At 42.4% G+C, this 115,681-nt stretch overlaps 3 protein-coding genes across 4 annotated transcripts; 1 reads left to right on the top strand and 2 right to left on the bottom strand.

Moving 5' to 3' along the window:
- Positions 1-6,320: 6,320 nt before the first annotated feature.
- On the bottom strand, positions 6,321-45,732 carry TCEA1 (transcription elongation factor A1). Of its 2 annotated transcripts, XM_066623192.1 has the most exons (11): positions 45,456-45,515; positions 35,152-35,230; positions 30,743-30,805; positions 28,932-29,037; positions 21,929-22,016; positions 19,367-19,515; positions 16,830-16,886; positions 14,513-14,667; positions 12,672-12,818; positions 8,133-8,204; positions 6,321-7,184 (listed from the first exon to the last, which is right to left on the bottom strand). In XM_066623192.1, exons 1-11 carry the CDS (start codon positions 45,458-45,460, stop codon positions 7,176-7,178), a joined length of 930 nt encoding a protein of 309 aa, XP_066479289.1. In that variant the 5' UTR covers positions 45,461-45,515; the 3' UTR covers positions 6,321-7,175. The 2 variants fall into 2 exon arrangements, with proteins under 2 accessions (XP_066479289.1, XP_066479291.1); XM_066623194.1 differs by lacking the exon at positions 35,152-35,230 and having other exon boundaries at positions 45,456-45,732.
- Positions 45,733-47,843: 2,111 nt separating this feature from the next.
- LYPLA1 (lysophospholipase 1) lies at positions 47,844-73,970 on the bottom strand. The gene is made up of 9 exons (XM_066623195.1): positions 73,769-73,970; positions 66,538-66,569; positions 65,023-65,088; positions 63,323-63,370; positions 61,430-61,500; positions 59,387-59,460; positions 57,710-57,811; positions 52,406-52,582; positions 47,844-51,000 (listed from the first exon to the last, which is right to left on the bottom strand). Exons 1-9 carry the CDS (start codon positions 73,835-73,837, stop codon positions 50,947-50,949), a joined length of 693 nt encoding a protein of 230 aa, XP_066479292.1. The 5' UTR covers positions 73,838-73,970; the 3' UTR covers positions 47,844-50,946.
- Positions 73,971-77,518: 3,548 nt separating this feature from the next.
- MRPL15 (mitochondrial ribosomal protein L15) lies at positions 77,519-87,187 on the top strand. The gene is made up of 5 exons (XM_066625498.1): positions 77,519-77,724; positions 80,281-80,438; positions 81,846-82,011; positions 83,187-83,310; positions 86,715-87,187. Exons 1-5 carry the CDS (start codon positions 77,602-77,604, stop codon positions 87,050-87,052), a joined length of 909 nt encoding a protein of 302 aa, XP_066481595.1. The 5' UTR covers positions 77,519-77,601; the 3' UTR covers positions 87,053-87,187.
- The last annotated feature ends 28,494 nt before the right edge of the window (positions 87,188-115,681 follow it).

Raw genomic sequence — 115,681 nt, 5'->3', positions numbered from 1 at the left:
CAAAACGACATCAGAATTGTCCCAATCAGATAAACACAGCCCCCCCCCCCAAAACACTTGAGAAAGAAGTCCTGCCCTTCCAAGCTGACAAATTTATTGAGCCCTATGAAAAGTGAACTAAGCCACACATGCATGTTTACTTGCAAGTAGGCAAACATGCCTTGGTCCTTACTGAAGGTCAGGCAAAGGGAAACACAAGGCCACCAGAATGGCCCTGATCCTACCATAATAGAAAGGATAAAAACAGAGGCTTGAGCAGCTGGTAAGGTGGAACTTTTTTAAAAAGTCTTGTAAAGCTAGGTGGCCCTTAATAGAGTGTCATTTTTAAAAGTCCCTCTTTTATAATGAAATAATTTCAAATAGGGTATAAAGAGCATGCCAGATTCATTGGACACTTCAGCTATCCTTTTCCTATCAACATGTAGAACTAGTTGCACACACCACATCAATTCATAAATACATAGGAAGGAACTATCTAATAGACAGGAACAGAAAGGTAGTGGAGCAACTATTCAGAGTTTAGAGAAAACATATCTTAACCTGGGTTCACATTATTACTCAGTCTTGAATTTGTTATATGGTCTTAAAACAATTCTCAGCCTCAGCTCACCATTACTTAAGTAAAAATAGTAGCATTTGATCCAAAAGCAGTCATGTAGGAAAAGTGTACCAAGACTGCTGTGACATTTACATGGAAGAGCAAAACCAGTCAGATTATGTACTGAAATTTACTGGTCAGTTGCAGAAGTCTTGAACATGAGCCACTATCTGTGCGGGAAAACAAATAATTCATACCTACAGGGGAAAAAAAATGCCAAAATTCCATAGATGTTCCCACCAACCAATTTTCTAGTAGGGAAGACTGAGTTTTTTACTCAGCATTTTCTGGCAGATTCATATTTACCATCACAATAAGTCAATCCTACTGTCACAGAATCAATATGCCCCAGGGTTTGTGGGATAAAAGCCATCAGTATTTCAGGCCTAGCATTTAGAAAGCAGCAGGACACCCATTAGCAACTTGCAACATTCTATTCCTCTGACATTATCAGTTAGGGGTCTGTCCTTTATATACCAACAACTTCTATAGAACATTCATACTATCCAGATATTCTTTTCATTACACAATATTAAAATTGTATGAACCCAGCTAAGATGATAAATTGATCTTAATCTCAGCACTTACAATTTTGCCCTTTATTTTTTGACTTCATTAGCAAGAGTTACAACTAAATACATCCCAACACAGCACCAAGTTCACAAAATGTATTAAAATCAATATTACTGCAGTATATATACTGAACTGTCTTTAAACAGTTAGATAAAGGAAAGCTCTGAGAAAATGAAGGACACTTTTCTTTTACTGTTACAAAACTTTTCTTGTCTCCCCGTTAAGGCCCGATGTATTATAGAACACTTCTTTCTGGACCAAGCTTCATTCCCCTATACCAGGGTTTCTCAAATTGCGGGTTATGACTTGACTGTGGGTGGGTAGCAAAGCTGGAAGCTGACAAGCTGATAGCAGAGAAGCAAAATGCACTGAACCCTATGGAAAGTGAAACTGAGCAATACCATGTATTCTTATGACTGCGAACGGCAGGCCAAGAGGAATCCAACACCACCAGAATGGTGCCAATCTGATGAATGCAGCTCCCAAAAAACACTCAAGAAGCAAATCCCTCCAAGCTCCCTCCAAGTATTGAGCCTTATGGAAAGTGGAACTAAGTCACACATTCGTGTTTATTCATGAGTAAGCAACTGTGCCTTGGATCATGTGGAAGGTCAGGTGAAGGGGAATACAAGGCTACCAGAATAGTCCCGATCCTATGCACATGGAGCACAAGTGCTCCAGAATGCAGCCCTCCCCCCCAACACAGTACAATAAGAAAAGGCTTGAGATGGTTAGACTTTTTCTTTTTTTAGACTTGTAAAGCTAGATGTGTCCTGATGGTACATAATTTTAAAAAGAGGGTTCCAGTGCTAATGGGTTTGGAACCACTGCTTGATTGGAAAAGGTTGTTGTCTTTTAGATTCCTCTCCCGCTTCCCTCACAGTGGAGCCTCATTTTCTCTCTCATTAGAAGTTTTGAGTCTCAATCCAGCCTAAACAAAAACCATGCTGGATTTAAAATTGATTTTGTCCCAAATCACACTGAACTGGCTTAAATACAAGAACTTAAATTTAACTGGGCATTGGGTAGGGCTGAAAATGTTACAGTGTTTTTTGGTGCTGTTTGAGGTCTTTGAAGGCAGGTTACAGAGAGAATTCACTTGGTGATACTGGCATCCCCATCTCATCTCCCCTTATTTAATTATTTTACTTTAATTATTTCTAATTATTAATTTTAATTTAATTATTTATAGCCTGCCTATCTAAGGAAAATGGTACAATTACAGTGCTTGCTACATTCTCAGGAAAGCACTTCCTGCTTGATGATGTCACTTCTAGTCATGACGTAACTTCCAGTAATAACTTAATGTTATTACTTCCAATGGGTCCCAGACAGATTATCATTCTCAAAAGTGGGTCCTGGTGCTAAAAGTTTGAGAACCACTGCTGTGCTATACAGCTCTGAACAACATTATCATACCTAAATTAGAAATCAAGAGTATTAACACTACAGTATTCTAGAGGAAACCTTAATATTACATCACAAATTGTATTAAAATCATACATTCGTCATGTTATTGTGTAGAATGTTGCATTTACATTTTGATCTCGGTCCATAAAGACAAGACTTCCAATGTATGCATTACTATGATATATTTAGAGTTTTATTAAAGCATTTAATGTATACTGAACCAAACTTGTCAGCCATTCTGGGGGGCTCTTGATTCAAAATATCTGATTTGTGAAGATCAGGTTTTCAAATTTTATAATTAAGTCTTGTACTACTGTCCAAGGCTAACAAAATAAAAAAGGTTGCAGTCCAACGAAATCGTGTACACACAAAAGAAATTATACACAGTTGGAGCTTTAAGAAAATGAAAATCTATAATCCCATATACTTAAGTAGTGTGCTTCAAAGAATGACCAAAGAATCTCTAAACAGCAAACAAGGTATAATGGAGATTACCAAATATTGGGAACAAAGAATGGTTATACTATAATACAAAAATTGTTTGCTGAATTTTTAATATTTCTTATACAATTTAAAGGCGCTGATTCCAATGGTAATCTTAGTTTTTCTTTTGTATCTTCAAAACTTTTTTAGTTATCTTAAATTTTGCATTTTTATCTATCCTATTGTTTAATGCAGGGGTGCTCAAACTCCAGCCAGGGGGCCACTTGTGGCCCTCAGGGACTCCTAATCCGGCCCTCAGGGAGCTCCTAGTCTCCAATGAGCTTCTGGCCCTCTGGAGACTTGTTGGAGCCTACGCTGGCCCAACACAACTGTTCTCAGTGTGAGGGCAACTGTTCTACCTCTTCCGTGAGCTGTGGGACGAGGGCTTCCTCCACTGCTTACTGTTTCACCTCTGTGAAGCAGTAGTAGCAGTGAAGGAAAGGCCTGTCTTGCTTTGTGCAATTGCCTTTTGTAGGACCTGAGCTATTGCAAGACCTTCATTCATTCATATGTTCCATCTCTCATATATTCATTTATGTTAATTTATGTTAATTTATTCAAATTTGAATTGCAAATGAATTTTTTTTTTCCCGTCCCCCGACACAGTGTCAGAGAGATGATGTGGCCCTCCTACCAAAATGTTTGGACAGCCCTGGTCTAATGCATTGTAATACACATCAGCAGTTCAGTATTATACAACTTCATAGTGTAAACTGTGGCTAAACTATTGATGCTATGCCAAAAATAGTGGCATTTTTGAAATCCTCGTACAAAAATTAAGAAACATCAACATATTTAGGTAAACACAAAATTGTTCCAATTTTGTTACAGTATTACAGAAGTTTGAACGCGGAGGCTAATAGCTGTAATAGGCCTATCATTCATGAATGTGTAAAATAATTACTTTGTTAAAAGCAATCTAAGCTAAAACTATGAAAATCTCTGGAGTATCATCCCAGTAGTTCAGTTCCAAAAAGCTACATTCTATATCAGCCATTTTCAACCTTTTTCAGCTCACGGCATACTGTCAAGGCACTAAAATTATCAAGGCACACTCCCAGTTTTTTACTTACATTAAATTACAACATTACAATTAATTTTTAATTAATACAATTAAATCATTGCATGACAAAGGAAACAATCCTAACCAGGTCTACTCAGAAGTAAGTCTTATTTTGTCCAATGGGGCATACTCTCAGGAAAGTGTTAGGATTGCAGCCAAAGACTAGGGGGAATGTGCCTGTAGGACTTACTTCTGAGTAGACATGCCTAGGATTGGGCTTTCGATTGCACGCTTTTTCTCAAATATAGGAGCAGGCAATTGACACTTCTCTCTCCCCTCCTCTCCCCCACCCCACCCCCTCTCACAGGCACATTTCCCCCATCTCATAATTGCAGTTAGCACCTCTCTTATTGTCCTTCCCCTCACTCATCCCCACCTTCCAAAGGTCCAGAATCACTTGCCTCACATTCTCCCCCCCCAACTGCCAATTGCCTGCTCCTGTATTTCAGAAAAAAAGAGTGCGACCAAAAGCCTAATCCCAGGTCTGTCTACTCAGAAGTAAGACCCATTATAGTCAAAGGAGCTTACTCACTAGAAAGTGTGGATAGGATTGTGGCCCAATGTGCCTCCTCTGAAAGGCAAAGGCAAGGCAGGGAGGGTCACTTTGGGGAGCTGCAGGAAAAGGGACTAAGAAGGACCCTCAGACAGCCCTTTCTTAGGTTGGTGGCCTCAGCAGACTCACTGGCTTTCTACCTGCTTGCCTGCCTGGCTTCCTCCTCCTCACTCCGCCCAGACCTCCTCCAGGCTCCTCTGGCTGCCCAATCAGCATGCAGGGCAGACAAAGGACTTGATACCCAATCCTAGGTGTGTCTCCTCAGAAGTAAGCCCCATAATAGTCAAAGGGGCTTACTTCCAGGTAAATGAGGATCGGGTTGCAGCCTTCCTCTTAATCAGCAGCAGGAGATGCAAAGCAGCCATAGCTGCTCCTTTTTCAGAGCTGCCGCATGAGGGTCAAAGGAGCCGCTTCTCCTGCCCGCAGCTGCTGCCTGCAGTCTGCCTCCTCTGGCCCCGCGGCATACCTGAGGCTGCCTCGCGGCACAGCGGTTCAAAACCACTGTTCTATATCAAGAAGTTGCTTTTCTTAAACTGTCAGATATTGTAACAATAAGCTGTCTTCCCACACGTATTGGTCAATAAGAAGGAAAAAAAGCCCAACATATTGTGTAATTAACTGGTCAGAATAGGGTATTACAAGAGGTAAGGGGAAAAATATGGCGCAGGCCACTGTGGCCTGGCTGTACTGGCACAGATTGGGACTGGACTTTAAATAGCCTTTTTTAAGCATCAGAGAGCTTGATCACAAATGTAACACTGAAAAGGTAGCAAATGGCACTTGCTAATATAAATGTAAGTGTATCAAAACTGTTAAGACAGAAAATAGTATCTTGTAATGTCAGAAACTTCTTATGCTGGTGCACATGTGAATAAACTCTACTATTTAAACTAATAAACCAGAGATGCCTCACTTTCTGGAATTAACAAAGTAACACCAGATAGAACACAAAAACTGAATTTTGCAGTAAACAAACTTAGGGCACAATCCTAACCCCTTATGTCAGTGCTTTCCAGCTCCTTTCCAGCACTGACATAAGGGCAATGCAGCTCTGAGGTAAGGGAACAAACATTCCCTTACTTTGAGGAGGCCTCCATGAGTGATACCCAACTGCAGGATGCTGCACAAGTCCCACTGGCACTGCTATGTCAGTGCTGGAAAGTACTGACATAAGGAGTTAGGATTGCGCCCTTAGATGTTTATAATGTTACTCTTAGTGTAAGGATGGTTGGTTGGCAACCTTCAGTCTCGAAAGACTATGGTATAAGCCTACAGCACCTGGTATTCCCAAGCGGTCTCCCATCCAAGTACTAACCAGGCCTGACCCTGCTTAGCTTCCGAGATCAGACAAGATTGGGCATGTGCAGGGTGGGACATGAGAAAAAACCCTGTTATCTGTACCCATTTAAGTACTTATATTCTGAGGACAACCGTTTAATAAACATTTGAACAAAAATCCTGACATGTGGCTCCGTAACAGACTATATTTTTGCCTCAAATTCTAATAGATTTGTAGTAATGTATATGATCAAATCATATTTATTACAAGGAAAAGTTTTTGGTTTTTTGGGTAATATTTTTCATAGTGTTCTAAAGGCAGAGTCTGAAAAGCATTCTAACGAAAACTCCATCAAAGCAGATGGTGAAAGACCATATTTTTATTTTTGACCTCTGGCATTTGGAATCAGTGATTCTACATGTAAAAAGTGCTGATCATAAAGTGTTCACAGGTAGGAATACCTATATAAACTGATAGGGATCTCTAGTGAGGCAGAGCAGCGTACCACAGAGCATCTTTGTTCATTTACAGAATCTAAAATGAATTATAGCAACAAGAGTATAAAGAAACAAAACAGTAAGAACAAACTAACAATTCAGAACATCTATAGAACTAAGATAATACACATGCTTTAGAGCAGCACAAAAAGTGGAATAGATCTGTTACATAATTCAACTTTTTAGGTTCCTGAAATAAAAGGCCTGTTGTAACATACATAATTTAATGTATCAAAGGCCAATGCATAAATGGTTTATACAATCTGGCCACCCACACCAAATGCCACTCAATACATTTTACTTAGTATAAAACAAAACTATTTGCCCTAAACACACCAAAATGGTTAAATAGGGATGTGCCCTTAAATTTGAATCCCATTTTACAAGGAAAATATTTCAGCTGGATATGCTGTGTGCAAAAAAAATATGATTGTTCACAGAAATTAAGAAAAAAAGCAGTTAGCCAAGTGTAATTGATAAAAGTTTAATGTAGACTTGCTTATAAAAATGAAAAAAAAAGAAATTACACCATACAATTGAGCATCCTGGCTCTACTGACTATTCACTACAGGGATGGTCATGTCAAAAACAAAATCTATTCTTAGAGATGTCTGCTTGAAAGGAAAGAAAATTGCAGGAAGCTAGATACTTGACCTAGTTCTTAAAGCTAATAATAAAATCCTCTTTCATACTGGTCCAGGTGTCAACAATTTCTTCTTCTAGCAGAACTGTTAAACAAAAGAAAATATGTATGAGATATGAGTATAGTAGAATTTTAACTCCTTGCTGAGTGATAGCAAACAGCTATATAACATCATGTTCACATTTTCATCAGTTCTTACTCAAAGTATCTTGACACATTTCTCTTCCACCACTGAAATTTGCATCACTGACCAAAATAAAGTTCATAAAAGTTTAATTATTCAAGTACTAGATAGTTAAAACATAACACCCTGCATTAAGATCTAACTTTGTAGGTTTTAAATATAAATTTTATAGACTAGATCTGGAATCAATTTTTTAAAATGCAGATCCAATACAGCAGCCATGTAATGATATAAAACTGAATTCTGTTGTTTTATGTATTTTAAACTTTCCATATTACATATGAGAGTATTTTATCAGAAAAATGACACTATAAACGATCTATTGGCAAAATCAAAGTACATTTAATTGTCATTTTGAAATAATAAGTTTTATACCAGATGTTTTATTACCAGTGTCTAGTTTTTATGCTTCTTTTTCAGGAAGCCTAGCTCATCTCATAATCTAACATAATTAAGCACATAAGAGTGAACCTTCCAGATGACATCCAGGGCTTGCTTAGTCCAACATCCTGTTTCCACGAGAGGCCCTTCAGATGCTTCTGAGATGCCCACAAGCAGAGTATGCATGCAAAACCCTGTCCTTATTGTTTGCCTGGCAGTAACTGGCATTCATGGAATGTTTCACCATATCTGACTGTGGTCAAATGACAATATTTTAACTGCTCAGCTGAGCAGCTCTCATATCATATCTCATATCTCAGCTCGTATCTCAGCTCTCCTTTTTATATGTGGGCTGCAGTATTATTAGTTCAAATACTGTATGTATCTGGAATAATGACTATAGGGTGATGGTCAAATTCACTGAACAGCAGAAGTTGTTGCATTCAGAAAAAAGAGAAACATTTTTACCTTCCATCTATTTCCACATTCATTACACACAACAAATGTTGTCATAGGTTCATCAGCACTTCGAGTTTGAACCTAAAGAAAACAAAGGACAGCAAATATCAACTGACTATAGCAAGCTGAACCATTTGTCTGTGCAGGATCCATGCTAAATCTATTTTAATCTAAAATTAAACTTTCCAGCACTGACCCACAAGGAATTCTGAGAATTTAGAGATTGGAATAGGAGTAAACACTCCACCTCTTTTACCACTCTTTTGATCCCCCAATCTCTCCCCACAGGGCTTCCTCGTGCTATCTCTTGTCTAATAAATAAATTAATAAGCAAGTAATAATACAGGTGGAGCCTATTTATCCACGTTAGTTCCATTCCGTGACTCGGCGTGATTAACAAAAAACACATTGTGCTAAATTCCATAGTTACCAAAATACACTGCAGCCTGACACTTCCGGATGGAAGGAAACTAAGGCAGCTGTTATCAATCCCCTCCCCTCCGTACTCAGCCCTCCCGGCTGCCAGCTGCCCTGCTTCATTCACATGGGATGCTGATCTTTTAAGAGTCCAGTCCTATTTGTCTCTATTCAGAAGTAAACCCCATTGTAGTCAATGGGGCTTACACACAGGAAAGTATGGAGAGGATTGTAGGCTAAATCTCATGCTTTGCTTGGTGGGAAGGCTGGCTTGTGTCCCAGATAGCCTGCACCATGGGGGGGGGGGGTTGCTTGTGTCAGTGATTGCCTGCACCATCTCAATGGGGGGGGGGAATTTGGCAAACACTCCCTGGGTTTTTTAAAGCAATCCCCTCTGTTGCTACACACCTGCCCCTGTGAAAGTGAGTGAGTGAGTGAGAGAGAGAGAGCTCCACCTTGCTGCAAGTGTTCTGGCTACAGAGATTTTCAGCCCTCCCTTTCCCTCTTCAGCCTCTTTGCTGGCTCAGGGGATCCAGGAGTGTTACAGTTCCTTTGCAAGGGTAACCTCTTCCAGGGCTATTTCCCTGCCTGGGTGAGGCAGAACCTTTTTGCAGTGTTTTGGACTGCCTGGAAATGGAGTGAGACGCCAGTGCAGGGCAAAGGAGGCAAAGGTGTGTGTGACTTTTGGTTTCCCCACCCCAAAAGACAAATACGCAGATTAAAAAATCTGTGGATAAATAGGCTGCACCTGTAATATAATTATTATAATATAATATTATAATAATTTTAACGGTTATTCTAGAAATCAGGGGTCTCCAAACTGCGGCCCGGGGGCCATTTGGCCCATCACAAGATTTTATCTGGCCTTCGACAGCTTGTGTTTTTTTTGTCAGAGCATTTGCTAATAAGTAAAAATGTTAAACATTATATATTATTTCTCAATTGAAGCATGGCATTATTCTCTTCATTCTATTCTCATGATTCTCTTCTGAATCATATCATGCTGATCACAAAAAAGACCCAAGTAAAATTTATTCATTTAAGTTTCATTCATTCATTTATAAAACTAATTTTTTCTGGCCTGCGAAAATGTACAAAATATATGATGTGTCCCTCATGTTGAAAAGTTTGCACAACCCTGCTATAAATCATTAGGAGAAAATGCAGCCCAAAAATCATCAGCCCATTTAAAGATGACACCTTAAAATTTTGGAAAGACATATGGGAAAGCCTAATTGAACATAATAAAAATGCCTCATGGATTAAAGATGTTTGTAAAGAATGTTTGCAAAGAATTGAAAGGAAAATATATGAATGGCATTGTGATAACTACTCATATGATTATAAAGCAAGTAAAGAATGTGAAAAACTGGAGTGCATCTGGGCCAGATGAATTGCACGGATTTTGGTTAAAGCATCTAACAAGTCTCCACAAATGTTTAGCAGTGCAATTCAACCGTGTTCTTCAAAATTCCATCACTGAAGACTGGATGACAACAGGTCACACATTTTAAATAATGAAAAATCAAGAAAAAGGCAATGAACCTAACAACTATCAACCAATCACATGCTTCCCAACAACATTCAAACTACTTATAGGAATAATTGCAAGATCAATATATGATTATTTATTTGAAAACAACTTGTGACCAACTGAACAGAAGGGGAACTTCAGTCAAGAGGTACAAAAGATCAGCTGCTAATTGACAAACTGGTGCTCAACAATTCAAAAAGGGGAAAAATGAATCTAAATATAGTATAGATAGATCATAAAAAGGCATTTGATTCGTTTCCTCATAGCTGGATCAACAAGTGTTTAACAATGTTTGGAATTAGCAAAAATGTCCAGCAATTCCTCAAAGAAAACATGAAAAAATGGAAAACTACGTTAATGGCCTATGGCAGTGGTATTCAAACTGGGGCGTTGCAACGCCCCAGTCTGAAGGCCCTGTCCTGTGCCCCCATAAGGGGTAGAGACGGGGGGAAGGCAGCGATGCGATCCCCAGGATCGTGACACTGACGGGGCTGCAGGGACTGTGATGTACTCAGTCGTCCTGGGGTGTGGGGAGCCCTGCACGAGTGTCTGCAGGGTTCCCTCCCCTGCACACACAAACTCCTGGAGAGTTTGAAAACCACAGGCCTATGGTGGTATCAAAAAAGGCATATTTCAGGGGGATTCTTTGTCACCATTGCTGTATAACATCTCTTTTATTCCCTTTCAATGATTCTGAATAAAACAAAAACAGGATACCATATTTCAGACCAAGCTGGGAAAATAAATCACCTGCTATTAATGAATGATTTAAAACTATAGGCAAAAAGCTCCACTGAACTTGAATCACTGATGAATACAGTGCAAATATTTAGCAGCAAAATTCAAACGACGTTTGGATTGAATAAATGTGCCATTTTTATCAATGCTACGTGGAAAAACACAGAACCTAGATGGAACAGAACTTGGAAATGGTTGTATTGTGAAAACATGGTCAAATAAAATGTTCATTGCTAAATGAAAATTATAAGTATTTAGGAATCTTAGAAGTAGATAACATCCTGAATGCAAAAGTGAAAGATGTGACACAGCGAGAATACACCAAAAGAGTGCAAAATATCTTAAAGTCAAAGTTAAATGGAGGAAATATAATCAAAGCCACAAGTACATGGGCCATCCCAGTAATCAGATACCCAGCCAAAAAACCAGATGGGACTCAAAGTGAATTAGAAAAGTTAGATCATAAAACACAAAAATCATTGAACATGCATTGTGCATTACATCCAAAAAGTGATGTAGACAGATTATATCTACCACGTAAAATTGGAGGTTGTGAACTTCTACAACAGGTAATGGAAGAAAAAAAGAGTTCTGAGTGATTATGTAAACAAAAGTATGGAAAAACTACTGAATGCTGCAAAATGGAGAATATTTTAAAAATTACAAAAACTAAGATTGAATATAAAAAGCAGCAATTTGAAAATAGGTTGAGTAGTTGGAAAAATAAACCATTGCATGGACACCATCTGAAAAATATTGAAGCAAAAAGTGATAACAACTTGACTTGGGCATGCTGAAAATGAGTACCATCAAGGAAGAAACTGAAGGTCTGATTTTTGCCACAGAAGAACAGGTACTGCAAACAAATGTTATGAAGGTTAAAATCCAAAAAATTGTTGAAAACCCTAAGTGCAGACGTTCCCAAGAAAAAGATAAGACTGTGTCTCATCAGATGTACAAATGTAGTAAGACTACACAGACAGCTTACAAAGTCAGACACGACAGAGTCGCAGAATTAGTTCACTGGTCATTATATAAAAAGTGTAATTTGCCAGCATCAAAAAATATTTGGGAACATCAGGCTGAGATGGTGTTGGAGAATGAACAATTCAAGATCCTGTGGGACTTGAAAATTCAAACAGGCCAACACCTTGAACAAAATACACCTGAAATAATGATAATAGAAAATCATTATTTGGCTAGTTGATATTGCCTAACTGATCATCTGGCTAGCTGAAACATCTGGCTAGTTGATATTGCAATTCCTAGAGATGCCAGAGTTGATGAAAAAGAACTAGAAAAAAATGATAAAATATGAGACTTGGTCATTGAAATCACATGACTATGGACAAAACATATCAAAGTGGTCGCCACTGTCATGAGGGCAAATGGAAAAATATTGAAAAGTTTTGTGAATTACTTTAAACTACAGCTTACTGAAATAACACCATCAGAACTGCAGAAAACGGTGCTTTTAGGAACATCGTACATACTGTGCCAATACCTAGCTGATACTTAGGTCTCAGCTTGAGTTTGAGACCTAAGTATCAATTGCTCAACAATTAACTATTAACTGTGTTTCATGTAGTTTGGAATCATAATAAGCCAAAGTCACAATCACACACATGTTTATGCCTATTTCTATTTACCAGACATGTGGCGGTGGTACAGTGCGTATTTTGACATACTGTCAAATACAATTACATTTTCTTTGGGTTCATTTGTAAAATCTTATGAAATATATTTGAGGTTACCAGTTACCCCTCTAACAAAATTTATTTATTCATAAATAAATAAATTTCTGAATGAGGATAAAACAAATTTAGTAAGAAAATACTGATGAATATGATGAGGCGTACCTGAGTGTAAGTACAATTCTTCTTTTTACATTTACCACATGTAAACAAATCAGTCTGGGTGCCTCCAGTTTTAGCCATTTGATGTTCTCTGATGGCTTCTTTGGTAAGATTTTTCCGCATTTCTTTAAGTTCATCACTTGCCATTTCCTGTTGCAAGGACAAAGAAATGTGACAATATTGGCTTTAAATAAGAACATAAGAAGAGCCCCACTGGATCAGGCCATAGGCCCATCTAGTCCAGCTTCCTGTATCTCACAGCGGCCCACCAAATGCCCCAGGGAGCACACCAGATAACAAGAGACCTCATCCTGGTGCCCTCCCTTGCATCTGGCATTCTGACATAACCCATTTCTAAAATCAGGAGGTTGCGCATACACATCATGGCTTGTACCGCGTAATGGATTTTTCCTCCAGAAACTTGTCCAATCCCCTTTTAAAGGCGTCCAGGCCAGATGCCGTCACCACATCCTGTGGAAAGGAGTTCCATAGACCAACCACATGCTCCAAAATCAGGAAGTTGCACATATACATCATGGCTTGTAACCCATAATGGATTTTTCCTCCAGAAACTTATCCAATCCCCTTTTAAAGACATCTAAGCCAGATGCCGTCACCACATCCTGCAGCAAGGAGTTCCACAGACCAACCACACGCTGAGTAAAGAAGGATTTTCTTTTGTCTGTCCTAACCCTCCCAACACTCAATATTTTCGGTCTGTTTACATCTTTCAAATAAACATTGAAACAGAAAAATTTAAGACTATATGCACATTTTAAGGCCATCTGCTACTCAATAATTCTATATCCTATGGATGCTGAACCAAATGAATGCAGCAAGGTTGATGGACCAATAGTTACCAAATGTTCAATTTCTTTTGATCCCAGTCATGGATTTTTTTATTACTTATATCGCACAAATAGGATAATTTAATTTTTTCCCCAAGACATATATGAGAATATTCTCATTTAAAAAAAAAATCAAGTCTGAGAACTGGAGGTACTGCACAGCGGTTTTTCCACTCTTCTCTGTCCAGGCAATACCAGAAGGTGGCACTAGATGGCTCCTTAGCACTATCCTATCCATGAAAGTTATCCTATATAGCACATACAATGTTTTTTACTATTTTAAAAGCTTTTAAAGTTCTGGGAGTATGGTTTCATCACAATGCTGACAACACTCAACTATGCCATTTTTATAAAAGACATAAGTAGCAGTAATGGCCTTGAACAAGTGCCTGGATAAGGGAAGGCATACTGAAATGGAATACAGATAGCATGGAAAAGATGTCTTATAAGTCTTATTATTTCCAGAAGTAATGTGAGTAATTAATGATATTCCAAAGTAAGGCTGAAAACACTTGTTTTTAAATGTCTTATTGTGTACGTGCGTGCACGCGCGCGCACACACACACGTCTTTAGTATGGTTTCATTTGTAAGCCAGCTTGAGTGCCCTATGTTGGAAAAGACGGGATATAAATTCTATAATAAACAAGAAACCTGTCTTTGACGTACCTGAGAGATAGACTTATAGGTGAGTATCTACAGTATGTTATCTCTCCCCAAAAAGATAAGTCAAACAGTATGCATTTCTTAAAAAGATGTAAAAGGCCATGAACTTTTGCCTATTCAATCCCAACATGGAAATAATCAAGTTCAGGTCTAATGAGAATTCATCACTACTGCTAAATGACACAAGCTTTAGTGTGTCAACAATATTTGTTCAGAAAATATCCAGCTCTTAGCGCTATGGACTTATATTCAAATAATAGTTCATTTTAAATAAGGCTATATAACTCAGAGCTGCAAAGAAAATCAAAGACTGACTAGAACAAGTTACTTACCTCAGCCGTCATTTTAGCAAACCTGTCAGGAGATATATTACCACATAAAACGTTTTTTCTTAGATTAGGGTTCTTTGTATCCTTAAGATTTGCTATCCTGCTGCGTACTCTGTTTTTGTATTTTGTGTCCGTGTTTTTTAGCTCCTGAAATATAGGTGCTTAAGAGTTAAGGCCAACAGCAATACAGATAGCTCAGTGCTACATTTCATTCTTTTATAAACATTTGACCACAACCGCTTACACTTTATACTTTCTTGAACCAAAATGCTAAACATTATAGTAACCATTCCATAAGATGGAGGATATCTTATACAATATTAGTACAATATTCTTAGTACAATAGAAATTGCAATATACAGCATCTTCAGGACTGAAGTGTTGCCAGATATTGCGATTTTCTGGATATTGGAACATTATACTTAAGTGTGATACTTTTGGTTTCACCACGCCATCAGGCTCCACCCAGCTCCTGTGTTGTGGTGGTGTTGCAGAGAACACTATCAGTTTCACTTGTCAGATTAATTGTGGAGCTGCTCAGAATGCTCCTGAATAACTTCTGTAGACAGGCACATCAGCAGCAAACCAGACGTCAGGACTGGTGATCTTGCCGAACCAGCTAATACAGAATTCTGAATCATTAAGTGCCAAATATTGCAACGTTTACTGTATCACTTGACCACTGAGAATGTGTGCTTCACAGAAGAAAGCTTATCATAAACATCAGAGATATAGTTGGCCCCCTGTATCCACAAGGGGATACGAACAAGCAGACACGAAAAGGAAGCAGCTTGGAGGGCTACAAATGGACAAACAAAAGAAAAACAGATGAAATGGGTCCAACAAGGGGGGGATTTGTGAACCACGCATATCTGAAACCTTGGGGGAGGCAACTGTACATGCCACAGTCTACCAAGGCTCCTCCATATAAATTCAAATACAGCCCATTTCCACTAAAACGAACAAGTTCTATTCTCTTACTGCATATCTAAGCACAACGTATACGTGAATCAGAATGGGTCCTCAAACTGTGACCCATTTCTCATTCTCCTTTATAATCCTTAAGTGAGGACTTTTTAGCTCAGCCTTCTATCTACAGTAGCCACAATATTTACTTTTCAGACACTAAACCAGCTCAGTTCTAACGGAGATTTTTAAGAGTTCTTTCTAAACTCTCGAATTCTGCCAGGTCTTTAGTGGTTCAAGTGCTAGTCTGAATTTGTTTCCCTGCTCCAGATTGGTTTTATTGGTTGCTTTAATGATAGTTTTATAGTTCTATATTGAAAGTATCTGAAAGTATCTGTATATACTTTGGTTCTATGTTGAAAGTTGTTTTAACTGCCTCTACATTGAAAAGGTGGGTAATACATAAGATAATTGAAGCAGGGGTCTACCTTATACTTTAAATGCACTAAAGAGAAAACTGGCAAAACCAGATGTTTTTCATTAATAACTTTAGAGGCATTCAGCTTCCTTTAATGCTTTGAGACAAATAGTTCAGTTAATATTCCACATGAGGCAGTTATACTTGGCAGAGAAGGCCAACTACGTTCAAAGTCACTTAATACATTCCCAACATGCATGTGTGTCTAATCTAGACACAGACTGCATTAAACTTATTATTTTGAACACCATTTTGACCTGTAACAAAGAAATTTTATTCAGGTCTAAGTTAATAAAATAAGGGCACAATCCTAACCCATTTTCCCACGCTGATAAAAGGGCAGTGCAACTTCGAGGTAAGGAAACAAACACTGCCATACCTTGAAGAGGCCTCTGTAACTGCCCCCCAACTGCAGGATGGAGCAAATGCCCACTGGCACAGCTATGCCAGTGCTGTTAAGTTGGTTAGGATTGCGCCCTAATTCTTTGTAAAGATGTCCTCATAATGATCTTCACAGCTCTTGAATATATCCCAAAACAATAACGTAACTTTAGTGGCTTCTGCAGGTCACATCTTTAAAAGTTGATAATTTCGCATATTTAACTTATATGTAGTGCGAAAATTCAATAGAAACAAAGTGCTTTAAACTTGAAACTGTTTTGTGCATATGCCAATCCTGAAATAGTAATGCTAATTAGCCTAATTTCATTCTACTATAATATAGCACTATCTTTTGTCTTAACAACAACTTTTCTAGATCCATTTCTGCACCCATGGCAGTTCACCAAACCAGTAAAAATACATCAAGAGACACCCAAAAGTCAATTACAAAATTACTAACGGCATGCAAGAAACAATATTTCAAAAGAAAGCTAGAGGTCAACAACATTCAACAAAGCAATATGACAGTCAAACAATATTTGGAAGAAAGGATATCTTCTTCAATCTGAGATCCCAGTTCTCTCTCATCAGCACCAATAGCAATGCAATCATCTGAAACAGGAAGAGTGAATTGAATGTAAAGAAATTTTCACTGTGTTTTTTCAGTGTCACTTAAGACTGTAGATCTTTCCTACAGTATTTACAGTACAATCACATGCATATCTACTCAGAAGCCCCACTGAGATCTCAGTAGTATTTACTTGCAGGTTAGTAAATTTAGGATTGCAGTCTTAACTCCTTTTAGAAGGCCTCAAATATCAATATAAGTCAACTACAACCATGCATACCAAAGGATACATTTTTGCTAGTACAGGTGGAGCCTATTTATCGGTGTTAGTTCCATTCCATGACTTGGTGCGATTAACAAAAAAAGCGTTGTGCTAAATTCCAAAGAGTTACGCAAATACAAAGCAGCCCGATACTTCCGGATGGAAGGAAACTGAGGCAGCAGTTATCAATCCCCTCCCCTCCACTGTTGGCAGACCTCAGCCCTCCCATTGCCAGCTGTCCCGCCTTTTTCACAGGTGGGATGCTGAGCTTTTAAGAGTCCAGTCCTATGCCTGCCTACTCAGAAGTAAGCCCCACTGTAGTCAATAGGGCTTACTCCCAGGAAAGTGTGGATTGTTTTGTTTGTGTTTTCTGGAGCAGGAGAGCCTGCACCATCTGGGGGGGGATCTGGCAAACACTCCCTGCGTTTTTTAAAGCAATCACCTCTGTTGCTACCACACCTACCCCACGTGAGTGAGCGAGCTCCACCATGCTGCAAGTGCTCTGGCTACAGAGGTTTTCCGCCCCCCCCTTTCCCCTCCTCAGCCTCTTTGCTGGCTCCGGGGCTCCAAGAGTGTTACTGTTCCTTTGCAAGGGGAACCCCTTCCAGGGCTCCAAAGCTATTTCCCTGCCTGGGCGAGGCAGAACCTTTTTGCAGTGTTTTGGGCTGCCTGGAGCAGAGGCCAGTGCAGGACAAAGGAGGCAAAGGTGTGTCCCCCACCCCATTCCATTGTCTCCCCAGTTGAGACAAATCAGCAGATAAAAAAGTCTGTGGATAAATAGGTTGCACCTGTAAATCTATGTTCACATCCTACATTATAGTGGTGGCAACAATTTTTTTCAAGCTGGCAAAAACTGCAGATACTTTCTATCATGACAAAGCCCCCCAACTTAGCAACCATTCTTTCCATGCCACAATTCATGAAACACTTAATGACAGGTTTGCACTCCAGTATTATCAGCTAGAAAGCAAATAATTAATAACTGAAAAATAATAAGATTGTTTTGTTTTGATTTTGTTTGATTATTACTAGAGGAATTTTTTATTCTACTGCTCTCAGTGTAACAAATAAATAACAAATATTTAAAAAGCATAATGGATATATGAACAATACACTATGCAAGACATATGCCTTTCAAGAAAGTTTCCAAAAAGAACTACGATTATGCATGATAATATCTCACAAACAGCATCATCACCATCTACAGCAGGAGCAGACAACCTAAGGCCCAGGGGCCAGATCCAGCCTGCCACCCAATGTGACCCTGCCCACAGGCTCCAGCCCTAGCAGAGTGATGGGTGGCACTTTTCCCTTAGAAGCAGCAATGACACTAGAACTGTGCAAGGCTGGGTAGGCAGCTCTGCTGTTGGCTGTCCAGTGCATGGCAAACAGGGCAAGAGGTTTGGCTGCCAACACCTGCAACGGAGCAAAACATGAGGGCAACAATTCAGCAGGGAGAGGGTGTGGGTTGGGGGAGGCAGTAGTGGCCTCTTGAGTTTTTCATTGATATGACGAGCAACTTGTACACCCTGGGGCTGCTGTGGCACTCAGGTTGGAGTGCTTGCAGAGCACCCCTCTCAGACTCCATCGCCAGCCTGGTGCTGGCTGAGCTGCCTTAGGTGTGCTTCATCCCTTTCATTGTGGGTGTGTTGCTGGCACAGGACTGATACTTTGAAGAGCTGGGCTGCCACATGCTGATCAGTCTAGACCTGCTCACTATCACTCCATGTAATCTACTATGATGTGTTCTCCCAACCAAAGTTGTGTGATCATCTCAAAGCTGTAGTAGTACAATTTATGATAATCTGAACCAGTGGTAAGAAAGAAGAGAGAACAGGTGTGTATGTGTTAGGGTTATAGCAGTGTTTGTTATCATTGTTTGGAGGTGATCCTTCAGAGTGGATAAGAATCCCCTTTCTCTTTGTGGGTGCTGCAATGGGAGGACCCAAACAACCCTCCTCTTTTCTTCCCCAGGGCAGGCTCAAATTAGACCTGGGTCTGTTTTGGGCATAACAAGTAGCCCCCTTGTCAGGTGATGATGGTGAGCGAAATTATAGAATCCTGAGCAGTACCTATTAAAAAAATGACTAGACAAGATGGAATTAAAAAATGGGTTATATTCATTTTAAAAATCTGTTCTTCATCAGTCACCAATATCTGTACTGTAGATAGTCAGGCTGTAATTAACCGTGTAATATCAGTATTAAGGAATGCTAGAGGGGAAATGTAGTACAGAATGAACTGGGAAGAGTTTCTTCTTACCTCCTGTTCTAAGAGCTGCTGCCAACATTTCTCTGCACTTTACTCGTACGGAATCAGATGTGCTCGGAGCCCGAGGAAAAGAAGAGATAAAAGATTCTGAGGGAGCATTAGCTTCCTCTTTTTTGCTGTTTGAATTGCTACTGGAACTGCTAAAGGGGAAAAAATGTGGATTTGTAATTATTCTTGTCCAGTTTGAGATCAAACTGAAATAACTTCTTTAGATACAATTAATGATACCACCAAAAAGTAAAGTATCTGCAGTGGCTTAACTATTTGGGTACATTATTTCTGAATAGTGGGTACAACTGATATTTTTTTCCACTATCTGGAAAATCATTAAGGCCTTAAGTTATGCAATATTAAGTCACAAAACTATCCAGATGACAGTACTTTGACAGTACTCATCCCCTGCTAATGGGTAAGAGGCACTTTTTCAAGTGGGTGCTCCTTTTTTAGCAGGGGGAGAGTAACTGGCCCATCTCACCCCAGCAGTGTCTGTTCTGGTGGCTGTCTGCTGGTATTCTTTTGCATCTTTTTAGATTGTGAGCCCTTTTGGGACAGGGAGCCATTTAGTTATTTGATTTTTCTCTGTAAACCGCTTTGTGAACTTTTAGTTGAAAAGCAGTATATAAATACTGTTAATAATAATAATAATACTTTCTGTAGAGATATTTTGAATTAGGAAGCCAAATGGTGACATATTATAGTTGACAGAATTGTAAAGATCATCACTACATTCTGCTATTTGCAACACAGGTAGAATAGAAGCATCAAGATAAATGTCAAAATGAATATATGTAATTGCTTTCAATTCTAGCATATCACACAAAACCTCTGGTATTTGTTCCACATATATCTTGCCATTTTTATAACCTGGTATTTATATGTATTTAACATTTATTGTATAACTGTAATCCAGCGATTTTCAAACTCTCTAGTAGAGTTTGAACCGCTCTAAGTCATTGCGGGGCTGCGGGGAAGGCAGCGACATGATCCCCAGGATTACGCTGCTCAGGGGGCTGCAGGGGCTTGGCTGTACAGGTGGAGCCTATTTATCCGCGTTAGTTCCATTCTCGATTAACAAAAAATGCATTGCGCTAAATTCCATAGAGTTACGCAAATACACTGCAGCCTGACATTTCCGGATGGAAGGAAACTAAGGCAGCCTTTATCAATCCCCTCCGCTCCGTACTCAGCCCTGCCCACACATAAAAGATCACATGGGATGCTGATCTTTTAAGAGTCCAGTCCTATGCATTTCTACTCAGAAGTAAGCCCCACTGTAGTCAATGGGGCTTACGCACTGGAAAGTGTGGAGAGGATGTAGACTAAATCTCATGCTTTGCTTGGTGGGAAGGATTGCTTGTGTCTGTGATAGCCTGCACCATGGGGGGCGGGGGCTGCTTGTGTCGGTGATTGCCTGCACCATCTCAATGGGGGAGGGGAATTTGGCAAACACTCCCTGGGTTTTTTAAAGCAATCCCCTCTGTTGCTACCACACCTGCCCATGTGTGAGTGAGAGTGCTCCACCTTGCTGCACGTGCTCTGGGTACAGAGGTTTTCCGTCCCCCCTTTCCCCTCTTCAGCCTCTTTGCTGGCTCAGGGGCTCCAGGAATGTTACTGTTCCTTTGCAAGGGGAACCTCTTCCAGGGCTCCAAGGCTATTTCTCTGCCTGGGCGAGGCAGAGCCTTTTGCAGTGTTTTGGGCTGCCTGGAACAGATGCCAGTGCAGGGCAAAGGAGGCAAAGGTGTGTATGACTTTCGGTTCCTCCACCCCATTGCTATAAATCCGCAGATTAAAAAATCTGTGTATAAATAGGCTGTACCTGTACTTACCAGAGCCTCCTGCAGCCTCTCAGGGGTGCGGGGAGCCCTAAGCGAGTGTCTGCAGGGTTCCCCAATGCTTCAAAAATGAAAGTGGAGAGATCACAGTCCACTTCCGGTTCAGCGGAGGAGTGGCGCGATTGCGCCACTTCCACTTCTAAAGCATCAGGGAGCCCTGCAGACAGTCGCTCCCTGTACCCCTGGGAGGCTGCAGGAGACTCTGGTAAGTACAGCCAAGTTCCTGCAGCCCCCTGAGTGCCGCGATCCTGGGGATCTCGTTGCTGCCTCCTCCCTGCCGCCTGGCTGCCCCCGCCCCTTATAGGGAAAGAGGCCAGGGCCCTCAGGGTGGGCGGTCACAACACCGCAGTTTGAAAAGCCCTGCTGTAATCCAAGTAATTGACTAAACTATAAACTGGTTAATTGTACAGTGTGTTCAAAACCACTGCCATTCATGCAAACCCAGTCTAAAGAGAGAATTTCAGTTAATCTCTAGTATTAGATATAATTCATAAGAATACTTCATTTATAAGCTCCCCATCCCCTGCACCAGGACAGAGATTCTTTTTTCCGATTGTATAATCTTGCTGCTAAATTGTTGCCAGATTTAGTAGACTCTAAGCAAACCACATTACCAAAAACATTTCCCATCTACCACCAGGTTCTCTTATTCTAAGTTTCCCAAAACTTGAGGTATTCAAATTTAGGTGCTTCTGCAACCAATAAAATTTACATGACATACCTTTCTTCTCTTGCTTCAGGACTGTTTTGTGATGAAGTGGCTGTTTCTTTTTTTTTTTCTTCAGAGTCTTTATCATTTGATGGTCCATCTGAAATATATACAGAGGAAACTCCTTATATCAGTGGTACTCAAACTTTTCCGGCCAGTGGCTCTCTTGACCCCCCGTGGCTGTTGGTCATGACTCCCCATCATGTTCCTGAGGGTTGGAAGTGACATCATTAAACAGGAAGTAGCCAGAAATATTAACTATATTAATATTAATTATATTAATCATATCATTAATTAAATGCAAATCTTAAAAATATATTATTAATACACAGCAATATACGTGCTTTATAAATAAATGATCAGCTGCTGATCACTGTTGGAGACAGGATGCTGGAGTAGGTAGATTTTGTCTGGTCCAGGAAGACTCATTTTTTTAACTTTGTAAGTATACCAATAGAATTGTTTTATCAAATGAACTTTGTGAACAACCAGTCTGACCAACATTACACACACCCACCCCTGTGGATCCCAATCCAACTAGTTATTTCTCCCATTCTACTTGGATAGGATTGAACCCTTTATTAATTAAATTAAATTAAATTTTTCCAGCAGCTGGAAAACAAAAATAGACCACAAAAATATATCAGAGCTGATAAGGGTTTGGTTAGGAATCTGATTTGAATCTCCTATACTAGGAGATGCACAGCCCAATCCTACGCATGCCTACTCAGAAGTAGAAGAAATTTCCCATTAGAGTCAATGGGGCTTACTCCCAGGAAAGTGTGGATAGGATTGGGCTGGCAATCACTTCATCAATGGCTGATAAGTATTCCCTTCAAATAGCAAGATTCATCACTTTAAAAATACAGCCTCTCTTCTTCAGTCAAACAACAAGATTAATAAATCACTTTAAAAAAGTACCCTTTTTCTGCTCCTGGCCAAGTTAAGTGTGTGCTTCTCTCTCTCCTCCCTCCCCCCCCCCAACTGCATGGAAACAACTTTAAGACCCCTGGTGACTGGTAAAATAGGAAGCGTTTTATTTGGGGAGGGGGAGGAAAGCGGGAAGGTTTGGAGATTGAAAGGGGGAGTGGAAGAGGGAGGGGGTTGAAAAGAGAGATTTCACTTTGATGAGAAGCGATCCCAGGCTGGGAACTAGGAACCAACCAGACAAGGATCAAGGAGGGTTTCTTTCTGGCGGTCAACAAGGACAAGGATTGCAAAATGAGCATGCTTGGTACTTGCCAGATGGGAGTTGGAGTCGAAGAGCTTTGGAAACAACATGCAGCGAACACAGAAAGCGGCAGCCTCGGAGTGGAGGGAGAAGAGGGCGGGGCGGCAGTAGCCACTCTCGCAGTCACTCGTAGCTGAGCAACTCCCGTTTCTTCTGCTTTAAAAAAAAAGTGCAGAAGATGGGCAGAAGATGGGCTCGTATTCTGCCCAGGGGTGTGTCTGTATCACTGCGAGAGGACATCCCGCGCCTCCCCTTTGAGTTCCTGGCGCCTCCCTAAGAAGCCGTGCCTCAGTTTGAATAACACTGCCTTATATGGAATCTGACAAATTGGCCATCTAGGTCAGTACTATCAACACAAACTGGAAGTAGCTCACCAAGGTTTCAGACAAGAATTGTTTTCTGCTCTACTTGGGAGATGCCAAGGATTCAACTTTGAGATCTTCTGCTTGCAAACCATGCTCTCTACCACTGAGACTACAACCCTTCCATTATGCACAGGCACATATCTCACACAAACACTGCAGGTATTCAGAGTGTTTTACACACAGTATCTCAATTCTTACTGCAAACTGGTAAAGTTGTCAATACAATCATCTTCATATTTCTGAAGTTGTAAATCAGTGGTTTGCCTAAGGCCACTTAGGGAGCAACCTGGATTTTCTGCCTTATAATGTAGGATAATAGCCCCAAATAATAGCCCCAAAATATGAGCTGAGATGAGACAGACAATTCTCAGTTTATATTTTTTGGGCTATTTCATACACTATAAGGCAGAAAATCCAGGTTTCCAAGACAGCATCAATTTGATGAGTAACTGCACCAATCCTCGCTCTCCAGGGTAATACATACAAATTTCTAGATGTAGAATAAAATCATGTGACGAACAGCTGTTAGTTCACACATGATATGACACTAGTCATAAAATAAAGAGCCAGCATGCCTCTAAATATTGCAAATTTCCTTGTTGGTTATGTGTGTACAAACTGTAGAACAACTTATATCAGAAAAAATTTCCAGCTACGTCCTTGATACATTCTATTAATTAAATGTTTCAAAAATTACTTAATAAGGATTCTGCATGTTTCCACACCTGTGTTGCTGCAGAAACAGAAAATTCTCAGTTACCTACATTTAAATAAAATAGTCTTGAGCAAACAATGTACATTTTAGAACTTGCAGTATTCCTGTCAAGATTATATTTAGACATTATTCCAACAGGTACAAACTGCAAGAGGAGAGATTCAGATTGGACATCAGGAAAAAATTCCTGATGGTAAGGGCGGTTCAGTAGTGGAACAGATTGCTGAGGGAGGTACTGGACTCTTCCTCACTGGAGATCTTCAAGCAGAGGCTCGACAAGCACCTGTTGGAGATGCTCTAGGAGGATTTCCTGTTACAGGCAAGGGGTTGGACTAGATGACCTATTAGGACCCTTCCAACTCAATGATTATATTCCAAACCAAAAAAACCAACAACCTTGTATTCCTAATGAGTACATAATGTAAGAAGATATGGTACAAGCATTCCAACAAGAGAGAAAAATTCTGAAACTGAGCACCTATAAATTAACACAGGTAACAAAAATAAACTAACAAAATCAACATATTTTAATATAGGACAGAGCTACGCCCATTATCTTTGATTACATGTTTCACAAACATGACAAATAATATAAATAAAACTGTATTTTTTTTAAAAAAAGACATGAATCCTGAATTTTGCTTAGAAGATACAGAGTGTATTTTTCTCCCAAGTTGATTCAGTTATAAAAAGATTTTTTTAAAAAATTTGTTTTCACTCAACATAGGAGAAAAATTTATTAAATGGACCACAAATGCCTAAACTTCAAACCAGTGTGGAACTTCAAATCACTGTTAATTTGTGGTGCTGCTAGGCCTGAAGTAATCAGAGGCATAAGAGGGCTGAATCACTAGTACTTTGTCTTAGCAGAACAAGAACATGAAAAAATTAAGGTTCTGTGCATAGACTCAAGTGTAAAACGCCTACATAATCACTAAAGTAGTAACAGTTGTGCAATATAGATGAACACCAGATTTTTTACTTCAATCCCCAAGTAAAAAAAAATTGTTTTGACCCTCAGAGAAAAATCTGAAAGAATGTCAGGCACACTGAAAAAACACACAAAGGAAAAAGGAAACCAAAGCAAGAAGGAGCTAATCAAACAGGTTATCCTGAAGCAACTTCATGGCTCTTGAGATAAGGAAGATGCTTGATATTGAGTCAGGAATGCCAACCAGTTTGTCAAATAGATTATGGAAGTGATAGCTAGGCCCAACATCTAGATCAGGGTAACCCACTGGTGGGTTGTGAGCCCACATGCGATAGGTCATGACCTAGACCTGGGGTCGGCAACCTGCCGCTCTAGAGCGGCATGTGGCTCTTTCAGCTATCTGCTGCGGCTCCTCCCAGTGAAAGTGGCAAAGGGGTTAACAGGAGGCACCTGTGTTGGGAGGGTGGGCTGCTTCCCTCTGCCCCCTGAGCTCACTGCCCTCCTCTCCCTTCACCCCCACCTGCCCCACATTGGTTTCCCTTTTCAATTTTGCCCGATCTGCAGGCTTAAGGTCTGTTTTTCCCTTCCACAACTCTCCAGCAGGCTCAGCCAATCAGCATCCAGCAGGCTCCTGGCTTTTTCTGTTGGAATGGCTCAGGGCCCTTCACTGGCTGACCACCAGCCAATCCTGAGCCACCCTCCTCCTCAGCTATTGCAAGCCCTTGTAGCCCGCCTTTCCTTGAGTAGGTCCCCACTCAGTGTAAGGAGAGGCTTTTCCTCCACAGCAGAGGAGACATCCTGTGTGTCTACTCAGTTTTAAGCCCCATTACAATGGATGAAGCTTACTCCCAGGAAAGGGTGTCTGGGATGGCAGCCTTGGAACTGCTAAAGGCCAAGCGCAAGGACAGGTGAGTGGGAGCCCCTGCAGGTCTGTTCCAGAGTAAGCCCTGATGTAGTCCCTGGGCTACTCCTAGGAAGGTGTGGAGGGCTGTAGCCTCAGCCTCCTCCTGTGCAGATCTACTCATAAGTAAGCCCCACTGTAGTCAGTGAGGCTTCCTCCCAGGAAGGTGTGGAGGGCTGCAGCCTCAGCCCCCTCCTATGCAGGTCTACTCACAAGTAGTCAGTGAGGCTTCCTCCCAGGAAAATGTGGAGAGGACTGCAACCTGAGAGCTCCAACCAACTTGTCTGCTCAGAAGTCCCATTGTAGCCAATGGGGCTTACTCCCAGGATAGTGTGGAGAGGGTTGCAGCCTGAGGGAGGGAGGGAGGGAGGGAGGGCAGGCAGGGCAGAAGCTGGCCTGTGGCTGCCCCCCCCCTTCTTCTCTTCCCCACCTCTGGAGTCTGTGTCCTTTTTTCCTTCCAGCAGGGTGCCTCTGGAAGGTGGGGGGAGTTCTTTAGTATCCATGAAAGATAAGCAGATGTCATAACCACCATATATATTGGAATCCTGGAAGATCTGGTGAGGAGGTAGATGTGGTGTCAGCAGTGGCCCCTTTAAGAGTAAGGCTGCACATCCAGCAGTGTGCTGCACAGCTGCAGCCACTTGAAGGCAATAGGGCCCTCAGGGATATAAGGGGCACCTGAGGAAGGGGTGTGGGTTGTAGAAGGAGTGCAGGTTGGAGGTAGGAGAGGAGACTGACTGGGCTTATTGACTTTGACTTGGATACTCTGACTGATTTGACTGACTTACTTTGGAATCTGATCTTGGAATGAGACTTGGCTTATTGACTTTGGACTCTGCCCTGGATACTCTAACTGACTTTGTGACTAACTGCTGGAGACACTGGAGTTTGAAGTGTGGCTGCTGTGCCCAAGACCTGCTGAGGACCAAGGGGCTGCTGTAGTGGTGGGAGGCTGCTGGCAGGAGAGGGGACCTCTGCAGGTTGAACAGGTGAGTTACCCTGGAGGTGGGGTCCAGCAGGACTACAGGGCAGAACTAGGGTCATTTGTTGGGGGAAAGAAGGGGAGCTAATTTGCTTAAAGTGGGCATAATTCTCCAGGCAGAGAATGGCCTTGGAATCAGGCAAAACACCATAGAGAACCAGGCGTCTGAAAACACAGGACAAGAATGTATGACAAAACTAACTAAAAGCTACAAGAGGGGGCTACATCATAAAAATGGGACCTATAAGAGCATAAAGGTAAAAAAAAAACTTACATATGCAGTATTATCTTCATTTTAGATGTCAAAAGGGTTTTGTGGCTCCTGAGGTTTTTTTCCTTCCGGAAAATGGGTCCAAATGGCTCTTTGAGTGTTTAAGGTTGCTGACCCCTGACCTAGACCCTCCCACCTGCCCTGGTTCTGGTTGGAGTTGAAATCAGAGCCATTCTGAACCTGAATCACTTACTGGGAAGGTGGGGTGGCCTCTTCTGCATTGTGCCAGGCCAGTAACCCACTCTACTTGCCTCTGTGGGCCTCAGAATGGCCTGCAAAAGCCTTGGAACGCCACTTCTGGTTTGCTTCCAAAAATGAGCAGTGGCTTTCTGAGACTTCTGCAGGCCATTCTGAGGTCGGCAGAGGCCAGTAGAGTTGGTTGCCAGCACAAAGTAACCCAGAAGAAGCCTCTCCACCCTCCTGGAAAGTTATTCCTGCATCATGACCCACCACAAAGGACAAGGTAAACTGTGGCACCAAGAAGATTGACAACCACTGATCTAGATCTTCACAGGGGTTTCTATCAGTTGTGACTTCTGTCACAGTAGCACCGTATTCTGGTAAGCATATGGGGCAAATATGATAAAAAAAAACAGAATGACTTGAACTAACTGGCCAATCTCTTGGTCACAGGTGTCTAGACTATAAAAGTGTGATGCTCTCGTGGTTCCCAATACAGAACCCTTACATCCCCAGTGTTAGCCCATGCTGTCATTCTTTTGCGGCCGCCAGTCCCTTGCTTGCCAAGGCTCTCACTCTCTACAAGAGAGATTACAATCACTCTCTTCCAGTAACCTGGCTCCCTAGCAGAACTTCAGGCAAGACTGAAATAGAGACAACACAGCTTCTCAGACAAAAGTGGGTCTGCACACCCTCCCTGAGTTATGAACATCTAATTTATAGATGTTGGAGTTGCATTAGCATTTTTGCACAGGTGTACTATGTCCTTTGCTGGTTCTTCTGCACAGGTGCAATCAAGCTGGACCAACAAGAATTGGTTGTTCTGATCTACATCGAATTCAAGTTACAAATGGACCTCTGGAACGTAACCTCTTCGTAAGTAGGGGTTTAAGCATACTGGTAGCAATCTTTCTCAAATATTGGTAGCACTCTCTCAAATTTCATCAATGAGATTCAGTAGTGATACAGCTCAGTGATTTATTTCAGCACTTCAGCTCTCAACTACCCACACTGAAAAGCTAAGAGCTTGCCCTATATACATTTTGGGGCAGCTTAGCTCCACTTCTTTCCAGTGGGCCATGTGAGAGGGAATTTCAAATCCCAACTGGCCTTCCCGCACTTTTTTTGGTTATAACTTAAATGGCTTTGGAGGGAAATCCGAAGTTTGCATTCTAACTGATTTCACACAAACAAGAAAGGGAACAGTTTTTAACCTCTACTCATGACAAGATGACCTGAAAATTTACCCAAGATCTCTCCTGAAAAGATTTTGCTTGATGCTTTTTTAAGTACGTGAAATTTATAATGTTATATTATAATCATGAAGGGAAAACACCAGTGTCCATGGTTTTACATCAGTGACGGATAATTGCCTATGATACACACCATTTGAAAGACAACGGGAGAAGGAAAAAATTAAATGCTTAATGCAGCTATACCTAATAATTTCTTCCACGATTTAATCAGAGATTTTGCTAAAGATGTAACTTCTTCATCTGTGCTTTGCTTGCGTATCGCATTCACTGACATTCCAATTCTCGTAGACTGTAAATAGAGGCATCAAAACTTATGAAAACAGATGTTTACATTTTTTTTCAAAGACAAGAATTCTAAATACTACAGTGTGTGCGGACTCTAGCCACATGAAGCCAGAGGTCATCCATTAAGCTACAAGTAATATTTAGTGTACGCTGCTTAGTCACAGAAATAAGGATTTTAAAAGTCTAATTTAAGCACCACCACATGCAATAGTTAACTTTTCTGTTTGCAGTGTTGAGATCCAACAGAGTCTAGTTTACTTTTATGCCTGCAGATTTTCTCCCTAGTTCTCTTTAAGTAAAAATCTCTAAAGATACTGTACTACCTTGTTGATTAGCCAAAGTGTCTTTAAGAATAGCAAAACTGTATGCTTTAAGGCACGTTTGCTTGCCCTAGCACCAGTGCTAGCCTGGTGCTAGGCTAGCTCCAGGCAAGCACTGGTGCTCCGCTGCTTGGCGGTAGTGCAGACTGCCAGCAAGTGGAAAGGTAGGTGGGGACATCAGGGAGGAGGCATTCTGGGGTGGGCGGAGGCAGGTGGATGGCAGTGAGGAGATGTGTCAGTGGGAGGAAGCAGAGTGGGAGGGAGGGAGGCAGGACTGGTGGAGCTTAGCTTCACTGGATCCTGAGTCTCCACTTTGGGCAACCAGCCCGACAGAGGTCAAAATTCTACACCAACCCTCGGGATGATGTAGAATTGAGTAGCCCCATTGTAGGGCTACTCGGCTTACCTGGGGGTAGGGGACAAAAGTCCCCTTCTCCTGAAAAGCCACCAATGCTGCCTGTGGAGTTCATTGGATGCAGTGGTAGCCATTTTTGGCACCGCTGCAGCCCTGGGAGCGCAGGATTGGGATGCCCATCTCTTTGACACCAAGGGAAAAATTTGTTCCAAGAAAATCTTGCCTACTGTAGGATGGATACCGAAAATATCCAATCAAAGCAGTCAAGGCTTTTGTTTTTATACAGTACTGATATAGATCATCGCCACATTACAACTTTCATGATACACTTTCCAATACATTACAACTCCTGCATCCTTGCTTCCAGATTTATAACCACGATTGTCTGACTGAGTAACATATGGTTGCAGACAGGGTGTACCAACTGCCTAGAAAGGAAGACCAGAAGAATAATCATTGCTGCTTGCACCTGCTACTACCTCTTTTGATAAGATTAGACTGTGTATGCCCTTGTTCCTCACAGTAACCGTGGATCAACTACCATGTGAAGAGATGGAGAACAACAATAGGCAGCAAAAAAGTTTGATTTCTTTTTTTTTAATTACTGTATTGTACAGTTTGATATGAGCCACCATAGGAGTCTCTTTGGAAGTTGAAAATTGGATGGGTACATTTTCACACTCCCCCCCAGTGTGGATACTGGAAACTCTGGATAAGGGGGAAGCTCATCTCCAAGGCCCCCTCATCCCATAACCTTTGGTTATGTTCATGACAGTTGTGTGAAATGGCTCTTGCTTTAACCAAGCAAGCAGGCACACAGCCTCTTGCAATTACTCTATGCTTCTTGCTTTAACAGACAAGCAAGAAGGTAGGCAAGAAGGGACAGTGAACATTAACAAAAAGCAGGAACAGGAAGTTAACTATCGTTGGGGACAGAGGGGGGCAGGGGACTGCAGTGAACCACGGATAAGCAGATACCAAGACCCACCTGTGTAAAGAGTATTGCAGCAGTGAAAAGAAAAAGAAAGATATACCTGTAGCAACTCCAGAGTCATGGGCATATTCTTAAGCTCCTTGAGTAAATCAAGAGCCCCAGCCTGTAAAACACATTGTCAAAATTCAATATGTAGACTGCCATGAACTTAAAAGAACAGTTAATATGAGATACACAAAAGTTCATTCAACTTCACTTCTACAATGTTAGGGAACTCAGTATACACTTAAATAATAAAATCCAGTAGTGGTATGTCAGTGGCAAGTGAGGCTTTTCCTAAAACAACTTCAACTTGCCCAATCAACTCTGAGTAGAAGAGACAGTTTATTTTTGTCCTGTAAGAATGCTATTCATTTTAGTCCTTGGTCTTCTGAGTAATAGCAGCAGTTTCACCCATCATCCTGTACAGAATTAAAATCAACCCAGACAGAAGGATCTGAGTTATTATCAATCCCCCAAGTAAAATTTTAAGTCTATCTACTTTTCACAGCCCTTCTCCCCCAAATCTGAACATATTATCAATTATTCCATTAAATGCTCACTGGCTTTTAGTGATCTAGTACAGTGTTTCTCAGCCTTCAACCACTGACATATCACTTCATATGATCCACATATTGGAAGTACCACCAGAAGTAACTGGTGAGTATGCCATTACAAGTTGCTTCCGAGTTGGGAGGCCAGATGCGATGTGACAAACAAAGAGACTCAAGGGGTATTTTTGGGCATGGGGAGGATTGACTGGGCCTGGGAGTGGGTTAGGACCAGCCTCAGCCACTTAGGCTGGATACTAACCCCTGTTCCTGGCCGGCTCAGCCTTGCACAGGCTGCTCAGATTTGTGCCAGAGAATTTGCTGGTGCAGATCCAAGTAGCTCCATATGGTGGCTAGCATACGACATGGGGTAAGGGGATAAATATCCCCTTATTCCAAGTTGTGCCACAGGCACCTCCTAACGCTGGATACGGTGTAGGCCTGCCTGCTCCAGCGCAGGTTAAGATTGGGCTGTTAATCTAACAAAGCAAGAATTGTCTCCAGGTTTAGCTATTATATACACGACTTTTCATTTTATTATCCAGTCAGATTTTTAATACTTAATAACCAGTCACACACAACACTACCAGAATTTATTTTAAGCAACATTTCTGAAAGTTAGCAGACCATTTTCTGAAAGCAGACCATTTTCAAGATAACCAAAGCTAAAGTGAGAAAGTTCTATCAGAAGCAAAATCTGAAAATAAATAGCACCAAATAATACAGTCAATTACTCTTCAAAGAAGATTTTTTTTTTTTTGTTGGAATATTTAAGTCTACAAAACTCAGTTGAAGCACAGGCTTGTTGCTACTTGCCATGATAATGTTTATGTATAAAAATGAGAACTTACTTGGTATAAAATAACCCAAGTAATTACGGAAAGGAAGGGAATATTATCTTCCACTGAGTGACTGCAGAGTCTGAGTGACTGAGTGATGCAAGCAGCAGAAAGGACTCAACATGTCTTAGTCATAAGCTTGAAAAAATGTAGTTTATTAGCTTGCAACCAGAAATACCTGACAAGTACCTTGATTGTTCACTAATTTTTAAAGATATACCCATCAATATACTGCTATAACACTGTTCAAACAGTCAGTACTGACAGACTTGTTATACTGATTATGATACCCTGAAACCTACCTAAAAAGTAAGGTACATATGAGTAAAAGAGTTCTGCCCTCGTGTCTTTCACTGATGTGCATACAATCAGTTATGACAAACTCATCAATGAATTATGCAATGCAGTACAATTCTAACAGAAAGGAAAATGTCTTCTTACAAATATAGAAACTAGATTAAAAATTATAGAATCATGCAGAAAGCATATAATAGAAGAAATCCAGTGTCATCAGGATTATCTATAATTTTTATAGATATTTTCATAATTTTTTATAAAAAAATTTATTTTTATTAAAATCAGTCTTGCAGATCCACAAAACTGACTTACTGTAAAAACAAAAGATATGGTAATAATATTCTAACACAACACTGTAAACACTTAAAAATTAATAGATAAATTACAAACTCATCACTGCAGTCTAGCAGCTAAACTTTTTCAAACACTTTGGTAAAATGATAAGTTAGGGACCTGTGGCAAATGTGAGCAGCAAAAGAATGCAGTAAATCGCTCTAGGGCAGTGGTTCTCAAACTTTTAGCACTGGAACCCACTTTTTAGAAAAAGACTCTGTTGAGACCCACTGGAAGTATTATCATAACCAGAAATGACATTATTAAGCAGGAAAATTTTTAACAAGCCTAGGCTGTAATCCTACCCACACTTACCCAGGAGTAAGTCCTATTACTATCATTGTTAAAAGCATATACATAGTAGCCTGTTAAAAGTACAGATTTGTCACATTTTCCCAAATGCAATCACATACCCATGGTAGCATCAAGTCTAATATATTACAAATATATATTAAATATATTGAAATGAATGGGAACCCACCTGAAATTGGCTCATGACCCACCTAGTGGGTCCTGACCCACAGTTTGAGAAACACTGCTCTAGGGAGAGAATTCCAGAACACAGATATAACTAGCAAGGACAACTACAACTACAACTTGTGGTCACCAATCTAGCCTCCAATAGCTGTGGCACTCTTGAGAAAGTACTTAGTAGATGACCTAAGCACAGTTGTGTAGGCTTGCACAGTTGTCAACAAATTGATCTCTGAGTTGAATAGAAATAAATCCTATTAAGACCACAATCCTACACCCACTGACTTAAGAGCAAGTTCCAGTGAACTTGCATAGGACTGGGATGTAAAGTCACATTTCTAAATGTGTGTAGCTTGTATCTCTCCTACAGAAACCAAGAGAATGTGAAAGTTCACACTTTATTTTGGACTAAGACATATTAAAGCTAATAGGACTTCTGTGAAACTTCAAACAAAACAAAAGTTGCCATTATAAATACACAAGTCCCACTCAACTCAGTGACTAAGTGAACATGATTAAGGGCCCAGTCTTATCCAACTTTCCAGCACGGATGCAGCTATAACAATGGGGCATGCACTGCATCCTGCAGTGGGGGCAGGGTAGTCACAAGTACCACCCAAAGGTAAGGGAATATTTGTTCCCTTTCCTTGGGGCTGCATTGTGGCTGCATCCACACTGCAAAGTTGGATAGAACTGAGTCCTAAGATAGGCTTGCCATGTTGGCATCCTTCGGTCTCAGAAGACTATGGTATCGCATTCTGAATGGTGGTTCTGGAACAGTGTCCTCTCCAGTGAGTGAAGCCTGGGTAAAGTAAATATGGAGGATAGACTTGTTTCCCATGCAGCAAATCCCCCCTCTCCACGTCGCTGAAATGGTCCAATGGAAAGGCAGAGGCCAATACAGTTGGTTCCAGCGGCATCGCAGGAGTTGCCAGAGCATGACTGTATACAGCCGCGAACTGCCTCAGGGACTCTGGTTCCGGATTTTGCCTCAAGGTTGTCTCCTGAAGCCTTTTCCATAACTGGATGTAGCCACAAGGCAGTGGAGGTTTGGGATCAGAGTTTTCCTTCTCTCAAATGAGCGGCCTTCCCAGGCTAACGAGTCCCATCTACCCGGTGGCTGTTTAGTTGCCTCTTATGACAAGTACAGCCAAACTGAGGGCCTATTCTTATCCCCAGCCCCCAGGGGTAGATAGGCTTTCAAAAACCAAACATTTAAAAAGATAAACATTTTATGATACGATTGTTGGTCACTTAGTGACAGGGATGCAGACTGGCACCCCCGTCGGCAAGCGAGACTTGACGTTATGCAAAACCTCTGAAGGCAAGAGGATCCGTGCTCCCCTTGCCTCTGAAGGCTTTTCTGAATACCTGTTTTGGGTGAAAACATGTCGCTTCCAGTTTCCCAGGAAACCAGAAGTCATGTGTTCTCAGCCAAAATGGCAAGTCTGAAGCTTGCAGAGGCAGCATATGAGACTCAGAAAAACCTCCAGAGGTGAAGGGAGCATAGCTGCCCTTGGCTTCGGAGGTTGGGGGAGTGAACAGCAACCAGTGGCAACCATCACATATGCGGGCTGTTGCTAAGTGATGCTCACCTGTACTAGCACTCTTCTAATCAATCAACGCAAAAATCCATCACTACAACAAAGACAGTTATATGAAAAGAGCAATATTTGTTACTCAAGTTTTTCTAGGAAGGTCTTAAGAACAGCTAATGGATCAGGAAAGATAAGTAAAGGCAGTCAGAATTATTCTGAAAATGGACTCCACTTAGAAACAACAAAGACTAGGTTCATTATTCAACGTCTTAAGATGGTATGGCTTCATACCAATGCGTGCATTAATCCAATTAATATACATTCATATAATATATTGTATAATGGAAGTGCATGGAAAGATATTTAATTGTACAGTACTCTGCTCTAATTACGGAAACTGACATTTGTATCTAATAAGAGGAAAAAACTACTGCTTACCTTTTCTTCTCTACTCTTACTCAATTGCTCTTGATTTTTGAAAATCCATATGTGCAATATTACCTCTGCCAACTTGAACCTATTCATTACACAATAAGGTAATTTGTTACACTGATTATACTATAGAAAAATACTGATAGTTACTTTTTCAATTTAGACTGTGCCCCCACCTTCTCACAGTAGCCACAAAATAACAAACTACCCTATGAGGAGAACAAAAGCAAACAAGGTGTATCTCCCCATACCTTTATCTGTTGTAATTATTTTTCTACTGTTTAATTTTATGTAAATTGCTCCAGAGTTTCCACAAATGCACAACAGCACTGTGATAGCAAGAACTAGCTGTTTCAATCTATGTCAGTTTCAAGTTACAAACAGATCCTGGAACCTAACTTCTCCATAAGTAGGGGGCTTAGCAAACACCTGACATAATCAGTACTCAAACTGCAGGGTACTCAAACAGAGGGTTCCATTCCCGTAAACTTTTTTGATGAACTCTTTATATTGTTATAGAAGGCTATGGAGGGTGAGATTTGGTTAAAATTGGGGTGGCACATGGATTTCATTAACAGCCCCCTATACTTTCCCCCATAATTCAAGTACCACTTACAACTAGATAGAGAATTCATGTAAACAAGAGCTTTTCTGAATAGAAATGGAAACTGGGTTTGAATCAGTTGAGCTTTCAATGCACACTGTTGCTGATGGAGAAGAGGGTGATTTAGAAGCAAAAGACTCTTGCAGGGAGAGCAACCCATGGGGCTGCAAGGATGCAGAGGGCAAATAGGTGTAGTAAAAAGCATTTAGAAGTAGATGACTAGGAATGACATAAATCAATAACTATAGCACATGTCTGCTCCTAATACAACATTTTGGGCAATTACCAAGTTAAAAGTAACTTATTTTCAATGAAGGTAGATTACAAAAACCAATGACTGCAGTTAACATCCTTCACACTATCACCTTACTGGGTATCATGCTTGCTCCAGAGCAGTTATCTTCAACTTGTGGGTTGCAAACCCAATGGGGTCCCAAAGTATCATATGGGGAGTCGTGGCAGCTTCACTCTCACACAGTGAGTGAAACTGCCACAATCCTCCTCACTTTCCACTATACTACTGTCACTTTACAATGGCTGGAGAAGCCTGTGGAATGCAAGGAATGCTGCTGGCATACTTGCAAGAGCTGAGCAGCCCAGGACACAATTGCTGCAACCCTGAAGGGGCAGGGCTGGCTGCTGCAGCTATCAACTTCATTTTGCGCCTGGCGGCTGCTGGGACAAAATGACCAGAGCAGGTGGCTGCCTCACGCCAATAGAAGCCACTGCTTCCCCAGGAGAAGAGCCAGCAACATGGCTTGTTAAGGATCAGGCTGCCTCCTGCAATCCCAGCCATAGTCTCCTCCTACAACTCCTGATGCCAGATGGTGCAGAGCTGAGAGGGCCAAGAGTGAACAGGTCGGAAGTGACATGCTGGTAAGGCCGGAAGGAGCAGGGTTGGCCACTGTGAGATGGGCTGCCAGTCTCATATTTATTTAGGTATTAATTATTTGGGGTTGTTGCATGAAAGATGTTGAAGACCACTACTACAAAGAGTATAATTCACTGTGTATGAAAATGAATCCAGATCCAGTATTCAAACTGTATGGATACCATGAGTCAGGAAGGAAAGAAGGTAAAGTTATGTCTGACTTATGAATGGGCTTGGTCAGAGCTTTGAAGCAGGCTCAGCTATAAAGATACTGGAAAGAGAATCAATAAAAGCTAATTGGAGACAGCCAAAACTGCTCAGCAACCCCTTCTTGTTGGAAAACAACTCAACATTGGATTACATCAAAATCTGGGGATTCCTGGGTAAAGAAGGGAAGAAGATGAAAAGCATTCAGTATGGCCAAGGCTGATCAGGTACATATTGCAAGGCACAGGGAAACATTAATACTGTATGAGAAAAGTGGGCCCTGAATGAAGGTGACTACCAACAACAGAATAACAGTCACCTTTTACCACTAACAAACAAGAAAAAGAAGGAAGGGATTCTTAAAGTCAAGCTTGATCAAGGCACCCTACAGCTGCCATCTACTCCCTTTAAAAGCAGCCTGTATCTTATAATTTAATTATGATTAATATTGTTGCAAGGTCAAAAGCAAACTCAAAAGCAAACTCAGTAGGCAAGAGTGGTGATCGTCTGCAAGCTTTATTTCATTGCCAGCAACAGGCCGCTCAGGGACTCCTGTCCAAAGCATTGAGAGCAATGAGAGCCATGTGGGAACTCTCAGAGCCCTCAGAGAGAGTGCAATTTTCCAGTGTGAACCTTTCCCTTATATTGGATTCTGGCTCCTTTGTTTGAGGAGTCTTACATTTCATTGGCTGATGTGTGACATCAGAGATGGAGGCCTTTTCAGGATTGGCCACAGATAACTATGTCTTTTCCTCACTTCTTTATTACTGGCCTTTGGTATGTCTTTGCTTATCACTGGCCATTCCTCACTGGCCTGACCCTGACATGTTTCAAACAGCCATCTGCTTATCTATTCAACATTCTTTCTGTCTGGTCTAATTAATCACTGTGGGCTTTCTGCTAACCTCTGTTTGAACCAAGCCCTTTTGGTTTTCCTTCCATTTCATGTGTGATTCTCTGTTTGTGATGTATAGTGGTATATATTTAATACAGAACAAACTAAATTCTTATTGTAAATAAGGATTTTAAGAAACCTTCCTCTTTATTTCAATTACGTAAATCTAGCCCCTCCTGCCGTTTACCTCTGACAGAGGTTTTCAGGAATGTTTTGCTAATTAGGGGCTTTTTCATATTATCTTGTTCCTGTCCAGCTGTTTCTGCTGATGTCTGTATCTTGGAAAACTATTTTAATTAGCAATAGATTTACTGCCTTTGCCAAGGCCTTATTCCTCATTAAAGTGTCTCTTACCTGTATATAACATTTAGTTCTATCACCTCCAAGAGATATGACTTTTCCTAATTGTTACAAATGCATCCTGCTTCCTGACTGCTAAATCTCTTTTGAGTTGTAAATCTGTCTCTGAATTGTATCTCCTTAGTTCCAATTAAAAGTATCAGGCAGGGGAGATACAGAGTTACGAATGCTTCTGCCCTAAGATAAGAGTCTCATCTGAAGAGTAGTCCACATTCCAGTCTCCTTGTTACTCAATTAATTAACTTTGCTACATCTGCCTCTCAAGGTTACTTTGAGACACATCTGAGACTTAAGCAGCCTCAATGGTCTAATTTAATGACTTTTTACTATTTTGTGTATTTATGCTTTGATCAAACTATTTTGACTGCTAAAAATTCACTTCTGAAGATGCATCCCTACATACATGTGTTAGTTACACTCTATAACTATTAACTATTAAACATTAAAAACAAGCAGGCATCATACTCTCTTTGACATGAAACTTTGCTATATTAGCTCCTCCCAGTGTTCAATATATGCATACATGACTGTAATTTTGATTTAAAGGGAACTAATAAGTTTAAAGAATCCAAAAAGCCTTCTTCTCTCTGGTTTAAGGAAGCCTGAAAGTTTTAAAATGCAAAAATCCCCTTTTTCCCATGTGTTTTCTTCTTATCTAGTCCTTGGTATGCATGCTATAATAACTCAGTATTCATTCCTCATACTCTCTTTTTACCTTATCTGATGCTTTGACAGTTCTTAAGAAACATTCCTTAATTTACAACCTATCTACTGGCTGCAGCTTCTGACTGAGACCAAAAATGCTTTAAGCATGCTAAACAAATAAACTCTTTTCCTTATTTCCTAAACATAGAAACTAATAACTAATTTAGCTATAAACATCCATAAACATTTGGTTCATTAACATAAGTAAACATTTGAACATTTTCCCTATTAAACTTCCTAATTATTTAACTTTTAATTTGTTTGTGTTTGGCTTATGGCTTTCACTAGCCTGTATCAGTCTGACTAAAAATAAAGACCAAAGGAACATTCTTATGGCAGCAGTCTTCTGTGTTGCTTAATTGCAATTGCTTTGGCACACTGGACATGCAAGAGTTATATTTTTGTCCACAGGCAAGTTCTTATAATTACACTAACTCACCAAGTTACAGGCTGAGTTTTTGCACAAGCACAGTACACCCTTTGTTGGTGTTTTCACACAGATGCAATAGCACCGGGCTGGCAACAACTGACTGTTTTGAGTTAAGTACTTTGAACAGATCCCTGGAACTAAACCTGAACTTAAGCAGAAGACTTAGAATATTATAAAAAATCAAGTCAAATAAAGTTATTTCTTTAAATCTGTATTTAAGTAACCAGCAGAAAGGTTTCCATATTGCTTGCAGCTACCAACTCATTTTAATAAGTTAGCATTCAATGCACACCAGCTTTTAAAGAGTTAGAGATACGGGCACAGGAAACTACAGGACAGTCAGCCTAACATCTGTTCCAGGTAAGATGGTGGAAAGTCTAATTAAGGATAAAATCTTAAAACATAAACAATATCTCAGCTCTACCAACATTCCAACCTATGGCTTATAGGACTATGTAAGGACATTTTGAAGCCATTTTTAGAAGTTTATGCATAGACTGATTATTAATATCTATTTTATAGATGGCTTTGCTTATTTGCATGCTTACTGAATGTATTACACATATTTTACCCCACCACACACTTTTTTCATTTTCTCTGCATTTTTCATTATTATATTGCTATTCAACATTATTCACTAATAAAGAAGGGGGGGAACCATATAGAAGAAAAAAACTTCGTTGATGGAGGATCAGTATGGCTTCTGCAAGGGTAAATCTTGCCTCATGAATCTTTTAGAATTCTTTGAAAAGGTCCACAGGCATATGGATGTGGGCAAATCCACCAATATTATACATCTGGACTTTCAGAAGACATTTGACACTGTCTCTCACCAAAGGCTCCTGGAAAAATTAAACAGTCAGGGAATAAGAGGACAGATCCGCTTATTGATTAGGAACCGGTTGAAGACTAGGAAACAGAGAGTGTGTGTCAGTGGGCAATTTTCATAATGGAGAGAGGTGAAAAGTTGTGTGCCCTCAAGGATCAGTCTTGGGACCAGTGCTCTTCAACTTGTTTATAAATGATTTGGAATTGGAGGATCACCAGGGAGGTGGCAAAGTTTACAGATGACACTAAACTTTTCCAGTTTGTGAAGTCCAGAAGGGATTATGAAGAGCTATAAAAGGATCTCTCTAAACTGGGGGAATGGGCAGCTAAATGACAGATGCACTTCAATGTAAGTAAATAAAGTTATGCACACTGGGACAAGAAAGAAAATTTCACATATACAGTATGCAGATGGATTCTGACCTGTCTGTGATGGATCAGGAGGGAGATCTGAGGTGGGTTGGACAGCTCAATGAAAGTGTTGACCTAGTACACAGTGTCTGTGAAAAAGGTCAGTTCCATGCTCAATCCTCTATTCTTAGATTAACAATAAAGCTACCAATATTATGACATTGTACAAATCAATGGTAAGGCTACAATATTGCATCCAATTCTGTTCGCCACAACTCAAAAAGGATATAGTGGAACTGAAAAAGGTGCAGAAGAGAGAGACATAAGAACATAAGAAGAGCCCCACTGGATCAGGCCATAGGCCCATCTAGTCCAGCTTCCTGTATCTCACAGCGGCCCACCAAATGCCTCAGGGAGCACACCAGATAACAAGAGACCTCATTCTGGTGCCCTCCCTTGCCTCTGGCATTCTGACATAGCCCATTTCTAAAATCAGGAGGTTGCACATACACATCATGATTTGTAACTCGTAATGGATTTTTCCTCCAGAAACTTGTCCAATCCCCTTTTAAAGGCATCCAGGCCAGATGCCATCACCACATCCTGCGGCAAGGAGTTCCACAGACCAACCACATGCTGAGTAAAGAAATATTTCCTTTTGTCTGTTCTAACTCTCCCAACACTCAATTTTACTGGATGTCCCCTGGTTCTGGTGTTATGTGAGAGTGTAAAGAGCATCTCTCTATCCACTCTGTCTATCCCCTGCATAATTTTGTATGTCTCAGTCATGTCCCCCCTCAGGCGTCTCTTTTCTAGGCTGAAGAGGCCCAAACACCGTAGCCTTTCCTCATAAGGAAGGTGCCCCAGCCCAGTAATCATCTTAGTCGCTCTCTTTTGCACCTTTTCCATATCCACTATGTCTTTTTTTGAGACCAAAATGATTAGTGGCTTGGGAACCTCCCTTACAGGGAAAGGCTATAGTGTTTGTGGCTCTTCTTTCTTTAGAAAGAAGGTGCCTGATGGGGGACATAATTGGGGGACAATCCCATCCGGCTTCCCAGCACTACTGATGCAGCCACTACAAGCCTTGAGGTAAGGGAGAGGGCATTTTTCACAATTTTACCCCAAAGAGGCCTCCATGACAACCCCTCACCACAGGATGCACCCCATTTGGCATGGCTACATCAACACTGATAGGATGAGGCCCTGAGATATAGAGGGAATACGAGGGTGGATAGAGTAGTGGTTCTCACACTTTTAGCACCGGGACCGAAGTTTTAGAATGTGAATCTGTTGGGACCCATCAGAAGTGATATCATGACTGGAAGTGACATCATCAAGCAAGAAAATTTTAGGCTGTAATCCTATCCACACTTACCCAGGAGTAAGTCATATTGACTACCATTGTTAAAAACATATCTATAGGTGCCTGTTACAAGTACAGATCTGAAACATTTCCCCAAATGCAGTCATATACCATGGTAGCATCAATTCTAACATATTAAAAATAAAATATTGAAATGAATGGGGACCCACCTGAAATTGGATTGCTTCCCACCTAGCGGGTCCCGACCCATAGTTTGATAAACACTGGGATAGAGGGAATCACCAGAATCTGGGGACATCCACTAGAATTGACTGGCAAGAATGTTAGGACAAACAAAAGGAAATGATTCCCTAGTACATAATTAATCTGTGGAACTCCTTGCCACAGGATATTGTGGTGGCACCTGGCCTAGATACCTTTGAAAGAGAATTGGACAGATTTATGGAAGAAAAGTCCATCATAGGTTACAAGCCACGGCAACTAGTGGTTCTGGAGCTGAACTTAGACCTGGAAGATCTAGGTTCAAAATGCTGCACAGTTATGAAGTTTCCTGGGTGAACTTGGGCCAGTCATTATCTCTCAGGCTAACCTACTTCACAGGTTGTGAGGATACAAGGAGGGAAGGAACCACCCTGAGCCCTTTGGGGGAAGGGCAGTATAAAAATTTGAAAAATAAATAAATACAATAAACTATATGTAACCTTCAGGTTTTACAGATATCCTATCTCTGAATGCCAGATGCAATTGAGTGGCAACAAGATGCAGGTACATCTTGTGTTTAATGCTCCTGTGGCATCTGGTGGGTCACTGAAATAAAGAAAGCTGGACTAGATGGACCTTTGGTCTGATCCAGCAGGGCTCTTCTTATGCCTTTTATGTTAAGATGGCTCTTTTCACACACACACACACACACACACACACTCTCTCTCTCTCTCTCTCTCTCTCTCTCTCACACACACACACACACGGTCGTGCAGTCAGTTTTTTTGAAGAATGTAAGAAGTCAAATTTTACTGTATCATTCATTTTTTGTGTCACGTATGCATTTTAATTCATGTATACTTGCATTACACAGCAATTCTAAAACTAATCAGACTAGGATCATCGCTTGAAGAAATCTGGTCTGCAAATCTCTCAAACACATTATGCCCCCCCCCCCCAAATCTTGAACAAGACATCAAATCTTCTATGTACACTATAATACAAGTACAGATATGCACCCCTTAATGATCTTCAGGCCAGTGACAAGTCGCATATGGCTGCACATGTAACGGCTAATGCTGGTCAGGAGGTCACACACCCCAAGCCTCAGAAGCTGAGGGGAACTCTGCTCCCCTCGCCTCCAGAGGCTCAGAATGCTCCACTTGCACGAGAGACATGATTTCCGGTTTCCCAGAGGAAACTGAAAGTCCAGTCTCTCACACAATGCTTGTCTGTATTCTAAGCTCGACAGAAGCAGCACGCAGACATGCGCTGCCTGTGGGAGGCTCAGAAAAGCCTCTGGAGGTGACGGGAGCAGTTACCCATCACTTTCAGAGGCTTTGCAAAGTGTCGAGCCTGCTTGACAGACAGGGATTCCAGTCTGTATTCCTGTCATTAAGTGGCACACGAGTGTATACAGTGTGTTAAATTGAAACACACAATAAACTGGATTTATTACTCTTAAAACATCATCTTTCACACATTCTCTTGAAAATGTAGATATCTTCCAGGGAGGGCTGTTTTGCACCTGTCATTTCAAGGTTCATTTGTTACAGGTTCTCAACAATGATTAAAAATAGATTCAATTTTTTAGATTCAGGTCAATCTTGCACTAGTCATTCACTGATGTTTCCCACTGTCTACTTAGCAAGAGGTTCACACTCAATGGCAACACAGTATAATAAACAGCTAGCAATCTAACGCCAGTGTGGTACCTGACAAGATTCTCAGAAACTATATACAAACTCACAAGAGTCTTATAGGCCACTCCCACACAAAACTACTCAGAAGTAAGACTCACTGAGCTCAGTGGCACTTACTCCCAAGTAAGTATGTGAACAGAACAGAACTGATGACCTAAGTTACCTGAAATAGCCAAGTTCGGAACTGTAGCATTACGTGACTATTTCCCAATGGCAAAATAGGAATGCACATACATTCACCTTTGATATCCATACATATCACCTTTGTGGTTTCATCAGCTTTAATGCTTCTGCCTTTCTGGATTTTATCCTAAGAAAACAAGCGTTTCCTAAAGCCCACTTGAACTAAAACTAAAATAACCCACAGCAGTGTTTCCCAACATTTGTTCTCCGCTGTACTTCACATGGTCCACCTATTTGAAGTAACATCAGACAAAACTGGGGATGACATAATTGCCAGTTACTTCTGGGTTGGGAGGCCAGATGTGATATGACAAACACCAGTAAGAAGCTGAGAGTAGATGGGAGGGCTTTTGCAAGCATGGAAAAGCATGCTTTGAAGCTTTGTCTGCCGAGCCTCCTACCGCTGTTTGTGTCACGTTCTTGCTGCCGGGTGGCAGGTGTCCAAGCATCCCACAGACACCACCTGAAGTACCACTGGCACCAGAAACACTGATTTACAGAAACCCTGGAAATTGGGATGGCAAATAGGTAAGCTGAGGGAGAGAGAAGTGTTTCCTAAAAACAAGTACAACACCGTAATTTTCCTGACAGGAAAGCTTACCCCCCCCCCCAAAAAAAAACCCTTGGGAAAAGAAAGGGTGACAGTCACCTTTGGAGGCTAAAGCATCACACTCTTGAGTCTGAAGTTAGCCTACTCTGGTTATCAGCCTTTTTACAAATGGGCCCAGGAAAAGGGAGAGGAAACCCCACAGGGGCCTGATGTGATTCCTCGTATCTTGACTATGCCACGGTCAAGTGGGACCCAGAGGTGTGTGGTCGGTGGGGAGGCAAGTGAGGCAGAGCCTCCCCACCGGAGTCCTTCCAAAAGTGGCGCCGCCATGTGAGGCGCCCAAGCACCCACAACCCGTGCGCAGAGCAGGGAACACAGAGGAGCAGGCAGGCAGAGCACCTTGGCTGTGTGTGCCTGGGTGCCTCATATGGTGGTGGCGCTTTTTAAAGGACTCAGGTGGGGAGGCTCTGCCTCACCTGCCTCCCACTTGGGACGTGCGGCAGGCAGGGAGGCAGAGCCTCACCTCTCTCTGTGTGGGCTGTGGGTGCTTCACAGGGTGGCTTTATGGAGAACTTAGATGGGGAGGCTCTGCCTCACCTGCCTCCCAACCCAGGAGGACTGAGGGCTGAGCAGTGGGTGGAGAAGCAGGTAAGGCAGAGCCTCCCCTCTGGAATCCTTTGAGAAGCACCTACGCAGTGTGAGGCACCGAAGACTCCACAACCCACACGCTCTGCGTGGGCACCTCACACAGCGGCGGTGCTTCTCAAAGGACTCCAGTGCCTCCCCACCCACTGCACGACCCTGGTGGGGCCCCACTCAGGACGGGGCTGCTGGCTGGGGAGCCAACAGTCTCGCGCCCTGCGACTTAAGGTCTCCCCGGGCGACTCGAGGCACCTCCCCCACCCCCAGCGGGTGACAGTTGGGAGCCCCCCCCGCGCGCCAACAGACCCTGCGCCCCTCAGGGGAAAAGGGCGGGCGCCCAGCTGCGCGCGCGGCGACGCTGATTGGCCGGCCGGCGGTTCAAGCCGGGCGCGCGAGGGGCTCGGCGTTCGAAGGTACCTCGCTCACTCCGCGCCCCCGCGAACTGGGACTCACCGCATTCTTCTTCTGTACCATCTTCTCCATCTTCTTTGCGATGCGAATGATCTCGTCCTCGGTGCTCATGGCGGCGGCGGCGGCTGCCCGGGGCCCTGGCGGTGGGGGGAGGGCCGAGTGCAGCTCCACAGCCGCGAGCTGACCAAGGACGCCGGAAGCCCACCGCGGAGCGCACGCAAAGCTGGAGTCGTCAACGCGACCGGCCGGCGGCCCAGCGCGTCCACCGGCCTGACTCACCTACGACAGCTCGGCAGCCGTGGCGCCAGGCCGCCTTCATCAAGCCCCGGCAGAAGGAGCCAGGCGCGCTGCGGAGAGCCGAGAACATCGATTCAGGGGGGAGGTGGGGCTGGGCCTGCCCAGCACAGACAAAATGGCGCCGCGTTGCAAGGCGCGCGCAGAGCCTATCCCTGGCCAGCGCTCCAGCCCTGCCAGTGGGGCAGGCGCTGCACCTGTGGTGGGGGGAGGGCAGCCAGGAGGCCTTGCCTGGGGCTGGACAGTGGAGAGGCGAGCACAGACCCCTCGAGGCTGCAGTTGCAGGCAGGAGTCCAGGTCTACCTACCCAGCAACCATGGAGGCCGGGAAGTCTGGGCTCCGCCTTCAGGCCACAGGGGTCAGTGTTCGAGGTGCCCACCTGGTGGACCTGGGCTGGGGGGGGGAAGGTGGGGCTCAAGCCCCACCAGCATGTGTATGGCACCTGTAGAACTGACCGTGGGCCCGCCAAACGCCCCAGGTGCCAGTTGTGCACATCCTCATTGGAGACTGCCCTCTTGTCTAGTTCGGTTTAAGCAACTGACAGCCCAATCCTAGCCACACTTTCCTGGGAATAAGCCCCATTGACTCTAATGGGACTTACATCTGAGTAGACATGCTTGGACTGGGCTGTCAAGCTGCAATCCTAACCACACTTTCCTGCAAGTAAGCCCTATTGAACAAAATAGGACTTACTTTGGAGTAGACCTGGTTAGGACTGTGCCCTTAGCAAGTAGCAGTTCATGGTGTGCCAATGTATTGCTAGCCAACTTTTTGGTCTAGTTGTGGCATGACGCAGCATGGCCCAAACTGAGTTGAACCAGACAAAATGTGCATACTTCAATTGGAGTATACAAAGCCAATTGGAATTTGTCCTTTTGATCCCCTCCAGGTGCATGGCGTTGTGCGGTGGTGCTCTCAAGTCTCTTGTTTCACAGGTTTTAGAAATTCCTTGTTTCAAGGCCCTTGTTTCACAGGTTTTAGAAATTCAACAGGAGCACTTCACTGGCAGCATAAAGATGTACAGTACTGCTGGTAAAGAGGCTGTTAACACACCTATCTAAAACATGACAACCATACACATAGCCTGTATTTGGGACTACCACTTCATGGAATCATAAATCACTACTTTACAGAATCCAATCACTACTGGAAACAAAAAGTTGCTTAACAAATAGTGGCACCCTTCTAAGACAGTTGTCAAATACATGGGAGACTTAAGATCTTCATAGGGGTAGCCTCATGAGAACTGGGAGAGAACCAACATTGTTTAGTATTGGACTGGAAAGGCCCAGGTTAAGATCCCTGCTTTAGACATCAAGTTCAGCATGATCTTGGGTCAAGTATGCACTTGCAGGCTTATCTACTGAGGATAAAAGGTTTAGGAGAAAGATCATGTATAGTACAATATTTTAAGCTTTGGGGGGAAAGGAAAAAATGTGATAAGGGAACAGCAGTAAGCCATGTAGTCATGCATGAACACACCCTTATGTCTATGGAACTGTTATATTTAAATTGCTTCAATCCTACATGTTTCCAGTTGACTGGGGACTATTGCCATAAGCTTGTAAATATGCAAGAAGGCCAAAGATGACCACACAGAGCAGGCTTTCACAGCTTCTATCTCATCAGCCTTGTATTCCCTCCCCACCTCAAAAGCAAGCTATTTATGTGAATGGAACTACAGACACAAAAGAGCAAGTGAGAGGAAGTGTCAAGCACGTTGCCATAATACATAACTTGTAGGCTTCATCTAGCCCAGGGCTTGACCCAGCCACTGGGAATACCTTCTATACTGCCCAAGTTCAGTGATGGAAAAAGGTAGGCTATAAATTCAAGGCACAAAATGGTCTGGCATACAGGGAATTCTGATATACCACTGTATGTGTGAACTAGCTCTAAGTATCAGGAATAGGACAAGGACTAGTTCAGTGGCCAATTGTCAAAAGATACCATTTATTTTCATGAACTGTTGATGCTACTTGCAATGGGTTTTCCTACACACATGATCTAAGTTAGTGGCAAAATACCGTGCTCAAAAAAATAAATGAAATATTCCCCACTGTACTATAGAGATGTACATTTGAAGGCTGCAGGCTTCTATACTTCAAATTATTGCTTTAAACACATTCAGACAGCAATTGTTCAGAATTTATTTCACAGTAACAGAAAGGTTTACATCTTTCAACTACAAGAAAGCCATTTCAATAACATTTGTTACCATGAACAGGAAATATAAAATCAAGATGTTACCTTAGATGTTTATGTTCTTATATTTATTTCTACAACTCAGGATTAAGGAAAGCCAAATTACAGCTTATAAAATATCCCAGCCTAAATATATGGCTTCATTAACATCCTATACAATACATTCTTAAAACTATATTCAGTTTGAGAATCAATAGCACCTATTTATAAAAAGATGCATTTTGTAGCTTAATAAAGTGCATTGCACTTTATTAAGACAAATAATTAACAAGTCTAAAATACAAGTTACAGAGTACAGTACTCTTCCAGCAATTCACTGCAATGACATTATACAATATTTAAGGAAAAACAAAAAGGCTATAGAGGAAAAAGTCCTAAAGAAGCCAATAGTTTTGCCTGTGTCGTCACAACATTTGGGATATGGTATACAATATAGTTATATATCAACAAGTTGGCAAAAGAATTTCCATCCAAATACTCCAGTTATAAATAACTGAATGTGGATATCAAGTTTTAGGTAAGATGTTAGTTGTCTTGAATTCAAAAGTGAGAGGTAAATGTTTCTTCCTATTGCAGTAAACTCAGAATTGCTACTCATATTGATTTCAATGGTTTCCACACACTGTTTAGGTGCATAAGAACATGAATACTTTCTTGCAGATCAGAATGCCCATTTGCACTGCTGATTTAAGTTGTGACTGTCCCACAAGGAATTCTTTGTAGTTTTCTGTATATTGTAACAGAAGCAAACCAACTTCTGTTAAGAAGCAAGGTTCAGAAAACTTCTCACTTTAGAGAAAGTTGTTAAATCATTTCAGTTTACCTTCTTCCCCTGGAAGCTAATACTTGTATAGAAAATTATTCAGTAAAAGCAGGACAAGCACTGAAGAAAGCCACATTGACTCCATATTCATATTAAGAGCCTTCCAACCTTTACAGAGGCTCCAAAGAATTGAAAAATTGTAGAGAAAGCTTAAGACTACAAAAAAGTGCTGCTTCTTATGAGGATAATTTCTATATTCAGCTGAATCAAGTGTTAAATGTTTCTGAACTATACCAGTTCAGGCTCCAGGTGGTGAAGTTGCATGCTCCAGTGCTCCTCTATTTACAAACAACCTGTGTTACAGCTAGGCTGAAAACTTTTCCCTAACAGTCCTATTGTGTGTGTCCAAGGTGGATTTACAAGAAAAAATACATAGGAAAATTCCAACATGTAGTTCTCTGAACTGTACCCTGAAGTGGCACAATCCAGAACCAGCTTTACTGTTTGGTTCTTCTATTAGTCCTATGGCCCTCAATCCAAGAGGTGACAGAAGGTTCACAAAAATTCAATAAATGTAATGCACAAATTACCAAAATTACAGGGTAGTTTTGGCAATTTTAGGCAAGATCAAGTCACAGGCTTCCTTGAGGTACCTTAGTCACATCTTTAGCTACCACAGGTGACTGATTAGATTGCATGGCTAAAAGAAAAAAAAATCACACAGAGAACAAAAGTAATGGAAGAGAAATTGAAAGAGCAGTTGATTTCAACATCAGTAGGAACTATGGGACCATAGTGATGACCTGAAAGGGATAGAGAAATCCAATGCACCCCCGCCATAGCTGCCACACTCTGTGTTCCTCACTACCACCAAATCTGAAATTTGTTTCTGGATGAAAGCCCAAGCTATACAAGTTGAAAAGAAAGCAGTCCATAGACCTTAAGATGTATCCCAAGTCTCCTTCAGTTCACAGAAGCATCACTTGCATTAGGAGGAGGAGTGAAGAGGTTATTTTTGCCTATCTTCCCTTCCCTCTGCAACTCCCTGCATTCCTAAAATATCTTGAGGGTCCTAGTCCTTAAAGATTTGGGGACAGCAGACAAAAAGGAAGGTAGACGAAAATCATCCCTCCTCTCTCGCACAAACAGGGCTTCTGCAAACGGAAGACAACCATAGAATACAATACTGTGGGTTTTATTTGTATATGAATACATAAATGTGATGCAAGTTTAAGATTTTGGCAAGTTGTACAAGATTCAGTATTTTCTTTTGGTCAGACATTTGTTAGAATTTGTTTATAGAAAGTACATATTGTCCCCAATAGATCCCAAATAACAAACATCTTAATAAAAAAAGGAAAAGCCACCATGTTACATCAACACTGAAGAGACAATTTCAGTTCCATATTTCTAAATGGTCTGTTACATAAATGTTGTGAACCTACATGTGATTCCTGATTTGTCTGAAGTAGAAACAAACAGAACAATGTTAAGACAATTTGTAATAAAAGGTATTTTGTGTTTTTTTAAATTTAGAAATTTAAAGGCTATCTAGAAAAGCCTGAGGGCTCAAATACTGCAGCCTGTTAGACGAGATTTTAACATAGCTTTGTTGTATTAAAACATTATTTAGTGATCTCTTTCTATCACCATTCAATCTTAATATGGGCAGTCTAGTCAGGTCTTCTGTCCTGAGATCTGACACTGGTTTTAAGATTTCAAAGCAGCTTGGCATGTAGGTAGGAGATAATACTGTATTTCACCAACGTATTGGGATAATTTAAAGACTGGAAAACTGTCTCATCTTGCGCATGCATAATAAAGGTCAGGTTTAACAATATTAAGAATACTTATTCTACCACTGCATGCTTACTGAGCTTTACATACTGCATAGTGTGTGTACAATATATGAATGTCAACTTAGCAAGCAGTAATAAAACAGGTCTTGGAACATATCAAATTGTTCTTGTTAAAACAATTATTTCAAACAAGTCATGTTCCATCATCAATTGATAACTTTAAATTTGGAGCACTTGAGCATGGAAGAGTATGCCTAATTATTCCAACATGCTTTTCCGCTGCCTTAGATCTACATCCTGGCCAATAAAAGTTAAAAAGAGCATCATGAGAAATGCTACTATTTACTCTTGATATATTTTTGCAATACAGTTAACACTGTAGGCACATAAATGCTTTAGAAATGGTAGCACAAAAAGAAACAACCTAATACAGATGATGCTGGTGCATTTTGCAAGAAGGCCTCAAACAATTTCACTCAAGCGGAGGTAGGTGCTTGTCAATAAACTGCTTTGCATCCATCATTTCCTGTTCAAGAATAAAAAAATAAACATTCATCTAAGTTTCAACAAATTAATTTCCTGACTTTACAGAAATTCATATCCAAAAGACCACATAGCTATTTGCAATGAAATAAAAAATTTACAAGCAATCTATCATGTCTTCGACTTTGGATTAAATAGCGTTGGCAACTTTGGAGGAGGGCAGGGAGATCCCATGCCAAGAAATGCAAATCTAAGGGTGCAATCGTAACTGTACCTTGGGCTGACGCAAGTCCCTTGTGCCAGCCCAGAACAGTCACAAATGTGCGTTTGTGCCTCCTTGCAAGGCAGCTGCATTGGCATAAGGAGATGCGCTGACACACGGAGGCCGAATCCAGCCTCCATGGCAGCTCCTTGCCAAGTCTTGCGTAGGCTTGGCTGGGCTCATGCAAGAGTAAAAGGTAGGCGTGGAGGAGGCGGGTGAAGGAGGGCAGGCGGGCTGGTACAGGAAGGTGGGGCTGGGATCTGGCAGTAATGCTGGATTCCAACCCCCATTCCCAGGGGGAACTAGTTAACTTTCGCTTTGACTAGTTAACTTTAGCTTGATTTGCAGTTGCACAGTAACAGACCCACAGGACACAAGGCATTAATACTTTTTGCTTTATTTTGCCATTTTAATCCCAGGCTAAGTAATAGCCAGTATATTATGACACAGTCCATGCGTTCCCCAAATTATTGCATCACAATGTAGAAGCTGGCAGAAGTCATGAGAAGTAATCAATGTACACACACACACCGCACTGCTCAGTATTTACCTGTTCGTCAGCAGCCAGGACTCTGACTTCAGCATAGACAGGGCAGCGCAGACCTTCCCACTGGCACTGCTTGCTCCTTGCGGCGCAAATATGGCTTATGGTATGTTTGTGACACCCAACACCGGCGCTCGGGCTGCAGCGCAGGTGCTAGGAAAGCATTAGATTGGGCTACCCATTAGAAAACATTTAGAAAACTGAGGATGCAATCCTAACCCCTTATGTCAGTGCTTTCCAGCACTGGCATAACAGTGCCAATGGGACGTGTGCTGCATCCTGCAGTTGGGTGTCACTCATGGAGGCCTCCTCAAAGTAAGGGAATGTTTGTTCCCTTACCTCAGAGCTGCACTGCCCTTATGTCAATGCTGGAAAGCAATGACATAAGGGGTTAGGATTGCACCCTGAGTTTATCTGACATGCTACAAAAACCTTTCCAGGCTTGATATCTGGAATTTCTATCAGTCTTCGTTCTCTCCCTGTCAATCATTCCCACACCAATTTCTACATATGCATATTATCCCAATATTACTGGGTACTTTAATTGGATACACAAAAAGCCAACATTTTAGGCAACAACAAAATTATTCTGTTGTTCTTCAATGAGAACACTCAACTCAGTTTAATTGTAACAATTATTACCTCAATACATGAACTATGCATCATGCCCGAATAAGTCTTGAAAGTTACATTGCCAGGATCAAGCATAGTTTTTAGCTTGTCAGAGGTGACAGAACCAAACATTAGTGGGACCAGAGGATCACGGTCACCATGGCACTGGAGAACGGGAATGTATTTGTTGACAGAACTGATGGTACCCTATGAAAAAATAAAATGTAACTATGGATGAAAAGCAACTTATTTCATATAAATTGTCAGAATGGCAAGCATACTTCACAACAGCATTTGAAAGAACTTCTGTATAATCCCAGCAAGTTAACTATATTTACAGTCTGTAAACGCAGTAAACCCCACCATCCTGCACAAAATTGCACAGACTTTTGCCAGGCCAGTTGTGGGTCAGTTGTGTTGGACTTGAATGGTCTCAAACAGTTAAACTTAACCCAAAAGATATAATTGCCAGCACTCCTTTGCCAGTCCTGAGCCTGGGTGTGGTCCAAACCTACAGGCAATCCAGTGACTATGAGGAATGGAAGTCTCAAGAACTCCCCTTCTTCTAAAGCACTGGCAAATGCTGACATTGTGATCAATGCTGTTTAGATGAACCAAACATTGCTTTATAGTGCTTTACAAATTTAAACACAAAAGACAACATTAATCCTCCTGTAATACTGAAATGTGATTTATAAGCACAACAAAATATAAAGCTAAGCTTCTGACCACTTACTGGTAAATCTCTAACTTCTGAGCATGTGCACAAAGATGACACAACCTCCCAGCAGCTGCTCTGGTGGCCCAATGATGGCAGGCCATGGCAAAAAGCCCTGGACACACTCTTGTATGGGTCTTTTCTACCTGACATGCTACTTTCAGGAAACTTCTAACCAATCAAAAGGTTCCAGACCCTCTAAAACAGCCGATGCAATAGGCCTAGGTGTTACACTAGGTAACAACCAAAATGGCTCAGCCAATCATAGTCCACAGAGAGGAAACATTTGAGGTGAAGGCATCAAGCCTGTCCAGGAGCAACTGCCCCCTCCCTTCCTGAAATGCACAGCTAAGGCAAGTTTGCAATTAACAGCCCAGCTGCTTGGCGCTGACAACTGAGAGATCAGCAATGATAATAGAACAGGTGTCTGTGAGAATCCTTCCAATTAGCAGCTTATTCTCATGGCACCCAGAGACACAGCTTTGCCTTTGCACAAGAGGAAAGATGGTCTCACAAAGCAGGATTTAACAATTCCGTCACAAGTGGAAAATAGTGAACACAGTCTGAAATGTATTGGTCAGTGTTAGCACATTGTCCTGCAAACACAGATGCCAGGCTGAAAGCACCGCTCTAGATACTTGCTTATAAGTCGATCTCACACATAAGGTGAAGGCAGGTTTTCAGCCAAAAAGACAACATGTTCCATTGCCCTTGGATGTTAGAGGAAAAACTTGGGAATGGTGCTTGTGAGGAGGAGCTGCACCTTGTCCTGGAGCCTGACTGAGAGGGGGAAAAGAATCTGAACCATGCCACTGTTTTTGAAGACATTAACAAGCTGCTTATGTACAGTAGTACTGTGTGCCATTCCCCTCTCAGAATTGAACATTGCATTGAATTGCTAAAAAAAGAAAAAAATTCCAGCCACATCAATCTGCAGATAAGCATTTGCACTTTTAAAAACCTTTCAAAACAAATGCAAGACTAATATAAAGCAACATCAACAGCTTACCCCAGCATAACACGCTGCTGCCAGATAACTTTTTATACTTTTCATTGTGATTTTAAGAGGCACTTCTGGGCTTGGAGTTAATGAGCTCAGAAGACTCTAAGAGCTCTGATAAATGTATACAAAGCTGCCTGTTTTTAAGCTGTTTGCAATCATTCAAAATGTTCCTTAGATGTTTCAAAGACCCTTTGCAGGCACTTTTAAAGCTTCTCCAGGCTTCTCCTGGCTGCCATGACATGACTCAACAGCCCTGACCTATGAGTGACCAGCAGATAAGAGGAGACATCTACACTTGTTTTATTGGTAGACATTTCTCACCTTATAGGAGAGTAGCTACAGTATTTTTGAACATCAATTGCTGAAGTAAAGTTGCTGTTTTATAACCTATTACAAGTAAAATCCATCTTTTTATAATGTTATTCCCATGTTTTGTAACCATTTTATAACTGCTTTTAATTATTTGTTTAATTTTTTCATCTGCTCCTACTTTCAGGGAACCAAATGTGAGCGACATTGCCCATTTTATCCTCACAACCAAACTGTTAGGCAAAGTTGGTTCATCACTGCACTTTGTCTCCACTCCAGTGTCCTCTAGCAAGCTTTGCGACCAGGAAACAGAGAGTGGATGTCAATGGGCAATTTTCACAGTGGAGAGAAGTGAAAAGCGGTGTGCCCCAAGGATCTGTCCTGGGACCAGTGCTCTTCAACCTCTTCATAAATGACCTGGAGACAGGGGTGAGCAGTGAGGTGGCAAAGTTTGCAGATGACACCAAACTTTTCCAAGTGGTAAAGACCAGAAGTGATTGTGAGGAGCTCCAGAAGGATCTTTCCGAATGGGCAGCAAAATGGCAGATGCGCTTCAATGTCAGTAAGTGTAAGGTCATGCACATTGGGGCAAAAAATCAAAACTTCACATATAGGCTAATGGGTTCTGAGCTGTCTGTGACAGATAAGGAGAGAGATCTTGGGGTGGTGGTGGACAGGTCAATGAAAGTGTCGACCCAATGTGCGGCGGCAGTGAAGAAGGCCAATTCCATGCTTGGGATCATTAGAAAAGGTAATGAGAACAAAGCAGCTAATATTATAATGCTGTTGTACAAATCGATGGTAAGGCCACACCTGGAGTATTGTGTCCAGTTCTGGTCACTGCATCTCAAAAAAGACATAGTGGAAGTGGAAAAGGTGCAGAAGAGAGCGACTAGGATGATTACTGGGCTGGGGCAACTTCCTTATGAGGAAAGGCTACGGCATTTGGGCCTCTTCAGCCTAGAAAAGAGGCGCCTGAGGGGGGACATGATTGAGACATACAAAATTATGCAGGGGATGGACAGAGTGGATAGAGAAATGCTCTTTACACTCTCACATAACACCAGAACCAGGGGACATCCACTAAAATTGAGTGTTGGGAGAGTTAGGACAGACAAAAGAAAATAGTTCTTTACTCAGCGTGTGGTTGGTCTGTGGAACTCTTTGCCACAGGATGTGGTGATGGTGTCTGGCCTGGACGCCTTTAAAAGAGGATTGGACAAGTTTCTGGAGGAAAAATCCATTATGGGTTACAAGCCATGATGTGTATGTGCAACCTCCTGATTTTAGAAATGGGCTATGTCAGAATGCCAGATGCAAGGGAGGGCACCAGGATGAGGTCTCTTGTTATCTGGTGTGCTCCCTGGGGCATTTGGTGGGCCGCTGTGAGATACAGGAAGCTGGACTAGATGGGCCTATGGCCTGATCCAGTGGGGCTGTTCTTATGGGGATTCAAACCTGAGACTACTTGGTCCAAGTCCAATACTATCAAGTTTCTATGCCAACTCTTTCAGCACATGCTTTGCATATGTAAAGCCTCAGGTTCAATCCTTGACTTTAACAGGTAAAGCTGAGAAGGGCTACAAACAAAGGCCAGACAATGGCCAATGGTCTGATTCAGCAGACAGTACCTCCATATGTTCAGTTTAGAAAAACCTTGCTATTCATTAAGTGTAAAAGTTTTATTTGATCTCCTTAGCAACTTACTTTACAATCTTTATGTTATGCTCTAAGACAGTAGTTCTCAAACTTTTAGCACCAGGACCCAAGCCAGCCCTGTTCCACCAAATGAATTCTCTCTGTAGCCTGCCTGCAAAAACCTCAAACCCACCCCCCCCCCAAAAAAAAAACTCATAAGATTTTCAGCCCTATCCAATGCCCAGTTCAATTTAAGATCTTATATTTAAACCAGTTCAGTGTGATTTGGGACAAAATTAATTTTAAATCCAACAGATTTTTTGTTAGGGCTGGATTGAAATTCAGAGCTTCCCACCAACGAGCATTAAAAAACCCAAAATGATGACGAGACTCTGCGGGGGGTGGGGGGGGGAGAGAAGAATCTGTAAAAGACAACAACTCATTCCAAACAAGCAGTGGTTCCAAACGCATTAGCACTTCAACCCACTGTTTAAAATTACACACCATCAGGACCCACCTAGCTTTACAAGACTAGAAAAGGAAAAGTGTTACCAGCTCAAGCCTCTTTTTACTGTACTATGGTGGGGGAGTTGCCTTCTAGAGCACTTGCTGAGCTCTACATGCATTAGAACGGAACCATTCTGGTAGCCTTGCACTCCCCTTCGCCTGACCTTCCACACAAGCTAAGGCACATTTGCTTACTCATGATTAAACACAAACATGTGGCTTAGTTTCACTTTCCATAGGGCTCAATACATTTGTCAGCTTGGAGCAGGGGTGTCCAAAGTTTTTGGCAGGAGGGCCACATCATCTCTCTGACACCGTGTCGGGGGCCGAATTTACATTTCAAATTTGAATAAATTTACATTAATGAATATATTAAAGATGAACTTATATGAATGAATGAAGGTCTTGCAGTAGTTCAAGGCCTATAAAAGGCCTTGCACAAAGCAAGGCTAGCCTTTCCTTTCCTGCTGCTACTGCATCACAGACGTGAAACAACAAGCAGTGGAGGGAACCCTCATCCCACAGCTCACTCGAGAGGCCAAACAGTTGCCCTCACGCTGAGAGCAGTCACATCGGGCCAGTGTGGGCTCCAACAAATCTCTGGAGGGCCAGAGGCTCATTGGAGGCTAGGGGCTCCCTGAGGGCCACATAAAGAGGCCTTGAGGGCCGCAAGTGGCCCCCAGGCCGGGGTTTGGGCACCCCTGGCTTGGAGGGAAGGACTTCCTTCTTGGGTCTTGTTAGTTGCAGCTTCGCGACCCACTCAATCGGATCATGACCCACAATCTAAGAAACCTTGCTCTAAGGAATTTCATCTGAAAGTTGCACTTACGCACACACACCTTCAAGAAGTTCCCAATACCTTTACATGTTTAAAAAAAAAACTTGAACTATAGTCACTTTTTTGTAGCATTATTAAAAACTATCCAATGGATATGTTTTTTTGAACTATTCTGTAGATTCAGGAAATGCTGGTTACTTTTTTTGTATTTAGGCTTTAAAATGGAACAGAGAATATAGAAATGTGCCAAGCAGGAAACTATTTAAACTGCTGGCTACTTTTAGGTTTATAGGTCATCCATTATATATGTTAAATATAGTAAATAACTTAAATACAAAACTGAAGTCAGTTATTTTGAACTTTAGGAAAGCAGCAAACTACCTCTGAAAATGAGGTCCTCAGTGGAAGCCAACAGCTGAGTGCCAAAACACCCGCCAATTTCTGATGCGTTGTCAGCGCTGTATACAGTGATAAAGCTCCTCCCTAATGAAACCAAAGATAAAGCTCATTATTACACACGGAATCGCACACTACACTACTATGTATTAAAATTCACTCATTCAAAATGCTGTATTTTGAAGATCTATACTAATGTTTATATGCTGGCTGGCATTTATTTATTTATTTAACACATTTATATTTCCACCTTTCCAAGAGCTCAAGGCAGCTTACAATACTTGATAGATAAAAATACAAGATTCAAAAAAATTTAAAATCCAACACATAATTTAAAAGCCAGCATAGCAAATGATATAATTCTTCAAAAAAACTGATAGGTGGTGGTAAGTAAAAATATACAACAAGCTAGAAGTACTGAGGCAACAAATATATAAATACACAATAAAAGCAGCAGGCCAGATAAAAACAACTGGGCATCTGCCACCCTTACCCACCCCCAAAAACCAATGTAAACAAAAATGTTTTTATGCCATGCCAGAAACATTTTACTGAAAAGACAGATTTTAGATTTTCTGGCAGTGAGTTCCATAAGTGATGTCACAACTGAGAAGGCCCTGTTCTTTGCCACTGCACCCTTAGCTTCTCTCAGTAATAGAACTCTCAACAGGGCCCTCTCCAATGACCCAGGATGTAAGGATTATGTACTTTATGTAGTAGGAGCATAGACTGTTCAATATTTACATCAATGATTCTCAATAAGAGAGGCAGGATACCCTAAAGAAGACGATCCTCTCCACTTCAAGTGTGTGTCTTATTTGGGTCAGCGTTACGACTCTCTCACTTCCAAGTCAATGATAACCAGGCTCCGCACATTGGACTGTAAAACATTTGCTTTCCTATGAGCGCTTCCAAAAGGACCGTGATGCAAAAGGACCAATTCATGCAGCCATGTTCCCTCATGTCGCAAGAGTCAGCAGAGTAGTTGGATTTACAGACAACAATATTTACACATAGTATAGCTTAGCACGTTGTAACATTGGGTGGGATGTATGCGAGGCTGCACAATTATTTGACTTTCTGAGTAACTTCACTGAGTTTCACAACCATTTTACCCCAATGCACCACAGAGAAGGATAGTTGGCTATGCTAATGATACCATATCTATGCCAGATAAAATGATAAAGGCATGTGGAGAACTACTTCCGGAGGTTGTTCCACAGGTTGTGTAACTCACAGATTAGAGAGGTTTGCCAAAGCATTGCAAGAAAAAGTAAGATTTATTCTGGAACATGCTGAACTATCACTACTGAGTACATATGGAGACAATTTCTATTTTTAGCATATTTGATTGGCTTGAAACTTATCACTCATCCTAAGCTTTGGAAAAATGTAAGATATGGATTTAGATAGAAATACATTGCATTCAAAAGAGCACCAAGAGATCTCTCATACTGTCACATGATAAACAACTATTATGAGTAAAAGAAAGTATCATGGAAAATATGGGCTTTTATTTTTGAAGGAAAGCATAATAATGAAAATAGCTTTTCTGCTTAAACAAAGTTCTAGGTTACTAACGGTAGACTTTCCAAGATATCAAGATCTACCTTCAATTTTCATAGAAATAGTGTTAGATGGAAAACAAGGAATCCATTTTACCTGAGAAAATCCTCCCAAAATTATTCTGTTTGAAGGAATTCCATTCTTTATTTCTTGTTCTACAAGTGCTTTCACTGCAAAGAAAGTCTACTGGTTAATGATGTTATAAGACGGAAAGAACTGAATATCACAGGGGGGAGAACACATGAGGATAACAGGCAGGACTGAGTGACAAGGTTCTCCATCATACTCCCTCCCTACTAAACTAAACTACTAAACTACTTCCTGTTGAATAATTACAGGAATCCTAATTCACATTTATTCTCACTGTGCCTTGTCAGGCTCCTAATCCCTCCCTCTTTTTTTTAAACCTCTTGCAGTCATCTCTCCTAGAATAGCACTGTAAGAAATAGCACCACTCTTGTATCTTGGGGTAATAAGAAAAAGTGTAGATTTCTGACCTACAATCATGTCTCAAAACCATGAAGTACCTCCAGTTTCTCAGCTGCAGCAAGACCTTTCTATTGCAAGTTCTCAGCTAACAACTACCTGTTGCATCACTTATTTACAAAATTAAAACTACTGTTAAAACAATCTCTTTATCTACTTTCTGCAGCACAAATGGTTGGAATAATACAAATAGGTAAGGATGGAGAGCACAAAGGCAGTCTTCAAATGCCAAGATGCACTCTCCTTCTGCTCAGAGCACTTCAAGGAGTTTATGTATTCTGTACCTTAAGCTGAAATCACCCATTGTTTCCTGTAGCTTTTGAAGCAATGTTCTTTTCCCTCTCCCACAACACCAAAACTGGAAATCCACTAAAATTGATTGGCTGGAGAGTTACAGCAGACAAAACAAAATATTTCTTTACCCAGCATCTAATTAATATGTGCTACTCCCTGCCACAGGACATTGTGATGGCACCTGGCCTGGAGGCCTTCAAAAAGGGATTTATGGAGGAAAAGTCCATCACAGGTTCCAAGCCATTATGATAATAATGCAACTTCTTGGTTTTAGAAGTAGGCTCTCTCTGAATGCCAGATGTGGCTTTAGGATACAAGTATCTTGTCATTTTGTGTGCTCTCAGAGAAATCTGGTATGTAACTGAGGTACAAAAAGCTTGACTAGGCGGTTCCTTGACCTGAACCAGCAAGGCTATTCTTATTTTCTAATGCTGTGGCAAATGAATAACCAATTCAGAATTTGAGACAGAAGAATCTGAGTATAAAGCATATTACAGTGGAGTAAAAGGATTTAGGAGGTGAGAAAGCATTAATGAAGCTGCACTGAAGAAATACAACAGCAAGATTCAGAATAATAATTGGGGAAAAATTATACTGTAAAATTAATGAGCAACAAGGAAGGGACATAAGAAATTTGTATTAACTACACCAACAGAGAAGAGGCTAAACTACAATTGGCAAAACTGTAGTAACACATGAGCCACTCAGATTGCAATCATTCTGTTCTGAAGACATAACAGGAGATGGATAATTAACCTCAAACTAAGGCATTTGCATTCTAGAAGAGGTCAATAATCAAAACCACTCCATTGAAATATTGCTTAGATGAGAACATACAATTGAATCTCTATTAAATCTCAACTCTTAACATCAATGAAACAATTTATCTTTGCCAGCAGCTGCCATCGAAGCAGCATTGAGTAGAAGTGGGGACTTTCAATAAATCATTCGTTATCTCTGCCAGATTACTTGCACAAAGAATTCTTTATCAAAAATTACTAGGAATCTCTAGCTAATGGAAAAAAATGAAGAAGCTAGTGAAAATGTTGTCCTGAAAATAAATGCTAATTTTCATATATTACAGTAAGAACTATTTTTCCCCTCTTCCATTAGTTCAACCTTTGTCCAACAAATGTTGTAATTAAAGTCTTGGGGTCCTTCAAAATTCTGGGTTGTGGTAGAACTTTGAAATTAACCCAAATAATAGCGCTTAAGTATAAAGCACTTGCACACTGGATCACAGCTAATTTTAAAGACTACAAACTAATATCACAAATACAAACCAGGCTGAAAACTGGCAAATTTCCAAGCAATGCCCCCTTTCTAGTTGAGCTAATACTACATTGCTACTGAACATACCATTTTCTGCTGCTTGCTTGATCCCAGCTTCATCTTCCTTGGCATCTGGATCAAGTCCAAAAATATCAAACCTTAAAACAAAGAATTGTTAAGCTGTGTCAAGGAGCTATAAACAGTTACAAAATTATCTATGAAATACATTAGAAGCCTAAGAAAATATATTTTGAGGTCCTGATCATACATTTCATAACATGAGGACCTGTGTTCTCAAATACATCAATCATTTGATAAGTATGACAGCATAAAGCAAGATCTATAGACACATGTACTTGAAAAGATTCTGAAGCTCTGCCTACCACAATTATAGTACAGACAGGAGAAAAAAAACAATCTGTAAGATGAAACCTTCTACCTACCTATATTGCATTGTGCTAAAAAAGAATGTGTTGGTCATCACTATGACAGAAGAACCATTGGTAACAATTCGCTGTATTGCTGGAATGTTTTAGAAACCATACAGTACAAGTATTTTAAGTGCTGGAGGGTAATGGGGCATATACGAAACAGAAGCAATCTCTTGCAAGAGAAGCAAGGTAGGATTTGGACAGGAACAAAAACCTCGAAGTCTGTCAGGTGGAACTATTATTTGCATAGCAAGCAAACTGAGTAAGAAGTTGTCCTATTAGGCTAGGGGGCAAGAAACTCAGAAGTGGAGTGACAGCAGCAAATCAAGATACAGGAATCTGGAGAAAAAATTGCCTGAAGAGATACTAGCACAGAAGATAAGGAACTGAGAAAAGGAACGTGAAGTAATTTCACACACTGCTACAGTTGCCACTTTTGCTGACAGGATTATTGAGCTTCTAAGCACTCCATAATCAGCACACATGCAATGGATACAATATAGATTTTCTTACCACTGCTTCTCTGGGCTAGGAAAAACTGCAGCTTTTAAAATAAGCATCCTGTCAAACCAGCCCAACAGAGCTTGTGAACTTTAGGACAATGAACTGTGGACAGGCTACTGCTCCCCTCCAGCACTGGTGCTGGTCAAGTTTAGGATAGGGCCCTTAGTTAACTATAGCTGTTTTTATGCAACTTGCATAAAAGTTCAGTTCAGATCACACTTTTGTCCAAATCAGCCACATGCAGCAAAAGTTGTAAGTTCACAATGAATGCATGACCTGGCGCCTTCCCTTGCATCAGGGCAAATTCAACCCAATTTCCTTAATCGAAGGGCAAGGGGGTGTCCCAACTGCTCCTCTGCATGCACTGATAAACCTATTTTAGGCATGTTTTAAAATGTTAAAATAGTTATTAGTGCAGGCACAAAAGAGGTTTGGGCAAGTGCCCCAACATTTTTAAACATACTTAAAATAGGACAGGCTTGCTATGAGCGTGTGCATTTTTTACTGTGCGGAATGGGAATGGTCAGTCAAGAGTATCATCCAAAGTTGCTCTATGAGACATTAAGGTACCAAAGTTTAGCACAGGCTCACCCCCTTTACTTACATCTTTTTCCATCATTTACTAAGAAACAGCTAATGGCAAATTTTTGCCTTCCCCATTTCCCTCAGTCTAGAAGCATAATGCTAAAATACCATTTCCTACTTGGTAATAGGAAAGGCTACAAGCAGGGCTAAATTCTTCAACATCTAATGCAGCATGCCAAATACTGCCCTCCTTACCCAGTGATGTGCCAGCCTCAGCTCCTCCCACTCTCCAATGTCCTAGCTCAGCACTCTCCTCCACATTTCTTCTTCCTCTCTATTCTCCTTTTCCAATCCAGTAAGTGGGAGGAAAAAGAGGAGTAGTGCAGGCAAATTGGCAAACAGGTGAGCACCTTCTACCAATCTGCTGTCTGATGCATCCAGTTGGTATCATGGATGGGCCAGCCCTGGCTATAAGCCTAAAGAAAATAGTCCACTGAATTACTTTCAATTCACTACTTACCAAGAAGGCATAGCCATGTTCATATTTAGAGAAACAGGCATGACTGGTCTGGAGAAAAATTAAAACACACATTTAATAAGAATATTTGCAACAATCATTTCTCCATTGATTCCTGTGGACAGTTCTCACTTCTGCCCACATGAGTTTTAGAAGTGGCTCCAATCTAATTCTGTAAGTTTCCTATTCCGACAACTAAATTACATTGTTATTTTAAAAGTATGAAGAGGATTGTGCATTTGGAACCTAACCTTCATGCCCATCCCTTCACGGAAGCACACTCTACTTTATATTGCAGTTCTCCAAGTAGTACCCCCACTTGTGGCCTCAAATCACTATTTGGAAATCTGTGTCCTATAATACAAATTATACAGACTTTAAAAGATGCATCACAAACCACCAACACATTCTGTCATAAGCTTAGACAATTAATTTGCATTTCATTAATACTTTAAAATTCAACTATCTAAACCAGGACAAGATGAAAACAAGGTTACTTCAAGTTGACACCCAACTATTACCCAGATCCTCTCTAAGGTTCCACATGCTAATCTTACCCATACATTTAATGCAGCAGCTATTTCAAAATGATCTACAGGTGATGCTGGTATTTGTGTAACCTAGTTTACTTGTTCAGTTGGTCTTACGGTTGCCATGCTGACCAGAAAAGCACAGCACATTGTATTTTACTATGGTTTTCATTAGCTTCCAGACTATGTTTTTCCTCCCCCTTAAGGTTTTGTTTCTCTACACCATGTTTAATCTGTGCTACTGAGGTGAACAGACAGCTTTTGCACTAGCTCTGCACCTGAATAAACTCTGAGCTCCACCCCTTGACTCAGAAGACTTTGCCCTCAACCCATCTAAGTGCAGAACTGGCTTTTATTTCAAGAGTTAGCAATCCAAATCAATTTCCTTCCTGATTCAGACACAAAGTGTAGATGAGAGACAGGAGTCTGACATAAACCAGCAGCTGTTAAACTAGATCCATACAAGCAGTTGGGAGCAATCAAAAGAAACCACTAGCAATGGAGTACCTGAATCTGTTTCAGCAGTGTATCTTGTACTGTCCTACTGTCTTCTCCTGGGTTCAGATGCCTGCATAGAATACTATTATCTTTTTCATAATCCACTCATGAAATAGCCAAACCAGAGGGCTCCTCACATGTATCAATTATTGCTTGCATTCTAGCTAAAGTAGCAGCATATCCTGAACAAATGTAACCCAACACCCACAAATATGTTTCTGTAGTCCTAATTGCATGTTAACCTCAAGCAGCTAGAAATTCTAGGTAACAATTTTGTGACCATTTTCATTTTCCTAACTTGTTGCCTATTTCAATAGTGGAAGAAGACTAGATAACTAGAAACTAGAGACATAGTTAACAAGTGAAAGAAACTCATACGTTCCCATTACTATTGACAGAATCTGCTGCTGGCAAATGACAAACAAGAAGTAAAAAGAAATACATCACAAGCCTGAAGCAGGTGGTCAGGTTGCTAGAACTGTATGTGCCTTTGTTTGCACTTACCTGAAATGCAGAGATATGCTTGACGAATATCTAACTTTAGAAAGGCCTAAGGGTCTGCAACACACAATCTTGTTTCTATAGAAGACTTTCAACACTGTCTTACTAAACCCTGATCTTCAAATTTGTTTCATAAAGCAAAAAGACCAACTAATGAAAAGTCAACATACTTACGCATGTGGACAGATGTATTTTACGTGTGGGCTTCTGATACCCGCAAAAGCTTCTGCCCATCCATGTCTATTGAAACACAAAAGGCAAACTGTTATTAAATGACTATGACAACATATTTTCAAATACTCCATGAAGCATTTTCCAAGGCAACACAACATGCCTTCATGTTCTAAGTCAATGCAAGCCAATATAATCATCAGCGTATAATCATTCTTTAGAGCCGATATTAAAAATATAACTTTAAGAGCAACAGAACATCTAAGCAATTTTTTAAAAAATTAAGTTCATTTATAAAATTGTTGGTTCAGTTTAATATTGGATTCTGTGGTCTTTCCCATGCCTTACGGCACCGTGCGACCTTGAAGCAGCTGGCAAGCTGCAGCTGAGCGTGGGAGGATGGAGGCCAGAATGTTAAACCAGATCGGAGCGTAACATCTTGTATGTAGTGGTTCTTGAAAGAAAGAACCTTCTTTCAATTTGTAAAAATCCCTGCGTGGATTTAATAAGCCTGCCTATGTAAACCGCCTTGAATAAAGTCTTGAATAAAGACCAAGAAAGGCGGTATATAAATACTGTATATTATTATTATTATTATTATTATTATTATTATTACTACTAGGCTACAAGGGGAAAGAGTTTTAGTGTAGGTTGGCAGTATGTCATTAAAGGAATGCACAGTAGGAAAGGAAAGGTTTTTGTAGGAGTCACTTCCCCATTACCATTAAAAAGAAATTTCCTAACTTCTGATTAAATAGCACCATAAGGAGATTCTACAGTCCCACTGGTTTTAAAGAACAGTGTGAGGGGGAATAACCACTATCTGAACAATGACAGGGTAGGTTGTAGGTTTTACCTTGCTTGATCTTAAACTCATTCCCATCCCCCCACATGACAAATGCATGAATAATATTGTATGCCAATAAAGGTTAATGGATTGGATTGAATAAGAACATTTAACTTTCAATACCTTAGATGAGTTTTTAAAAAATCATTTCTTTAGAAGAAGCCATCTGAAAGCTCAGTTGAAAGAAAAATGTTGAAAAAAGGGATTCTTGTTTGTTTTCATGGCTAATTCCAGTTGTTTCTATCTTAATCAGATTACAACCTACATATAATTTAGTATATAAGTAGTACATTAGCAGCACAATCCTTGCATGTTTACTCATATATGCTTTGTTTAATTACCTTACTCCCAAGTAAGGTGCATAAGATTGTACTATTTGCAGAATTACTACACAACTGAAGTACTTTTCATGTAAGCCTTTGAACATTAAGCCAAAAATTGAAATAGATTCCTTCCTACAGCTAAATCCTTCAGGTAGCAATGCAGATGTTTAAAAACCACCCACAAGATGAAGTGGAAACTGTTTGATATGAAAAGTGTATTGTACAGAGCTACACTGACAACAGAAGACCCTCCAACTCTTGTTACTGCATTTTTCCTTACAACTCACAGATAGCAAGCTATATTTTTAAAGACTAAAGATAATATATCAGGAAAGATACATTACTTACCCAGTGTCTCCTAATCCATGAAGAAAAATGACCTAAAAAACCCAAAGTATTTCTTTTAAAAACAACAAAAGAATTGTCAGTTTTATCCAACTCTTCCGTAATATTTGTTTTTACAAGCCGATATACTTCTGATCATTTTCTTGCTATAGAATAGATAAATGTAACAATAACAACCCCAGCTAAAGACCCAGGCCTAAGCATGGCAACATGATCAGGCTTGAAGATCTCGAATGTGGCTAAACAGCATAATTGTTAGACTGTTATATTCTTATGACAGCTCCATTACAATATCAATTATTGCAACCCTTCTCTGACTGTGTCACACAGGAGCACTTATAGCTACTTCACATATTTACATAAATGTAAATGTAGACAAAATGTAGGCAATTATCTACCATTTTATAGAATTGATAGAGTCTCTTTAAAAATAATTCCTTTTGTCATTTCTGTATTTTAGTTTGTGATTTCATCCATTTTGTATACCTTCCTTATAAACTACTCTCCTTAACAAACCACTTTTCACAGCAGAATAAATGAAAAGACATTTCCCAGTCCCCACAGGGATCTCAATCTAAATTGTTGGAATGGTTCCTTTATTTTTTGTCTGCTGATATTAACAGTTGGTCTTGTCAACCACTCTTTTTGAAATACTAACTACTGATACATTTTCCTCTGCCACTTTCCTGGGGTTTATTTCTCTTTGGAACTACTGTCCTTCCATTCAATGCAACCTTCATGCAGATGCCATTCAAAACCACCAGCTTTGAACAGTAGCTATTCCACACAACAAGCTTCTTCCTTTGTACTGGCTCACTATACTGGTAAACCAGTATATCATGTACTGGTATACATGGTAAGCCTCAAGCATATCACTGTCTAAATACATCTTTAGTATAACAAAGTGTTCATCAGTAATATTGAGTGCTTGTTGCAGAAAAGTGGGCTAAAATAAACAACTACCTAAGAGTGGTGACCAAACTCAGTAGGACTTCTAATGAAATATGTATAGGATTGAACTGCATATATTTTAAAAACCGAAAATACTCTGACAGGAGCAGGGATACATGACTAATATAGAGACATACATACACACAGCTTACCCTATGGAGCAGCCACCAGACAAACTGTTACAAGCAGCCTTGATGTAGCAGTTAAATCACATAAGACAGTCATGGTATTGACATGGTATTAAATCACATAAGACAGTCATGGCAGAGGTGAAGGCATGTATGGTCCCTGTGATGCAAGAACACTTCTAGGAATATAAAGTGATTTCAATCAAGGCTGAGGAAACCTTAGTCTGGGTTATACTCTACAGTGTCTCCAGAGGCCAGATGTGGCCACGGCAAGCCTGTGGTCCCCTGGCCTGCTGAAACCAAATGCAACCAGGAGGAGTTCTGAGGGCTGAGGAGGCCACATGCAGCTCCCTGGCCCTCATCATCTCTTCCTAGTTTTTCCAATAAAACAGAAGTGCTGCTTTTGGGCCCTCTGAAGGCCTCAGAAGGTTCTCTGAGAGTTGGGGAGGCCTGCTTGGCCCTCAGAACATTCTCTAGGTGTTTCCTGTAATGTGCTGGTTCAAAGGTATTTACTCCTGAACATGTAAGTAAGTTGTTCGTGGGGTGGAGGAATGGGAGTTCATTTGAGCGTGTGTTTTATTTCTGTGATGTGTGTTGGTGCTTGGAGCATGTAAAGGTTGTAAGAACCTTGGGTGTGTCCCAGTTGTAGAGCAGCAGAGTCTTTGAATTAGCTATTGTGTATTTGAGCAAGGAATTGCACACACAGAGTAGTTAAAAAACAGTCCAGGTCATACACATAGAGTACAGCAGTCCAGCGTTACCTTATCCAAGTCAGTATCCACAAAACACAGTCAGTCAGTCCAAGATCATTTACAGCGCGCGCGCGCGCACACAGTTACCCAATTATCAAAGTCTCTGGCAGCAGTTTCACAGTTTACACCTACTGCACTGGTGGAGCTGCCTAGTGAGGCTTAAGTGGGCTGAGCACCCAATCAGAGTCTGCCCAGTTAATTAGGGTGTGGCAATCACAGGTGCAGTGTAATCCAGCTGACTCAGCTGCTTGCAACTTTCCTCGAACCAATTGTTTGCTATGCCTCTGGCTATGCCTGAGCAAACAGCTAACAGAGCAATCATGGAACTTTGAGCCCATTCATTTATTCATTCATCTAAGTTCCATCTTTAACATATTTATTTAAATTTTATATTTAAAATTTACTTCTTCTTTTTTGGCCTTTGACACTGTGCCAGATATCTGATGTGGCCCTCTGGCTGAAAAGTCTGGAGACCCCTGCTCTATAGGAAAGATTGGAAGCAAGCAGAGCTCCGCAGAAAGGAACAATGGCTCAGTACTTTTCCAATATCATAAGTCTGAAGTTGCTTTAAATGCTATGTTACAAATTAGGGTTTATATCCCTGGAGATAAAACATTATTATGTGATCAAATGACCAACTTCATACATTTCTGAAAAGAACCAATAGTTACAGTATTCTCTCTCTCTCTATGAATGTTCAAAAGGTCTTGGGCTAGGCCAGGGGTCGGCAACCTGCGGCTCTAGAGCCGCATGTGGCTCTTTCAGCTGTCTGCTGTGGCTCCTCCCAGTGAAAGTGGCAAAGGGGGTAACAGGAGGCACCTGTGTTGGGAGGGTGGGCTGCTTCCCTCTGCCCCCTGAGCTCACTGCCCTCCTCTCCCTTCACCCCCACCTGCTCCACATTGGTTTCCCTTTTCAATTTTGTCCACTCTGCAGGCTTAAGCTCCCTGTTTTTCCCTTCCCCAACTCTCCAGCAGGATGCCCTCCTCCTCAGCCATTGCTAGCCCTTGCAGCCCCACTCAGTGTAAGGAGAGGCTTTTCCTCCATAGCTGAGGAGACATCCTGTGTGTCTACTCAGTAGTAAGCCCCATTACAGTGGATGAAGCTTACTCCCAGGAAAGGATGCCTGGGATGGCAGCCCTGGAGCCGTGCCCGGCAGCTCTGTTCTCGAGCAAGCCCGGCTGTAGTCCCTGGGCTACTCCCAGGAAGGTGTGGAGGGCTGTAGCCTCAGCCTCCTCCTGTGCAGGTCTACTCACAAGTAGTCAGTGAGGCTTCCTCCCAGGAAAGTGTGGAGAGGACTGCAACCTGAGTGCTCCAATCAACTTGTCTGCTCAGAAGTCCCACTGTAGTCAATGGGGCTTACTCCCAGGATACTGTGGAGAGGGTTGCAGCCTGAGGGAGGGAGGGCGGGCAGACAGGCAGGGCAGAAGCTGGCCTGTGGCTCCCCCCTCCCCCCCCAGCTCTGGCTTCTTCTCTTCCCCACCTCTGGAGTCTGTGTCCTTTTTTCCTTCCAGCAGGGTGCCTCTGGAAGGTGGGGGGAGTTCTTTAGTATCCATGTAAGATAAGCAGATGTCATAACTGCCATATGTATTGGAATCCTGGAAGATCTGGTCAGGAGGTAGAGGTGGTGTCAGCAGTGGCCCCTTTAAGGGTAAGGCCTGGGCATCCAGCAGAGTGTGAGGCACAGCTGCAGCCACTTGAAGGCAATAGGGCCCTCAGGGATATAAGGAGCACCTGAGGCAGGAAGGGGGGTGTGGGTTGGAGGGGAGACTGACTTGCCTTATTGACTGGGATACTCTGACTGATTTGACTGACTTACTTTGGAATCTAACCTTGGACTGTGACTTAACTTATTGACTTTGTACTCTGCCCTGGATACTCTGACTTTGTGACTAACGGACTGCTGGAGACACTGGAATTTGGTGTGTGGCTGCTGTGCCCAAGACCTGCTGAGGACCAAGGGTCTGCTGTAGTGGCAGGAGGCTGCTGGCAGGAGAAAGGACCTCTGCAGGTGGGGTCCAGCAGGACTGCAGGGCAGAACCAGGGTCATTTGTTGGAGGAAAGAAGGGGAGCTAATTTGCTTAAAGTGGGCATAATTCTCCAGGCAGAGAATGGCCTTGGAATCAGGCAAAACACCATAGAGGACCAGGCGTCTGAAAACACAGGACAAGAATGTATGACAAAACTAACTAAAAGCTACAAGAGGGGGCTACATTATAAAAATAGGACCTATAAGAGCATAAAGGTAAAAAAAAAAACCAACTATATATGCAGTGTTATCTTCATTTTAGATGTCAAAAGGGTTTTGTGGCTCCTGAGGTTTTTTTCCTGTGGGAAAATGGGTCCAAATGGCTCTTTGAGTGTTTAAGGTTGCCGACCCCTGGGCTAGGCCAACCTAGAACTATTTTGTACTGCTCAGTCACTTTTAAAAGACAGAAAAGTTCTTCACCATCTGCAGAACCCAAATATATAACCTCATTCAAAATTTTAATCACTAAGGAAGTGATGTTCTTAATAGTGCTTATTTGGGACATGCCTACCTGGTAACCAACACTAAAATAACTCATTTAGTTGCTTTTTCACACTTTTGGTTATTTTGATGCAATGCTCACATTTAGACAATTGCAAGTAAAGGTGAAAGTAAAAGTGATAAGGTTTTTTTTGTAGCAAGAGAAGAACATTTTCTCATTCCCCAAACCTCTTACAACAATCTCTCTCCACTTTAGTTATGATTTTGTTTCTACTAAAACGCTAACTGCCCCACACAGAATTTGGTTACTCATTGACCACAGAAGTGACTTTGCCAGTGTTGGCTAACATAAAAGGCAGCAAGCAAGCATGCATCAGCTATGTTATCTGGGAGTAAGCACCACTGAATTCAGTAGGATCTACTTCCAAATAAACATGGGCAAGCAGGATTGTGCCACAAGTGCATTAACCCCTCTAGCCAAAGAAAGATAAAAACCAGGGGTCTCCAAACTTTTCACTATGAAGGTCACATCATATTTTACACCAGTGGTTCCCAAACATTTTAGCACTGGGACCCACTTTTTAAAATGACACTCTAACAGGACCCACCTGGCTTTACAAGACTTTAAAAAAACTAAAAAATACGTTTATTTACACTCTACTTTCTCTCCCTGTTGAGCATTCAAAATGGCTTGTTTACACATAAAACTACCCAGAAAAAAATACTCCAACATTTATCTCCCCATATTTACAAATGTTTGCAGGCAGAACAAAATCAATTTTATAAATGAATGAATGAAATTTAAATGAATGAATAAGTTGTACTTGGATCTTTTTTGTAATCAGCAGGATATGATTCATAGCAAAAGAGAAATGTGACAATTACAAAGAAAGAATGTCGTACTTAAACTGAAAAATAATGAGTAAAAGTGTCAAACATTAGCAAATGCTCTGACAAAATAAAAAACAAGTTGTGGAGGTTCAGATAAAATATTGTGGCAGAACAGATGTGGCCCCTGGGCCATAGCTGGAAGACCACAGGTATAAACAATAAGAGGAAACAGTATCATGTACAGTACAGTGCAGTGGTTCTGGAACTTTTCTGGCTCATACCACCCCTGATCCTTGTGGCCATTGGCCATGGCTCCCCATTACAACACCTCACCTCAGTTACCCCCAAAATGGGCATGAGGTGAGGTGTTGTAATGGGAAGCCAACTCATCCCAAAGTAGATGGGGGCTGCTCACACACATGCAACCAACATGTAGATGCCACCCCCATTCCCCCCAGGCAAAAGGAGGAATGCAGACTGGGGCAAGAGGAGGAATGCAGGCTGGGGCATTTGGACACCCCCCCCCCCAAGAGCAGGCTGGCTCCCTCCTTCACTGAGCTTACTCTTCCCTCCCAGTTTGAAGCCTGCCAGGAGCACCCCTGTGCTGATGAGATGCAGCACCTCCACACTCTTCTCCTCTCCTCCAGCCTTGACCAATCCCAGGACGAGGGGCACACTGGGAAATGTAGTCCCTGGGGCGAGGTTGCACATGGAGAGAGCTCCATGATGAGATGCAGCACCTTTGCCGATGCCCAGCCAGCCTTCTCTCCCACCATGTTTCACACGCCCTCACAGCCTCACGCTGCCCCACCCACCTCTTTCACAGCTGAAGAAAAGCAGAAAGGCAGCAGGTGCAGCTGAGCAAAGCTCTGCAGAATCAGCTGCAGCCACCTTTCTTCCCAGATGCCTCAAGATGCCCCTATTGACTAGCCATGCCTCCCTAGGGAGGCTGGATGCACAGATTGAATACCTCAGGTATAGTGTTAGACTAACAACTTATTTCAACATAATAGCAGGCTACTCGATGTCATCAGGTGCAACTGTTGCACAAAAGGTTCTGATGATAAATTTTGTTAACACAGGTAACACAGACAGAACTCTTTGTTGCTTTTTCTGCAATGGATTAGGGCAGGGCCTCCAAACTATGGCCAGGGGGCCACATTTGGCCCATAGCAAACTTCTTTTTTGTCAAAGCAGTTGCTAAGCTTGACATTTTCATGTATTCTGTACCATTTCTCGGTTTAAGCACAACATTATCACATTTCTCTTTTGTTATGAATCCTCTCATGCAGATTACAAAAAAGTCAAAGTAAAATAAATGAATGAATGAAATTTAAATGAATGACTAAAGCTAATTTTTAATTTTTGGTCTGTGAAATATATGATGGGGCCTTCTGACTGAAATGTTTGGAGACCCTCCCCAACTAGGGCTACTATCCTATCCATACTTTCTTGGTAGTAAGCCCCATTGACTGTACGTTTGAGGAGATCTGCATAAGATTGGGCTGTAAGGCTACATTTCTATCCACTTTCCTGGGAGCAAGCCCCATTGACTCAAACGGGACTTACTTCTAAGTAGACATGCATGGGATTGGGCTCTCAGGTGACAATCCTATCGACACTTTCCTGGGAGTAAGCCCCATTGACTACAATCAGATTTACTTCTAAGTAGGCACGCATAGGATTGGGCTCAGGCTGCCATCCTATCCACAATTTCCTGGGAGTAAGCCCCACTGACTACAGTGGGACTTCCTTCTGAGCAGACATGCCCAGGCTGGGGCTGTGGCCACCTCTGAGAAGCGGACTCCGCGGAAAGACCACCGTGCGCGGCTGCTGACTGCAAAGGCTGCGCGAGGCGCTTGCAGGCTTCGCCAGACAGAGCACGCCGAAGAGGGGCGGGCCGGCCGCGGAAGAGCCGAGGCGCGCGACGCAGAGCCGGAGGCGAAGGCCCTGCGGGGCCACGAGAGGCCGGGGCGGGACGCGCAAGGGCGCCGCCGCCCAACGGAGGCCTCCCGGCGCAGCGAGCTCGCAGCCTGCTCCCGGGCGCCTCGGGAGAAACGCCCCCTCCTTCCCCTCACGGCCGGTTCCTGGCCCTCCCCACTCACCGCGGCGGTGGCCTTCCTGGCAGCCGGGACCATGGCGGGGAGCGGGGCGGACATGTTGTTGCCACACATACACCGCACTGGCTCGGCTCCCCCGCGGCGGCCAGAGGCAGGCTGGCGGCTGGCGAGGAGGGGCGCGGAGCGGATTGGAGGGCTGCGCGGGGGAGGCGGGAGCGGGGCTGCGCGGGCCGCCTCCGTCTCCGCCCCCGAAGCCGCCGTTGGAGTGCGGGGGGCTGAGGAGGCGCCCCGCCTCTCGCCGCCTCACGCGCAGTGCGCAGCCGGACCTGGCCAGCCCCTCCCCCGCCTTCTCATTGACTGCTCAGTCCAGCGCCGCCTCGCCCGTCCACGCCGCCATTGTGGGGCTCCGCGGCCTCAGAGGCGCGCCTGCTGGGTCCGCAGGCCGTACTTCAGGGCTCCCCTTGACGCCTCCCCTCCCCTCCCCTCCCGGGCTCAGGCCGCCGTCCCAGCCCCGTTGACTGCGGTGGGACTGAATTCTGAGCAGGCATGCCTAGGATCGGGCCCTGAAGCTGTGTCCTGCCCACACTTTCCTGGGAGGAAGCCCCACTGACTCCAATGGGACTTGCTTCTGAGTAGACCTGCAGAGGCGGGGGGGGGGGCCCTCAGGCTGCAGTCCTGTCCACACTTTGCTGGGAGGAAGCCCGGTTGACTATACTGGGACTGACTTCTGAGTAGACCTGCATAGGATTGAAGTTAGGCTGCAATCCTATACACACTTACTTGGGAGTAAACCTATTGACTCTAATGGGACTTACTTCTGAGTAGACATGCATAGGCTTGGGCTCTCACAGCCCAATCCTATCCACACTTTCCTGGGAGGGGGCCCCATTGAACTCAGTGCTGCTCACTACTATGTAAACCTGCCTAGGATTGGGTTGGGCCCTCAGATTATTGTGGGGAGCCAATGCTCGCAATCCCATACACATTTCCCTGGAGTAAGCCCCAAGGAACACAATGGGATCTACTTCTAAGTAGACATGCAGAGGATGGGGCTGTTTGAAGCTCAGGTCTTGTATGTGTAAAAACAAGCGGATTTTTTTTTGGGGGGGGGAGTTGAAATACAAATGTGGTATATTTATTATCTCATGTTGTAGGTCGTTGTTAAGGAAGTTCACCAAACACTTGGAATGTAGCATACTGCAAATGGAGAGAGGATTACAACCACCCTGTGATATGATCTCTGCATTTCAGATGGGCTTGATAGTTAAGGGTTGATGACACCTGTCCAACAGACAGAGGTGTAGCTAGGTCATTTGACACCCGGGGCCCATAAATTTTTGTCACCCCATATGACTTAATTAATTATTTTATTGCTTAATTAATTCACTTTTTACACCATCCTTCCTCTAAGCAGCTCAGGGTGGTGTACATGGTTCCGCACCTTATTTTGTCCTCACAACAACCCTGTGAGGTAGGTGAGACAGAGATAGTAATAGTCATGACATGAAATGAATAATAATAATGGGCAGAAAAATAAATGCAGTGAATATTTCCCCACAAGCAATGGATGAAATTCTGCATCAAATGTTATATAACATGATGGTATTATTCCTTAAAGCCACAATTTCCAGAATTTTGGTCACTAGGGTGCCCCCCCCCATGTCTCATTGGCCTGTTTTGAGTTAAGGCAGTGGTTCTCAAACTTTTAACACTGGGACCCACTTTTTAGAATGACAATCTGTCCGGGACCCACCAGAAGTGATGTCATGGCTGGAAGTGACATCATCAAGCAAAATAAAATAATTATCAATAATTAAATTAAAGAAAAACAGATAAATAAGAGGAAGCCAGCCCACCAAGTGAATTTTCTCTGTAGCCTGCCTGCAATAACACCCCCCCCCCCAATAAATAAATCAGTGAGATTTTCAACCCTCCCCAGTGCCCACCTTACCCGCTCAAGCCTCTGGTTTATTCTTTGGGGGGGGGGGGTGCTGCCTTCTGGAGCATTTGTTGAGCTCCACTTTCATCAGACTGGGACCATGCAGGCAGCCTTGCATTCCGATTTGCCTGACTTGACCAGCAGCCAAGGCACTTTTGCTTACTTGCAAGTAAACAAAACCCTGTGGCTTACTTTCGCTTTCCACAAGGCTCAATACATTTGTTTGTCTGGAGGGAGGGACTTCCTTTTTGGGTGTTTTTTGGGGGCTGCTTTCATTAGATAGGAACCATTCTGGTGTCATTGGATTCCGCTCAGCCTGCCCTTTCCAACGAACTATGGCAAGTTCGGTTTCATTTTTCATAGGGTTCCATGCATTTTTTTGTTTCCGGTTTTTTGGCCATAACTTTTGATGGAAAGGTGATATTTCAATCCGGTTTTTTGCACTGCATTCTGCTGGAAAGCCCACATCCAACGGTATATGGCACAATAGGGTTCCTCCTAACCTTTGTGATGTTAGCTATGTTGGGCATTTGTGGTGTTACACCCCCCAAGGGTGGTACTGGGGTGGACTGCCCCATCCCTGCTAGGCCAACAGCGGTGAAGAGCATCACCCATTGATCTTTATTGGCAAATGTGGCTACAATCCTATCCACACTTTCCAGGGAGTAAGTCCCACTGACTGTAATGGAACTTCGTTCTGAGCAGACACGCATAGGATTGGACTCTAAGGTTACAAGACTCCTTCGCAATAGTCTCCGCAAACAGAAAGGGGAGTTACTACAAACATTTTACTGTAAGTTTCAGATGGCTGTGGGTCTACCAGAAATAATCCAAAGGCCCTGTAGAAATCAAGCACTACAGCAAAGGAGATCCCGCACACTAAAGACCTCAGCTTGCAGCAAAGAGAAAGGCTGCCATCCAATCCACACTTACTTGGGAGCAAGCCCTATTGACTATAATGGAACTTACTTCTGGGTCATCATGCATAGACTGGGCTCAAAGCTACTTACATTTGCACCTACCTGTGTCTGCAATCCTATGCACGCTTTCCTGGAAGTAAGCCCAAGTGAACACAATGGGACCTCTAAGCAGACATGCATAGGATTGTGCTGCAAAGCCAGTGCTTCAGCTGAATCTTGTGTGCACTTACATGCACTCAGACACATTGCGCCTTTACCACCCCTGCAGCTGCAACCCTAGGCACACTTTCCTGGAAGTCCCATTGAACACAGAGGCACTCAGAGTCCAAGCCTATATGACTACTCAGAGGTAAGTCCCATTAAAGTCAGTGGGGCTAACTCCCAGGTAAGTGTGGATAGGACTGTAGCCTTTGAGAGTGGCAGTCTCTCATAGCAGTCCTAGGCATGTCTACTCAGAAGGAGTGGATAGGACTGCAACCTCAGAGCCCAAGCCTAGGCATGTCTACTCAGAACTAGGTCCCATTAGAGTCAGTGGGGCTTCCTCCCAGGAAAGTGTGGCCAGGACTGCAGCCTCAGAGCCCAGGTCTACTCAGAAGTAAGTTCCATTAGAGTCAGTGGGGCTTCCTCCCAGGAAAGTGTGGCTAGGATGGCAGCCTCAGAGCCCCGTCCTATGCACGTCTACTCAGAAGTAAGTCCCATTATAGTCAGTGAGGCTCACTCCCAGGAAAGTGTGGCTGGAATTGCAGCCTTTCTCCAAGACCTTATGCACTGAAGAGCGCAGTCGCATTACTGGGCAGTCTCCCTGGGCCTGCAGCTTTCCCTCTCCGCAGGGAGCACACCCAGAATCCCAGCCTCCCCATGCGGGAACTGGAGGTTTCAATTACACCCGGAAGTGGAAGGGACACCCTCTCTCTCTCTCTCTCTCTCGCTGGTCTTTCTGCGCCTGCGCGCTGCCTCCAGTCCCCTGTGCTGCTGCGCTGGTCCCTCTTGTCCTTGGTTCCAGGCGAGGAGGGGAGGCGATGGGGGTCGTGCCCGGCCCCGGCTCTGGCGAGGGCGGGAGGAGAAAGGCCCTAGAGCTGCTACGCACCTTGCCCAGGGTCAGCCTCGCAAACCTGCGGCCCAACGATGGCGCCCGGAAGACGGTGAGTGGAGGGCAGGAAAGCCTTGAGCCGGTGCTCTTCTGCCGGGGAAGGGGCACCATCACTCCCTGCAGCCTCGAGGGAGAGCATCGACCAGGATGGTGCAGTGCTTTGGGAGCTGGGCTTAGCCCTGCCAGACCCAGGTTCAAATCCTGCCCAGCCATGAAGCCCCCTGGAGACCTTGGGCCTGTCATTCTCTCTCTTTCTCAGCCTCTCCTACCTCGCAGGGTCGTTGTGAGGACCAAAGGAGGGGGGAACTGTGTACCCTGAGCTCCTTGAAGGGAGGGCAGCACAAAAATGCCATAGAGAAATAACAGAAACTCCACATGTGGAGTTTTCCAACTTGAAGATGCCATTTGGTTTAAATACTCTTGAATTTCTGCTCTTCTGTGAAGGCACCCAGGAAAAGGGTTTCAATCATGTTCTTTAAGGGTGTCAAGTGGCCTGGTGTGATTCCCTTCTCCAAGCCAGGATGCTGTAGGCCAGGGGTGTCAAACCCCAGCGGTATCTGTTTTATACAGAGGGCCAAATAGCATTCATGATGCCTGCTGAGGGCCAGAAGTGATGTCATGAGGCAAGAAGTGATGTCATTAAACCGTTCAAGATCAAAAATATGCACCACTTTTTCTCACTTAGGAACTCATTAGCTGCAAATGACAGAAGAGAAAATAGACAAATCTTGAAGATCTTTCAAGATACAGGAGAGCCCAATTTTCAAGTGGGCTGCCCTTTCAGCAGTAACACCTCAGCACTGCTCAGCAGCTGAGAGCCTGAGGGCCAGATAAAAAGTTTCCATGGACCTCATCCAGCCCCCCCCCTTATGTTTGTCACCCCTGCCCATCTCATTTCCATTTAACAGTATTGTCCTAGCCTCCCTGTTTCCCATTCTCTTAAAAATAAAAAACATCATCTTATATTCTTCTTCTGCCTGAATACTCCTATATGCAACTTTTTCACATGACTAACAGCACAATATATATATGCAATACATACTTAAACACACACACATGTATATATACATGTGCACACATGCACGCACATATACATATAGACACACATACATATGTATATATTACATACGTACATATATAAACAGCACAATATAGGTGCCTACTCAGAAGTAAGTTAAGTAGGCATTTCCTCAGGAAAGTGTGTATACTATTACAGCCTAAGACAACTAGTTCTATTACTGAGATATATATGTGGGGGCATTTTTTTTTTTACTGCATGACATGTGAGGTTGGGCTATAACAAATATTTTTAAAATAGTTTTGGAAGTCTGAACAATTTAAAAACATGTTGTAGTTATATATAACTTTTTTCTCTTTGAATGCTGTATAACAGTGGTTCTCACTCCTTCAGCACCAATATCCACTTTTTAGAACAGGACCCACCAGAAGTGAGGTCATGACCAGAAGTGACATCATCAGGCAGGGAAATTTTAAACAATCCTAGGCTGCAATCCTACCCACACTTTCCCAGGAATAAGTCCCATTGTAGTAATCTGTTAATCTCAGTACAGATCTGAGACATTTCCCTCAGTGCAGTCATATACCATGGTAGCATCAAGTCTAATATATTAAAAATAAAATATTGAAATGAATGGGGACCCGCCTGAAATTGGATTGTGACCCACCTAGTGGGTCCTGACTCACAGTTTGAGAAACACTGCTGTATAAACTATAGAATTGAAAGGAGCAGCCTGACACCCAAGGGGAAAAAAAGAGAATGTTTAATAAATGAAATAAAACCAGAATATAACAGAAATATAAAGAACACATGGCATGGAAGTAATGTTTCATGTTTTGCCTGCAAAGTTCATGTCATGTCAAAATGAACTACTAAGTCTTTAAAGCAACTTCAAGGGAGTTGGGAGCACTGTTAAGTGTGTGCAGGGAAGGGGCTATGGCAGCAATGCAATTCCCAGGATCCTGCTGCTGCTGGAGATGGGAGGAGATTTTTCACATGCCAGCAGTCAGTACTGGAGTCCTGGGGGGCCAGGGAGACCACTGTAGAGTTCCCTGCACCTCCACAAGGCACTGGTTTTTCATCACAAAATCAGAAGTGCCGCCTTTTTTTCTTTTTTCTTTTTCTTTTTTTACATGTTTGGTAGTACAGGGAGCCCTACAGAGGGTTCCCTGCACCCCCAGAACTCTGGTGCTGGCTGTTGGTCAGTGAACATAAGAAAAGTGAAAAACCCTCCACCCATCCTTGGCAGTGGCACAATCCTGGGGATTGCCTTGCTATCTTTGGCTCCTCCCTGCCCCTTAAAGGGGCAGGGAAAGTGCTCCCCTGGCTGGTGGGCCACAGCCCTCCAGTTGGGAACCACTACTGTAAAGTATCGTTTTGCTGCAAGAACTGGAGTTTTTTTCTTGTTAGCAATGTGACTTCTGGATTGGTTGATGTTTTTGGTGGTGTTTATGATAAGGATCTAGCATGAAAAGTTAGTTTAGCTATTGGTATTTTTTAGATTAGAAACCGAAGTTTGTGACAGAATTTAGCCTTTCATGAGTGGATTGCATATACTTTACATATCTGATTTAATATTATGTCTCTTAGGAAAGGAGACGTGGACGTGGGATGCATGGAGGTGGAAAAAGTGGACGAGGTCATAAAGGACAAAGGCAAAGAGGCACTCGCCCTCGATTAGGCTTTGAAGGAGGCCAAACTCCATTTTATCTGGTTATTCCAAAATACAGCTACAATGAAGGGCACAGGTAAGTTTGCTTTCTTGATTTTCTTGTATGCAATTCTTGGGTTTCTTGATTTTCTTGATTGTAACCTATAAGATTATCTATAGGTAATATGATTACCTGTGGATAAACTTATACACATTTAAGTACTGAATCTTTTCTTTTTTTCTTTTGGTCTTTGGGTCACATTGCTAGTTTCAGACTGACTGGCTGGGTACATGTAAGTGTAATGCAGAGGTATGGACATTCATTTGCAAACATACGCATATACCCTTGTTCCTGCACATGCAGACATGGGCACAGTTTAGAATTGACCCAAATAAAGGGAAAAATACATCTGTGCTTAGAATAATGTTTTCTACATTTTAGTTTTTATGTGCTGTAAATTATTTTGAAGTATAGCTATATTTTACATGATATATATGCAAAAGTTTCAGGAAAATGGAAGGGAGATATTGTGTAAAATGCATACAAACAAAAAATTAAGATCTAGAGAGGAGAAAAAAAAGATAGGGGGACTTTCTTGTATTCATGACACTGAAGTTTGGGAAGAACATGTGGGCTAACAGAATGCTTCTTTGATTCAAATACTGTGTGATCAGATTGATCCACTATTTCTGAAGTCTATATCAGCCTTATGCTGTTTAGTGGGAAGTAGGCAAGTAACTGGAAACTATGTTTTCTCTTGTAGCTAGCAGGACTTTGAAATTAGGGTGGGAAACAATTTTGGGTGGGGTTGGAATCAGAGGTTTTGTGTACCAGCCTCACAGTCCTGCTAGGTATAATAATTGGCATTCTTGCAAGCTGGGAAGGGGCGTGGTGTTGGCTTTTTTTTTTTACCCAAAGTCCTGTGGGAACTGAAGCTCTCTTGTCATCAGCCCAAGCAAAGTAGCACAACACTGACCTGGGAAAAACTCCCCTGGTACGCATTCAACACCACATGCATGTGTGCATGTCTATGTCAGGCAGCTGTGAAGTTGAAACTTGTTTTGTGTATTCAGTTCTTAAATGGACAGGCAGTAAATTCATATATTAATTCTATGCCTCAACTAATTTCACATTTTGGGTTCCTTGGTCTTTGGGTTTGTAATTTATTGATGACTAGGCTAATTGCTTGGAACAGTTACAGAAGCGTAGAAAACACTGATGGTGTTTTTAGCTGTGAACTCTTAAATTGTGGTGTTTTGTTTGTTTGGGAACAGGTTGTTTTGCTAAATCTGTTTACTTAGAAGTTCAATCATTCAGTGGGACTTGCTTTTCTGATAAGAATTCCTTGGTCTGCAATCTTAGTTCGTAGTCCAGCAGAAGTGTAGATCCCATTGATTTTTAGTGGGATTTGTGCAGGTGAAATTGATATTCTCCATTGATTCTAAATTAAATTTTTTTTTTCCTGAAAATCGAATTCTCTTTTCTTTTCCATTATTTCTCCAGCCTCAGACGTCAGTATCCTCCCCTCAGTCTCAAAAGGCTACAATACCTGATTGACTTGGGTCGAATTGATCCCACACAACCAATAGATCTAACCCAGCTCACAAATGCCAGAGGAGTAACAATACAACCACTTAAAAGAGATTATGGTGTTCAACTGGTGGAGGAGGTACGTTTGAAATGCATGATATTCTGAGTTATTGGGTTTTGAAAGGCTTTAGTTCCTATGCACTTGAAGCGTTACCATTTGAAAAATGAAAATTATTTTTAAGCAGAAATTAAACAATGTTTTCACTAGAGCAGGGCTGTCCAAACCCTGGCCCATGGACTGGATCCGGCAAGCGGACCTTACCATTCCACCGGGTTGCCGCATTAGTCCTCCTAGATTAGGGTACAGGGATATTCTGGGCAGTCGCGGACTACCCAGATGTTCTGTCGCGCAATCTTCTGGGAGGCCAGAAGACTTTTTTATTCACAAGTTTCTGAACAGCATCACATGGATTCCAAAGATAAATGCAGGAGAAAGTATATTAACTTTTTGAAGAAAGAAATTCACAGTGCAGGATCGACAGATGAATGCACCTAATTCCATGTGCCAAGTGGAACTTTGGACTTGCATTTCTCAAGCAGCAGTGTTGCATGCTGTGTAGCAAACTGCTTTTGAAACTAGGGAATTTCAAAGTCAGACTGCTGTATGTTAAAAGAATCTACTGTGAAAAAAGTCCTGTTCCTAGTCTTGCAACTACTTTTATGAAAGCAAATGTTATAGCTGTTATTTTTGATGTGGTTAAAAGCCCTTTCTCTTTAAAACCCCCTTCTCTTCCAAAACACTGATTCCCCTCCCCCACTGAATACAGCGCACATGTTTTTGGTGTGGTTGCATGTGGGAGGGGGGAGAAGATAGGATTGGGCTGTTGATATCTCTCAGATTAAGGAAGCAGTTTTTCTTCTTCTGAATGTCTCTGAAGCTCAGCTTAATTTCTGAGGAGACCCCAATGAGAGAGGGCAGGGTTAGTTGCAACTACTGATCTTCAACAAAAAGTATTTCAGGCTTTTTATGTAAGCTAGCTAGGCTCCACCTGCGGCTTAGTGCTATAAATGGATTTTATAACCAGAAGCTTCTCTACCTCTGTTGTGCCTAAAGCAACAGGACTGTTTTGTTTTATTTAGAACAATGTAGTATCTTTTGCTCTTTGATGAATGGTAATGGATATTGTTTGTATGATACACACTCAAATATCTGAGACCTGCAATAGACTCAAGATTCATACTGCACATACTAGCTGAACAATCTGGATCTCCATTGATCTTTGTGATCTAACCACTGCTTGTGTGACCTTGCAGGGTGCTGATACCTTTGCAGCAAAAGTCAATATTGAAGTGCAGTTGGCATCTGAGCTAGCCATTGCTGCTGTTGAAAAGAATGGCGGGGTCATTACTACAGCTTTCTTTGATCCAAGGAGTTTAGGTAAGAATTTTGGATAAGAATTGCTCTCTCTGTGTCCAGAGATGTACTATTTAAAAAATAATATTTCCTTTTTGAACATTTATTTGCATCCCAACACTTACCTGATTTCTGTAAAGGGTGGAAGACTTGCACCCAGTACCCCATGCATCTGCCTATGAATCACGTGTGTTAGAAATTCCTTTGCACGCACACACATCCAGTGCTGTGAGGTTACCACTTTTCTAACAAGTAGAAGTACAGCAAGAAGACGTATAGCTACAAACAATTTCATTCTTCCCACCTCGTTTCATTATCAAGGCTCTGAATAAATCAAAGTTGTTACCACGTATACAGTGCCATTGGAGCTTCTGGTGTTAGTCTTTCACCTTAGCTTTTTGCTTGATTCAGCTTGCTGTACTGCAAATAAAAGATCATTTGAGACCCACTTGAATTCCAGGGGAGCCTGTGTCTTGGAACTTTATAGCATAAACGCCCTACTCCTCTTTTAGAATGACAAAACTCATTGTGGGAAGAATTTGTACAGCAGAAAGCTTTTTCCTACTGACAAATGGGAGTGGTATTATGCTCCTCTATGGAGAACTCGTGCAAGGAAAGCGCCCTACAGGTAGACCACAGCTGCGATACAAGGACATCTGCAAGAGGGATCTGAAGGCCTTAGGAGTGGACCTCAACAAGTGGGAAACCCTGGCCTCTGAGCGGCCCACTTGGAGGCAGGCTGTGCAGCATGGCCTTTCCCAGTTTGAAGAGACACTTGGCCAACAGTCTGAGGCTAAGAGGCAAAGAAGGAAGGCCCATAGCCAGGGAGACAGACCAGGGACAGACTGCACTTGCTCCCGGTGTGGAAGGGATTGTCACTCCCGAATTGGCCTTTTCAGCCACACTAGACGCTGTTCCAGAACCACCTTTCAGAGCACGATACCATAGTCTTTCGAGAGTGAAGGTTGCCAACAACTATGCAGGAAAATTCCCTGGATTATAGTTGTTTGGCCATATCAGCCTTTGGTAATGTGGTGATGCTGCTGTGATTTTTGTATGAAAATATGTTCTGATATATATATTTAACATTTTCAACTGTTTGTATTTATAAATGATGATAATAGTGGACCCTCCTTATCCACTGGATCAGCATTTGTGGAGGGCCTCAGAGGAGCTCCTGGATTTGAACTGGAAGTGGCTTCCGGTCACATCCAGGAGGTGTTCTGAAGCACAAAGAGGCCATGCATGACCTCCAGAAGGCCAGATGTGGCTTCTGGTAAGTTATTTCAGTGCTACTCCAGCCCCCCCCCCCGAGATTTAATTATCCACAGATTTCAGTATCTGCATGTGGTCCTAGAACAGATCCCCTGTAGATACCAAGGGCTCGCAGTACCTTAATTATGGTTAAGAAATATATCTTTCAGTGCTCCTTAAATAATTTTCTATTCAAAGAGAAAGTGTTTATAAAGTACAACTGAAATTGATTGGCAATCAGAAAACAGCTTTCCAAGGAAGTGAGCTTTTTATCTTTAGAATTCTGTAGATTTGTGCTTTATGGGATGGCAGTTTATGTATATGGTTATACCCCTAGGGTACAGCTCACTTTCTAGCATTTTCAGATTCAATTTTTTTATTAGTCACAGGCCCAATTCATATGTTCTGATAGCATGGGTTTTAAATGGTGACCACAACTGTGTGGGTCCTACACTGGGTGGATCACCACTTGTGTGACGTGGTGACTGCATGGGTTAGGAATGCGTGTGAAGTAAGGGTTTCACGTGTGTGATCAAATTCAGCTCTGCCTTCCTGGGAGTCATCTCACTTCATATGATTGGTTAAGGTCATGGACAATAACCATATTGCCTAGCTTATGACCCACAAAAGTGACTTTTAACTGAGGAGGAAAAAATGTATCATAAACTCATGACTTTGTTTTTTATCTCTGTATTAATTTAAAAGAGCAAAAATCCTTCTAAGACGTGGAGCAATACATGACTTTCATTAGTAGCCTACTAGAATTCCAATAGTATGGACCTGATAGATTTCTCTAAGAAATTCAACAATATAGGTGCTATTACCAAAAACACATGGTGGAAGAAAGTCTGTCCTGATGCAATGGAACTGAATGGTCAAAACCAGCACCTTGAAATTACTCTGGAAATAGACTGGTAGTTACTGAAGGTCATACTGGATCAATGTCGTGTGAGCTCCACATTGAGCTCCAGCCAAAACTGTAGTTGCATTTTAAACCAGTTGAACTTTCCAAAATGGACAGCATAAATTGCTTCACATTACAGTAATCAAGTTACTAGTGACCAGAAAGGGCCACTTATTCTCCAGAAAGGGTGCTGCTAAAGCTGAAAAATATGTACCTCCAGCCTCAGTCATCACCTGTCAGTCCAGAAGCAATGTTGAGGCTAGCAGCCATCTCAGGCTGTAAATCCGCTTGAGGGAGAATGTGACCCCATCTAGAGCAGGCATATTCAGTTCAACTGGCCCACTTGCCCTCAGGAATTCTTGACTTGTTTGGATCAAGCTTCAGTCTATTTTTCCTTATCCAGTCCATTACTGACTTTAGGCAGTTTGGCCAGTTTTAAAGGCACTGAATAATTTCATGTCCTTTATGCTTGACTTCATGTCCTCTAATTGCTGTTTATGATGTCAATAAAGGAAGCAAATCTGTCATAGTGTAAAAAAAAATAAACAATCTGTAAACATAATGGCACCAAAATTAAACAGCTTCATTATTTTAGGTTTAGTTTGAATGTCTGTCTTTTAGATTTCCCTATGGCAGATAGAATGCTAAAAAGAGAAACTAATGGAAAGGACAATCTTTGTTAGTTCACATTGCCCACATCGTTTGAAGAAGGACTGGCCCATGCAGGAAGGCAAATGAACCAGCTTCATCAAACATCAGCCTTGGAGTGGTGGTAAACTGTTGGGGACTGCCCTCACCTGTTCATTACATCCACCAGCCTGCCACACAGCCAGTCACTTCATTCTACTGCTACTCTGAGCCTCCTCTTGCTCAATCAAATGCAAAGAGAGACAGCAGTGGCCTCATATTGAATTGGGAGCTGCTGTAGTCCTGTTCTGAATGGTCCTTTCCAGGAGAGTTATTGAAACAAGATCACAGTCCTCTCCCTTTTGCTGCCTCCACTGCCACCACCTCAATCACTGCTCAGTGATTCTGGAAGAATCAAGAAGCAAGACTCTTCCACTCCTAGCATTCTCCCACACCTGCCTGTTTTGAAGAGCCACCTTGGTGGTGGAGGAGCAAGGATGTGGTGGCAGTGGAGGAAATTGGGGAGGTTGGGGCACTAGCATTCACATATGCTTTTAAAAGGAAGGAGCAGAAAATCTGAGTGCTATATCAAACCAGGGCAGCTAATTCTGTCTCTTCTGTTTATTCCTTTTTCTACACATAGGCATTCTTTGCAAGCCAGTGCCTTTTTTCCTTCGAGGCCAGCCTATTCCAAAGCGACTACTTCCTCCTGAAGATCTTGTCCGTTACTATACAGACCCTACAAACCGTGGGTACCTAGCAGATCCATCAAAGATCTCAGAAGCCAGGCTGGAACTTTCCAAGAAATATGGCTATGTCTTACCAGACATTACAAAAGATGAACTCTTCCAAATGCTGAGCATGCGCAAGGATCCGAGACAGATTTTCTTTGGCCTTGCTCCAGGCTGGGTAGTAAATATGTCTGAAAAGAAAATTCTGAAACCAACAGATGAGAAATTGCTAAAATATTACAGCTCATGAGTGTTTAAGCTGGAGACAGTGGTTGAGATCTATAGAATTTTCAGTTCAGTAAATAGGACTGGTGTGTGTAACCCCCCCGCCCCCAGAAAGTTACAATAAAAATGAAATGTCAATTGTATAATGGTACATTTTAAATTCCTGTTTTGTAGTGTCCTTTATTCTTATGCAAACCGTGACAGACAATATAACTACCACAGACACTCGTCTATGTCGATCCCACAGATAAGTCGAGGGCAGGTTTCGAGCCAAAAATCATTGAATTTTCTATGATCCTTGGATAAGTCGGGGGAGGGGGTTTAAACTTAGGGGGGTGTCTGGCTATAGTTTTGTCTGATTTTACCCCAGGCCAGATCCTGAAAAATAACCTACCAGTAATTTTTACCTAAGAACTGTACAGTCTCTAATTTATTAAAAACATAGTAAAAGATCATAAGATACATTTTTATTCTTTTTAGATTCTGGTCTTCACCACCTTTTTGTAAGCACTATCAGAGTAAGTACACTGTAAACAACATACCAGTAAAACAGTGGTTCCCAACAGGGTCACTCAACAGGACCTTTAGGGGTACTTGAAAAAGAATGGCATAGTGCAGGTCATGCTCCAGAATGGCTTGCAGGGCCAACAAGGAAGAAAGTGTTGGAGGAAATTAAAAATAGTTAATTTTAATAGTTAATAGTTAATAGTTCCCCCTCTTTGGGGGGAAGCAGAGTAGCTTAAGCAGCAGACCCCCATTTTGGGTATCACCCCAGAGAACCTCCCTCACCCGGCTGACTGCTAATCAATAAGAGGTAATGGCTTGTTAAAGTTGCAAAAAAAGTTATTTACTTACAGTTCCATTGAGTGTATATTTACAGCATCTGATTAGGATCAGAGGTTCAGCTACTAGAGATAGCAAGGCCCTGGAGCTGCCTCGCCCTGCATGCCTTGTGCTAAGATGGCCTGGGCATCAGAGCCCTGGTGTGCCCAGCTTAACAGGTCAGTGGTCAGAGGACAAGAGAAAATGCTCAGAGGAGGATAAAGGGTTAGGGCCATACCCCACAAGGATCACAGAGAGAACAGGTAGAAAGGTCAGAGTCACTGGGTCATAGCTTGACCCCTTCTGGACAGCATCCTGCCCCCTGGACAGCAGATGGAGTTGCATTAACTCCAGCACCACTTCTCAACTCTGGATGCACAAGTCTAGCAGATTCATACTTTCTCGTAGACTCTGGAATTTATCTCTTGCTAGTGGTTTAGTCAGGATATCTGCTATCATTTCTTGGGTTGGACAGTAGTCCATTCTGACAAGTCCTTGATCATATCACACACAAAGTGATTTCTGATAACTATGTGCTTTGTGTGTGCATTTTAGCTTTCTGATTGTGCCAATCTGATACAACTCTGGTTGTCTTCAAATACTTGGACTGGCTTTTGTTCATCTATGCCCAAATCACTTAACAACTGACAAAGCCACATTACTTCTCTGCATGTTTCTGATGCAGATATATACTCAGCCTCTGTGGAAGAAAGAGCAACAGAGGTTTGTTTCCTGCTTGCCCAGCTTATTGCTCCATCCCCATACAGAGCGAAATGTCCACTGGTTGACTTTCGTTCAGCTCTGTCTTCTCCCCAATCTGAGTCAGTGTAGACTATTAATTGAGGCTTTTCACTGGCTGGCAACTTCAGTCTGAAGTCTTGGGTGCCTTTCAGGTATCTTGCAACCCTTTTAACTCCAAGCTAGTCCCATTTTGTGGGAGAATTCGTTTTCCTGCTCAAAATTCCTACAGCAGTAGCAATGTCTGGCCTGGTTGTGTTGGACAGGTAAAGCAACCAGCCTATTGCTTCTCTGTATTGTTTGGGAGAGGTTCACTTTCATCTTTTTGTTTAAGAAAGTTGGTCTCCATTGGTGTAGCTGTTGGGTGTGCATCTTTGAGTCCTAGTGACTCCAACAAGTCCAAAATCTTTGTTTTCTGGCTGAGAAGAAAACTTCCATCTTCCTCTCTGTCCACTTGCATACCCAAGTAATAAGTGATATCTCCTAGCTCTTTAATTTCCACCTCTTTGTTCAGGTGATTTACTATGTCTCTGTAGTCTTGTTCCCTCTCATAAAAACACAATGAGTCATCTGCATAAACCAAGAGATATGTCCATTTTCCGTCCTTTTGTTTTGTGTATAGACACTGGTCTGCTGCACCTTGTGTGAAGTGTTGTGTTAACATCTGGTCCAGTTTTTCATTCCAAGCTTTGGCTGATTGCCTTAAGCCATACAGCCTAACGGACTGAAGCTTGCATACAAGGTGAGCTTTCTTGCTATCTGTGAAACCTGGTGGTTGTTTCATATAAAGCTCCTCTAATTTCTCCATGGAGAAATGCAGTTTTAACATTCAAATGGCGGACACACATTTTCCTTGAAGCAGCTATGCTCAGGAGCAGTCTTATAGTAGTGTGTTTCACTACGGGCACGAAAACATCAAAATCCTCTCCATATTTCTGGCAGTAACCTTTGGCTACTAGACTTGCTTTGTAGCACTCTATTTGCCATTGTGCATTTGTTTTGGCCTTAAAGACCCATTTGCATTCTATTGCCTTTTTACTTAGTGGTAACTTGGTTAATTTCCATGTTTTGTTTTTGTGTAGTGCATCTATCACTTCTTGTGCAGCTCTTTTCCACTTACTTGATTCATCTGCAGGCATTGCTTCCACTTCTTCCCAGGATTCTGGTTCGCGTTCTGACAATGACCTTATGAGGTAGGTCAGTCCAAATCATGGAGGTAGTATGCCTTTGTTCTCTCAGGATGAACATCTGGGTTCTGCTGGAACCTGGTCTACTGTTGTGGCAATTTCTGGCTCCGACAATTCCTCTTCCCCATCAGTCTCCCCTTCTGCTGCTGCACTGGTCTCAGATTCTGGCGATGAGGGTCCTGGTATGCTGTTACGGTAAACTGGCACATACATGAGTTCCCCATCTGTCTGTGGTAGACAGAACCTTCTACCTTTGTCAGCTCTCTCATTCTCAGCAAAGTATAGACCATGCCTAGTGGTCACCTTTCTGGTGTGTATGTCCATAACTTTGTAACCTTTTGTGCCTGGAGCATATCCTATGAAGAGGATATCCTTCTTCAGCTCTGAGGTCTAGCGTGGACCTTTTTTCCTTTGGAACATAAGTATAGACTTTGCAGCCGAACACATGAAGATGCTTCATGTCTGGTGCTCTGCCATGCCACAGCTCAAAAGGGGTTTTGTTGTCTAAAACACCTTTAGTGGGTAGTCTGTTTTGCAAATAGTTGGCTGTGACTATTGCTTCACTCCAAAAATTTGTGGGTAGCTCTGCATCAGTTAGCATGCATCTAGCCATTTCCAATAGGCTTCTGTTTTTACATTCTGCAATGGCATTTGTTCTGCCAGATTCCAATTCCAAGCCTCACTTAGGGAACTTATGCCCACTCTAAGCTAATTAGCTCCCCTTTCATTCCCCAACAATGGCCCCAGTTCTCTACTGCAGTACTGCTAGACTCCACCACCAGGGTAGCTTGCCTGTTTAAACTGCAGGGATCCAGTTCCTAAGGCAGTGGTCCTTCCAGGTATAGCAGAACACCTCAGGCCTTAAAGGCCCAATTAAGCCCAGGCCTTAATTCTTAAAGGGGCCACTGCAGACACCACATTCTATCTCCTCTTCTGTGATTCCAGTACAGCATTTTGTTGTGGAGTGTATGGGACAGTCAATTTATGTTTGATTCCTTGGCTTTCTAAAAGTGACTTTGTGTGCTGTGAGGTGTACTCGCCACCACTGTCCATTGTAACGCACCAGGATTCCTTCCAAATTTGTTCTTCACCATAGCTAGGTATTTCTCATAGCTAGGTTCCATCTCAGGAACTTCACTCTTCTCTCTTAGTAGATAAAGCACTGTATATCTCAAAAAATCATCCACAAATATTAGTACATATCTATAGTTCCCTAGTGAGGGACTGGGCATTGCACAAATTAAATCACGGTGTACAATATCCAAGACTTTGGCGCTGCTCTGTTCAGTCCTCTTTGGAAAGGATGGACTTACTGCCTTGGCTTTGATGCAGCATACACACCTGTCTGGATGGTTTTCACAGTGTTTTACCTTTATTCCCTTTGCAAGGTCCTTGTTTTGCAAGTCTAGGACTGTGGTTGTGTCCCTGTGTCCCAGCCTGTGGTGCCACAAGTTCAGACAATCATTGGTACAAGTTTGTTTGGCATACATCAGCTGTTCTTCTTCCTGGTGCAAATCTAGAAAATAAACTCCATCTTGCTCAGAGCCTTGAGCCATTAAGAGAACCATCACTTGCTTGTTACGGTACAGCTGTCCTGCATGAAGTTAACTGTATATCCACGTTTGGTTAATGTTGATACACTAAGCATGTCGCCACTTATATCGGCAGAATATGTAACTTCATGTGCTGTGACTTCATTTATCAGATCATCTGCCACACAATTCAGCTTTACTTTTTCTTTTCCATGAATTTCAATTTTCTTTCCATCAGCTATAGTAATCTGACCTCCTATGCTGGTGTCCATTTCTTGGAAAAACTCTGGCTTGAACATGTGTGGGAGGAGCATCCTGAATCAATAATCCATGCTTGTTTCTCTAATTTTTGCTCCTTCAGGCAGCAACCATGTTTCTGTCTTTGGTTTGAGCTGTTGCTTGTGAATCTGTGTATGGGCTTGCCAACCCTCCTTTTCTCATTCTCTCTCTGACTCTTTCCTTTGCCTTGGGCTGAGCCAAGGTGCTCCTTTGCACCTGGCTGTTTTGAATAACAATAGCGAGCTAAATGGCCTTGTTTACCACATTGGTAGCATTTCAGGGGTTCTTTGTTTAGCTTACTCTCTGCCCTGTAATTTGATCCACTCTCAGCAAGGTCTCCTTGCCTATAGGGTGTGCATTCTGTCCTCAGCTCTGCTAATATGTCTTTAAACACCTTTTTCTCTCTTCCACTTATCGCTAACTTAAAACTCCTAAAAACTGATTCACTAAGGCAGTGGTATTCAAACTAGGGCGTAGCAATGCCCCAGCCTGTGGGTCCTGTCCTCTGCCCCCTTAAGGGGCAGGGGCAGCCAGGAGACGGGGAAGGCAGATCCTGTGGATCGCGCCACTCAAGGGGGCTGCAGGGGCTTGGGTGCACTTGCCCAAGCCTCCTGCAGCCTCCTGGGGGTACGGGGAGCCCTGTGCAACCTTTGGCAGGGCTCCCCAGGTCACGAAAAGTGAAAGTGGAGCAATCGCGCCCTGCTCCACAAAACCAAAAGCGGAGCATGATTGCTCTGCTTTCTCTTCTGATAGGGCTGCAGGGACTGGGGTGCACTCACCAGTCCCTTCTGCAGCCTTCCCTGTGTGCGGGAAGCCCTTTGCGAGCGCCTGCAGGGCGCCCCAGGTCAAGGAAAGGGAGAGTGGAGCAATCAGGCTCCCAGGCTGCAGAAGCATTTGCAAAATTCTCTGGAGGAGAATACAAGGTTAACTTTGGAATTTCCCAGGAAAGTTACTATAGAAACTAAAGAGGTGCCTGCCTGAGCTGAGGGGAGAAAGGAAACTTTTCAGAGTTGAAAGGCTCTGCCTTCTGATTGACCCAGAGATAAGGCGAAGTGAGAATTGGAGCTTGATTACTTGGCAAAAGTAATTACTTGATTACTATAGGCGAGTATCTATGGTAATCTTCTACACTCAGTTTTCTTGTCTTGCATATGCATCTTCTCTATGCTCTGTTACAGATTTCTGTAACTATTTTTGTGTATTTCTCACTTCCTTTTTCTTCCTCCCAGACAAAGGTGGCACATATATCTGTGCTGCCTGAATCCCCTGTCCACTGCTGTCTGTCTCTGGGTGCATGTGCATGCACACCCCCAATTGAGAGCTGGCAGGTGAACAAGAGAGCATGCACACACTCCTTAGCCCTTGCCCTTTACTTAGAACTGCACCAAGCATATACTTTGCGCCTCTTCTGTTTGATATGAATGGAAGCAAGGGCAGGATGCTTGTGCTTGTGGGATCTCAATAGAGATGAATACAGAATATGGGATCTCAAATAGAGATGAATAAGAGAGACGAGGGCTGGGCTTGGTGCAAGATCTCTTGCTCTTTTTCCAGAGCTCTTTATTTTTATCCCCTCTTCCCCCTCATTCCAGACACTCTCTTTGCCTAATCAAACAAGCTAATCCTCTCACACCACGTCTGCCTTTTATTGATTGGGTTTGAGGCAAGGAGGCTGAATCACGGGTGGCGTGGTTTGCCAGCGCCTTCGTGACAGCGTCCCTACATGTGCTCACTGCAAGCAGAAGAGGAGGGAGCAGGGAGGATGCATGGTGTGACTTTTCATAAGTAAAGAGAAGGGGGTAGGCTCCAAGTTGCCTGTACAAACTTGGTGGTTCGTGAGCACCAAGTAGGCAGGGAGAAGCAATTTCAAGATGCAGTAGCTTGGTTTTATTTCCTTTCCCCTTGGCTGCTGTTGCTGCAATCCTCTTCCAAGGGCTCCCAGCAAATCAGAAGACAATTGGAGCACCAGGTGGAACCAGGCTGGAGAGGGTGCAGGATAGACGGCCAGGGTCTCATCTGCTCACCATCACATCTGCAGTATGACTCTTGACCCACAGTGCTAGGATGCTGCTTTACTCGTCACGATACAGAACTTCTGTTTGTGCCAAGTTCTTGATTACAAAGAGTGGTGGTCACAAAGAGTAGGGTTGTGCAGGTTATCCAAGGAGCTCAGGGTGGTGTACATAGTTCCTCTCCTCCTTTTGTTCTCATAACAACCCTGAACAACAGCCCTGCAAGGTAGGTTAGGCTGAGAGATAGTGACTAGCTCAAGGTCAACCTGAAAGCTTCATAGTTGAGTGGGGTTTTGAACCTCGATCTTCCAAGTCTAAGTGCAACTCCCTAACCAATACAATGCTAGTTCTCTATACTATATTGTCATGCATTTATAGATACGAGACATCTCTACAGTAACGACATTGAACAACCAAACTCCAGATTTTCAGTAACTGTCCAGTCAAACTCAAGTGAGTTCCTGTTAGCTATAATAGTCATTAATTTGGTTTCAAAAATAGAATAACCCTAGTTTTGTCCATGACTGGAATGAAACAGAATCAAAATTCCTGGAAAGTTGAAAGTGGCTCATCACAGTTTGAAAAATCCAGTTTTGTGCTTCTAAATCAGTTTTCCAGCTTCTAAATCACTAACAAAAATGTCTTCATTTATATGAGCTGCCCCCCATTTTATAGGTACTTTACATTTGGTATCTCCAGTCTAATTTGATATTTTGTTCTCACTATACTACAATACAAAATGCATAAGCATTGTGTGAAGAGTCTTTACATCGATAATAGGATATGCGTCCTTTAAAAAAGACTCTGATGTGATGTGACAGCTGAAAAATGATTAACCTGCCTGCTTCCATGTGTTTTAAACAGGCATACACTTAATAAGACTTGAATGCACCCTTTGCCATTTACACAGTGCTTATTGATACTGTACTTCCATCATGCACATGTGCATCAAAGCAGGTATCAACCCAGAAGAGTTATTCTTTCCTGTGTGAAAGAAGAGGGGTGCTTATGTTTTAGATGGTCCTTGTTTTAATTTAACTTAAAAGTAATTTTCATCTTTGAAATATATATTTTTTTAATTGTAGTAGAAGAAAAATAATTGTGATTCATCCTTTGTAGTCAATCAAAGGATATTTTAATTGATTGATCTGAAAAGGTGCCTTCCATCCCTATACATCCAACATACTAACTCTTTGGCCATGGACCTGGCATACAGGTTTTGTAACTTGCATACCAATTTGACTACTTTTCTTTCTGGCAGCACATTTTTGCCAACAATAAAAATGTCAATTTTAGCCCAGCATATAGTAAATATTTTTTTTAAGCACTTCCTGCTCTGTATCCAGTTGGGTTAACAAGCGATACCTGATGTATAATATTGCTGACTTAACTTGGGGGATGTGGAAAGTGGGAAATATTTATTGCTTTCCCTTAATTGTGCTCTACTGTTTAATTTTTTTATGAATCAATTCATAATTGTACTCTGGGAATGGAGACATTCAACAGGAAAGCTCCTAACTTGTAGCAGAAGAGGAAATTAGTCATCTTAATGAAGAGTAGAAGACAAAAGTGTTGTATGTATATTCCAATAGAAGAGAAGATTCATTAAATTTCCACTGAATTATTTTTAATCGGATGAACAACATGGTGTGTGTGTGTGTGTGTTAAAGACTCTGCTAACAGTACCCATAAAAAACAAAGCAACATATTTTGGGTTGTGTTGCATTCTAAATAAACTTCAGGTGAAAGGGAAACTCGGACAAAATGATAATGGGGAAAGAATGAAAACAGGAAACAGATGTCTAATGACGTGCACTGATTGGACAGCTCTTATTTATCAAGCACCATCTTAGTCATATGGCAGCTGTATCCTGATACCAATATTATAATGCTATCAATATCTTGTAGCCAAAACAGCCACGTTCCTCAAAATCCAGTAATCCTGTTGTCAATTTAAGATTGGCATGTTCAGCAGTGATTGCACAAAATGTTTTAAAAATTCAGTCTTTTCCATTCTCCACTTTTTAAAACACTTTTCAGTATCATATAATAGGAATTATTGCTTTATTTACTAGTTTAAGTTCAACAAGGTGATAGAGGATTTCCTACACCACAGCTTTCCCATGATTTATACCACCTTCTATCATGAAAAGACCAGGCAACTTAATTTTCAAAGATAGATGGAATTTGATCAATAGGGTCCCTATTGCTTCTTAAAATTCTACTTTCAGTGGAATGCTTTTGCATATACAAATGTATGCAGCTTTTTAAATGAGCGAAAACAAGTTCTGAAATGGGATGAATAGATGTTTAGGATTTCCTGTTATTACATATGCAGAAACCTTGCAACTCCATAACAGGAAAAGCACTTTTCTCAGGAGAAAGGATTTAATTTCTGCCGGTGTGCATAGAGTAATGCTTGTGCTGTGGTCAATATTTTTTTGGTTGGGGGGGACGGACGACTCAGGTCAAAAACTGAACTCAGACTGAAGGCCCCTCCGCTTCCCCTTCCATAGGTGGTGGAACTGGCTAGCCAAGTAGTAGGGATTTTTGAAGAACCAGAGTTGCTGAGTGGGCTTTCCTGATATGGTGGCCTTCTGCTACACACACCAGCTTTTACAGGGAAGAAACATCTACATTTAGCATTATTCTCCTAACTGACCTTTTGGGGCCAAAGTGTTGTGGTTTTCCTTGTTCAACTGCTGTAACAAAGGAACAAAAGCAATTTGAAATCAATATGTCTATTAAATCTGGATTCTCAGATATACTAATTTTATTTCCTTTTGCTGTGTAGCTTCTAGTGATTTTGATGTACTTCCCAAGTCTGATGAGAAAAAAAAAATTGTCTTTCCATCAAGCAAAGGATTAAGCTGCTTTTATGGAGTTGAATTCTAAGATGTGGTGAGAAGAACTTTTTCCTTCAGGATAAACTGAAAGACAGTTTAATTTAAACTTTGCAATATGTAAAGTAACTTGACTTGAACTGAGCTGTTGAAACCTTGAATCAATCTGACAGCCCTAATAAGTAGTGCACAAATATAATTGTTGCTGGAGGGCCATGGTCTGGCACTCTCATTTAATTTTGGGATATGAATGTTGCTGAAGACCTTCTAGGTGTTAGAACATACTCGCTCTCATGACATAAGTAAAAGCACTGATAAGTTCTGGGACAGTGATCCAGATGTGTATAGTGATATACATGTGTGAGAGAGGGAATTGCTATACTGACTGACAGCTGGAGAAAAATACACAAGGTGGACATCTGATTTTAGTTTATGTATGGTCTGTCAAGTTGGTAAGAAGAGTGTCCTTTTTCTTTTCCTCCAACTTGTATATGTAGGAAGGACAGTCTTCTCTGGAGCCTCTGAGAGGAATTTTATCAGGGCATGCAAAGCTTGTTTTGGGTCCATTCCCAAAGGGGGAGGAGGCGAAACAGTGGGGGAGGGTGGCAACAGCTGGTATAGTCTTTGGAGCCCAGGTCTAGTGTGCTTCCCAATATGGAGCCCAGTCTACCTGCCCACCTAGTGATGGGAGTTGACAAAAAACCAAACTCACTCTGAGAGTGCAATCCTATGTCTGTCTACTCAATTGAATTGAATTGAATCCAATGGGACTTACACCCAGGAAACTGTGTATAGGATTGCAGCCACTGTCTCTCTAAAATCTTTTAAATATAGAAAATTGTTGCAGAGGAAATTTTGTTGTTGGGCTCCCTTTTTGACCCTGGGCCTGGGTACAAATTACCACCTGCACTTCCTTCTCATGGGCCCTTGTAACCTCGCAGCACACATTCCCCCGCCCCATCCTTCCTATAGGGTACCTGATATTAATTTATTGGGAGCCTGAGAATTCTATATTGCCTTCTGGCTCTGCCTTCAATTTTCCTTCAACATCCTCTCTTAGTAATGGAGATCTGATAGATTCTGACAGGCTTCCGGTCCCTTCACATTCTCTTTTCTCTCCTTTAGAAAAAGTGAGAGCTGCCCATAAAGGATGGAGCAATTCAGCATTTTATCATAGCTGTGATTGGTGATGTCAGTAGCTACATAAGAACAGCCCCACTGGATCAGGCCATAGGCTTCCTGTATCTCACATACAGCTTCCTGTATCTCACAGCGGCCCACCAAATGCCCCAGGGAGCACACCAGATAACAAGAGACCTCATCCTGGTGTCCTCCCTTGCATCTGGCATTCTGACATAACCCATTTCTAAAATCAGGAGGTTGCGCATACACATCATGGCTTGTACCCCATAATGGATTTTTCCTTCAGAAACTTGTCCAATCCCCTTTTAAAGGCGTCCAGGCTAGACGCCATCACCACATCCTGTGGCAAGGAGTTCCACAGACCGACCACACGCTGAGTAAAGAAATATTTTCTTTTGTCTGTCCTAACCCGCCCAACACTCAATTTTAGTGGATGTCCCCTGGTTCTGGTATTATGTGAGAGTGTAAAGAGCATCTCCCTATCCACTCTGTCCATTCTCTGCATAATTTTGTATGTCTCAATCATGTCCCCCCTCAAGCGTCTCTTTTCTAGGCTGAAGAGGCCCAAACGCCGTAGCCTTTCCTCATAAGGAAGGTGCCCCAGCCCCGTAATCATCTTAGTCGCTCTCTTTTGCACCTTTTCCATTTCCACCATGTCTTTTTTGAGATGTGGCGACCAGAACTGGACACAATACTCCAGGTGTGGCCTTACCATAGATTTGTACAACGGCATTATAATACTAGCCGTTTTGTTCTCAATACCCTTCCTAATGATCCCAAGCATAGAATTGGCCTTCTTCACTGCCGCCGCACATTGGGTCGACACTTTCATCGACCTGTCCACCACCACCCCAAGATCTCTCTCCTGAGCTGTCACAGACAGCTCAGAACCCATCAGCCTATATCTAAAGTTTTGATTTTTTGCCCCAATGTGCATGACTTTATACTTACTGACATTGAAGCGCATCTGCTATTTTGCTGCCCATTCTGCCAGTCTGGAGAGATCCTTCTGGAGCTCCTCACAATCACTTCTGGTCTTCACCACTCAGAAAAGTTTGGTGTCATCTGCAAACTTAGCCACTTCACTGCTCAACCCTGTCTCCAGGTCATTTATGAAGAGGTTGAAAAGCACCGGTCCCAGGACAGATCCTTGGGGCACACCGCTTTTCACCTCTCTCCATTGTGAAAATTGCCCATTGACACCCATTCTCTGCTTCCTGGCCTCCAACCAGTTCTCAATCCACGAGAGGACCTGTCCTCTAATTCCCTGACTGTGGAGTTTTTTCAGTAGTCTTTGGTGAGGGACCGTGTCAAACGCCTTCTGAAAGTCCAGATATATAATGTCCACGGGTTCTCCCACATCCACATGCCTGTTGACCTTTTCAAAGAATTCTATAAGGTTCATGAGGCAAGACTTACCCTTACAGAAGCCATGCTGACTCTCCCTCAGCAAGGCCTGTTCGTCTATGTGTTTTGAGATCCTATCTTTGATGAGGCATTCCACCATCTTACCCGGTATGGATGTTAGGCTGACTGGCCTATAATTTCCCGGGTCCCCCCTCTTTCCCTTTTTAAAAATAGGCGTGACATTTGCTATCCTCCAATCTTCTGGCACCATGGCCGTTTTGAGGGACAAGTTGCATACCTTAGTCAAGAGGTCTGCAACTTCATTCTTCAATTCCTTAATAACTGTTGGGTGGATGCCATCAGGGCCCGGTGACTTATTGATCTTTAATTTATCAATGAGGTCTGAAACATCTTCTCTTTTAACCTCTATCTGACTTCTCCTCGGTCAGGAGGGGCCGTTCGGGCAGCGGTATCTGCCCAAGGTCTTCTGCTGTGAAGACAGATGCAAAGAACTCATTTAATTTCTCTGCCATCTCTAAGTCTCCTTTTATCTCTCCTTTCCCTCCCTCACCATCCAGAGGGCCAACCACTTCTCTGGCGGGTTTCCTGCTTCTAACATATGTGAAGTAGCTTTTATTATTCCTCTTAATGTTGCTGGCCATGCGTTCCTCATAGTCTCGCTTGGCCTCCCCTATCACCTTCTTACATTTCTTTTGCCACAGTTTATGTTCTTTTTTATTCTCCTCATTAGGGCAAGACTTCCATTTACGGAAGGAAGCTTCCTTGCCCTTCACAGCCTCTCTAACTTGGCTTCCCAGCCTCTCTAACTTGGCTCTCTAACTTGGCTGGCTCTAACTTGGCTGCAGCGCATCTCCCTTCCCCTCCCCCCAATGCAAGATAGCAACATTGGAGTCCAGCTTATCTTCTCCATGAGCTACTTTAGCATTTTCCTAAATCTATGCTCTCCACATTCTGGAAGCCAACAAGACTGTTTTGTTTTTATGTTTTGTTTTTGTTCTTAATTTGTTTACTTTCCTAAGTGCCAGCCTTCCAAGATAGTCCTGGAATCTCCTGGAACTGGTGTTTACCAGTTGGTGGCTTCTGAAAACTATTCTAGAGATTTAACAGGGCTATTTTGGCTTAATGACATTGTCATACTGGGGAAGAAAAACAAAATCTCCAGAAATAGCTTCCATCAGAGTTGGCAGTTGTAAATGCGACTCTCAGTGCCAAACTATTTAAGTACATTTGTGTTCAAAGTGGAGTGCCAGAGAGATAAAAATTAAAACTATAGTAATAAAATCCACAAAAAACAATTTTTTAAAGATTTTTTAAAACTTGTGTACATTTCAAGCATCTGATGAAGTGGACTGTAGTTCACAGAAACTAATCTTGGAATAAATGTGTTAGCCTTTACATGCTACGAGATTCTTGGTTGCTTTTTCTATAACTTACTGTCTGAAAATTGTTTTTAAAAAGTGCATCTTCCATCAGGAACATCCCTCTGAGTTGAAATCCTAACCTTTTGGAGTGGTGAGCAAAAGGCCAATTCCTCTGTTCCAATGGGTGGTTGTCCTAGCCACAGAGATATATGGATCTTGAAGTGGGTGCTCCTTTTTTTAGCAGGGGGAGAGTAACTGGCCCACCTTCCCCCAGCAGTGTCTGTTCTAGTGGCTGTCTGCTGGTATTCATTTGCATCTTTTTAGATTGTGAGCCTTTTTGGGACAGGGAGCCATTTAGTTATTTGATTTTTCTCTGTAAACCGCTTTGTGAACTTTTAGTTGAAAAGCGGTATATAAATACTGTTAATAATTAATAATAATTGAATGCAGATACTATGATTGAGAACACTGTAAAAAGAGCAATCAAAACTAACACTAGGGGGTGCTATTACACTTTGTTTAAAGCTGATTTTGTAGATGTCCTTGGATCTCTCTTTCTATACAGGACTATGTTTTCACATTCAACCAACAAAGTAAGATACAAAGTTATCTTAATACCAGTTAATAGAATGAAATTCTCTAAAAGTTCTAATTCAGGTCGGTTGTGAAGCAAAATGGGCTGAGGTGAGTGAGAGAGACAGATTTGGAAAAAGCCCCAAAGGTCTGCAGTTTATAAGAGACTGCAGAAAACAGTGGAGGACTCTTTAATCAGTAGGTCCATTAAAAATTAGCTGCAATCCTATACGTACTTACCTGCAAGTAAGTCCCATTGACCTCAATGGGTGTATGTAGTCATAGGCATAGGATTGTACTGTAGGCCTGCATGTTAGTTATTTCATTGAGTCTACATAGAACCTCCTGCATTCCTCCTGAAGACTGACATATGCAGCAGATTTTTCAGCATGCCTGTTTTTGTCTCTCCTGCTCCCTTTTTGTTATGCAACCTGATGATAAAACAGCCTAAATAGGAATTCACTTTGTATTAGTAATTGTTAAGTTAAGCCTAATTAGAAAGAGAACCTTATTTTGCTTTTTTTCCTAATTGTTCAAAATGGCTATTTGTGCAGCTCAGCGGCATAGCTAGAGGAGGTGAAAAGCACTAAGTTTTGCAGGGAATGTTACTGCAGCATGCAAGGGAGGGACACCTCCCCTGCCCCTTCAGAGCCATTCCAGGCAGTGGAAGCAACACTAGAAGCTAGTCCAGCTTGGGCTTCAGAAAGGAAAGCAGGGAGGTAGTGAAAGACTCAAAATTCTGATGCAGGCCTGCTTGGGTGCTTTAAATTATCCTCATTTTTTTACATGCAATTGGGGAAGACCGATCAACATACCTTTCTGCATACAGTTTGGCCCTGACCCTAACTGTGCTTTCCTTCTTACCAGTACTTTTCTATCCTTGTAGCACTATCTAGCCTATAGAATAGCGCAGAGTTTCTCAACAGTGTTACATGAGGTTGTGACTGGTGGTACTCACAGGACCCCAGAACCCCTACTGTCTGGTAGTGAGACCAGGAACACAACGTAATAAACGGTGGTAAGAGGTGTGGCAGGTAGAACTCCAAAGCATGCTTCTCCACACTCTAGTGTCCACCCTGAGGCTCTTAATGGTGTAGGTCGTATTGCATCTGGCTATACCAACATAGTGGTACTTCTAATAGGTGAACCATGTGAAGTGGTATTGCAGGTGACAAATGTTGAGCAACACTGGGATAGTGGCATGAAATAAGGGTTTCTCAACAGGTTGCACCAATCTTCTTCCACAGCATCAATGGGGGATAGAGAATGGAAGGATTTATGTAATCATTCGCAGCATAGTTTCATGTAATAGAAAAGTACCTCTGGTAATAATGAATACAAACCTGTTCAGAGTTGGCACATTAAAAAATCCTTTCCCTTTCTTTTCTGCTGAGCTAGATGTGTGCAAGGAGAAAATAATCAATGTGCTTTAACTAAAATAGGGCATAAGAGCTTGCTATTAGTCATTTTTTTTAAAGGACATAAAATGATATTCAAGAGAGAAGAATTGGTGAATGTGAAGTTTCAACTCTGATATAAACTTACTTGTGGTCACTGAAGAAAAAAAAATGTCTTTTAGTTTGTGGTTAGCTAGTTACCTTGACTACCTGACTGGCAACCACATGCAATATGATGCAAGGAAGTACAGTATTCTCCTGTATTTAGCAAAATGGTTGTGCCCTTCTGTAAGAATGTCTGATCTTCTCTAACTATAGACAGTACCTTGAACTGAAGGTGGCAGCTTGTGTGGGAGCATGAGCACGTTTGGAATCATAGCATTTACCACAGTAAATGGTGATCCTGAAGGACATCTCACTTCAGAAGTGATCTCCTGATAGCAGTCTGCTAGCTTTGAAAAGGGAGATCATGTGTTATATGTTCTGCTGGTATTAGATACCACTTATCAGTTTAGTTGGGTGGGGGAGCAGAGAACCAGTACTTTTCCTCCAGCAGGAGCTGGGGGCGGTTTCATCCCCAGGATGAGCACTCATCGGCTGCCTTTGAATTTTTTTCCAAGATGACTTTAGCTGAAAAGCAGCAATTGGTTCAGCAGAAAGCAAACAGAGATGTTTGCCCAGGAGCATGTGTTAATACCTAGGCCACTGTCTTGCCCAAAGATTGCCTGAGAAATTACATGGCTCGTATTATACTATGCAGATTTACCAGGGAGTAACTTCCGAACATTGTGGGAGTTACTTTTGAGTAACCATGCAGAGCTAGCACTGCAACATACCTTATACACACACAGACACAGAGAGGGGTGGGTATTTTTTAATTCCATTTTTCAATTTTTATAAATTTGTTTTACATAACTGAAAGAGTTTGGGATGAAATGGTCTAGATATTTAAATAAAATATAATAAATTTCAGAGTATGACTGAGTGGCAGGAGACAGAAAAGCACTCTAACGAGCACATGTAAAAATTGATGATGATGATGATAATGTTGTATAGTCTTAATGAACTCTGGAACTTCAAAATTTACCTCTACATTGTTGACCTTGATAGGCACCAAATGCCCAAGGAATGGAAAAATGCAGCCTTGCTCAACTAGCACCTGATGAGTGGTGATGGCTACACCAGAGTCTGACTAGCTACTGCTTTAGAAAAGTGTGAGGCTAAGGTCCCATGATCTGGCCCTAGAGTACTTTAGTTTATATCAGCATTGTGGGAGGCAGAGATTTCATGGTGGAAGTAAAAAGAGCAACCATTTTACAGACCTTTCAAGTGATATTTATTTCATATAAAAATAAAAATATCCCTGCCAAAACATTCTAGGCGACACCCGTAAAATAAAAACACAGAGTCAACCAATACTGCTCACGTGGCAGTGAAGTTATTTGCTCCTTTTCCCTAGCAACCTGGTCTAAAGATATGCTGACAAATAATTACAGCACCTACCACCTGAGGGGCACAAGCCTAAGCAGGTCTACTTAGAAATAAGTCCTATTGTGTTCAGTGGGACTTACTCCCAGGAAAGTGAGGTTAGGATTGCAGCCGTAGTTTCAAAACTCTTTTTTAAAAGTGCCCCACCAGGGACTAGGCTGGGGGTGGAGGGGAGTGGCTTTTTAAATATGTGACACAACAGCCTCTATTTAAATAATGAAAGCTTGTTGTAAGAATAGTAATACTTCAAGCTCCTTCCACCTTCCTTCCAAGCTGGAACTAAACAGCTTTGGTCTCGCCAGATTTCCTCTGGCTCTAGGCTGATTTTTCATGATTACAGTCACCCTTATTCTTACTTCAGTGACCCTGAAAATTCATTCTCTCTCTCTCTGTTTGCCATTATGATTGTGAGCAGGACTGAGTACTTCAAGGAGATGAGGGATAACTTGTCTTGAAGAGATCTGGAAATACGGTATATCTCACTGAGTATTAACAGAACATCCCTGGAAGCACTGCTCCCACTTATTCCACACTTTTCCTCTTCCCTCTGCCTTTTTGAAATTGCTGGAAGAGAAAGATGGAGAAGCAATTACAACTGGTGAGATGCAGGGCTGGATAAGGTAGGATGGCAGTTGCCAATGGAGGTGGAGGATGCACAGGTAACTGACCCCAAACACTGATCTCTTGCCTGTGGTGGCCACTTCATCAGACCTTATTAGCAATCTGTTGCCTCACCTAGAAATATGGCAACCCCACTTAGCAAGGTTATGAAACAGCCTTATGAAACCCCCCTTTCCAAACTTTTAGGGTAGCCCCAGACAGAAGACATCATGGTAACTCGGACCTACAAAATTGAGGGTCAGAAAAGTTTTTCCCAAACTTCATGGTGGTTTGATATGATTGGGGGTGCTGATTCCAAAAATGGCATCCGTTTTGCCCTATCACGTCTAATTTTGGAGATATAGTATAGCCTCATTAGTGAATGGTTCAAGCAGCTTCCTCGTGAGGGAGCGATGGTGTAGCCTTCCTCATGAGGAAGCTGCTTGAACCATTTATTAAAGAGGCTATGCTGTGTCTCCAAAACTAGACGTGATAGGGCGAAACAAATGCCATTTTTGGAATCGGCACCTCAAATATACCCAGGAATTGGTGTAATGTTTAAGGAAGCAAAATGTGTGTTGGCCTGTGTAATCTATCAGTCTGCTTCTTCTAATATCTCTACATTATCAAGACAGAGGCTGGAAGACCTCCACCTGCATAGCTGAACTACCAGAGGGCAATGAAACTTTCCTGCTCATGGTACATACACTCATTCTACTTTCACCCGCAGTACAGAGGGGCTGGCAGATTTTTGTACTGTTTCAAAAACCTGCAAAACATATTTGACCAGATGTGACAGTGTGACAAAATATATATATATATTCAGGTGCACTGTGAGAAGCAAAATCGCTGTCATATCACTATTACTGCTATTAAGAATCAGATGTAATCTCAAGCGAAGTTTAGCAGTTCACCAAAGCTGCATATTTTTTTTAAATTATTCCTGGTAGTAGCAGGTCTGTTTTAAACAATCCTTAAAATAAACACATAAATTGGAATGAGCTTTGTTTTACTGCAGTGAAAGCTTTATTAATGTTTTGTTTTAATATATTATGGAAAGCTGCTTTATGAGGTTATTTCTTCTTAAAGAAATATTTTAATTAATCAAAATTAAACAAGAGCACAAAGAGATCCTGAAGAAATTCAGCCAAATGGACTGGATTCGTCACGACTAGGAGCGTTCTAGCTTTGAGGAGCTACAAATCCAAAGCATGAAACAAATAACAATGCTTGACCTGACTTACATGACGTTAGATATAATTGCTTGCTCTATCAGCACGAAACCAGTTTAGCGAGCAATGCTACAAAGACATGTGATTGATTCCATGGACTGTCAAGATGTTCTTGTGGAAGGGTGAGGGCAACTGCCCAGAACTGGACAGCTGATCACAATGCTGGACTAGAGCTACCTGCCTGGTGGGAAAGGGTATGTATACACTACCCCTTCTGTGTTGCCACACCCAAGGCAGGCCACCTTTCTCTTGGTAATACCATGGCTCCTGCTGACCCACTGCACTTGTTTTCTGTAAAGGAGAGATGTCCAAACACAACAGTGCAAGCTGCACCTGCTAGATGATGATAGGTTTGCTACTCAACTCCCACATGCAGGCAGAACACAAAGAAGCACAGGTGTAGGAAGTCACACTGACATGTTGTGCTATCATCATGTTAAACCCATTTTTGCCCAACCCGCAGGTGTACACATTTGGTCCCTGTTGCATATATGCAAAGTTGAACAGAAATGGCTTAAGCCTGTGAAGCCACTATGCAAGTATGATATCATCACATACAGGACAAAAATGAACAAAATTTGGGGTGGGGTAGGGAAGGATTAGGGCTATAGGAGAGAATCATATATTCACTCAGAGCTCAGTTTAGATCAGGGGTGCCCAAACCCCGGCCCGGGGACCACTTGCTGCCCTCGAGGCCTCTCAATGCAGCCCTCAGGGAGCCCCCAGTCTCCAATGAGCCTCTGGCCCTCCGGAGATTTGCTGGAGCCCACACTGGCCCAACGCAACTGCTCTCAGTGTGAGGGTGACAGTTTGACCTCTCGCGTGAGCTGTGGGATGAGGGCTCCCTCCATGCTTGTTGTTTCACATCTGTGATGCAGTAGCGGCAGCAAAGGAAAGGCCAGTCTTGCTTTGTGCAAGGTCTTTTATAGGCCTTGAGCTATTGCAAGACCTTCATTCATTCATATCAGTTCATCTTTAATATATTCATTTCTGTAAACTTATGTAAATCTACTCAAATTTTAAATGTAAATTAATTATTTTCTTCCCCTGGCCCCTGACACAGTGTCAGAGAGACGATGTGGCCCTCCTGCCAAAAACTTTGGACACCCCTGGTTTAGATGTTAGCATGATGACTATATACCTGCTGCAAAGGAAGTGATGCAAGGGTGAAACTAGATGTGACCTGGAACATGTAACATGCCCCTTTGTTTTTGTTAAATAGGACACCAGGGAGGCTGAGTGGGGCAAAACCATGGGAGTGAAGGGTGGGCTTTAAACCTTTGTTCTTACTGTGGTTCTGACTTCAAATGCACCCCCCCCCCCGCAATATTTTAATTGGAGGGGGAACAAAACCTTCCAAATTAACCACCCAGGTGCTATTTAACAAAAAATGAAACAAAGAGGCATGTTACACATTCTAGCAGCCCAATCTGAACAAACATGCCAGCATTGCTGCAGCTGTGCCAACAGGGCTTGCACTGCACCTTGCAGTAGGGAAAGGGCAATCACAGAGGCCTCCTCAAGGTAAGGAAACATTTGTTCTCTTACCTTGGAGCAGCATTGTGGCTGCATCAAGTTGGTTAGGATTGGGCTGTAGGTCACGTGTAATTTTGCCCTAAATTACAATGCAGTGTTCCCAATGGAAGTCAACCACTGCTACTTCCCCCCTCCATGACCTCCACAGCAACAAAGGAATAACATTGCAACTCACCTTGCAGCTGACCATGGCATACTTCCAGCAGTATGTAAGTCCTAGTCAAGGAGTGTGCACCTTATTGCATGAACCCCCATGCATTACTCTTTTAAAAAAATGAAAAAAACCAATGCATACTCTCTTTAGTATGTAGTTTACCCCTCAGTCAGTACTGTTGCACAGAGCTATAGTTCCACAGATGGTACCTTTGGTGCCAGGTTATACAATGGCAATTATCCCATGGATGCACCTTGTGTGCAGAGAGGTTGTGTCACACATCTGAGAGACTACAAAGGGCTCATCAGTTCTATCTGCTTCTACAACTGGAGTGTTGTTCTGTGGAGCAGGACATGTGGCTTCATGTATTATAGTTGCTACGTTTCCATCACTTTAAAGTGAACCTCAAACCACATTCTTCTCTTCCCCACTGCAGTGTTGCTTTCACATTGAGCTACTAGGCAGCCTGTGGGACTAAGAGTCCAATCCAAACCCACACTGGAACAGGGAGGCTGGCTGGATTGCCCCATATCCTACGCAGGGTTGGGGCCGCCTGTGGCTCAGCCTGGGGAATGCAGGCCCCTTGCCTCAAGTAACGCCACAGCAGCCCCAATGAGGCTACTCAGATCTGTACCACCTCAGGAGGTGGTGCAAATCCAAGTAGTCCAGAGCTGCTCTGAGCTACCCAAGACTGGGGTTAGGATCCGGCACAAATGCTGGATCCTGGCCCCATCCCCTGGTCTCCCGCAGCCCATCCACGGGCGTGACCACTGCCCACCTTCCCCCTGCCTCAGAATGCCTCCTTCCTGCCCGCCCTTCACCCTCCCCAAGTTCCCACATTGGCCTGCCTTGGCCGGTGCAGCCTTACCAGTCCTGGCAGTGCCATGGTGCCCATATCAATCTCCAGAGACCAGTGCACATCCCTACGCTGGCCTCCCATCTCACGCAGTGGTGCAAAAGTGTCTTCTGGCAGTTTTGCAACACGTCTGGGTCGGCTCAAGGGACTTGTGCCAGCCCATTCCCGTTTTGGGATTGTGCCCTAAGTGTACGTAGTCCCTCTCACATGCATGCACTTCTAGATGCATGTAGTTGCATCATATCACATGAAATAGTGAACCAGGTCAAGTCTGAGAGTAGATTGATAAAGTCTAATAAAATGACTGTGTTGTGTCCAATGCTTTGGTGTAATTCTTTGTGAGAGAAGGAAAAGGAAAGGTCACAGTAACAATTTATTTCAAGAACTCATTAACTGGCAGAGAATGTCCTAATCTCTGTTCCTAGCACCCAAATTGACCAGTCAAGAGTCAGAATAATCCAGATTTCACACATCTCCTTAGGATCTCCTGCTGAGCATAAAATATGGCTTGCTCACAGTTGCAAAAATGTTTTCAAATGCAATGTCACTGATAGACATCTACATAATACAGATTGTACTACTTGCTGGAAGACACGAAAATTGTCAAAGTAGTTTCTTCCAGAAGAACAGAGAAACCAACAAATGAGTGACACAAGTGGCCTGCTTCTTCCGAATCCTGCTGAGGAAGAGCAGTTTGTAGAAAAAAGTGTGAAAATGAATGAATGGCTGAAGTGCAAATCCTCAACTATTGCTGCTGTGACTCTTTTAAGCCATGATGAACTGGGAGCTATTAGATCTGAAAAAGATACCTGGTTTTATGACTTCTGTGGGATAGCAAAGTTAAAAACAAACAAATTACAAAAACACATGATACAAAAATCTCAGTGATCTTCCCAAATTTTTTTTACAATAAAGTAACCAGGGGTAGAGAATGGGGAAAGGGGACTGATCAGCTGGAAATGTTTCAGTTGTACAAATTTAGTTAGGTTTAGTTAATAACTGAGGTTTAGTTACTTTAGTTAGGTTTAGTTAATAACTGAGGCCAGAAAATGTAAATCACCCTGATTTTTCCTTCCCCAAGCCAAGCTCCATTCAGATGACGTTGGTTATTGCTGTCAGGTTTGGTAGGAAATCTACACAGCAACAGTGAGAATGTTTATTGTGGAAGGGGAACTTTTGCCCTGTGAAATCACCTCCTACTAGTCACCAGTAGATTTCTGATATTCTATCACAGGAAATTCCTGGTGGCCCACAAAAGCAGTCCCCTGAGTGCAGCTGCTCACAAGAAAAGGGCTGCACTCAAGTCACAACTGTGGAGGCTCTGGCCATAGTGGGGACCGAGCACCTGTGCCTTGCAAAATCCAAACCAGATCTTTTCTCAAACAATGTGAAAATGAACTATAGAAGGGACAAAGGTCAAGTGAGTCTTTATATTGTGCTGGACTTCATTGAAAACAAAAAAGAAATGTATTAGAGGATGTGCTTTGTCTCCTACAAGGTACTATAGGATTATATTTAGGCTTTGTGTCTTTGAAGAACAAGGTAACTCAACTGTATAATCGCCATTCTTGATGCTTGTGAGGAAGTTATAAGTCAGTAGAACCAGGACAGGAAAAATTAGGGACACATAACGGTTTATAGAGGGTCTTGTTCTCAATCATCAATATTGCACTGCTATAGTTAACAGTCTGAGGGATGGTCATTTGCTTGAGGCCACACAATGAACACATGTCTGAACTGAGCTGAGTTTCCAAGATCCATTAAATAAACATTTATTGAATGCAAACCAATGGGTTGAAGGGACATCTTGATTCATTTCAACAGCCAATGGGTTAGTCAGTGTATTGTGTTATGTGTCTGATATTGTACATATTGTATCTGGGCAGGAGGTCTGGTCTAGAGGGTAGAGCCTCCATTTGCCTGAAGATAACATCCACAATGTCGCCAGTTCGAGGCCACCAGCACCATGCGACCTTGAAGCAGCTGAAAAGCTGAGCCGAGCTATTTCCATCTGCTCTGAGCGTGGGAGGATGGAGGCCAGGATGGAGGCCAGATCAGAATGAAACATCTGAATTTGTTGTGGCTCTTGAAAGATAGAGCCTTCTTTCAATTGTAAAAATCCCTCCGGGGATTTAAATCAGCCTGCCTATGTAAACCGACTTGAATAAAGTCTTGAATAAAGACCAAGAAAGGCGGTATATAAATACCTGTATTATTATTATTATTATTACATAATATTAGATTATTGCCACAGTGCAGATGGAAAGCTGAGACTGAGAAGGTGGCTTCTTATGAAGAACATGTGAATTTAGCCTTTAAATAGTACACAAAGGGAACAATATGGGATGAAACTGTGCAAGGGAGTCGGGAGCATTAGCCAGGGTCCATATGCAAACCTTCATATGCTATTTACAGTTTTAGAAAGTACTGCCTGGTTTCCAATAGAAACTTTCAATAACTGTAAATAGTGCACAAGCAACTAGAAACTATGGTGGAGGTTAAATGCTGAAGCCCTGCTACCCCACTGTAGGAGCTTTGCCCCATTTTGAATTCCTGGGACTATTCATATTACAACAAAGAAAGAACACTGGACCAAACTCATAGGTTTGTCATGTAATGACACTAAGCTGAATGAATAAGCCACAAGAAATTTTCTTATCTTTTTACCCAGGGGTCTCCAAACCCCGACCCGGGGGCCAGATGCGGCCCGCAGCAAACCTCTTTCTGGCCCACGGCCAACCTCTTGTCCCCCGAAAGCCTCTGGCCCACTCAACTGAACATGACCAGAACTGTGCTCTGATTGTGTCTGGAGGTTGTTCTGAGGGCCAGAGATGTTGAATGAATGAGCCCATTCATTCATTTATTTACTCATCTAAATTCCATCTCTAATTTATCTATTTAAATTTTATATTTAAATATTTTTTTCTGGCCCTCAGCACCACACCAGATATTTGATGCAGCCTTCTGGCCAAAAAGTTTGGAGACCCCTGTTCTTACCTAAGATTTCAGAGCTGGGGATGTCACAAGGTAGCCTTGAATAACAGGAATCAGGCAGCCCAATCCCAATCTGCACTAGAACAGGAAGGCTGGTTGGCCTGTTCTGTATCCAGCACAGGGTTGGAGGTGGCTGTGGCACAAATCAAGGCAAGGGAGTATTTTTCCTCGTACCCCGAGCACTGCTCCAGCCACTACAATGGGGCTACTCAGATCTGCACCAGCTAAATCGCTGGCACAAATCTGAGCAGCCTGGTGTTAGGCTGGGCTGCTCAGAAGGGGAGTTAGTATCCAGCCTAAGTGCCAGAGGCTGGTCTCACCCTTCTCCCTGGCCTGGGCTGCCCACCTACTCCCACCCTGAAATGTCTCCCAAAACACCCCCCCCCCCCCGCACTCCCCAAACCCCCATACTGGCAGTCTGCCACTGACATGAATTCACGTTTGCCAGGACTTGATTCAGCACAGGGAGGCTGAAATGCACCCTAACACTGGCCTCCAGTGGCACAAATGTGCTTTATGGCAACACGTGGAAGCCAGCGCAAGAGACTTGCACCAGCTTAAATGCAATTTAGGATTGTGTTCTCATATTCACGTAGGACCTAGTGATAAAGGGAGGCAATGGTAAATGGTTAGATTGGGAGCAGAGCCCCCCCCAAGTTTGAGATTAATTTTTGGCACATTAATCTTTTAGGGTCTTCCAAAAACTGGAGAAAGAGCATTATTCTTGACAAAATGGCATCTAGTGTTAGGTCAAAATTGCTTGTTTTCAGTAGGCTCTTTTCAGCAGCTCTTGGTACAATGTATATCTCTCCTACTCCCATGCACACCTGAGAGGAAACCCAGAAGTAAAAGCCATCGTTTACACAGCAAAAGCAACAAATAGTCCTGTGGCACTCTAAAGCTCAGCAGATTTATTGTGACAGAAGTTTTCATGGACTACCACTCATCTGTGAAACTATACAGTCCACCAAAGCTTATGCCGCAATCATGCTGCAAGACTTCACGCTGCCTCAGAATTTTTCTTTCTTTCTTGCAGCTATAGACAAACACAGCTACTCTTCTGGAAAAGTTTAGACAGAAAATTTTTCAGGTTGTTTTTTAAACTACTCAACACAATACCATACAATTTACAGGATGCAAATATCCCAAGGCACCATATACAATGACTCTAATAAGAGCAAAAAACAAAACAAAAATCTACTCACATTGTTAAAGCTGTACAGCCCATGAAAATGGAAACAGCCTGCCTTTAACATGCTATGAAAAATGAGGTTCCTGAGGAAACCCTTTCCTGGATGGGAGATGGAAGGGCATAGAGATCTGGGGACTTTCAGGAGAGAAACTGACATCACTTTCATGCATAGAGCGAACTCTTCAGCTATAAACAGCAAAGGCGTCTAAGTGAGATCTGCTTGGCACATGACAAAATTGCTTCATGGAAAATGTGGCTCCTCTTGCAAGTTGTCATATGTGATGTCCATTTACCTGTGCACACACGCTGAACGTAGGAGCATCATTTTCATGAGAGAAAAGAGAGAAATTGTTAGGCCACATGCAAATTATTTGAATGGTGAATGGGTAGCGCTGGTGATTTATATCACTCCACTGTATAAAAATTATCATGACAAAATTGTCAAATGTCAGACACATAGTCTGTTTTTCTTTCCAAAGGAGTAGGCACAGGGCAGCCAAACCCTAAGCCTGGTGGTGCCCAAAGCTCCTGGGTCGCCAAAAAGGCGACCACTGGAGCCTATGGGTGCTCGGTTAGCGCTGGGAGTCTCCTTGGGTAAGGGAGCATCTGCTCCCTTGTCCCGGGTAATGCAGCTGAGGCGCCAATGGGTCTCCTCGAATCTGCACCTGGTTTTTAGTGGGTGCAGACCTGAGGAGGCCAGTGTCAGGCAACCCGAGCCAGGAGGGAGGTTAGGATATGGTGGTAGGCTCTCCGCCCCGTCCCGATTCTCCCCTCCTTCCACCCTCCCTCTACCCTGTTCCGCCCACTTCCTGCCTCCCCCATGACCTGAGAAGACTTACCGCCGGCCAGTGCTGAAGGAGCACCGGCTGGCCATCCATGTGGTACTGAGGCTCAGGACAGACTGGTGTTGGTCTAGCACTGGCGGCAGTGCTAAGAAGGGTTAGGATTAGGGTTATCCAACTTTTTAGCATTGATGCAGCCACTATGCAGCCCCAAGGTAAGGGAAGAAACATTCCCTTACCTTGAGGAGGCCTCTGTGATTGCTTCCCCACTGCAGGATGCAGCATACACCCCACTGACATAGCTGAATCAGTGCTAGAAAGTTGGATAGGACTGGGCCCTTAGTCTGTTGTTGTTAAAAATAACAACAAAACAACAAAGCATTTTAAAAACTAACCAGTTCATTTTACTTTGTGCATTTAAAGGACTAGGAAAGCGTATGCAGATATAAACTGCTTAATCTTTAAGGTGCTACAATACTATAGTTTGGATGTCTTCAGTGGAGGCCAGCTGTAGATGCAGGAGTAGAGTATGAGTGTTTGATTCTTCCTTGCTTCTGTTCTTCCTTGTTTTAAAGATATCTCAAAAACTGGCTATCTTAGAAAGAAACGTGAATCTAGGTATTGGAGCTATTATCCTGGGTTTAGTGAAATGGACAAAAACCTTGATGATTAATTGGTCCTTCTTCTATGTTTATAAATGCAGTTTGTATAAAAATAGAAGTTCTTATCAGAATACCTATTATGCCAATAGTGGAGCCTATGCATGTTGATTCAGAAGTAAGTCCCATTGAGTCCAATGGGTCTTACTTTCAAGTAAGCATTCTTCATGTTGCAACAGCGGCAGCAGAAGGAAGGGATGAGGGATTCTGCAATCAAAATATATCTTCGGGCGTCACTTTTGGCAGCCTGTCAGTTTTTATCTGGTGACTACACAGCTCCTTCAATTGACAACAATTTGTGGAAATTAATAAACGTCTTTATTGGGAAAGGTCACTGGCAAATCGGGACAATTAGTCTCCCAGCCTCCAAGGACACTACCCAAAGATCAACTCCTGGACTTTACAATGGCAGATATGTTTATACAGATTTTGCTAAGTAAGTTTTTCACTTTATAGAACTTGGTTATGAATGCCTCAGTTTCCATGGTAGGGTATAACATAAATTGAACTAGGAACTTGGTATGGGGGCATGCTTGTACATCAGTGACCTGACTTGGTATGAGGCAGTACCCTATGTCATCTGTTCCCAAAGTGTGAGTCATGATGCCCAGGGTGTCATGGGCTGCCCCTGCCCTGACTGGGAGACTGCAATGTGAGCCTCCAAAGAGTGGCAAGAGGCTCAGCATGGTGGACAGACCTGCCAAGCAAAAAAACTGCACACTACGAAAAGCCCTTCCATCTGCCGTGACCCTCTGGGGGCTTGTGGTGGCTGCCAAACCCAAAATAGAGTGGCTGGTGACATTGTCACATGACACATTTTGCGTCACTGCCATTCCAAGGTCCCATTCCCAGGCATTGCAGCCATGGAAACATTAAGAACTGCTGTCCTATGTTCTAAGTAGCACATGTAGAAATGCAGGCTGCATTATATGCAAGGACTTTTTTTTTTTAAAGCAATCTAACAATCCTGCACAGTGGTACATTAATAGAGAATGCATTCCTTGTTATGAGCTTGATTGACAACCTTGTGTAAATGAGCAGTATTCCCAAATACCAAACAGAAGCTAAATTTCTGGTCAGGATGAGGTAGTAATTATATATCACAATACAATTACCAGAGTTGTTTACAAGTTAAAAAACTAACAAATAAAAATAATGCAAGGACAAAAACATGTCAGCAGAAAAGAGCAACATCAAAACCATCATAGCAATTTTTGAGATCAAAAGACCTGGGAAAATAAAAGGGCCTTCGCAGGACACCAAAATGACATCAGTGCAGGTATCACACAAGCCTCTCCCGAGGAGAGCATTCCACACACTCTTTACAACTTTTGAATGTGCAGAACTATCATGAATAAGATATTAAAAAGACATTAATTGACCAAGAAGCATGTGAAATACAGGAACAATTTGCCACAATCATAATGATATCCAAAGTTAAAACAGAGGCTGATGACTGGGGAAAAAAATTAGGAACCAACTACAAATAAAAATTGATTCCAACACCATCTCTCCCAGGCAGTGCAACACTGAAAAGCATTCCAAAAACTCCATAAAAGGTGAGAGTTACATCCTGCTCAGACACCTAACATGGTTCTCTTCAGGAAGGACAAAGCACATTTGGAATGTAGGTAAGAGGATAAGTATGCTGAGAATGTCTGTGACACAACAGAACTCAAAGTCTATTTGCTATGAAGAAACTGAAAAGCAGATATAGGTTTATTTAGCTTAGCATTTCAGAAAATACACACACACATTCTAGGAATAAAACTTTAGTTGAAGGAAAGGAGTAAAGCTCTTTCAAATTCACTCATGCTCTCCAAAGCATGGCATTGTATGCTAAGGTGCCTGCTTTAACTTGTGTACCGTGTCAGCTGTACCATTAAGGCATAATGTGATCACTTAC

Source organism: Tiliqua scincoides, chromosome 4, assembly GCF_035046505.1.
Source record: "Tiliqua scincoides isolate rTilSci1 chromosome 4, rTilSci1.hap2, whole genome shotgun sequence".
NCBI classification, from domain to species: Eukaryota; Metazoa; Chordata; class Lepidosauria; order Squamata; family Scincidae; genus Tiliqua; species Tiliqua scincoides.
This window is presented reverse-complemented; position numbering and strand designations above follow the sequence as displayed.

What these genes read in the sequence shown, in the direction of transcription:
- MRPL15 (XM_066625498.1), top strand. Translation starts at nt 77,602, where the DNA reads ATGGGGGTCGTGCCCGGCCCCGGCTCTGGCGAGGGCGGGAGGAGAAAG. An exon ending in AGCTACAATGAAGGGCACAG is followed by an intron (nt 80,439 to 81,845) that starts GTAAGTTTGCTT and finishes TTATTTCTCCAG; the next exon opens with CCTCAGACGTCAGTATCCTC. An exon ending in CTTTGATCCAAGGAGTTTAG is followed by an intron (nt 83,311 to 86,714) that starts GTAAGAATTTTG and finishes TTCTACACATAG; the next exon opens with GCATTCTTTGCAAGCCAGTG.
- TCEA1 (XM_066623192.1), bottom strand. An exon ending in ATCGTGGAAGAAATTATTAG is followed by an intron (nt 22,017 to 28,931) that starts GTATAGCTGCAT and finishes TATATATTTCAG; the next exon opens with ATGGACCATCAAATGATAAA. An exon ending in GGGATCTCAGATTGAAGAAG is followed by an intron (nt 14,668 to 16,829) that starts ATATCCTTTCTT and finishes ACTCTTAAGCAC; the next exon opens with CTATATTTCAGGAGCTAAAA.
- LYPLA1 (XM_066623195.1), bottom strand. Translation starts at nt 73,837, where the DNA reads ATGTGTGGCAACAACATGTCCGCCCCGCTCCCCGCCATGGTCCCGGCT. An exon ending in AACATGGCTATGCCTTCTTG is followed by an intron (nt 61,501 to 63,322) that starts GTAAGTAGTGAA and finishes CTTTGTTTTAAG; the next exon opens with GTTTGATATTTTTGGACTTG. An exon ending in TGAGGACCTCATTTTCAGAG is followed by an intron (nt 52,583 to 57,709) that starts GTAGTTTGCTGC and finishes ATTTTTTCATAG; the next exon opens with GGTACCATCAGTTCTGTCAA.